This window comes from Leptodactylus fuscus, chromosome 2 (assembly GCF_031893055.1).
Source record: "Leptodactylus fuscus isolate aLepFus1 chromosome 2, aLepFus1.hap2, whole genome shotgun sequence".
Lineage (NCBI taxonomy): Eukaryota > Metazoa > Chordata > Amphibia > Anura > Leptodactylidae > Leptodactylus > Leptodactylus fuscus.
In genome coordinates, this window is record NC_134266.1 from 159,542,758 (window position 1) to 159,659,935 (window position 117,178).

Sequence of the window (117,178 nt, forward strand, 5' to 3'; positions counted from 1 at the left end):
AGGGTAGTATACCATTCTATAATTATATCTGATGCCAACAAGTTTAGATCTAAACTAGCATAGAAAACAGGTATCGATAAAATTCTCCCCTATGTTTTAAAATATTGACATAAGATATGAAAAATTACCTGGAGTTTTGGTTTCATTGGGAATGATACAACGCACAAAATGTGGTGCTGTTGATCTAAGATTGGTCATTAATTTGTTCAGATTTTCCTGAAGTAAAAATAATTTATGTTAATAATAAATACACTGTGACTATGTGGAATCATTTTTATTGGTTTGTAATAAGAAATATAACAGTCAACAGTGGTGTATTTGTCCAGATAGCAAATTAAACTTACCCCCTGGAAAAAAGTTGAAGATGCTGCTTTGTCTAGCGAAAAGGTGTTCATTACATTCCAGAGCTACAGTAAACATTGGGGTTTGACCAGGTCCCCACCATTGCAGAAATCAGGATAATCTAACGGCTGCTGTTTGGGACCGGGACAGGCAACCATGGTGGAAGATACTCCACTCTGAAAACCCCCATACAGCTTCAGAATGGTGGGTAACAGGTTAGGGTGCATTCACACGGCGTAACGTTCCGTATGACCTGGCACGTATACGCCGTGTGAGATTTTGAGCGCCGTATACACTCCCATTGATTTCAATGGGAGTTAGTCTCGTATACGCCGCGTTATTTTGCGGCCGTGATTTTGCGGCCGTAAAATAACGCGGCGTATACGATCCAGGCTCCCATAGAAATCAATGGGAGGGTATACGGCGCTCAAAATCTCACACAGCGTATACGTGCCAGGTCACGCGGCACGTTACTCCGTGTGAATGCACCCTTACTCCAACTTTGGGGATGGGTTATCATGTTCACTAATTTTCAACTTCAGTCACTTGTATTAAAGTTAGAAGATATATTTTCAGATACAAACTATTGTATGATATATTATTCCTACAAACATGTTCAGGCTTATCACATAACCTAATCACATTGTTCTACGCGTCTGCACACTAAGCCAACATTTCTTATCCTAAGTTATCCTTTCTATTCCTTAGAACCCGTCCCCTCCATCTAGGCCTTACCCTGCACTTCACGCACTTAGTATCTATCTATTCACAAATACTGGCTGTGATGGGCTTCAGTTATATGACCTTATTTATTAAAAGAGGGCTCGATTATTGTATCAAACAAGCCCTCTGACCTCTTGTGTCTCCCGTTTTCCTCATAGATTGTAAGCACTTGTGACCAGGGCCCTCAATCCCATTGTTTGATACTTTAATTCTTTGCCACATTTTTCTGTGAAATACTGTCTGTTCATGTAATCTCTGATTTCTAAAGTGCTTTGGAATATGTTAGCAGTATATACATAAAGTGCTGTGGAATATGTTAGTAGTATATACATAAAGTGCTGTGGAATATGTTAGTAGTATATACATAAAGTGCTGTGGAATATGTTAGCAGTATATACATAAAGTGCTGTGGAATATGTTAGCAGTATATACATAAAGTGCTGTGGAATATGTTAGCAGTATATACATAAAGTGCTGTGGAATATGTTAGGGCTCGTTCACATCTGCGCCCAGGTGTCCGTTCTGCAGGTTTCCGTTTCCTGTATAAAACAGAGGCAGGAAACGGAAACCTGCAGGACTCTTTCATACCCATTCATTTGAATGGGTGAGAAAGCTGTCCGGCCGTGAGCGGCAGTGAGCGTTTTGCGCTCTCCGCCGCGAAACCGGGTTTTTTAATCCGGACACAGAGTCGGACATGCAGTACTCTGTGTCCGGATTAAAAAATCCGGTTTCGCGGCGGAGAGCATAAAATGCTCACCACCGCTCACGGCCGGACCCAGTCTGTGCTTTCCGTCTTCTGGCATGCAGAAGACGGAAAGCACAGAACGGAGACCAGAACGCAGGTGTGAACCTAGCGTTAGCAGTATATACATACAGTGCTTTGGAATATGTTAGCAGTATATACATAAAGTGCTGTGGAATATGTTAGCAGTATATACATAAAGTGCTGTGGAATATGTTAGTAGTATATACATAAAGTGCTGTGGAATATGTTATTAGTATATACATAACGTGCTGTGGAATATGTTAGCAGTATATACATAAAGTGCTGTGGAATATGTTAGCAGGATATACATAAAGTGCTGTGGAATATGTTAGCAGTATATACATAAAGTGCTGTGGAATATGTTAGCAGTATATACATAAAGTGCTGTGGAATATGTTAGCAGTATATACATAAAGTGCTGTGGAATATGTTAGCAGTATATACATAAAGTGCTGTGGAATATGTTAGCAGTATATACATAAAGTGCTGTGGAATATGTTAGCAGTATATACATAAAGTGCTGTGGAATATGTTAGCAGTATATACATAAAGTGCTTTGGAATATGTTAGCAGTATATACATAAAGTGCTGTGGAATATGTTAGCAGTATATACATAAAGTGCTGTGGAATATGTTAGCAGTATATACATAAAGTGCTGTGGAATATGTTAGCAGTATATACATAAAGTGCTGTGGAATATGTTAGCAGTATATACATAAAGTGCTGTGGAATATGTTAGCAGTATATACATAAAGTGCTTTGGAATATGTTAGCAGTATATACATAAAGTGCTGTGGAATATGTTAGCAGTATATACATAAAGTGCTGTGGAATATGTTAGCAGTATATACATAAAGTGCTGTGGAATATGTTAGCAGGATATACATAAAGTGCTGTGGAATATGTTAGCAGTATATACATAAAGTGCTTTGGAATATGTTAGCAGTAAATACATAAAGTGCTGTGGAATATGTTAGCAGTATATACATAAAGTGCTGTGGAATATGTTAGCAGTATATACATAAAGTGCTGTGGAATATGTTAGCAGTATATACATAAAGTGCTGTGGAATATGTTAGCAGTATATACATAAAGTGCTGTGGAATATGTTAGCAGTATATACATAAAGTGCTGTGGAATATGTTAGCAGTATATACATAAAGTGCTGTGGAATATGTTAGCAGTATATACATAAAGTGCTGTGGAATATGTTAGCAGTATATACATAAAGTGCTGTGGAATATGTTAGCAGTATATACATAAAGTGCTTTGGAATATGTTAGCAGTATATACATAAAGTGCTTTGGAATATGTTAGCAGGATATACATAAAGTGCTGTGGAATATGTTAGCAGTATATACATAAAGTGCTTTGGAATATGTTAGCAGTATATACATAAAGTGCTGTGGAATATGTTAGCAGTATATACATAAAGTGCTGTGGAATATGTTAGCAGTATATACATAAAGTGCTGTGGAATATGTTAGCAGTATATACATAAAGTGCTGTGGAATATGTTAGCAGTATATACATAAAGTGCTGTGGAATATGTTAGCAGTATATACATAAAGTGCTGTGGAATATGTTAGCAGTATATACATAAAGTGCTGTGGAATATGTTAGCAGTATATACATAAAGTGCTGTGGAATATGTTAGCAGTATATACATAAAGTGCTTTGGAATATGTTAGCAGTATATACATAAAGTGCTGTGGAATATGTTAGCAGTATATACATAAAGTGCTGTGGAATATGTTAGCAGTATATACATAAAGTGCTGTGGAATATGTTAGCAGGATATACATAAAGTGCTGTGGAATATGTTAGCAGTATATACATAAAGTGCTTTGGAATATGTTAGCAGTAAATACATAAAGTGCTGTGGAATATGTTAGCAGTATATACATAAAGTGCTGTGGAATATGTTAGCAGTATATACATAAAGTGCTGTGGAATATGTTAGCAGTATATACATAAAGTGCTGTGGAATATGTTAGCAGTATATACATAAAGTGCTGTGGAATATGTTAGCAGTATATACATAAAGTGCTGTGGAATATGTTAGCAGTATATACATAAAGTGCTGTGGAATATGTTAGCAGTATATACATAAAGTGCTGTGGAATATGTTAGCAGTATATACATAAAGTGCTGTGGAATATGTTAGCAGTATATACATAAAGTGCTTTGGAATATGTTAGCAGTATATACATAAAGTGCTTTGGAATATGTTAGCAGGATATACATAAAGTGCTGTGGAATATGTTAGCAGTATATACATAAAGTGCTTTGGAATATGTTAGCAGTAAATACATAAAGTGCTGTGGAATATGTTAGCAGTATATACATAAAGTGCTGTGGAATATGTTAGCAGTATATACATAAAGTGCTGTGGAATATGTTAGCAGTATATACATAAAGTGCTGTGGAATATGTTAGCAGTATATACATAAAGTGCTGTGGAATATGTTAGCAGTATATACATAAAGTGCTGTGGAATATGTTAGCAGTATATACATAAAGTGCTGTGGAATATGTTAGCAGTATATACATAAAGTGCTGTGGAATATGTTAGCAGTATATACATAAAGTGCTGTGGAATATGTTAGCAGTATATACATAAAGTGCTGTGGAATATGTTAGCAGTATATACATAAAGTGCTGTGGAATATGTTAGCAGTATATACATAAAGTGCTGTGGAATATGTTAGCAGTATATACATAAAGTGCTGTGGAATATGTTAGCAGTATATACATAAAGTGCTGTGGAATATGTTAGCAGTATATACATAAAGTGCTGTGGAATATGTTAGCAATATATACATAAAGTGCTGTGGACTATGTTAGCAGTATATACATAAAGTGCTGTGGAATATGTTAGCAATATATACATAAAGTGCTGTGGAATATGTTAGCAGTATATACATAAAGTGCTGTGGAATATGTTAGCAGTATATACATAAAGTGCTGTGGAATATGTTAGCAGTATATACATAAAGTGCTGTGGAATATGTTAGCAGTATATACAAAGTTATTATTACTACAATTAAAGCGTTACTGATTGCAACATGGATGTCTGTCCCAGGTAGTATAAAAAGTAAAATGTTCTGGATGATACACCATGCATCTGTATCATTATTCAATATAATAATAGCGTTGGACTAGTTGTTCCCTAAACATCAGACAGGCTGAGATATTCCAGTCATTCTTTTCTGTTATGGCTACCTTATGTTACACACTCTATACATTATGTACTTTGTACAACAAAATTATGAAAGTAAAAATAAAAATTACTTTGTGCATAGAGGACACGGTTTGGAATGAAGCTCCCTTTTTGCGCTTCTTTTCTCCACCTTGATCAGCTGTGAATGAAACCAAAATATGAGAGAACGGTGAATGTTTCGAGAACTTACATGACTGCCATCTGACCTGCCCTTCCTATCATTTCAAGTTGTAACATTCTACATATTGCTCACTGGATATACAAATGTACAATATTGCAATATTATAATGGGTAAAAAAAGGAAAAGAAGCAAGAGTTTGTCAGTATACAAGGCAGCTACAGGACTAGGTTAAGAAAGTAGTTTTTTTTTTTTTTTTTACAAAAAACAATCATCACCTTTTCTTTCAACTATTGCTATACTTCTAAATCAATAATATTAGTATTTAGGGGGGAATGTCAGATCTGAGATCATGAATAAATATTTTTATATTATGCATGTTGTGTGTTACAAATACTAATTTTTCCTTGCTACTAAAGAAATCAGCTTTGGAACAAAGAGTGTATCTAAGATGGCGCCGACTCCCTGGTTTGCTGAATTCCTTACATTGTAACCAAGACTACAACCTGCTATGCGTCAAGATCAAGAGCAAATCATGAGAGTGCAGTTCTGGGACGTCAGAAGAATTTCATGTTATATGATGCATTAACCCTTTCCTTTCCTGTATAACTATGTGTGACGTGAAATAAAGAAAGTTCAGTGCTAGCCGAGGCGATATAGCATGAGCTAAAGTTCTGAAACCGATTGAGTCTGATTCATTTCTTAAAGTGACGGTGCACACATGCTAATACTAATTCGGATCTGACTGATTGACCCGGTGTTGTTGATTACGACCCAGACAAAACTATGTTCACAGGGGGCATAACCTAACAGTAACTGGCTGGATGCATGTTTTATGTGGTCTAACATCTTGCCAGGACTTTCTAGTTAGTTGAATTGAGGTCCTCTCTATTGCTAACTGCTTTCAGATCCTGCTGGTACAACCATGTGGTCTAAAAGCCTGCTGACACCTGCACTCCAAATCACCTACCGGAGCGGCTGCCATCTTGATTTGATTGCATCAAAACAGACTTTCTCTCCTGTGACCCTCCTGCCCCTGTCTTGTTCGCCCTTGCAATAGAGCCACTGTCAATGGCTATCTGCTCTCACCCTGATCTTAAAGGGACTCTATCAGCAAAATCATGCTGATAGAGCCCCACATATGCGTGAATAGCCTTTAAAAAGGCTATTCAGGCACTGTAAATGTTATATTAAACTACCCCCCAGTTTTAAAATAAAACCCTAAAAAAGAATGTGATCTACTTACGGATCGTGCACGCTGGACGAGCATTTAGGGTGCGCCATCTTCTTCCTCCGATCCCGTCTTCCTCCGGCGCTCGCGAACTGACATTGATATAAAAAAAATGGCCTGGGCGCATGCGCAGTAGCTGTAGTAGAAGCCGCATGCTACTGCGAATGCGCCCAGGCCATTTTTTTATATCAATGTCAGTTTGTGAGCGCCGGAGGAGGACGGGACCCGAAGACATCAAAGGAAGAGGAGGCGTGGATGAAGAAGACGGCGCACCCTAAATGCCCGCCCAGCGTGCACGATCCGTAAGTAGATCACATTCTTTTTTAGGGTTTTATTTTAAAACTGGGGGGTAGTTTATTATAACATTTATGGTGCCTGAATAGCCTTTTTAAAGGCTATTCACGCATATGTGGGGCTATATCAGCATGATTTTGCTGATAGAGCCCCTTTAAGGGTGTGCGGATTGGAGGTTTCAAATGCAAATCTAGCCTTTTTGCAGATGACGTGCTTTTAACTATCACAAACGCTTTAGTTTCTCGTCAGAACCTGATTAACACTCTCCCATTTTGCGCAACTGTCAGGCCTTAAGCTTAGTAAATCTAAATTGAAAATTCTATAATGTTTTGTACCTTCAGCTACCGCTAAGTTGATTGCCCTGAATTATGTCTACCAGACCAAGGATAAATATTACTTGGCATTAATCTCTGTAATTCTTTAGATGACCATTCAAAACCGAACTATGCCACATTGATCCCAAAGATTTTAAAGTATCTTGTTGCTTGGCATTTCCCCAGTTCATTCAGTTAAGATGGATACCTAACCCCACATTCTCTACTACTTTTATGCTCTCCTGACCCCAGGGACCTCCTCCTCCTTAGTCTTCCTTCAGAAAGAACTCTTTAATTTTATATGGGCTTATATGCATATTCGCATAAGAGATTAGGCGGGCTATCAGTCCCTCCACTAATACTATGTTGCTGCTAGGTTCTCCCAACTTAGTTCTATCCATAACGTAACTGACTGCCATAAGTGGGTCACACTGGAATCGGCACTGGTAGCCCTGACTTCTCTGCAAACTTTACTTTGCAACAATGGTCAGTTACTTTGGTCAGTGGCCCAAACTATTCTGACAGTTGCTAAGGTCATTGATAACATATATCAATTGTGGCAGGCAAATCATTTTAAGTATAGATTGCAAAGCACAATTTGGCCCTTAATACCACTGTTTTTTACCCCCCTCTTCCCTCTTGGCCTATCCCCTGAGGTGTTTGTTTGGTAGAGAGACGCTTAGTTATGCTACTTCAATAATTTCCTCTGTAACCGGCAGGTCTTCACCAAAGAATATTTTACTAATACACATTCCCAGCCTCCCTCAGAGGCATTTAGGACTGCACAGATCTTTTATTTCCTCCGTTTTCTCACCCTGCTCAATCTGGAGATTTCCCCAGCTTTCAGAGATTATGTATGTTTATAGAAGCAGATACGGGCTGTCTCTTTCATTAACAGTTTGCTGAACGTCCAACCCCCTGACATCAAGCTGGACTTTATGGTGGCATGGGAATAAGACCTTGCTTCTACCCTGATCTCATCTCAATGGATTGACTGCTATACATCTATTAGCAATGACAGTGGCAGGTCACCTTTATAGAACCTTCTTATGAAAGTCCTTCATAGGACCTATTTGGTTCCTCATTGACTACATAGCTTTTACCCAACAGTCTCACCCCTTTGTTTTAGGGGTTTCAATGCCTTAGGCGCTACTTTCCTCCTCACCCGTCACTTTTGGATAGCTTTCCCATTGTCGGCTCCCATTTTTCTTCTTAATCTTAAGCCCTAGCAGGCTCAAATATGTCCATCATAAATTATTTTAGTATATTCTGACGGTTGCACAGATCCATATCACCTTCAACTGGAGGAGACCTTTTCTCTGGTTGACTGATGTTCGGTGAATTGACACGAAAAAAATTTATGCCACTATCTCTGACACTCACTCACTCTTTGATAGGCTTTGGGTACTGTAGATCAATAGGTCTAATATCCCAGGTCTGCCATACAGTGTTCAGCTATGATTGGCTAGTAGGATTGAGTGTACTTCTCACACCCCTTCCTTTTGCACTTTAGCGCTACACACTACTCCCACATTCCTACCTATGTCAGTTTTAGGTTTTTGTACCTTTTTGCCTCACTTCCTTATTCTTTGACTATGCTGACATCGACTGTATAGCAGTTTCCACATTTTTTGGCTGCATTGCCTTGCATTTTTGTACAGATATTACGATTGTCTCGATCTTTTCTGTTTTACGTTACAGCAATATTTCAATAAATACTTTTGAAATTAAGAGTATGTTCATATCTGCTTTTAAAGACTCTGTTGAAGATTCCATCAGGGTTTCTGTCACTTTTGAATAGTACAGCATGTATCCTTGATGTCAAAATGATATAACCCTCAATGAAACCCAGACTGACTCTATTATGAGTTAAAGAGGGCAGGTTGCCTCCCATGATGATGAAAGTACTATTAGTAGTGCTACTTAGGTCAAACTCCCTTAGTCCTACTGATACATTTGATTTTTCCTGAGTGATGGAAAAATCTTTTCAGAAGTTTTAGTGGTTTTGTTGGCCAATAGGTATTACATCTGTTATACATACTGTGATCCAAATCTCCAACCATAATTATTTCTAAATTTTCAGTTGACCGTGGATAACCCAGGAAATCTCGTAATATTCTCATTAAACTCTATTATAAGTCATAAGGGACAGTCAGTCACGTTCAATGTATATGTCATCCTTTACAAAATAAATATGTTGTATAAAAAGTATATTATAAGGGGAATAGGCAATAAAACAGAAAAGGCAATGTTGTAAAATTACACCATATATGAAATATTCCATAATTTATAGTGATTTCCTATGAGTAAGGATAAATGATGTTATGAACTCCTATGTTAAAATATTCTGCCATTACATCACATACCTCATTATTAGCAGAACAAAATTATGATGTATAATACTAACCACTATCGGAGCTGATGTAATTTTCAAAAAGACAGGCTAGAAGTCTGTTGGATGACTTTTGGAAGAGTTGCACTACGGTTTCATTAAGTGGATCCTAATTTTTTTCCAGCCAACCAATGATGTTATATGGAACCTGCAGATGAAAATCAATTAAAAATCTATTTATATATGGTGCCATGATTAGAGATGAGCGAATATACTTGTTGGAATACCTCCGCCGCATAACGCCCAGTTGATAAACACTTTCGGGGCATCGAATGTTTACTGCCCCACCCACCTTCTCTGGCGCCGGAAGCTATGTGTCGGAGGTATTCGATCGTGTATATTCACTCATCTATAGCCATGATATTTATCATGTAGATTGTTTGCGCTGTTTTACTTACCACTCCAGCGTAATGGACAAGCTCAAAATGAGCTTCATATTTTCTTTTCTTGTCGGGTCTTGGCTTTTGAAGATTAGGTGACTTTCCAAGATGATTATCATAAAGCTTAGGATTTTTCCACCAGCGCCTGCACAGCAGCTATAGCCCTGACACATGAGGGGGCTCCTCGGGTTACAGTGTCCAGTCGCACAGAGTAGTATCCCAGAGGTCTGGGTCTACCACCGTGCCGCTGTGTGAGGACGCCTGAGGCATGACCAGACAGTTCAGTACAGAAAAGGGAAAAAGGAATAGAATAGTTAGGAGTTCCAAGAGCTGGAGAAGAAAGAATGGAGAGCTTCAAAGAGTGAAAATTCTCCTCAGCTTGGAGTGATAAGGAGAAAGGAGTAGATGAGAGACAGTCATACAGTGGCTGCATTAGAAGAGAGGCAGACCTGATCCAAGGTCTGCAGTATGAAACCAGTCCAAGGAAAGTTCTGAGTTTTGCCACAGAAGTAGGTACAGGCAGGGGCGTAACTACCGTGGTAGCAGCAGTAGCGGCTGCCACAGGGCCCGGGCCATTAGGGGGCCCGGTGACAGCCGCTACCGCTGCGGTTTTTTTCAATAGGCAGTTACGGGCCCTATTCACTTGCCGATCCTGGCTGGGCCGGGATCGGCAAGTGACACCGCGGGCCCCACAGAGGCCATCATTATACTCGGGGGTCTTTGCAGACCCCCGAGTATAATGACCGGCGGATCGGGAGAGGTAATAAACATAAAAAACTGTTACTTACCTCTCCGCGATCCTGCCAGGCCTCCGTCCTACTGCTGTCTGACGTCTCTGACGTCACATGAACCCAGCATGCTTCCCGGGTCATGTGACGTCCGACGTCATTAACGAAGGACGCGAGAGGAGGACAGCACAGCACAGGAGCCGGGGAACAGGTAAGAAGCAACAGTGGGGTTTTTTTTTAATGTTTTTATTCCCGATTTAGTCTCTGATTATTATACTCTGGGGTCTGAAAAGACCCCAGAGTATAATAATTGTTTATGGGTGTACACAGAGGGACACTATTGGGGTTAACACTGTGTGCAGGGGACACTATAGGGGTTAACACTGTGTGTGCATGGGACACTATAGGGGTTAACACTGTGTGTGCAGGGGACACTATAGGGGTTAACACTCTGTGTGCAGGGGACAGTATAGGGGTTAACACTGTGTGTGCAGGGGACACTATAGGGGTTAACACTGTGTGTGCAGGGGACACTATAGGGGTTAACACTGTGTGTGCAGGGGACACTATAGGGGTTAACACTGTGTGCAGGGGACACTATAGGGGTTAACACTGTGTGTGCAGGGGACACTATAGGGGTTAACACTGTGTGTGCAGGGGACACTATAGGGGTTAACACTGTGTGTGCAGGGGACACTATAGGGGTTAACACTGTGTGTGCAGGGGACACTATAGGGGTTAACACTGTGTGTGCAGGGGACACTATAGGGGTTAACACTGTGTGTGCAGGGGACACTATAGGGGTTAACACTGTGTGTGCAGGGGACACTATAGGGGTTAACACTGTGTGTGCAGGGGACACTATAGGGGTTAATACTGTGTGTGCAGGGGACACTATAGGGGTTAACACTGTGTGTGCAGGGGACACTATAGGGGTTAACACTGTGTGTGCAGGGGACACTATAGGGGTTAACACTGTGTGTGCAGGGGACACTATTGGGGTTAACACTGTGTGTGCAGGGGACACTATTGGGGTTAATACTGTGTGTGCAGGGGACACTATTGGGGTTAATACTGTGTGTGCAGGGGACACTATTGGGGTTAATACTGTGTGCAGGGGCAAGTAAGTAAGGGACATAATAGAGTGCGGAGGAGGGGGTCAGTCGAGGTCTTCGGCGTCAGTTGGGATGGGGGGGGCCCCATGTCAAAAGTTCGCCACGGGGCCCCGCCATTCCTAGTTACGCCACTGGGTACAGGTAACATTTGAATAGCGTGTTTGCGTTCCTCAGTGAGATGTTTAGCACCATGAGACAAACAGTGACCCAAAAATACAACCTTAGTTTTACAAAACTGCAGCTTATCCTTTGATACCTTACACCCGCTGTCCGCTAGGAATGTAAGCAGGCTGATCGTAGCTGTTTTGCCAGCGTGTCTGCACAAAGAAGCAAATCATCAACATACTGTAGAAGTACGACACCTAGTGGCTGGTCCCAGAACTGCAGGACAGACTGCAATGCTTGTGTGTACATGTTGGGAGAGTTTTGTGCCCCTTGTGGTAAGACAGTCCACGTGTATTGTTTACCCCTGAATGTGAATGCAAACAAATATTGACATTTAGGATCCAAAGGGACACTGAAATATGCATTTGCGAGATCGATGACAGAGAAGTGGGTAGCATCGGGGGGTACCTGTGCTAGCAATGTGTGTGGATTTGGGACCACAGGTGTGTCTAGCACTGTCACCTTATTGATTTCCCTTAGATCATGAACCATGCGGTATGTATCTGGGGCACCTTTCGGAGTCTTTTTCTTTACAGGAAACAAAGGTGTATTTGCAGGGGACCTTGTTTCCTTTAAAGCTTCCAGTCGTACTAACTCATCCACTTGTTCACCTATAGCATCCTCTTGGGCAATGCTCAGAGGGTATTGTTTAATTCTAGGAGGAGTGCAACCAGGTTTCAAATGTACCATCTGCGGAGGCACTTGCAGCCTGCCGATATCAGTTTTGGACAAAGCCCATAGTTTTTCTGGCACCTGGAAAAGCTGGGTGGATTCCTCCTCAGTTAGTACAAAAACAGGAAATGACTCAGACAATGAGGCAGCCAGCATACAAAATTCATCAGTGGCAGTAGCTGATGTTTCTACTTGTACCTCCCCACTAGGATCAAATTTGATATTGGCACCAAGCACCTTTAACACATCAGTACCAATGAGAGAAGTTGGTACATCATCACTAACAAGCAATTTGGTGACAACATTTTGCCCTCTAAACTTCAGATTGAGTGACACTGTTTCCTTTAAAACAATTCTTTTTCCCCCTAATCCAACACAAGATTGAGATTGACCAGTCCTCAGATCATAAGGTATGTGGCATCCTTTAATAACAGAAATGGCAGCCCCTGTATCCACTAAGAAGGGGATTTCTTCCCCCAATACCTCCCCTTTCATGTATATTGCCACACCTTCTTCTGATGTTTTTGCAGGGAGGACTGGTACAGGGTTGCCAATGTTTCATTGAGGGGTGTTAGCACATTGGTCAGTGCCCTGAGCTGGGGGGTTTCCAGCCTTGAAGGACCTACAGTCCTTTCTGAAGTGACCTGGTTTCCCACAATGATGACACTTATAAATGTGTTTTTGTTTGCCTCCTTGTTTATTGCACTTTCTTTGGCCAGAGTTTTGATTATTGGAGGCAAACAATACCTTTTTCTCCTTCTCGGACCTGTGATCTAACTCAAGGCCCTTGGCAGCTTGTAATAGGGGAGGGGATGCACTATGCCGCCATTCTGGTTTACAAGCTTTTAACTTTGATTGCAAGGGTTGTTTAAGACCTTCAACAAAAGCAGTAGCCATAAGGGATTCTCCCATCCCACCCATGTCATCATAGCCTAGATCACTCCACCTTTGCTGCAATCTAGCAAAATACTGCTCCACAGACTCTCCTTTCTCTTGGGTCACATCAGTGAGAGCTATGGACGTTTCTTTTAATTTATCCAATGCCCATCGCCCAAGTCCTCTACAGAGGTTGTTACCAGAAGCAATAGTTCTTATCATGGCTGCAGAAGGTTCAACTTCAGTGCTTGTAATGGCATCCATTATAATTTTACCCATGGCTTCCCCAGCTTTAAGAGCTATAAGGGGGGCGAGATCACTCCAAGTGGCACTATATGTGGCCTGAATCTGTACCATATGTCGGTAAAAAGGCATTGGTCTAGTGACAGGGTCAGGTAACTGGGAGATCAGGCTAGTTTTCTCAGAAGGAGACCAGGGTTTATAATCAACAACAAGTCTAGCCTGGGCTCCGGTCCTTCTAGGACTTTGAAGCCTGGGGGGACGAGAAGGGGTTGCCTCAGTGGAGTCGGCTTGTTCTGCAGCCACATTTGCCTCCTCCTCCTGTTGTGGCACTACATCCCCTGGGACATACACAGTTCTAGTTATAACAGGGTATAAGCCTTTTTGTGGCTTGGGACGGGGTATTTCACAATTGAAACAATCCTCTTGACAATCAGGATTTTTCTGACCACATCTAATACATGTCCATCTGTCAGGATTACCTGAAGCAAATGGTGCAGGGTTTTCCCCATAGGGAGGTGGACTTTTCTCCGGGGGAGCATAATACATGACTCCCTTATTTTCCTTACTCCTATAACCCTCCCTTTCTATTTCCCTGCTTACCTGCATCCAACTATCCAATATCTCACCCAACTTGTGATCCTGAACCCAGCCTCTGTATTGAGAGGCAAATTCTTCCCAATGACTGCTGTTTAGCAGCCCACTTGTACTACATTTTGCTTTCTTCAACAATTTATTGCATCCTCTTCCAACTGCTCTCTTCCCTGCTCTTTCTACAACTATCTCTTGGGCTGACTTCCACACTGACTGACTTTGCACTCCTCCCATTCTGTTCTGCGTGAATTCTTTTCTCTCCTCCTTCCCACTGTCTTATCCTGCCCCAAATTCCTATAAGACTTCCTCAGTACAACATATACTGTATCTTATTCAATGGAGACTTTAAAGATCAGTTAGAGGATTCCAGGGATCACTATTTCCCTTTATCACGTGACTAGTCAATTTCAACAAAACCCAAATGAGAAATACAACGAATGCACAACCACAACAAGTCAGCAGAACAATTTCAGCCCAAGTTTCCATCTACTTAACACTCATACAACATACTGCTCTTAGGTTCTTGCAAAAAAAGCTTGAGATATTTATATAAGGAACATATGTGTTTACCTCACACTCGGACAGGAAAACAAAGTCCTTAGAAACACAGATCAAATTGGTAAGATAAAAGCTCTTACCTTGCAGCGCTGACTTTGTGAATCTGTGGTTCCAAGAACTACTGTAATCATTGGTTGTCCGGGAGATCAGCAAACCTTCTCCTTATCTCTCAAGCCCACCCAGGGACGCCAGATTTGATAGGGACAGCAATGGATCCCTCCGTATGTTGTAGAGGTCCTAATTAGAGATTAGATCGCAGGCCTACAGAAGTCACACGCACACAGCTGATGGTGTACCAAGTGAATTCTAATTTTATTGTAAGAAAAAGGTAGTTTAAATACATTACAGACAAAGAGCTGGCTTGGCTATTCTAATCAATACAACATGATTGGTCATAGAGATATAAGATAAGCCTGGCACATGACTATTGGCTGAGGCTCATTATAATCTGCATCTCATTATAATTTTCCACACTGGGATGGACTTTCCCATGAAACAAAGAAGGATTCAAAATACTTATGTGTGAGCTAACATCCCAGACTGTCTATATGTATATATCATGGCAAAAGATATAAGATGACATGTTGCAACTTAATTAACAATGAGCTACATAGATTCTGTGTCTGTACACACTCTAAGTGACCTTCATATACCATAAAATATGACAAAGTGCCCAGATACCATAAGATTAATACTTTTGTTGGTTATGTGTCCATACATCATGTAAAGGAGATAAGAGATATACAAAGTCAGCTGCATCTTCTCAAAATGAGGCCCTTGAGAGATAAGGATTAGCAACCTATGCATTAACGTTCATTATCACATTCCTTAAAGTCTAACAAAGGGCCTCCTTGACTTAAGCAGAAAAATACATACTTATACAGTTTATATGTGAAAGAGTACAAGATGGCTGCCAAAATACAAGATTAGAGGATTTGACTCTCACATGTCTGTAGCCTTAGGAAACATGCACTCCTCTTCAAGGATTGACAAAATCCCCATGGGCTATCAGGTAAAAGATATGATAAGATATATGTACATATATATATGTATATAGCCAAATAAATTAAAAATGTATATTTTCTGTGCATAATAACGTCACATAATTTATTATTATTATTTTTTAAAGTGTAACTTTAAAGTATTGTCATTACCTTTTCGATTAGGTCAATGCAGGCCTGTAAGTCAAGGCCAAAGTCAATGAACTCCCAGTCAATTCCTTCTTTCTTATATTCCTCTTGTTCCATCACAAACATATGGTGGTTGAAAAACTGTTGCAGTTTTTCATTTGTGAAATTGATGCAAAGTTGTTCAAAGCTGTTAAACTGAATAAAAATAAATTATTTGACTGTGCTAATTAGTTTACTTAGTTTAAGTTACTTCATCTATATGTGTAGTGGTAAAGATACAATATACTGCTTATGAAAAGAGTGCTTAACAATGAAATAGGTATGCCGCACATGAACACCTAGCATATATTGTGAGACAATCCTAAAAAATAATGTGCAAACCTAGAATCAGAAACCTAAGCACTAGAAACATAATAGGGTATTCATTGAGGATGAATCATCTTTACATTTATAAGTGCTCATGGAAACTTAGATTTTTGATTTACCGTATTTTGATTCTTGGAATACATGACTTACATCAAAAATTTCAAATCCAGCAATGTCAAGCACACCGATGAAGAACTGTCTGGGCAACTTTGTATCCAGTGTTTTGTTTATACGGACTACAAGCCACTTAAACATTCGGTCATAGATACCTTTGGCCAATGCACTGACTGCATAATTAACCTATGTAAGAAAGATTTTAGGAAACAAAGCTTTAATCATTTTCAATGCCATGTTAATGAGCAAAGTACATCAAAGGATGTCTTATTCTAGTAGGAAGTATATGAACAACTGTACACAAAATGCAGAGACATCAACCAGGGGGACTCCATTACAGGGTGATAACAAAGCAGTGGGTTATGGCAAAAGGGTAGTGGCACAGACATCAAATCCTTCATAACACATTAAAATAAAATCAGACCATAGCAAAAAAAAAATCATTCTTCATCCTTTCAAAGACCCATTCTGCTGTATGAAGGCATAAGAGTGGAGAGATGGAGATCTGCTAGAGGGGGTATGTGTACCCTTCCTGGTGATAGCCACAACTGATGAGAGCCAAGGCACTTCAACAAGTAAGTACTTAAAGTAACACTTTAAGTAGCACTTGCGGATTCATTTGCATACTTCTGAAAAAGCTTAATTTTCTCAGCATTGGGTCAGAATTAAAAATGGTGCCACTACTTTTTTTTAGTAAATTAGGCTCATGGAAATATACATGGAAAAAACGTGCATGCAGCTAAAAAAGGGGTAAAAAGACACAAATAATAAATTCCTCCTTACTGGGGGCAGAATTTATAGTACATTGGTGCAAGAGGCTTGATAAATTCCCCCAGCGTGTCTAGTTTATAACTGCTGTTTGTGCTGACACACACAAAGAAATGTACAAAGCATGTGGCATCTATGTCTACAGTTTTAATGTGTACAAATTTAAAGGGGTACTCCCACGTCGCATACTCACCCGTCTTCGTTCCTCTAAAATCTTCTGTCTTCCGGCTTTGTTTCGTCATTGGTGGGCGGGGTCACATATGCAAAAACCAAGCGGCGAGATGCCGCCGGCCCTGCGTGCGCGCTCATATACCAGTCTAGCCTTCACAATGCAAATACAGACCCGACACCCTGCGGGTCGGTATTCGCATTGTGAAGGTTAGTCTGGTGTATGAGCTTGCACGCAGGGCCGGTGGCATCTCGCCGCTTGGTTTTGCATATGTGACCGCAGAGCGGAACAGCATCGCTTCTGCTGCTGCTGTCTTCATGCAGGGCAGAAGCATAGCGATGTGCCTGTGCCGGCATCTAACAGTCCCCAGCATCCGCCTATTACAGCGGATGCCGGGGAGTTAGATGCCGGTAAAGGTGAAGCCAGCAACATCGCTATGCTTCTGCCCTGCATGAAGCCAGCAGCGGCAGAAGCGATGCTGTTATTCCGCTACTCCGCCCCCCCTCCCCCCGGAATAGCAGCATCGCTTCTGCCGCTGCTGGCTTCATGCAGGGCAGAAGCATAGCGATGTTGCTGGCTTCACCTGTGCCGGCGTCTAACCCTGTATTGGCGGCCCCTTCCCCCAAAGGGTAAACTACCCCCCCCCCCTCCCCTCCAGGCTCTCTCCCCTGCAGTTAGCCCCTCCTCCCTCCCCCCTCAGAGCAGGCTGACACATCACTTGACTCAGGAGCAGCTAGGTCAGGGCTGTGGCCACAAAAAAATGAATAAAGTGAGATAGTGGCCAAACAAAGCAGTTTTGCTGAAGCAGTGTATTTAGGAAAAGTCTTACATTCACATTAATAAGCATTATAGATAGGATCCTTGTGACGGGACAACCCCTTTAAGTGGTGATCTTACCTGTTCCACAGTTTGTCCTTTGGTCTCATATTCATTGCCCACTTTCACCTTGGGATGCAACAGCCCCTTCACCAACTCAGAGGAGCTGATGCCCATCAAGTAAGCAGCCTTATCCGCAGGGCCGCCATCGGGAATTTTGGGGCCCCATACAGCCTAAGTGTCTGCCCCCCCCCCCCATTTTAAAACTACTTTATTTTGCGACATACCAATTATGTATTAAATTTAAATTTTTCTCTACATCTTTAGGCAATGAGTCGATTCATGTCCCTCCATCTCTGCCCCCAGATTCATGTCCCCACATCTCTGCCCCCAGATTCATGTCCCTCCATCTCTGCCCCCAGATTTATGTCCCCCCATCTCTGCCCCCAGATTTATGCCCCCTTCATCTTTTTTTTTTTTTAATGTAGATTGTGAGCCCCAAACAGAGCTCACAATGTACATTTTTCCCTATCAGTATGTCTTTGGAATATGGGATGGAAATCAATGCAAACACGGGGAGAACATACAAACTCCTTGCAGATGGTTTTATGCCCTTGGCGGGATTTGAACACCAGGACTCCAGCGCTGCAAGGCTGCAGTGCTAACCACTGAGCCACCGTGTGGCCCCGTCCCCTTCATCTTTGCCCCCAGATTCATGTCCCTCCATCTTTGCCCTAGATTCATTTCCCCACATCTCTGCCCCCAGATTCATGTCATCACATCTCTGCCCCCAGATTCATGTCCCCTCCATCTCTGCCCCCAGATTCATGTCCACTCCATCTCTGCCCCCAGATTCATGTCCCCACATCTCTGCCCCCAGATTCATGTCCCTCCATCTCTGCCCCCAGATTCATGTCCCCACATCTCTGCCCCACATTCATGTCCCTCCATCTCTGCCCCCAGATTCATGTCCCTCCATCTCTGCCCCAGATTTATGTCCCCACATCTCTGCCCCCAGATTCATGTCCCTCCATCTCTGCCCCCAGATTCATGTCCCTCCATCTCTGCCCCCAGATTCATGTCCCCTCCATCTCTGCCCCCAGATTCATGTCCCCTCCTTCTCTGCCCCTAGATTCATGTCTCTCCATCTCTGCCCCCAGATTCATGTCTCTCCATCTCTGCCCCCAGATTCATGTCTCTCCATCTCTGCCCCCAGATTCATGTCCCTCCATCTCTGCCCCCAGATCCATGTCCCCACATCTCTGCCCCCAGATTCATGTCCCTCCATCTCTGCCCCCAGATTTATGTCCCCACATCTCTGCCAGCAGATTCATGTCCCTCCATCTATGCCCCCAGATTCATGTCCCCACATCTCTGCCCCCAGATTCATGTCCCCCCATCTCTGCCCCCAGATTCATGTCCCCTCCATCTTTGCCCCCAGATTCATGTCCCCTCCATCTCTGCCCCTAGATTCATGTCTCTCCATCTCTGCCCCCAGATTCATGTCTCTCCATCTCTGCCCCCAGATTCATGTCCCTCCATCTCTGCCCCCAGATTCATGTCCCCACATCTCTGCCCCCAGATTCATGTCCCTCCATCTCTGCCTCCAGATTCATGTCCCTCCATCTCTGCCCCTAGATTCATGTCCCCCATCTCTGCCTCCAGATTCATGTCCCTCCATCTCTGCCCCCAGATTTATGTTCCTCCATCTCTGTCCCCAGATTCATGTCCTCTCCATCTCTGCCCCCAGATTCATGTCCTCTCCATCTCTGCCCCCAGATTCATGTCCCTCCATCTCTGCCCCAGTGTCATGCCGTCCTCTCCTTCATCTGCCCCCAGTTTCATGTTCCACCTCAATGTGTACACATATTACACTTACCTTCTCCTCGCTCCCCCGCCGCTCTTTCCGCAGTCTCGCTAATACTGTTGTAGGTGCGATGTGACGTCATCACATCTACACAGCCTGTAGCCGGAGGACGAGGCAAAGCAAGGAGCTGAACTGTGACAGCTCCTTGCTTTAGCCGCATATGTATTCAACTCAGATCTGCGTCCTCCAGACTGCCCAGTGAGCAGCGCCGAGCTCCAGCTCCTCGCACAGGTGCAGTACTCCCGCTCGCCGGCTTCAAAACGGGTAGTACTGCACCTGTGTGAGGCGTGAGCCTGCAGTATTACCCGCTCGCCGGCTTCAATACGGGTAGTACTGCGCCTGTGCGAGGAGCTGGAGCTCGGCGCTGCTCACTGGGCACAATGACTGCTGTGGGTCACGGAAACCGGGCCCCCCCGATTTTCAATTTGACCGGGCCCCTGACGCCGGTAGCAGTAATACTGGCCTATCAGCGGCCATGCTTATCCGTATCTAATATAAATTGAAGCATACAACAGATTCTTATCAGCTGATTTTGTCTATATGTTCTATGGCAAGTTTCATACAGTATAAGAATTCAAAATATGGGTTTTCATGTTAAAATATATTTTTAAGCAATAGCCAATACTTTAGTATTAAACTTAGTAAATAATCATATTGAAGGAGAAAAAAGACTATATGTAGACCAGATTTTTTTATGACATGTTCTCAATTATCCTATTGTATAATTACTACCCATCTCCTTTAAATTTTACCTAAATATTCAAAACATTTTCTGACAGTATTTATATCATTGATAATTTTTGTAATATACTTTATTAGCAGATGTTGGCTCCTTTCTGTAAATCCTGCACTGAATTCTACTTTCTGTTCTCTATGCATACACTCCTCACTGCTTCAGACTATGAGTACAGAGGAATATGTATTTAATTCATAGAAGCTGAGGCTGGAGGAGAGGCCAATTCAAACACTTATATGTTAGACCCCGTTCAAATGGGGCAAGAAGGGGCGGATTATGGCGCTGAATCCACATCATAATCCGCCCCCTCACAATGGAGGTCTATGTAGACCGCTAGTTTACTTTTTTCCGTGAGCAGCATGTTGTCGCTCACGGAAAAAAGAAACGAGCTGTCCATTCTTCAGGCGGACTCCGCGGCTTATTCAGCCCCAGCGTCTGCCTCACGGCAGCACCCTCCGGACTGGGTCCATTCATTTGAGCCTACTCCGGAGGGGCAAGCCACGACTGTCGGAAGCCGCGACAGTCGGAGCAGGCGCATTTTGGCCCTATTGTGACGTGGCTTACTGTGTCACTCTCAGGGTCAAAATCCGCTCTTTGTATGAACGGGGACTTAGAGCCACATATTTTATGTGGCTTGTGCTGAATCTGGACCCAAGTTATCTCTACAGAAACTAGTATAAGAAATAAACATTTTACAAACTCAAGTCAAACCAGAACCCACAGCAAACTCACTTCCATTCTGCAAGTACTAAAAATTGTGGCGATTTCGCAATGTGAGACCCCAGCCTAAGAGAGATTTTTTAAATATCTTATTGGTCAGGGGCTAAGGTCTAGTTCCTGTACTATACAGTGCAAGGAGCTGAAGCAGGCGCTGTTAGGGTTAGTTTGCATGTGAATACTGTGTAGCGTAATTTGGTTCGGTGTAATTTGGTTCAGAAAAAAAACACTTCAGGAATTAGGAAGCCGTTTTTGGACACTGAGGTGTTTTTTGGAGCGGTTTTTGGTAAAACCACCTTAAAAAACGCCAGGCGGTTCTCCCAGTGAATGGACCTTAAAAAACTGTGCCAAAAACCGCATTGCGGTTTCTGCCTCCCATTCACTTGTATTGACTTCCTGGAGCAGAATCCGCCTCAAGAAAGGTCATGACACTTCTTTTTTCTTCTAGCGGCAAAAAACCACTAACAGAAAAACTAACGCTAGCTGTCTACATAGACCACCATTGTGAGGGGGCGGATTATGACGTGGATTCCACACCATAATCCTCCCCCTCTGTGCCCGTGTGAACGAGCCCTTACTACATATAGCTCAGTTCCTATTGATGTCTATGAGCTGCAGTAATGGTTCCCCAGCACTATAGAGGGCCTGGAGCATCTGCTTCTGATACCATGCATTGTATCTTGGCCCCCACAATCAATTATTCATGGCCTACACTTAGGTGTTTACACCCCCTCGTATCCTGGATAGCCGTCTACATTTCCAACCCCTTACCCCAAATCTCAGTAAAAGAGATAAAATGGGCTCATAAATCAATAGTGTATAGAATTATATTTCACAAAGCAAATTGTGGAGCAAATCCCACCAAATTTCACCCCATCGTGCATGCTAGATAATATATTGGCCATTTCTCACCGCATTGTACTTAGCGTAACCATTACATGTTGTTTGGTTTCCCATGTAATGTATTTGTATTACAGTTGTCATACATGTCACAGAACACATCTTACATAAATATGGCAGATGTTTGTGCCACATTTACTTTGCTATGAATTAAAATGAAATCCATTACAATGTATTAGAACATATCAGTTCATGTATAATGTATAATATAAGTCAATGGCTGAGCTGTAATGGTCAGTTACTGATCACCTGACCAGTGCCAGCCGTGCGGCCATTCTGATGTATGTGCATGAACGGTGACTGGCAGGTGACAGTGACAGTTGGATTTGACTGGCGACGTTGGAGGATCGACTGACTATTTCGAAAGCGTTTTCATGGATTTGGAGGAAGCGGCGATTGTTTTGAGGAGGAGAAGAGTGAAGAGAAGAAGACCTACCTCTGTTTCATCGGCTGATGTACAGAGCGTCATGGATAAAGCACCCAAAAAACGGCGTGCTGTCCTGTCCTCATCGGCTGATGAGCAGGACATGAAGGATGAAGAAAAGGACTTCATCATCAGGAAGGAGGGAAAGAAGAAGCGATGTACCGTCCTGACCCTACTGGATGAAGATACGAAGACATCTAAGAAGAGGAAAAGAACCGTCCCACCCAGCTCCTCCAAGATGTCTGCTACCATTCAGGATGAGAAGGAAGATGTGACTACCCACCGGAAATGTGCCAAGAAGAGAAGATTTATCAAGACCTCTTCAACTGAAGCACAGAAGGCCGGTGAAGATATCCAGAAGCCCCAAGACCGGCCCGAAGACCAGAGAGCCTCAGGTAGGTGCATGCACACATACATACATGCATACATACATACATATAATTTATTTATAGGGCTATTTTCGTAGTATCAGGTTAGCACCTCTCCATTTCTATTGCACTGATACAACCAGAAGTAAGAATATTCTAGATTTACACTTCACCTTTACAGCTGTACAGTGACTAGTGGGTAAGGAGGAAGAGTGCTAGCGGGGCATGTAACCCGGGGGCTAAGTTAACTGGCGGTAGTAACATGGCATTCTGCCTTGGTCAGGGTATTTAGATACTAGGGGTACTAGGGCATTCACCATGAAATAAAATCTATCATTTCCAAATCACAATAACAGAGCCAAGAAGGGCCTTATAATATGGTCCACAAACCAGTAAAGTGATGCAGAGATGATCATCTTCTTATGGCCATACAAATCATCTGACACGTGCATATTGGTTTGGAGACATTTAGGACTGGACCGACTCCATTTATAGGGGTTTCCTGGACTAAAACATTTTATAATCTGTGATACATTATGAACTGCCTTTTGGGCCTACTTGCTAGTTTGATGCAATTTTGTGGTGGTTTTAGGTGCACGTTCACATGACAAGTTATTTATTGATGCTACTCCATGTATATTTATGCTTAGAATGACTGTTTTAATTGATTGAAGTTTTGCGTTACCTGTGTATAGATTCTAAGCAGCTGTTCACACAAGGCATTGCATGTATATTTTTCTGTTTATAATAAATATTTTATTTGGTTGAAGTTTTCCCTTTCTGTGCATGCAGACTGTAGAGGACACTCGGTATTTGTTCACACAACGCGTCATGTACTCATGTCATTGTACGTATATCCATGCTGGTCACTTTGATGGAAATCCAGCAGTAAGTGCATGCAATATAGTGGAGGATACTAAGTGCCTGTTCACATGATGCATCACTCACTAATATTACTGACTGTATGGTTATACTTATAGTGACTGGTTTATATGACTGAAATTTCAGCTGTCTGTACATGCAACTTAATAGGAATGTTAGATGTCTGTTCACATAATGCTTTATTTCAATGACTCCATATTTTTTGCCTACAATTTAAAGTGGTTATCCAGGTATATGATACTGAGCCCCACTTCCTCTTCTCAGGAATTGACATCATGTCCTTTGTTCACATGGCCAAGCTGCAGCTCAGTCCCATTCAAATGAATGTGGCTCAGCGATTGCAGGGTCACGTATCAAATGGTTATGATGTCACTGCCTGAGAAGAGTAACTGGAGCTCAATATCATATACCTGGACTTAATAAGTTATATAGGTGAGGTAGCATTCATCTTAAAGGGGTTGTCTAGGACTAGGATAGTGATCTTCACTTCCTCTTCTCAGGCAATGACATTACGTCTGTTCGTCATATGACAATGCTGAAGCTGAGCCCTATTCATTTGAATGGGACTGAGCTACAGCATGAGTGTGATGTCATTTCCTGAAAAGATGAAGTGGAGCTCACTATCATAGGCCTGGACATCCCCTTCAAGGTGCATGTTCAGGGTCGGACTGGCCCGCCGGGTAACCGGGGAATTCCCCGATGGGCCCCGAGCCCTGACTGAAAGTTTTCATTTTACCAATGCAGATGCATTGGTCGGGGCCCGATCGGGATGGCCAGGGGCCCCCAACCGGGCACCTGGCCAATGCATCTGCCTCCACACACAGGGGCCCCAATTAACTGATGCTAAAGCTGTATATATCGGAGGACAGCATGTATAGCTTCAGCATCAGCTAATGGCCTCTTCCTTCACTTACCTGCAGCTGCTTTCCTATGAGGTCTCCCCTGCTGCCCGCATGCACTTCCTCCCTCTCTCCCCCCTCCCCCTCCTCCTCACACACATTGCAGCGTGTGGGGAAGACAGGAGCCATCTGCTGCAATGGAATATGTGAGTAAATTCTTTTGGTAAAATCTGTATGTTTAATATGTATATGTGTGTACATTTGTGTAAAGTATGTGTCTTGTATACTGAGTGAGTTCTGTATGTTTGTATACAGGTATGTGTGAGTGTATACAGTATGCTATAATAATGTGTATGTATATATTTGTATATATATAGTATTCACACAAGTATATATATGACTTATATATGGTATATGAATGTATATTAATGTATATGTGCTATAGTATTGTATATATGGTATATGTATAAGGCCTGGTTCACATCTGCGCTCGGTGATCTGTTTGGGGAGTCTGCATGAGAAACACCCCCCCCCCCCCCCCGAACGGATTACCAAACGCATTAGCAAGCGGTGTGCAGTGAAAGTATGCGGACTAGAATAGGGTCCGTGTGCTTTCCGTGCGGTGTCCGCACGAGTCATGTGGACAGGAAAGTAGATTGTGAAGCACTTTTCTATCCGCATGTTCTATGGTAGTTCTATGGTTCTTTGGTAGTCTGTTTGGGAGGGTCCCTATGCGGACTCCCCAAATGCATTACTGGAAGCAGATGTGAACCAGGCCTGAGTATGTAGGTGTATAGTGAGTGCAATCCCATCCACACATTGCAGAAAAACACACACAGCGGACACACTGCAATTTCCAAAACTGTTGAGGTTTTGGAAATCGCAGCATGTCACTTATATCTGCAGAAACACCTGCAGTTTCCCTATAGGTATAAGGCTAAGTTCAAACAGGGTTTTTTGCTCCGGAACCTGAGACGGAGGCCGCCTCAGGTTCCGGACCAAAAAACGGGTAGCCGCGACTGAATTCCGGTGCACTGCATCCAGTCACGCACTCTGCTCCAGATTAGGCCCAATGAATGGGCCTAGATGGGAGGAGGGAGTGTCTTCAGGCTGAATCGCGAGGCGAAACGACCTGAAGAATGAGCACCTCGCTTCTTTTTCCGGGAGCTGGAACCGGCTCCCAGAAAAAAGAACTGACCGGCTCCCATTGATTTCAGCGGCTGGCACGTGGGGGGTTAAGGGGCCGGCTGCGGCGTGCTTCCATTCATTTCTATGGGAGCGTGCTGTTCGGATCGGCTGATCCGAACAGTGTTCGCTCATCTCTAGTCAGGATTGTGAGGCCATATCCGCCTCAAAAGTACTGAGGAAACAAAGTCCTCAGAGGAAACCTCTGCGGAGTTTCTGCAATAAGCGCTGCAGGAAAAATTGATATGTTGCCGCCGGGGTTTTTCCCGCAGCACTTTTTGCTTTATCTTGCTACATGGGGCTTTAGCCTAAGGCTGAGTTCACACGGAGTTATTTGGTCAGGAGTCCACCTCTAAAATCAGCCTCCAAAAAAGCCTCCCAATAGAACCAAATTCCTGACCAGAAAACTCTGTGTGAACTCAGCCTTATAGTATGACTAGCTTTTACCCGCGACTTCGTCTGCGGTGATTTGAGAATTGGGCGGACACAGACGTGTGAAACTGTAAAAGTGCTTTAAAAATTTCGGTGGGATAGCAAATGTGATATTTTATAGTGTGTATGTAGTAATACAGACAATTTGTTGTTATTTTCAGAGGATTTTTATTTTGATATTTTTAGCTGGTCTATGGTAAAGTAGACCTGTACATACTGTACCTTTTTTATGCTCTCCACTGCAAACCTTTTTTTTTTAAACAAGACACAGAGTCGGACATGCAGTACTCTGTGTCTGATTGAAAAAAAAACGGATTTGCGGCGGAGAGCATAAAACGCTCACCGCCGTTCATGTCCGGACCCGGTCTGACAGGTTTCCGTCTTCTGCATGCAGAAGGTGGAAACCTAATACGGAGTGCTGAACGGTAGTGTAGACCCAGCGTCAGCCGCGCTTAGGGGCGAACTGTGTGACAACAGAAGATGGAACCGCAAGAACGGAGAGCAGACGGTGGTGTGAACTGAGTCTACGGGAGCCTTGACACGGAGTGAACGCGTGTGTATTTGTGCAAAATACACGTGTAAAATTAAGCCTCCTATTGACTTCAATTACATTTTACAGGCCTGTAAAAATATCATTGAAGTGAATGGGAGTCTTATTTTGACATGTGTATTTTTACACGTGTATCTTGGCAAAATACACGCGCGTTTACGCCGTGTGAAGGCTCCCTAAGGGTTTTTTATGCAACCTCAATATGGCGGGTCTAGATTAATGGTAGCTATAGCATTCTGGGGAATGTGTATTGGTTAGATGAGCTTTTATTGAAATGATAGTCCAAAGTGTGAACCAAAATGGTGGTTTGTTACGTGTGAGTGTGACGTTGAGGGAGTAGGGCAAATATTTTATTAGTAGACGGGGCATTTTTGGGCGGAATGGTAACTAATATGTATATGCATCACAGTAGTTTGGAGTTTTATATGTGTTGTTGGAGGATTTTTTGATTTTTTTATTGTTTTCTTTTTTTTTAACTTTTTTCTTCGTTCCACTGAGGGGTGTGAACCTGCAATCATTTGATTGCAAGCCTCCATAGATGGCAATCCAAGTGTATTGCCGTCTATGAGAGTTTGTGTGCCTTACTATCGCGGCTGTCCATAGCCCAGCTGGACAGTGCAGATTGTAAACACAGTAGGATTGTAAACACAGGTGTGGGAGCATTCAGTATGCTCCCGGCTGGCAGCGGAACAGGTCGGCTCCTGTGAGGTCAGCAGGCAGGAGCCGGTCTGCAACGTTGAAGGCAAGGGGAAGGGGTGTTTAAGGGGGAGGGGGGTCAAGTGTTAATGCCTGCAATCCCAGTTCATTTTAATTGCAGGCAGGAGCAACTGTCCTCCTTGTGTAGTGGAAAGCTATATGTAAATGTGAGTGAGTAGAGTGAGGGCTACTCCTGAGGTGACAGTAAGGAGTGTGCAGGCAGTTTGTGGCAGGAAATGCAAGTCAGTGTGTGTGAGTCTATAGCTGGGGCTAGGAGTCCTGCTTTTGTGAGTCTCCTGGTTTAGTGGCACCAAAAGTAGCCTATGTTTCAATCCCAAGGGAAAACTATGTGCAAATCCGTCCAGGCGTTTTAGCGTGATTGAGGAACAAACATCCAAACTCACAAACATCCAAACACACAAACTTTCACATTTATAATATTAGTAGGATGCTCAGTATATTGAGATAATAAGGATGAGGCCCAACAGCGAGACACAGCTAAAAAAAATAGCTGTGGAAAAAAAAAAGCGGCGAATCTCAATGTATTTTTTCCACAGCATTTTTTTATTGAGCTTTTGATGCATTTTCCCTGCACGTTCACCCATTTGCGCAGCTGAAAGTAACCGGCCATGTTTTTAGAAGCGCGCACATTTTAGAGTTTGTGGCTGTTCCACATCTTTTTTTCCTGCAGTGTGCAGATGAGGTAAATTTGATTAAATTTCATTCACTTTGCTGGTTCCGTAAAACACTTTTTTTTTTTTTTTCTGTAGTAGCCAAAGACCTTGTGTTTCTGCAATGTGAGGTTTCAGGTATTTATGGCCTATCCTGAGTATAGGCCATAAAAAAGTTTAACCCTGCACAACCCCTTTAATATGCCCCACACAGTTTAACATCCCCCTTCTGCACAGGATGTTACCCCATCACTGCTCCCACACAATATAATGGCCCCATCTCTGTACCCCATACATTATGGGGGACCAGTGAAGTGGCCATAAAATATTTGGCCCAGACAACCCCTTAAAACAGGTTGTCTATAAACTGGAGTGATCACTGTCGTAGCTGCCGGGGAGGTGTAAAAATAAAAAAAAAAGCCTTCTCACCTGTCCCCAGCACCCCGTTGTCCGCCGGTAGTGTCTGTTTGGTCTCATGGCTTCTTTTCTAGAAATCCTGTACCTAATTGGTCTCAGCGATCACATGAGGTGCAGGACTCCCAGAAAGTAGTGCCAGTACGAGACTGAATGGACACTACTGGCGGACAACGGAGCACCGGGGACAGGTGAGTATTCTTTTTTTATTTATTTGTTTTTTATTTTACACCTCACGCCCACCACATGAGTTGCTCCAATTCCTGGACAACCACTTTAAAGGATTTATCCATCTTTCTAATATTGATTGTCTGTCCTTAGGATAGGCCATCAATATTACATCTGTGATGATACAACAGCCAGGACCTCTGCAGATCAGCTCTTCCAGGACACTTTAGCTACTAGTAATGGTAACATTTCTAGGAGCCATGCTGTTCACTTGCCATACAGGCTGTAGCAGTAGGTATATGTAGTGCGCATGGTATAGTGCGTGAGTAGCATGGCTCCCAACATGTTATTACCTTTAACCGCCCTGTCTCGGTACCGCTGATCTGCAGGGTTCTGGCGGTGGGCCCCTAGAAACAATTCCACTGGTGGGCCCTAGACATCCCAGTCCGACCCTGTGCATGTTACCCCAGCCATATAACTTATTAAGACAAATAAGTGTCTAAAAGGGGTTGTCCAGGACTAGGATACTGATCTCCACTTCCTCTTCTCAGGCAGTGGTATCATATCTGTTGGTCACATAACCATGCTACTGCTGATCCCTACTTATTTGAATGGGACTGAGCTGCAGCATAGATATGATGTCACTTTCTGAGAAGAGGAGGTGAGCTCAATATCATAGGCCTAGAAACCCCTTTATGTTGCCAACAAAGTTCTGGGAGACTTTAGCCCCTCCCCCTGGCCCAACCACAAACCAACTGACAACACCTTTACACACCCAGGAATGCCCACCAACTATGCCCCCTTGTGTCTGACCATGCCCATTTCCTGGGTGGATTGGCAACTTTAGTTTAAACAACCCTCTTGTTAACTTCATGTTCACTTACAAGTCCCCTATGATCATTCATAGTCTCAGTCATGACCCACCAGACACATCATGTGACCTCTGGTATCCAGTTAGTGCTGTCCAGGTATGTGACTGGTGAATAGTAATTTGAGGGGCAGAACATCCACAATATATCACTACAACACCTCACCATGTCTGTGGCCTAACAGCTCCACAATCTCCTCCATGTCTCCTCTATGGATGCTTTGCTTTTTTTTATTTCTAATAGTAAACTTTATTGACAAAATGACAATATCATCTAGTAACAGTTGTCAGGTTTTTTTTTTTAATAACTTTATTTAAAATATCACTTACACAAAGTAATGTTATGTATGTGAATAAAACCCACAATTGTTTGATAATAGGTAACAATACTGCTTACTGAATGAGAAGAGTCACATGAAGATTTGCCTGTGTGTATATGTGTCTGTGTATATATGTATATGTATGTGTGTATATGTGTGTGTGTGTGTGTATGTATATGTATGTGTGCATTTGTATATGTGTCTCTATGTATAAGTGTGTATATGTATATATCTGTGTGTATAGGTGTATCTGCTTTCCATAGGAGAGAGCACAAACTGTTGATCACTGCAGTCAGAACCCCCCTGCCCTTTCAATGCTGAGAATGGGAGATGTTTCACTCCCATCGAGCATATAGCATTACATGCAGACTCACCCACACTCCATTCATTTCAATAGGAATTCCGGAAATATAGCACTTAGCTATCACCAGCACTCCTTTTGAAATGACTGTAGTAGGGAATGTGTCTGCCTTCACTGTTATTCTCAATGGATTTAACCCGCTTGTTCTAAAAACAGTTTGACACATGGCACAGGCCACCTTCTCCAGCTTCCCAACAGAATGAAATTGTTTTCCAGTAGCCACCAGGAGAGGGAGCTCATGGCACAGAAATTTTACACTTTCTATAGAGCTCTATGACAGCTGTATTAAATCCTATGGACTGAGCTCCCCCTAGTGGTGGCTTCAGGTATACAGTGCTTTTTTCAGTGATGAAGTGAATTTTCCAAGCTAAAAATGGTGTTGTGGTACAAGGAGGGAGGACAGCGTTGTGGTACATGGAAAGAGGACAGTGGTGTAGTATATGGAAGGAGTACCATGGTGTGGTACAGAGAGGGAAGACAGTGGTGTAATACATGGAAAGAGGACTGTGGTGTCGTAAATGTTGGGAGGACAGCGGTGTGGTACATGGAAGGAAGACAGTGATATAGTAGAAAGAGAAAAGTGAGTAGTGTGGTACAAGGAGGGAAGACAGTGGTGTGGTACATGGAGGGAGGACAGCGATTTGGTTCATGGAGGGAGGACTATGGTGTGGTACAGAGAGGGAAGACAGTGGTGTAATACATGGAAAGAGGACTGTGGTGTCGTAAATGTTGGAAGGACAGCGGTGTGGTACATGGAAGGAAGACAGTGATATAGTAGAAAGAGAAAAGTGAGTAGTGTGGTACAAGGAGGGAAGACAGTGGTGTGGTACATGGAGGGAGGACAGCGATTTGGTTCATGGAGGGAGGACTATGGTGTGGTACATGGAAAGAAGAAAGTGGTGTGGTACACAGAGGGAGGATAGCGATGTGGTACATGGAGGGGGGGCAGCGGTGTGGTACATGGAGGGAGGACAATGGTGTAGTACATGGAGGTAGGATAATGCGCATGGAGAGTAAAATAGTGCCATACCTTTGAGCAAGCTAATACTCCCTTATAGTACAATAATGTCCTTACATCCAGGTTTTGAGGACACAGATACAGTTAAAAATGACATTTGTCTGGTTATGGGGAGTTGTAGGTTAAAAGACTGGAGGTTCAAATCCCCATGGGCCCATCTGCATTAATAGATTAGTATTGTCTATTTAGCAGAGCGCTTCTCTGTATAATCCCCAGGTTTTGACATCAGAATAAGATGGTTCCACTAATATTATTAACAGAGATATAAATAGAGAATTTCTATTGCCATGTTTTAATTGTCTTCTTATTTTTCCTATTATTTTCCCCTCTAACAGAGGACAGCGGCGTCCGGCCAACCTGCTCTAGAAGTGCAATCTCCGGTAACATCAGAGACAGATTGATATTCCATCGTATACTCGGGCAAGGAAGTTTTGGAAAAGTCGTTCTGGCTGAGGATGCTTCGAACCAACACATGTATGCTGTGAAGATCATCAGCAAAAGATCCCTCCTGTCTTCTAGCAACGAGGAGGATTTGTGGGTTGAACATAGAGTCCTACGGCTGGCAGCTGGGAGCCCCTTCCTCATCCATCCGGCCTTTGCATTTCAGACGAAGATGCTTATTCTACTAGGCCTGGAGTATATGCGCTGCGGAGACTTCGATCAACTCCTGCAGCTGAAGGGGCGGCTTGACATCCCCAGCGCAAGATTCTATGCTGCCGAGCTCGTCTGTGGAATCCAATTTCTACATCACAAAGGCGTCATCCACAGAGACCTCAAGCCCGAGAACATCTTGGTGGCTGAGTCGGGCCACATAAAGATCACGGATTTCGGTCTCGCATTGGAGAACATGTTTGAAGACTGCACAGCCACCGAACTTGCTGGAACTGAAGGCTTCATCGCTCCCGAGATGCTCGCAGAGGAGAAATATGGCGCCGGAGTGGACTGGTATGCATTTGGCATCATCCTAAATATGATGCTTACCAGTGAGTGTACGTACAATCCCACACAGTACACCTCAATGCCCTCCGGCGCTGAAGACATCATTACACAGGTCAGTATGCCACCATTGTATTATGCACAAATATCATCACACTGGTCATCATACCATCATTGTATTAATAAATGAGATTGTATTTTTTTGTGTGCAAGATATTTGTAGATATTCATAATATTATTTCTCATTTTCAGCTCCTCCTGAAAGATCCTGCAAGGCGCTTAGGAGTGAATGGCAACATCCGTAGCCATCATTTCTTTGAGGATATTCATTGGGCCTCTGTGGAAGCGCTCCGGATGCCCCCACCATACATCCCAGAGCCAACAGTACCTCGTGGCGACGCCAAAAGCTTCAACTTGGCCAAAATGGAGAAAGCAGAGGCTAAGAAAAGACGAATACCAGCAAAAGATCAGGCCAAATTCAGAGGATTCTCATTCATCACCTGATGAATCCTCTGCAAGACACCGGCTCTAGTGTCACCAGAGCAAATTTCCCCTGAGCTCCTGGCAGAAGACGGACAGAAAGACCGAAGACAGGAATCTTCTTCAAAAATACCGAAGACTGGCACTGGACTGAAGAGAATCATCTTCAAGGAAGAGGACACAGCTAAGGAAGACACCACTGGACATCGCTAATGGACCCAGCTAGTAGAAGACCTCCACAGCTGAGAGTGGTAAGTAGGAGCACCAAAACATCGGTGCTCCTGTTTAATCATGGCATGTGTATTTCACCGGTAAGTGGATTTCCTCATATTTAGGATAACGCCTTATGATGCTATCTTGAGTTGGAGGAAGTCAGATGATCACATGTCTATGATATCTTTAATACTGTATAGAGAGTTATACTCTCTATATAGTCATTAAAGAAAAAATCTTGCCGGTATTAGGATTTCCTCTTGTCCATTACAGAGCTGTCATGGGTGAGAGGAAAAGGTGTGAGTTGGCTGGCTATTAAGGGGTGGAGGAGGCCAGTTTTTTTTTTTTTTTTTTTAAACTGACATTTATATTTGAAGGATGAAGATATCCTTAATAAAAAGCACTTATTCTAAGGTTAGGTTCACTCCAGCGTCTGGACTCCATCTGGGGATTTCATCCCTGAATCTGCTTAAAAAAATCCAGGAAGAAACCCATTGGGACCCCATTATAGTCTATGGGATCCTTGATTTTTTTAAGCAGATTGGGTTTCCGCTTTTCGGGTCCCCAAATGGACCCTAAGAATGGAAACCCAAACGCAGGTGTGAAGCTACTACAACAATGTTCATTTTTTTAAAATTACTTTTATCTTTCTTTATTCTGTTACTTTTTGTTTTACAATTTTGTTTGCACTATTGCCATTTAGAGACGTTTTTATTGATTTTTTTTATACAGTGGTTTTCCCACCAACAACATTTATCCCCTATTTACAGGATAGGGGATAAGTGTTGGTTTTCTGGAGATTCAAACTGTGACATCCCATTACATAAGTGAATGAGATTGCAATAGCCCTCCCGAGAGGGCAGGGTATGTATGGAGTGTTGTATACTGTATGATAAGGAGAAAGGACTGAAATCAGTTCTCCATGGCACTGATATTGGTCAAAGAGACATAGTATTTGGGAAAGATAGGGAGAACTGGTAGTTAGTAAATATTTTCTCCCTAATTTATATTATGCAGCTATACTTATGTAATAGTGGCCAATCCCATCAATGTGAACCTGCCTGCTGACATGAAATTATTAGAGATGAGCGAACAGTGTTCTATCGAACACATGTTCGATCGGATATCAGGGTGTTCGCCATGTTCGAATCGAATCGAACACCACGTGGTAAAGTGCGCCAAAATTCGATTCCCCTCCCACCTTCCCTGGCGCCTTTTTTGCACCAATAACAGCGCAGGGGAGGTGGGACAGGAACTACGACACCGGGGGCATTGAAAAAAATTGGAAAAAGTCATTGGCTGCCGAAATCAGGTGACCTCCATTTTAGACGAATAGTGGATTTCAAATCCGGGTCATATGAGAATGTGAACTTTGTGACTATGAGACAGGGATAGCTGTACAGGCAGGGATAGCTAGGGATAACCTTTATTTAGGGGGGAATGTTATTAAAAATAACTTTTTGGGGCTCTATCGGGTGTGTAATTGTGATTTTTGTGAGATAAACTTTTTCCCATAGGGATGCATTGGCCAGCGCTGATTGGCCGAATTCCGTACTCTGGCCAATCAGTGCTGGCCAATGCATTCTATTAGCTTGATGAAGCAGAGTGTGCACAAGGGTTCAAGCGCACCCTCGGCTCTGATGTAGCAGAGCCGAGGCTGCACAAGGGTTCAAGCGCACCCTCGGCTCTGATGTAGGAGAGCCGAGGGTGCACTTGAACCCTTGTGCACCCTCAGCTCTGCTACATCAGAGCCGAGGGTGCGCTTGAACCCTTGTGCACACTCTGCTTCATCAAGCTAATAGAATGCATTGGCCAGCGCTGATTGGCCAATGTATTCTATTAGCCTGATGAAGTAGAGCTGAATGTGTGTGCTAAGCACACACATTCAGCTCTACTTCATCGGGCTAATAGAATGCATTGGCCAGCGCTGATTGGCCAGAGTACGGAACTCGACCAATCAGCGCTGGCTCTGCTGGAGGAGGCGGAGTCTAAGATCGCTCCACACCAGTCTCCATTCAGGTCCGACCTTAGACTCCGCCTCCTCCGGCAGAGCCAGCGCTGATTGGCCGAAGGCTGGCCAATGCATTCCTATGCGAATGCAGACTTAGCAGTGCTGAGTCAGTTTTGCTCAACTACACATCTGATGCACACTCGGCACTGCTACATCAGATGTAGCAATCTGATGTAGCAGAGCCGAGGGTGCACTAGAACCCCTGTGCAAACTCAGTTCACGCTAATAGAATGCATTGGCCAGCGCTGATTGGCCAATGCATTCTATTAGCCCGATGAAGTAGAGCTGAATGTGTGTGCTAAGCACACACATTCAGCACTGCTTCATCACGCCAATACAATGCATTAGCCAGTGCTGATTGGCCAGAGTACGGAATTCGGCCAATCAGCGCTGGCTCTGCTGGAGGAGGCGGAGTCTAATGTCGGACCTGAATGGAGACTGGTGTGGAGCGATCTTAGACTCCGCCTCCTCCAGCAGAGCCAGCGCTGATTGGTCGAGTTCCGTACTCTGGCCAATCAGCGCTGGCCAATGCATTCTATTAGCCCGATGAAGTAGAGCTGAATGTGTGTGCTTAGCACACACATTCAGCTCTACTTCATCAGGCTAATAGAATACATTGGCCAATCAGCGCTGGCCAATGCATTCTATTAGCTTGATGAAGCAGAGTGTGCACAAGGGTTCAAGCGCACCCTCGGCTCTGATGTAGCAGAGCTGAGGGTGCACAAGGGTTCAAGTGCACCCTCGGCTCTCCTACATCAGAGCCGAGGGTGCGCTTGAACCCTTGTGCAGCCTCAGCTCTGCTACATCAGAGCCGAGGGTGCGCTTGAACCCTTGTGCACACTCTGCTTCATCAAGCTAATAGAATGCATTGGCCAGCGCTGATTGGCCAGAGTACGGAATTCGGCCAATCAGCGCTGGCTCTGCTGGAGGAGGCGGAGTCTAAGATCGCTCCACACCAGTCTCCATTCAGGTCCGACCTTAGACTCCGCCTCCTCCAGCAGAGCCAGCGCTGATTGGCCGAATTCCGTACTCTGGCCAATCAGCACTGGCTAATGCATTGTATTGGCGTGATGAAGCAGTGCTGAATGTGTGTGCTTAGCACACACATTCAGCTCTACTTCATCGGGCTAATAGAATGCATTGGCCAATCAGCGCTGGCCAATGCATTCTATTAGCGTGAACTGAGTTTGCACAGGGGTTCTAGTGCACCCTCGGCTCTGCTACATCAGATTGCTACATCTGATGTAGCAGTGCCGAGTGTGCATCAGATGTGTAGTTGAGCAAAACTGACTCAGCACTGCTAAGTCTGCATTCGCATAGGAATGCATTGGCCAGCCTTCGGCCAATCAGCGCTGGCTCTGCCGGAGGAGGCGGAGTCGAAGGTCGGACCTGAATGGAGACTGGTGTGGAGCGATCTTAGACTCCGCCTCCTCCAGCAGAGCCAGCGCTGATTGGCCGAATTCCGTACTCTGGCCAATCAGCACTGGCTAATGCATTGTATTGGCGTGATGAAGCAGTGCTGAATGTGTGTGCTTAGCACACACATTCAGCTCTACTTCATCGGGCTAATAGAATGCATTGGCCAGCGCTGATTGGCCAGAGTACGGAATTCGGCCAATCAGCGCTGGCTCTGCTGGAGGAGGCGGAGTCTAAGATCGCTCCACACCAGTCTCCATTCAGGTCCGACCTTAGACTCCGCCTCCTCCAGCAGAGCCAGCGCTGATTGGCCGAATTCCGTACTCTGGCCAATCAGCACTGGCTAATGCATTGTATTGGCGTGATGAAGCAGTGCTGAATGAGTGTGCTTAGCACACACATTCAGCTCTACTTCATCGGGCTAATAGAATGCATTGGCCAATCAGCGCTGGCCAATGCATTCTATTAGCGTGAACTGAGTTTGCACAGGGGTTCTAGTGCACCCTCGGCTCTGCTACATCAGATTGCTACATCTGATGTAGCAGTGCCGAGTGTGCATCAGATGTGTAGTTGAGCAAAACTGACTCAGCACTGCTAAGTCTGCATTCGCATAGGAATGCATTGGCCAGCCTTCGGCCAATCAGCGCTGGCTCTGCCGGAGGAGGCGGAGTCTAAGGTCGGACCTGAATGGAGACTGGTGTGGAGCTATCTTAGACTCCGCCTCCTCCAGCAGAGCCAGCGCTGATTGGTCGAGTTCCGTACTCTGGCCAATCAGCACTGGCCAATGCATTTCTATGGGGAAAAGTTAGCTTGCGAAAAACGCAAACTGACAGGGATTTCCATGAAATAAAGTGACTTTTATGCCCCCAGACATGCTTCCCCTGCTGTCCCAGTGTCATTCCAGGGTGTTGGTATCATTTCCTGGGGTGTCATAGTGGACTTGGTGACCCTCCAGACACGAATTTGGGTTTCCCCCTTAACGAGTTTATGTTCCCCATAGACTATAATGGGGTTCGAAACCCATTCGAACACTCGAACAGTGAGCGGCTGTTCGAATCGAATTTCGAACCTCGAACATTTTAGTGTTCGCTCATCTCTAGAAATTATTTATTTATTTTGCTTTGGTTTTGTAAAATGTACCGTATTTTTCGGACTATAAGACGCACCGGACCATAAGACGCACTAAGGTTTTAGAGGAGGAAAATAGGGAAAAAAAAAATTAAGGAAAAAAAATTGGTAAAATATTTAATAACCTAATAATATAATATTTCACCAATGTAAATAGAACCGGGGGCTTTCGGACACAGGGATACCAAATGTGTATGTGTTTCACAGTAATGTTTTTGTTTTATATGTATTGTAGGGATATGGGGTGATTTGAACATATCTATCTATCTATCTATCTATCTATCTATCTATCTATCTATCTATCTAATCTATCCTATCTATCTATCTATCTATCTATCTATCTATCTATCTATCTCCTATCTATCTGTCTATCTGTCTGTCTATCTATTCTATCTAATCTCATCCATGGATGGAAAGAGACACCGTGCAGTGAAGCTATGTAAGAAGAGAAAAAGGGGCGGGCCAGACGGGTGAAGGAGGTGTGGTTTTCTAAGCAAACTTGAAAACACACCTCTTTCACCTGTCTGGCTCGTCCCTCCTTCACTGCCTCTCAGATCTTGCTCTTGCAATGAAGCCACACAGGCAGGGGAGTAGGGGCGGGCCAGACGGGTGAAGGAGGCGTGGTTTCAAGCTTCCCGAGAAAACCACGCCTCCTCCTCCCGTTTGGCCCGCCCCTCCTTCCCTGTCTGTGTGGTTTCATTGCCGGAGCCAGATCTGAGAGGCAGTGAAGGAGGGGCGAGCCAGACGGGAGAAGGAGGCGTGGTTTTCTCGGCAAGCTTGAAACCACGCTTCCTTCACCTGTCTGGCCCGCCCCTACTTCCCTGCCTCTCAGATCTCGCTCCTGCAAACACGCGACACAGACAGGGAAGGAGGGGCAGAGCAGGCAGGCACCGTGCTGCTCTCCGTGCTGCTCCTCATAGACAGGACACAGACGCTGCACACGCTGCATTCGGACTATAAGACGCACACACATTTTCCTCCCATATTGGGAGGAAAAAAAGTGCGTCTTATAGTCCGAAAAATACGGTACTTAGAATTTTTTGCACTATACCAGGGGGCATTATCCTGGTGAAACAGGCCACTGACATTAGGGAATACCCAATGTCAGACTGAGGTTCCTTGGGCCAACCAGATAAAATGGTTCTGAGGCCCACCCACTAGGACAGGGGTAGGCAACCTTTTTTGAACAGCGTGCCAATTTAAAGAGGATATTTCAAGTTCCTCCTGCACATCCGGTTTTATATACTGCTAGAAAGCCGACAGTGTGCTGAATTCAGTGCACTGTCAGTTTGTGACAAATTAGAAATTTTGGGCAATTTTTGCTTGCAATCTCTGTGGTTGTGTATATGAAATATTAAGTTGCATTTTTATATATGGTATGATGTGCAATCTCAAAAAAGTTACATTTTGGTGTCACAGTTTGCTAGGTGCAGTATATCTTTTTAACATATTAATGAATAACAGCAAAATCCTGCTTTTCTTCTGTATTAGTGTTTTTGGGAGTCTGAGCTCTTGTTGTATTTGATTTTTGCAGTACATATAGTATATATACACATTGTCTGCACCTTAAGCTATTATTTTAAATGTATTTTGTATATGAATGTGAGATTGAGCATGAGTTTTAGGTGCAAATATGTGTGTTAGTGCATTTAAAAAAAAAATTATTTGTGTTTGTCACAAAGTTGCATGAAGGTGGATGTGGATATTGATGACCCATTGAGACATATGTAATCTTCAGGTTGTCTACTTTCAAAAAATATATAGGGTTTAGGGGTTCACTTGCTTTTCACGGTGTGTAATCCCTACATTTAATAGGATGATAATTTTTTTTAACATTTCCAGCTTCAAAGCAGATTTTTGTTCCTTCCAGTTCTGGTGATTTTATGAAGACATGCATGCAGGTGTAGGCCTTAGTGATATGAATTGAACTCTTATTTTTAGGAGGTTTTCTGCATATAATTTATTGTTTGGTTTCCGCTTTTAACAACTAATATACATTTATTTGCATTTTTTCATAAAACATTGACTTTAAATCAAAATTGCATGAAGGTGCCTTTTCATATACAGAACCAAGTGACATTCTGACAATGCTGCAGGTGTGTACTTTAAGAAAATATATAGGTATGGGGGGTTGGATGCTTTTTTTAATGTTGCACTTTAGGTTTGATTTGTCCATCTCAAAACTGTAAAAATTGCTCTGGCTACTGGAGGTGCAAAATTTCCAGAGACCCTTGGCAGTGAAAGGGTTAAAGAGGACCTTTCATGAGTTCGGGCACATGCGGTTTTATATACCGCTGGAAAGCTGACAGTGCACTGAATTCAGTGCACTGTTGGCTTTCACGATCTGTGCCCCAGGCAAAGAGCTATCGGTGCCGATACCGTAGCTCTTCAAAGTCAGAAGGGCGTTTCTGACAGTCTGTCAGGAAGTGTCCTTCTTCACAGCAGCACCTATAGCGCTGTACTGTGAGAGTGGGGAGGAATGCCTCCCTCCCCTCCTGATAATACTCATCTATGGACCACAATGTAAAAAACATGATGGAAGTTTTTACTTTTCTGACAGAAGAAAAACTCCTGCGCGGAGAACTTTTTCTTCCATTACAAACATGAACAAAAATGATGGAAGAAAATGTTTACATCAGAGCTGGGGGAATTTGTCTTCTCAGTCCCATTTCTGTTCAACTCTACAAAGTGTTCTCAGTTGCTGATCCCTGATAAGGGCTAGAACAGTATTTGTTCCGTACCTCTGGTATCTGTATGTTAATCCAGAAATAACTGTGAAGATTAGTCTCTGGAACAAGCTGGTCTGAACTGCCCATCACACAGGCTAACCATGCCTACCAACTTGTCACTGAAGTGTTGGGGAGGGGAGACAGGAGAGCAGAAGAAACCCTGAGATTCAAAAACCCCTTAAGGAAAAAAAAATAATATGACAACGAAGAGCCAGATTATATGAGATAAGATTTATTTGACTTATTTGCCTTCTAAAGTTGCTTTACAACTTCAGCATAAGTTGCTTTAAAGTTTCAGAGTGCCTTTCAGATTTCTCCAGTCTTCTGTTTATTCCTCTTCACGCACCTACAGATGAGATATAAAATATGAATTTGAAACTATATGTACATATTTCCACTGGTTACTGTAGCAAAATGCAATGAGTATGTATCTAGTCTTGTTACTGGTACTGACCAAACTGAAGGCTAAATTACCAATACATTAAAAAGAAAAATGGATACATAAAAAAGTAGCGTAGTAAGGGTACTAATGATACCCTTCAATTTGATTCGCTTATCCAGAATTTCAAACATAATAGGATAATATCAAATGGAAAATACACTCTTCATCTATGTAGATCAGGTGTAACCAGTAATTTACAGTAACAACACCAAAAGGCCACAGTGATCATGAGATGTCATCTTACCTTCCCTCCATCTCTTGTTTTGCTTCTCAGTTTGTTTACTTGTGATTCAGCTATATCAGCCCTTTCCTGGGCATCATCCAGCTCATGCTGCAGTTTCTTGTATTTGGTCAAATACTGATTGGCTTGTTGCTCCTGAAAGATACCAAATATATGCAAAATGGTCATAGGCATAGTGCGAAACATTGAGCTTTAATTTGTTCAGGAGATATATACACAGTGTAAGACTGAAGAGCCTAGGGCCCACCAGAGGAACTGGGGGCCCACCCAACAGGTTCCTACTAATAGCCTACACCACAGCTTCTTCACTGAAATCTTGCTGACTAGCTGGTTTTGCAGAGTATTTTCCCAGTATTGTCATCCCCTATAGTGCAATGCATGCCCCAATAGCTCCATGGCTGGTTCATGCAATATACTGTATGGGGGATGACATGGCCATGAAACACCCCATGTATGTGCAAGATTTTAGTCATGGAGCTGTGATGCAGGCAATAGCATACAGCGCTGACATCAGGAATTTTGAGCCCCCCACAGTATAATGCTCGCCATGGCATATAATGCTCCACAGTATAATACTCCACAGCAGTCTCACCCAGTATAAAATGCTCCTCTGACCACTCTGCAGTGTACCCACACAGTATAATTTGCTCCCCAGAGCCCGCCCCCACCACTGTATAATACTCTACAGTGACCCTACACAATATTATATGCTCCCCAGCAGCCTCACACAATATAATATGCTCCCCAGAGTCCTTCCAGTTTAATGCTCTACAGTGGCCAAACATATCATGATATGCTCTCCAGAGCCCCACACACAGTATAATGCTCCACACTGGCCTACATGGTATATAATGCTCCATAGTGGCCCCACACAATATAATATGTTCCCCACAGTGCCCTGAAGTATAATACTCCAGAGTGTCCACACACAGTATAGCATACACCCCAGAAGCCCCACACAGGATAATAGGCTCTCCACAGTGCCCCCAGGTATAATTCTCCACAGTGCTCCCACACAGTATAATATGTTCCCGAGAGCCTTGAGCCGCTTCAGATGAACTCCCTCGAAATCTGTTTAGACAAATATTCATGAGTTTCGGCCCTCTATTTCATTTCAGTGTTATTATTATACTCTGCTGAATAGACCTCAGAGTATAATAGGTAGAGGCCCATGGGAGGCAAGGGAGAACAACAAAAAGTTATACTAATCAATCATGGGCATCCTCGTCTCATTTGGCTGTCTCCAGCTTCCTCTTTAGGTCTGCTGCTGATGTCCTGTGCCGTGTTTCTCAATCACAAGTCTCAGCGATCATGTGGGGCATACTGACTAGCACACCCCACATAACTGCTGAGGCCCAATTACATGCTTCAGTGGAGACTCCTGGGTCATGTGATTTCAGCATCAAATCACAAATGTCCGGAAGATGATGTCGGGGACCACTGGATGCCCAGTAGAGTTGAGTATAAATGTATTGTTACTTCTACTCACCTCCTCTTGACTGGATTCTATTGGATAGGGACCCGGCGGTGACACATGACGCCGGGCTCTTTCATTTAGTGATGTGGCTGGGCCCCTGGTATGGGGCAGTTTCTACTATAAATGTAGCATGTTTTAACATATTCTTACATATACCCCTACTTCACTAGGACAGGACCTACAAGGAGAATTTTTGGTCCACTTTCCTGTATTATCAAGCTACAATGTCAGTTAAATGGAATACTTTGAGATGCAGTATATGCGATCCTGTAGACTGCAGCAGTGGCCTAACTTTACAAATGCTATTTCATGTGCTTTCCAATGTATTTTATCAAGTGGCTTTATGTACTTCTATTCTAGCTAAAGGCAATCACACCCACTGCAAATGGGTAAATAGTGCTGTTACTTTGCACTCTATCCACCATTTGTTACCTTTACACATCAGCAATATAATGAGAAATTTCACAAAACCAGAATCAGAAGAATAAGGATAAATAACCACTTAGAAAATTCCTAACCTCTTATTTTAAATGTTATTCTTCCTGAAGGATCTGGACCCTTACTAGTTGTATATATATTTTTATCACCATCCAACAATCAATCACATATTAAATCCCATTTATAATTATTTTTACTGCACATGATATAATTTTACTGTACTTGGTACTACATGTTCCAACACTTACAGCTTCTTCAGATTGATGCTTGTAGCTTTTAACCTTCAGTTGTAACTTATCAATCAGGTCCTGCATACGAATTAGGTTTTTCTTGTCTTCCTCTGCCTTTAGGAGCAGGAAAGTTAGAACAATAAGAAGATATTACATATTTTGTTAAGCATGAATATATTAATTTAGACAAGGGAAACGAGTGACGATTCCACCTACACCTTGTCTCACTTTATTTTTAACCTGAGAATCAACCTCTGTCTGATACCTCCTGTACTCCTCTTACTTCCTGGAGATTAGATTAATCATAGCAGACTTGTTGTATGGCCACTAAATATACAGTAGGGACACTATAGGTTTTGCAGACACTTGCACAAGACCAAAAACCTCTGCCTGTTTATTTCCTGTCTACAAATTAAGCTGTAAATACGACTATGTTTTTTTCCTCCCATATTAAATAGCATACCTGATATGTTAGCTCCTTGATGCGACGCTCAAACTTGCGGACTCCTTTTAATGATTCTGAATTGTGGCGCTGCTCTGTTTCCAATTCATTTTCTAATTCACGTATCTAGGACAGAATTTGTTTCAAGTTACAGAAATTTGTATTCATGTTGTTATTGTATGAATACAAGGGTATGCCTATGTATCAACAGAGATCTCATATTATCCATAGTAAATGCTTATTTGTAATTTAACATATTTACTGAATAGGTATGAAGTTGTGAAAGTGCCATACCCGTGACTCTAGCTTCTGAATCTGCTTCTTGCCTCCTTTAAGTGCAATCTGTTCTGCTTCATCCAGTCTCTTTTGTAAATCCTTAATAGTTTGTTCCATGTTTTTCTTCATCCTTTCCAAGTGAGAACTGGTATCTTGTTCTTTCTTCAGCTCTTCTGCCATCATAGCAGCCTGAAGATGCATAAAATCTATTAGGGCTCGTTCACATGAGGCAAGAAGGGGCGGGTTTTGACGTTGAATCCACATCAAAATCCGCCCCCTCACAATAGAGGTTTATGTAGATCTCTAGCGTCCTTTTTTCCTTGAGCGGTTTGTTCCCGGTTCAGCTGCGGCGTCTGCCTCGCAGCAGCACCCTCTGGATTAGACCCATTCATTTGGGCATACTCCGGAGCGGGAAGCCACGACTGTTAGAAGCCGCGCCAGGCGCATTTTGGTCCTATTCTGATGCGGCTTCCAACATCAAAATCAGGACCAAAATACGCCATCCCTAGCCCCGTGTGAACTAGTCCTTATAGACCAGAGTCTCAAACTAATCAGTGATATAATGATGCATTAAAGATTATTATTATTATCTAATACTGATACAAAAGATAGTAATGACACTGGTAAATTATTTGGTTTCAGTTTTGCATATAAATTTGCTAAAAATCTCAAAAGCACTTACATAAATTGATGATGAATACGTAATACAGTATATACATTTGTACATATAGACTCACATCTGTAATAGCTTTCTTCGCTTTATCTTCAGCATTTCTACATTCCTGGATGGCCTCCTCTACTTCATTCTGCATATGGGTCAGATCACTCTCCAGCTTTTTCTTCTGGTTGATGAGGCTTGTGTTCTGTAAAAAAATAGATATTAGAAAATAGAGTACAAACTGATGCAGTGGGGTCTATGGCCATATATAAATAATGTTTAGTCAATGTATAATGTGCACTTTTTAATTAACACTAGGTTCACACTAGTGCTGCCTCTCCATTATACTGGTCCGCTGGAGGACCAGAACAACGGAGAAGCCAACTGTTACAATATTGTTTACACATGGAGTCCAATCGATCCCTTTGACTATAATGGGGTCAATCAAGTGGCCATTGTTTTCAAACAGAAACAGGCAGAGCAAAAAAGTCTTCCGTGCAGGTGGACACCACAATGGAGAATGCAGAGCAGATTGTAACCTTACTAATACTTTTTTTTTTAAAAAAATTTTGTACTGTTTTGAAAATGTGCATTTTAATAAACTTTGCATTACTATTATTATTAGTTATCAATAGCACAGTGAGTTTACATGAGGAATAACACTTCACCTGGCCATGATATAGCTTGAATTCTACATTATTAGTAGAGATGAGTGAACACTGTTCGGATCAGCCGATCCGAACAGCACGCTCCCATAGAAATGAATGGAAGCACCTGTGATGCTGACTTTGCCAGCGGCCGGCCGGCGTCACAGGTGCTTCCATTCATTTCTATGGGAGCGTGCTGTTCGGATCGGCTGATCCGAACAGTGTTCGCTCATCTCTAATTATTAGCAATTATTCCTGTTGCAGGCTACATCTTTAATTTTCACTTCTCCCTGAGCTGGTGTCTGCTTTGATGTCACCCTTATACTGCACACAGAAAGTAAAGAAGAATCTTAAATATTACAAACTTTTGCTTGCACTATTGATTTATACAAAATTTGCAGAGAAGTTAATGACCATTGAATAGCTCAATGTTACACTAAAGAAAACAAATGTCATTCTAGATTTGTTTTATATATATATATATATATATATATATATATATATATATATATATATATAATCTACAAATAGATCATTCAGGCCCAGTTCGGAGAAATTAAGAGGTTTAGAACAGATAAACTCAAAGGCAAATCACATGCTAATAGGGATAAAATCACTTTTTTTAATCTCACAAATGAGTTACTAAACCTTTTAGGTGACATGACAGGTATGCAACAGAATATGATTTAATTAAAGTAAAAAAAAAAAATTACTGTTACCAACTGTTATCACTTAATGGGTTATTCCCATTAGATACCATATATTTCTGTCACATTCACGGGATTTGCCATAAAAGTAGGTACCACCACCTCTGGCACACAAACATATCTCGTGGATGAAGGTCCACTGTCTTCTTAGCCACTGAGAATGGAGTGTGCTTTCATTTCAAGTCTACAGGAGTCCTAAAAATAGCCAAGGCTACCTTCTTAGCTGTTTTTGGAATTCCCATATACATGGATTGAGAGAGACAAATGTGTGTGGTATAGTCTCCATTCCCAGCATCTATAAATGGGGGTCAGGAGCCTTGAGGTGGGACCTGCATCTGTCCCTTCATTTATGGCATATACTTTGGTTATGCCAAAAATGAGAAATTGTTTGAAATTTAGTACAATAAAGATCCTCATGAAAATATTACAATATATATTTTTTACAGAATATGAATTGTTAACCTGTGAATGAAGCAAGTTGACCCTTTCGGTAGCTTCTAGTAGTTCTTGCTCTGCCAGCTTCCTTGCTCTTTCTGTTTGATCCAGAGCAGCCCTCAATTCATCAAGCTCAGCTTGAAGAAGAACGTTTCTTCGCTCATTGACTGCAGACTGTTCCTTAAGGTCTTCAGTATAATGTATTGAATCATCTACCTGGACTTGAAGATCCTAAAGATATAATACGTATAATTAATAACTAAGTTATATATATAAGTAGGAACTGTAGTATATAATGTTTAACGTGCTCCATACTATTGAGCATATAGTACATAACAGTTTACTTAACCCTTTCAGTTCCAAGGGTAATTGATGCCTCAAGGTTCAGGTCAAAGTTAGCACTTTTAGTATGCATTGCTTTACACAGCAATATCCTTTTAACCCCTTCCTGCTCTGCACCGTACTTTTACGTCACTTTGAGCTGATAGTTAACGGCGCTGTAATGCAAAACAGGATCTTTGTTTACGCAGCAGTTCTCAACCTGTGGGTCGTGACCCCGGCGGGGGTCGAACGACCAAAACACAGGGGTCGCCTAAAGCATACTTCCCAACCGTCCCGGATGGTGGGAGGTATGTCCCGGTTTCAACTTATCGGTGCCCGGAGGACGCCGATGAGTTGAACACACAGGCGATTAAGCAGGAGCTGTCACAGCCAGCTCCCGCTTTAATGCTGCGCTGCATGTGTAGCCGCGATGTGATGACGTCACATTGCGCCTACAACTAAGCAAGACTGCGGAGAGAGCGGCGGGGGAACGTTGGATGGTGAGTATAAGAGTTTTTTTTTTTTTTTTTTTAAACATTAAGGTGGAACATAATGAAGGGGCAGATGAAGGGGGGGCGGCGGCATGACACTGGGGACAGAGATGGAGGGACATGAAACTGTGGGCAGATGAAGGGGGGGACGGCATGACACTGGGGGCAGAGATGGAGGGACATGAAGCTCTGGGCAGAGATGGGGGAACATGAAACTGGGGAACAGATGGGGACATGATACTGAGGGCAGAGATGGGGGGACATGAAACTGTGGGCAGATGAAGGGGGTACGGCATGACACGGGGGGCAGAGATGGGTGGACATGAAACTGGGGAAGAGATGGGGGACATGAAACTGAGGGCAGAGATGGGGGGACATGAAACTGGTGGCAGAGATGGAGGGGGGGACATGAAACTGGGGGCAGATGAAGGGGTTATATGAAACTGGGGGAGAGATGGCAAGGGGACATATAATGTACAGGTGACTGTAGGAGGATTATACTGTGTGGGAGCACATGAAAAATGAATGAGTATGGGCGGAGTCAACATAAAAGTGGGCGGAGCTCAATTCTGCTGCGTGCGCCGCATATTTTGTCTCTCTTTCTAATCTTCAAAAGTTGGAAAGTATGCCTAAAACCATCAGAAAATACACATTTCCGATGGCTTTAGCCACTCAGAAGCAGCACTACTGTCTGCAGCAGTGCTATTCAGCTGGAACGAACGCCGTTATGGACGCACATTCCAAACTGAATTGGGTCACCACAACATGAGGAACTGTATTGTGGGGTCACGGCATTAGAAAGGTTGAGAACCACTGGTCTACAGCAATACTTCCAGCACTCAGCTGTGTTACACTGCTGAGGGTCAAGATCACCTGCCAGAATCAGAAGATCGATTGCGATCACAGAATCCAGGGGATCCGGTGCAAGACCGACACCCCTCGGACCCCCCACAATAAGATTGCAGGTTCCAAGGGATCGCCATGGCAACCAAGAGGCCAGGCCACCATATTTCTGCTTTATGATGGTATCAAACTTTTAACGGCCTTTCATTTTTTTCAGACCTTATAAGGATTACAATTTAACTATCATTTTTCCAGATTCTCAAGAACATTGCCAAAACCCATTTTTTTAAGGGACCAGTGCAGTTCTGAAGAGGCTTTCAAAAGCTTCTGTAATAGTGACCTCCATAAATCACTCCATTATCAAAACTGCACTCCTGAAATAATTCAGTAGCGTTTAGGAAGTTTCTTAATCTGTTAAGAGTTTCATGGGATTTAAAACAAAAAGGAGATGAATTTTACACATTTCAATTCCTTGCCTATTCTATATTTTCATTTGCATCTGTATTTTATCTAATTGCAATCTTCACTTTTTTCTAGACAAGTACGTTTTGGAAATGCAGTGCAGTTTGCAAGCAGCATGTTATAGAGCAGCAGATGGAGCTGAACTAATCAATATATAGTATATAGTATTCTGGGAAAGTGTGCTGCCTGCAGATAGATCTGCATTTTCCTGTGACAGGTTTTCTTTAAACAAGGACATCAGAGCAGCACACTTGTACATGTGCTTTGTTATTGCAGTTCAGCTTCTTTCACTTGCATTAGAATAAGCTATAATACCATCTCATGGTCCAGAGTGTCACTGTTTCTGGACAACAAAAAGCAGTCTTTATTTATTTTATTTTTTTTAAGTACTGTGTTGCACACCTAATGAACTAACACTGGTGTGGTTGGGGGGGTTTATATTCTTTATTCACCTTATCTGTAATCATAAGGGACATGCATCAATATGGAGAGCAGGACCTCCCTTCTTCTTGCTATCTGAGGTGCACTACAATAAGTGTCCTTACATACTATCTAGTAGTTATACATTAGCATCAAGTTCTCAGTCATTCCTAACATCAGTGACTGTATCAACATATACTGAACAATACAATATGAGAATATAACAACAACATGGCTGCAGCAATTAATCACTGTACCTGTAATCATAAGGGACATGCATCAATATGGAGAGCAGGACCTCCCTTCTTCTTGCTATCTGAGGTGCACTACAATAAGTGTCCCACCAGAAACACACCTCTGAGATACATGGTCCCACTCTAGTGTCAGATTACAGGACCTGTAAACTGCTAGTCTGACACTAGGTAATATCCAAATTTTTGTGTGGTGGATCTTTCTGTATATATCTCACATTCTTCCCCACTAAATTAATGTCGTCCTCGACATTCCGCATTTCCGCAATTATGTGGATTGTCTTAAGGTACTTTAGTAATTGAGAACAATCAATTGGTGGTGATATCTCCAATAGAGGTCAATGCCTCATTGTGACATATGTTCCTATAAAATGTCACAAGTTACTTCTAGGTCCGTTGCTAGCTAAGAGACCTAGAAGAGCCAATGTTAGCACTGGTTCTAAGTAGTATTGGACCACCATGCATAACAATGCTACTACAATATCTGAACCTCATTTTATGAGGTGGAGATTGGTCAGGTCTAATTTTTGCATTAAATACGACCACATGACCATGTAACCTCACAGTTTCTATCGCTAAACAACTAGAAACATTTCCAAATAAACAAACTAATTGTAAACGTAACAGTGCAATTGCTTTGAAGGTAAATAGTCTTTATATCTGCTCACAGTTCTCCAGAAAATATGCTGGTGGTAGGTACCATTCAGGTTGTTTCTCTTGGCCAATGGTTTTCACTACCTGTTTAGCATGAAAACTTCTTGGTACCCTACTTGGTTCTCCCATGGTATCATAAGTAAGTGTAACCGGCCTTCGCCTTTCTCTCGCAACAGAAGATCTTTTCAAAGTCTGTTGTCCTGAAGTTTCTGTTTCTTCATCTGTTTCTGGGTCTGTTGATTCAGATTTCTCCATCCATACTTCTTCCTCTGGAGTTGTTGCAGATTCCTCTGATGACTTTTCTGACTCTGACAGTAGACCTTCAGGTGATGCCAAGATCTCTGATGAATTTTGTGGTTCAAATTCTGCTGCGTCAGGATTAAGTTTACTGCCTTGTGCTGTATAGTTATCTGTTGTAGGTGAACTTAATGAACACATTTCATCTTCTTCATCAACACTATCAGTTTCATATCCTACATGTGATGTTGGTTTTGGTCGCTTTGCTTTGGAGGATCTCTCTTGGCCTAACAATTCAGCAGTCTGCTGTACATCTGGAAGATAGTCACAAGATAATAACAGATTACGGTGCAAAATCCTTGATCTGTTGCCACCTGACTCTGGTTTTACCTCATACACTGGACTGTTTTCGTGTTTTCTTCTCACGACAACATAAATCTTATCTTCCCAATAGGAGCGAAGTTTTCCTGGTCCTCCTTTCTCATGTAAGTTCTTCACTAGAACTCGACTTCCTGGAGTAAGTTCAGCACCATGACTTTTTTGATCATAGTATTCCTTGCTTTTACATGCTGACTTCTTTGCTGTTTCTGAAGCTATTTTATAAGCTTCTGCCATTCTCTTTTTCCAGACTGTAACATAATCCGCGTAAGTTTTGTATTTCTCTGATACTGGAGTGTCAAACATTATGTCAATTGGAAGTCTTGGTGATCGACCATACAATAGGTAGAAAGGTGAATACCCTGTTGCTTCACTTCTAGTACAATTGTAAGCGTGGACAACTTTTGACAAAGAATTCTTCCAGTCTTGCTTTTCTTCCTCTGTAAGAGTTCTCAACATTGACAACAACGTACGATTAAAACGTTCAACCTGTCCATTACCCTCTGGGTGATATGGAGTTGTATGAGAATTCTGAATTCTGCAGTATTTCCCAAGTCTTGCAAATAACTGATTTTCAAATTCTCTTCCCAGATCATGGTGTAATTTTGTTGGAAAGCCAAACTTTAGAGCAAAATCATTAAATATCTTGTCTGCTGCAGTCTTACCAGACTTGTTTGTGGTAGCATATGCCTGTGCAAACCTTGTAAAATGATCCATTACAACAAGGATGTACTCATATCCTCCTTTGCATTTTTCCAGATGCAGAAAATCAATCGATACCATTTCAAAAGGATAGGTGGAGACAATGTTGTTCAATGGTGCTCTGGTTGGTTTATTGGGACGTTTGTCTTTTAGACACTTGCATTCTCTGGTGACATAATGCTCAATATCCTTCTGCATATATGGCCAGAAAAAGCGTTCTCTAACAAGATTGACAGTTCTTTCTACTCCTAAGTGTCCCATTTGCTCATGGAGTTCTTTGAATACTGTCCTATGGTAGACTTTTGGCAGGACTAATTGTAAGTTATGGCTAGTCTTCCTATAAAGAATACCATCTGAATTGAGGTATAACTTAGACCATTCTCTGAATAAGGCAGTTACAGCTGGTGGTTCTGTTTGTCTCTCCTTCTTAGCCGGAAATCTGTTTTGATGTTTGTAGTGTAGCAGTCTCCCAATGATCTTGTCTTCTTCTTGTGCTTTTCTGATAGTTTCTTTTGGGAGCTGGTTAACGCTTGCTCTGAGGCTTTGTTCAGCTTCTCCAGCTGTACTTTCTACAGTTACAGGGCACCACCATGGCATATGTTCCTCCTCTTGTATCTGAACTGCTTGGACAGTGCTACCAATAGCTTCCATGCTGATTTCTTGGGAACATTCCTTCATATACTGGTCAGGATCTAGTGGCATTCTTGACAATCCATCAGCGTCTGCATTTGCTTTCCCTGGGCGGTATTTAATGCTAAAATTGAAGTCTGCAAGTTCTGACACCCATCTATGGCCAGTTGCATTTAATTTCGCTGTAGTGAGAACATAGGTAAGTGGATTGTTGTCTGTATATACAACAAATGATGGACTATAGTACAAGTAGTCTCTAAAACGGTCACATATTGCCCATTTCATTGCCAAAAACTCAAGTTTCCCCGAGTGCAAATGGTAGTTTTTCTCTGCTGCAGTAAGAGTTCTTGAGCCATAACCAATAACTCTCAACTTGCCATTTTGCCTTTGATATAGGACAGCACCAAGTCCTTCCTGAGACGCATCACAGTGCAGTATGAATGGGATGTTGAAGTCTGGATATCCCATCACTGGTGGCTTAACTAACAAATCAATCAGTCTCTCCAGGATTTCTTGATGATGGGCAGTCCAATTGATGGGCTGATGTGCAGGAAGTTGACTTTTTTCCTTCTGTTTGGATCTATCTCTCTTTGCTTTCTTTTGTGTGGGTGATGGTGAACAAGGCCCTACCGACAGTAGATCATACAGTGGAGCGGCAATCCGGGAGAAATTTTGAATATATGTCCGGTAGTAGGACAGAAAACCTAGTATTTTTCTAAGCTCTCCCACTGTAGATGGAGGTTTGTTTTTCAAAGCCATTACTGGAGCAATTTCTGCTGGATCCATAGTATAGCCATCACCAGAGACACTCTTACCTAGGAACCGGACTTGTCTTTTGAACAGCTCACATTTCTTCGGTGTTAGCTTGATTCCATGCTGTTGGTAGCGCTGAAGCACAGTCCGTACATGTTCCACATGTTCAGTGAAAGACTTACTGTGAACCAGGTTGTCATCAAGATATGGTTGACAGATACTGTCTCTCAGTCCTTCCAAGCATTCTTCCATGCTTCTCTGAAATTCCGCTGGAGCTGAGCTGAGCCCAAAAGGAATACGGATCCATTCATATAATCCCCAAGGTGTTATAAAGGCTGTCAAAGGCCTACTGGATTCTTCCATAAATCCTTGGTGATAGGCTTTCCCTTGATCAAGCACAGAAAACCATGAACTTCCTGACAAACTATTCAGCATATCTTGGATTCTCGGTATAGGATGACGGTCAGGAACTGACTTCTGGTTTAGTTCTCTATAATCACAGCAGAGTCTCAGGCTACCATCTCGTTTTCTTACACATACTATAGGAGAAGAGTAGGATGATTTTGACTTTCTAATCCATCCTCTATTTATCAGGTCTTGTAGGTACTCCTTCACTTCGTTATGAAGCGGTTTTGGCACCGAAGTATATGTCTTTTTAACGGGGGTGGTGTCTTTTAGATTAATCTTTAATTGGAGTGATGGAATACATCCAACATCAGACTCATCTCTGGAGAAGGCATGACATTCTTCTCTTAACATCTGCCTTACTATGCACTGTTCGTCTGCATCAAGATGATCCGTAGGAACCGGAGGATCCCATTCCTCTTTAACTGAAGACACTTCACCCTCTGCTTTGTCAACATTTTCCACTGTTTGTATGTTTGCAGTCAGAGAAGAAACTTGAACAGGTTTTATGCAAGCTGGGTATACCGCTTTGACTGTTTCCAAGTGACCCAACACGGTTTTTGGATCCAGTACAATATCATGTTTAGTGGGGTTCATTACTGGAATGGTTACCCGAGCATAGTTGTCATAAGGTACAATCACAACTGTCTCATCTGTATATATTCCCTCTGGTAACTGTGCAGTGTTACTTGGCACAAAGAGCTTTTCCTGGTTCTTCTTATGAGGTCCCACATGGACACCACACTTGACACCCATTATAGTACCTGCAGGAATAATGGTACGACGTACTCCAGTTCTTACCTCCTTCACAAATGTTTCTGCTTGGCTCACTTGGACGGCTTTTACCACCATCTCTGCTCTTCTTGTCGGCAGTGAAAATGATGCAGCCAGTGTACTCACCAAAGATGATGAAGGGATTTTTCTCAGGATGACTTCCTCAATCACATTATATCCAATGATTGGCTCTTCAGCTACATTATTGTCACTGGATACTAGAAAAGGCACCAGAAGTTCTATGTTGTCATTACCAGAGGACAGCTGGAAGGTTACTTCTATCCAACCAATGAAAGGAATTTCGGTCTTGTTTACCGCTCTCCCGCATAATGGTTCAGAGCCTAGTAATTCTTCCACTGCCCTTACTTCTGTTTGAGGAAGGTACTGCTGCCGCCAACTTTCATTGATGATACTTGCTTGAGCTCCAGTGTCCCATAATGCCTGAAGAGGAACCCCATTTAGTTTACATAGGACCATACACCTTTTTCCTATTAAATTGATGAGTTTTCTTTGGCCTCTCGACACACTTTCACTCATCTGTAAGTTAGTTGTCGTGCACTTCCTAGAAGTGACTTGCTGTATATTGTTCTGTTGAAGCTCCAGTTGTTGGATACGATCACATACATTTTGGAAATAAGTATGTAGCAGATTTTCTTTGGCTTCCATACCTGAAGATGGTACTTTCTTTGGTTGGGACTGGGGCTTGGCACAGGTTACTGATTGTCCCTCATCAGCAACCTCCTGTCTTTTAACTGTGCAGATCTGGGTGCACAACATCCCCTAGCATAATGTCCTTCTTTACCACATTTGTAGCAGTGGCGACATGTATGACCTTGATTTGATGTCTTGCAGGCCTCACAAATTGGATTCTGCTTATTTCTGGAAGTTACTTGGGATGAAACCAATCTTGGTTCTTGAGAAGTCTTAAGTAACTTTTTCAATTCTGACATCTCATTCCTCAGTTCTTTCACAGCCTCCTCCCAGTTTGTCACTTCTGTATCTCCTGAAGGTGGAACTTTCTTTGATTTTAGCGTAGGTGGGGCGGTTTGAGTTGTAGATGACTCTACTTTTGTAAGTAATCCTTGTTGTGTGGTACCAGCCTGCATTTCGCCAAGTTTGCTGATTTTGCTGGAAGAGTACTTCTTTAATTTCTGTTCCCTCTCTTGTTCCCAACTGGCAGCTTCATTCATTTTCTTTATTAATACGTCATCAGTGACAGTGGGATCATCCAAATAAGGTTTCAATTGGAATTTAATGTGTTCACTGAGCAGTCCTGTTCCTACTGATCTCAGGAATTTCCTTTGAATCAAATCCGTTTCAAATTTTTCCTCTGCTCCCACTTCTCTAGAGGCAAAGAGAAGTCTGTCCTTTAGTTCTATAGCCCTGAAGAGGAAATTTTGAGGAGATTCTTTGCTGTCTTGCGAGATATTTACCAGCCGGTGGTATAAGTCTGAGTTGCTCTCCTCCTTGTAGTGTCCTTTTAGGATAGTCTTCAGCTGTGGCAGTGTTAGATCACTTTTCATCTCTAACATATTTCTTATACTCAGGCCGGGGCTTATTGCTTTAACTACTGCCTCAATCACTTCTAATTCACTGTAGCCCTTTTGCAGTCCCATGTCTATCTGGTGCATGAGATTTGTGTAAGACAGTTTGTCTTTTTGACCTCTTTCACCAATTTGACCAATAATTTTAAAGTCTTTCCGTATTGTCATTTCTGGCCACATGTTCTGTGGAGAAGTCCTGCAGTACGTCTCTCTCTCTGACACCTCTTGCTTTGTTTGACTTGATGTCTCAGAAACAAGGGCTTTTTCTAACAGTTTGCTAGATTCCTGGAATGCTTTCTGCAAAGTAAGGTACTGTGCCTTTAAATCTTCCAATTGAGTCTGGGTCTTAGTCTCTTTTGCCTGTGCCCCGACCTCTGCCTCTGAATGCAGATCTGTAATGAACTGTTTGCACTTTTGGAGGAACAGACAGGTAACATCTTCATCCTCTGTTTCTCCCACTTCATCAAGCAGTTTATTGATGGCATTCAGCAGGTGCCTGCAGGTTCTGGCTTTGGAGATTTGCTCCCCTGGCACTTTAAGATATTTGCTAACAGCACCCAGTTCATCAAATGTTAGATGCAGCAAGGACTCACTAATGTCATTAATACAGCTCTCCACATCCATTGTCAGTCTGCTGGGCAGGATCTCACTGAGGGGACACTCACAGGATATCACTGAGATGGCTGCACTGTACAATTGGTTCTTTTCTATCTCTTATTGAGTGAATTCTGCTCTGTATCTTCTATGAATTGTCACTACATCCCATCCTCGTCGCCATTTTTGTTGCACACCTAATGAACTAACACTGGTGTGGTTGGGGGGGTTTATATTCTTTATTCACCTTATCTGTAATCATAAGGGACATGCATCAATATGGAGAGCAGGACCTCCCTTCTTCTTGCTATCTGAGGTGCACTACAATAAGTGTCCTTACATACTATCTAGTAGTTATACATTAGCATCAAGTTCTCAGTCATTCCTAACATCAGTGACTGTATCAACATATACTGAACAATACAATATGAGAATATAACAACAACATGGCTGCAGCAATTAATCACTGTACCTGTAATCATAAGGGACATGCATCAATATGGAGAGCAGGACCTCCCTTCTTCTTGCTATCTGAGGTGCACTACAATAAGTGTCCCACCAGAAACACACCTCTGAGATACATGGTCCCACTCTAGTGTCAGATTACAGGACCTGTAAACTGCTAGTCTGACACTAGGTAATATCCAAATTTTTGTGTGGTGGATCTTTCTGTATATATCTCACAACTGGAAAACACAGTAGTAGTACCCATGTAGTGAAACACAGCAAAAAATGCATTGCAGGTTTTTTTCCATAGCGTTTTTCATAGAAAGTCTGCAGAGTTTTTCTCTGCGGACTTTCTGCCCTTATATCCATACCCATACGTTTTCACAGGTATAATTGACATACAGCGCTTTTCTAGTGCTGATTTTTTTCTGCAATGTGTGGATGGCATTAGCCAGAATCCAATCCCCTTTGTAGGTACTGTAAAACGCTGAGTTTTTTGGTACAGGGTTTCCGCTGTGGGCAAAATGCTGTGTTCTTGCAATGTGGGGCCCCGGTCTAAGGGTTTCAAGGGTTACTGCCCATCTGTAATCTCTGTCTCTACTTTTTTAAAAATTTAAAGGGATCCTATCATTAAAAGGCATTTTTTGTCCCTAACACGTAGGACTAGCCTTAAGAAAGAACTTAACTCTCCAGCGCCACCTCCATCTTCTTCAGGAACGGCTCTTCTTCGCGTCTTCTTCTGGTGGTTGGCGTCAAACTTCTAGGCCTAGGGCAAAGCCGACTATGCATGCCTGCCGGCCACAAGAAAATGACCGCTTACAATACTGTGCAAACGGCCATTTTCTTGTGGCCGGCGGGCATGTGAACTCGGCTTTGCCCTAGGCCCGAGGCCTAGAAGCTTGAAGCCTCCGTCGGAAGAAGACGCGAAGAAGACCCGTTCCTGAAGAAGATGGAGGCGGCGCTAGAGAGATCTCTCGCAGCATTGGGGACGCCCCCAGTGCTGTTTTAGCGCTGGGTCCCACCCCAAGTGCTGCGAGAGAATTCATTTGCATACTGACCAAAACCGGATTATATACCAAATGGCAGCCCGGAGAAGACGTCTAAAGGTAGGAGACGAATAGCTTTTCTTAAGGCTATTCCTACGTGTTAGGGACAAAAAAATGACTTTTAATGATAGGATCCCTTTAATACTATACATACATATAATAGCTTTTTCAATTGCCACAATACCTTGATCTGGGCTTGTAGGTTCCGCATGCTTTTTGTTGCTTCAGTGGCTTGCCGGGTAGCATGACTTAATTGAATTTCCATTTCATTCAGGTCTCCTTCCATTTTTTTCTTAATCCGGACTGCCTCATTTCTACTTTTGGCTTCTGAGTCCAAGTTAGATTGCAGTGATTCAATAATACGCTGTTGATTTCTCCTGTTTTTTGTGGATTTAGGTGCAATAAAGATTTCAGTTCTAATTACTTATACATTGCCGTTATAGTATAGATACATACTGTACATGGTTATGAATAGGCTTTTTTTGTATATTAATGATGCAATAGATATGTATATTATTAGTAGTAAATAATTTAGTTTTGAATTTTGTCAGAACGTTCATGAAGATCAGTGACCAGTCTCAGTTTGGTCCTATTCTTTTTCTGCATGAGTCTTGAAGAACTTTCTATGGCCTGGCAATTGTCAGAATCGCAGCCGTGATCTCCTTATTGTAGCTAAGTTATCATTCCAAAATAAGGTAATCACGACTGGGTTTTAGACCAAAGAAAGTACCTGTATTCATGGTCATAAAGATTGAAACTATATCAAAATAACAGACCACACTTAAGATGATTACAGAAAATCAGCAGTTTTATTTATATATATATATATATATATATATATATATATATATATATATATATATATATATATATATATATATATATATATATATATATATATATATAATGAATATACCTTATGTTCTCTGTCTCTTCATCCTTTTCAGACAATTTTCTTTCAAATTCTGCTTTTATTTGAGATAATTCTAGCTGAAATCTCAGAGTTTTGCTTTCTTCATGTTCAAGGGCACCCTTTAAAATAAAAGGAAAAAGTATGAAGTTTTCTGTGTCATAATTACATTGATTTACATTGTTTGACTAAATGTTAATTTTCATGATGCACCTATACCACTTTTTTCAGAAATGTGTGCCATTTCTAAATTGCATGTGAGGCTAAGGCCCCACGGGACATCTCGCAGCAAGAAAGGGCTGCAGGAAAAAATGTGGTGGGAATGCATCGCAGTTCTTCTCGCAGCGCTTTAAACAGAAAGTTCAACAAGTTTTCCTCTGCAGAATTTCTTTTTTTTTTTTTAATGTAGATTGTAAGCCCCACATAGAGCTCACAATGTACATTTTTCCCTATCAGTATGTCTTTGGAATATGGGATGGAAATCCATTCAAACACGGGGAGAACATACAAACTCCTTGCAGATGTTTTTTTGTTTTTTTTGCCCTTGGCGGGATTTGGACCCCAGGACTCCAGCGCTGCAAGGCTGCAGTGCTAACCACTGAGCCACCGTGTGGCCCTCCTCTGCAGAATTTCTGTTACAATTATATCTATGGGGAAACTGCCGGTGTTTCCATAGATATAATTGACATGCTGCGATTTCCAAAACTGCACCAGTTTTGGAAATCGCAGTGTGTCCGCACCCCGGTTTTTACCACAAGGTGGCATAGAATTCAGTAGAATCCTATCCACTTTGCACTTACTATAAAACGCTGCGATTTTTCCCAAACATTATACTGACAATGAGTATAATCTCATGTGTACGTTTGATCTAATACTTTGCATGTACTTTTATAGTATAAGTTGTCCTTACCTCAGCTTCCTCCAGGGCCACCTGAACCTCTGACTTCTCTTGTTCAACTTGTTTCTTCACCTTCTCTATTTCATGTAAACTCTTATTGCCCTCACTGACTTGGTCAGTCAAATCTGAAATTTCCTCTGAAAAGCAAATATCAATAGGTTACAGTCTGGATTAAACTGTGGAATTTAAAGCATATGTCAAGTTATAAAACATCTTTTCATAAATTACATTAAACTTCATAATGTACTTTAAAAAAGAAAAATGTTTCCTTTTCTATTTATCAGGTTGAATTACGTTGGGTTCACACCAGTGCCCGATCTCCGTTCTGCAGACAGAAGACGGAAACCTGTCAGACCACGCTGGTGAGCGTTTTATGCTCTCTGTGGCGAAACAGGTTTTTTTTTTAAAACCGGACACAAAGTCCTGCATGTCCGACTTTGTGTCTGGTTAAAAAAAACGGATTTCACCGCAGAGAGCACAAAGCGCTCCCCGGTGCTCATGGCCGGACACTTTTCAAACCCAGTTTCCATAACCTGCATATGACGAGGCTACTGGAAAAGATATTTAACTGCAGCTGCTACAATGTGAGTGGGACAGCTCTTTTGCCACTGCTATCAAGGCCGTAGGCTACATGGACACAAACATGTGCATTGTAGGATCCACAGGAAAATGGCGCATGGATGATATCCACGTGCTGTTCGTGCACTCCATGGTTCCAATCATTTCCTGCAGTGAACCCAGACCACAAAACCCCCAATAATAAACATTTTTTGGACATATTCCATCTTGTAAATAAATAAAAAGTCAGGAGTGGATTTAACAGAAGAGAAGCATCTTAGAGCTTCCTTTTTGTATTCCATTCCATATCAAGCCACTCTTGAATTTGGCTTAAAAAGACGCTGCAAAATCTGCTACAAAAAATGCTGCGTTTCTGCAACGTTAGGCCTTAGCCTCACGAAGCTTATTAGCATCATTAAAGGGGCTCTATCATTGGGAAAAGTCATTTTTAACTAAGCACATACTTGCATAGCCTTTAGAAAGGCTATTCCACACCTACCTTTTGTATGTAAATTGTCTCAGTGGTTTATGAATGAGCCCGTTTTTATTCATATGCTAATTAGTCTCCAGCAAGCACAGGAATTCTCAGTGAGCACTCCTCTCTCTGCTGTGTGCTATGTATGACAGAAGGGAGACGAGTCATCAGCAGTAGTAGCCTGTGCTTGTACACACAGGAGACAGTGCTCGATTAAACTTCCGATAGAGCCCCTTTAATGTAGCCATTTGACCATAACAGATAGAGCACACGTAATAAGGTTCTGTCACCATTTCCACCAACTCTAGCTCTTTGTTTACTTTAATAGGCGCTGCGCCACTAACTACAACACAGTTGAAATATTTTCTCTAGCCCTCACTGTTCCCATGTATCAGCGCAGTTAGATTTGGTGCCTGATATGATAATTAGACTCTTTACTGTTAGGTGGGCAGTGTCATGCACAAACAGGTAAGAATCAAACAGTTCGGAATCACACCTCTTTGCCTACTCCTACTCCGACCACCCTTTTGATAGTCCAGAGCCTAAATGACATATCAGGCACCAAAATTAACTGCACCGATTGCTCTGGTATGGTGGGGGCTAGAGAAAATATTTAAACTATGTTGGAGTCAGTAGAGTGGTGAGTGTTGAAGGATACAAAGAACTGTAGTTAGTGTAAGTGGTGAAAGGTCCTCTTTAGGTGTTATATACGTTTTATAGATACATTTAATTTAATGGACATTTACTTCCAATGAAAAATGTTCCTACCTTGCAGATTCTTATTTTCACGCTTTACAGTTTCTAGGTTATCCAGTACTTCCTCATAGGCATTTTTCAACTTGAACAATTCAGTGCTTAAGCTGCGGGCCTCCTTTTGTGAGGCTTCCAGCTCAGCCTGCGCCTCTTCATACTTCTGTTTCCAGTCAGCTATAATTTTGTCAAAGTTGCGCTGCTTCTTGTCCATGGCAGCAGCAGCAGCATTGGACCTCTCCAGATCAATCATCATGTCTTCCAGCTCACTCTGCAGGCGATGCTTGGTCTTCTCCAGAGAAGAACACTTAGCATTAGCAGCTTCAACAGCCTCTTCAGCCTCCTGCAGCCGTGCAGCTAACTTTTTTCTAGGAAACAATGTAAAGGCAATGAAATAAGGTTCATATAAATGTAAATGAGAAATATTGCTTTCTTTTTCTATGGCCATTTCCTATCAAGGTCTGTTCTAAACTCATGGTTTTATTTATAAATGGAACCACAACACAGTGCCTTATCCATCATAAAATGGACAAGACCACTGACTCATAATGTGCCACTATTTTGTACTTGTGCAACACAGAAGTGAACAGAGTTTAATGCACAATTTCAAGCTACAGTTAAATGTGATGATACTATTTGGTCGATATGGTGGCCTAATTGTTAGTTCTGTGTTTGTGGGTTCAAATCTTAATGGGGTTTATATGTTTTCTCTCTGTATATGTGGACGACATACTTTGCTTCTTCCAACTCCTCTGTCCTCTGAATTGCATCTGTCTCATATTTGTTCCTCCATAAAGCCACCTCAGCATTGCATTTGGACAAACTTCTCTGAAGTTCAGCTTTAGCTTCCTGTTCTTCATCAAATTGTTCACGAAGAAGATCACAGTCATGTCTAGCAGATTGAAGAGCATGAGCCAGTGCGTTTTTGGCCTGAGCAGTAAAATTAAAGTTTTAGTTCACTTGAATTCCTTCTTTCATACAATCTAATACATACAGCTATTATTTATATGTGCTGTATATTACCTTCATATTGACCTCTTTCCTGCTAAGGATATATGGGCTAGATATAAACATGAAATGGACAGAGAAATTTCCTTCACCGCCTTCTAAATGTAATAATTTTACATTTTTCTGTTGACATTGCTATATGAGGAATAATTCTTTGTGTGACAAGCTGTGCTTTTATTTGGTACCATTTTAAGGTACCAAATATAATCTTTTAATTCGCTTTTATTAATGTTTTTGAGGTCCTTATGAAAAATCATAAAAATTACTTTTTGCATTTTGTTCCTACATCATTCACTCTACATTAGAAATGACATGGCAGCTTTGTCCAGTGGGTCAGTACGATTACAGCGATACCATATTTATATTGGTTTTATTATGTTTTACCAACCATATTCTGACATCTATAACTTTTATACTGTTTTGCTGTTGGAGCTATCTTGGTGCTCTTTATTAGCAGAGCAAGCTGTAGTTTTTATTGGTACCAATGCTTGATATTTATGACTTTTTGATCACTTTTTATTGCTCTTTGAGTTTACAAAAATACATTCATTTGTCCATATTTTTTAACCTTTTTTTTCCTGTTAAATGAGGGGACTTGAATTTGGGATCCGCTGATCCCCAGTGTAATGTACTACAAACCAAGTTGACAACAAGTTGGAGTGTAGTAGAAGATACATGATACAGAAGATACACATAGTATATATAATCATCCTCTGAGCCTGATAAGACCTCAGTGACTTAAATATTTAATGGTATATGGACCACAGAGGGTTCTGGTCTTCTCGGTTCTGGCAGATCTGGTGAATAGATGATGATATGTTCTTACAAACATATCCATGCAATTCCACTAATGTATATGTGTACAAAGGAAAATTATGAGATCTAAACTATGTGGGAACCATCTTTTAAATGTAATCTTGCAATAGAAATATGTAGTTTTTGCTAAGTAAATTAAAGTACTACATTACCTTTGTTTCTTCTTCAAGTTGTTTTCTAAGTTCTTCTATCTGTTGTGTAAATGAAGATTTTCCTCGTGATAGCTGACTTATTAAAGATTCTTTTTCTTCAAGAAGTCTTGAAAATTCTCCTGTTTTTAACATATATGAGACCAATAGTTTAAAAGGATTGTCCGGCATAAATGTAAAATCAATCCCTAAACTAATGCCCTCCCCCCGCCTAACTTCTAATCGACTTAATTAAAAAATATATATATTTATCTATATACCTGGGGTGGTCACGTGACTGCCCGAGCCACATTTTCTGATGATCTGGTGTTGTTCCATTTCTGTCCCCCATCCCTCTCATGCTTACCCATCCTCATTCTTCTGGCATGAAGCGGCACTTCCTCTGCTTCTGCCAGCACCTGCACATTAGAGCTTTATTGTACAGTCACTGGCAGAAGCAAAGAGCGCATGCGCAAGAAGTCCACAGACGAAGATGCCTCCTGGACCAAAAAAAAATGATCTCCAGGATTCAGAAGACAGGTAAGTATGATTTGGCGGGGTGATTAGAGCTGAGTTAGGTAGGTAGGTAGGTAGATAGATAGAGCTAATGGTCCATGGGATAGTTAGGGAAACAGGAAGCGGGTGTGAGAGGGAGGATCATGTACTTCTTTGTAGAAGCATGGTATGTGTAGACTTTTCTTTCTGCATAAAAACTTTTTCAGTCTTGAAGAGAACCTGTCATCACCATTACATTCCAAAAAAAAGCATGGTCATAGTAGTGATGGGTCTTCTTTAGGAATGGGATTTGTATAGGAGAATACCTTCTGAACACTTATGAAAACGGTTGTCATTGCTTATAACACTTTGTGTTTCCTATGTGCTAAATGATACAGTAACTATAGAACCACATTGATCAGTTTTATGCTAATTGTATAGCTATAGCTGTATGCTTTCTATAACCTTATGCTACTTCTATAGATATTAATAGTACAAAAAAAGTAATGGATACCATTTTCAGTTTGAAGCCTTCCTCTTTGAGTGGTGAGCTCATTCACTTGCCGGGTCATCTCATCCATTTTAGCCTTTGCTTCGTTAAGCTGATCTTCATATGTTCGACAAAGTTTTTCTGATATGGCCTGTAACAAAGTCAGAGGGATCTTGAATGTCTGAGAAGACACTGCTTCTACTGAGTATTTTCCAACTAAGTTGACTGCATAATTCAGTCACTACAATTAATAAGTTGCATTTTGTTTTATCCCTCAAACTTAGTAAAGAAACTAATCTTCTATGTCATATAAATGTTTTAGTTATATTTTAAATTCACCACTAAAGAAACAAAAAAATAACATTTGACAATTTGTTAAACTCACCTTAGATTTGACCAATTGTTCCATATTTGAAGATAGATCATCTGACTCCATCCTGAGCTCACTCTTTTCCTTTTCAAGTTTTTGCTTCACTCTTTGGAGGTTGTCAATTTGCTCTCCTAGTTCTGAGACGGCGTCTGCATGTTTTTTCCTTAGAGCTGCCGAGGTTGCTTCATGATGCAGAGTGGCTTCTTCCAGATCTCTGCGTAGTTTCAGGTACTCTGCCTCCCGCTTCTTGTTCATTTCCAACTGAGCAGATGTTGCTCCACCTGCCTCTTCTAGCCTTTCACTTAATTCTTCCAACTCTCTTGTGAGATCTGACCTCTGCTTTTCTACCTTTGCACGCGCTGCTCGTTCAGCTTCCAGTTCTTCTTCTAACTCTTCTATTCGGGCCTGAAAAGTAACCAATGTCAAACGTCATGGACATGAGAATTATAACTTTTCTCTTTTAGTATTACAGCATTTTGTTTATCTGCTTTACATTTACCAATGTGCATTTTCCCCAATCCTATTACTTCTTCCCCACCATTGATGCATATGTCCATAGACCTATAATTAACTGAATTTTTCATTAAATTATTGGTCACCTGGGAAACCATAGGAAATAAAATAAGCACACACAGAGACCTACATGTGTATTACTCGTATTACCCATCAGTAGTTACTTACTTGAAGTTCCTTTATTTTCTTCTGAAGCTGGATGACAATGGCTTGCTCATCTTCAATCTTAGAAGACAACTGATTGATTTCAAATTCCTTCCTATTGAAGCCAGCAAACAGAAATTAGAAGGACACAGCTTCCTTGTAAGATAAAGTAAACGTATTCCCTACATTTCTGTAGAGTACATTTATATTGATGCATTATATATTTTAGCGAATGGTACAAGGAGGTTTCTAAGTATATCACACTCTATTAGGTCTTTTGGATGCCATAAAAGGGATCCCCGCTCAAGGTCCCACGCATTAGCAAGAGCAGACATCCTCAGCAGAGAGAACCTCCTGCTGTATTGGGCTCAGCCTGATAATGTATTACATAGTTGTCCATCCCCTTTGAACAAAGAAGCTGTGTAACACAGTTCTACTGTACAAAAAGGACAGAGGACCATTGCAGAGGACAATCATTTTTATGACTGAACTAATTTTGGAGACTTTCTAAGGATTCATTCATTTAGTTTGCGTTCACATGGCAGAATCTGACACTGAATTTGAGGTGGATTCTGCCCCAAATTCAGCTTCAGATTCCACCTTGATTTTGCCTCACATTATATTCAATAGGAGGCAGATACTGGGGCAGGATGCCCAAAAAAATAAGTATCCTGGTGTCCTGCTCAATCTTGCTATATAAAGTCACTAAATCTGTGGCTTGAGACATCGCTTTACTTAGGCCAATTTAAATGTCTGTCTCAATGTCCTCTTCATTTCCCACCATGTGAATATAGCCTTAGATGGTGGAAGAAATCTTTTACTTATTCCTTTGTATTTGTAAACCTACTTTTTTAGCTTTTCTTCCAGCTGCTGCTTATCATTTTCAGAATCCATAAGACTCTCTTGTGTTAGCTTCAGATCGCCTTCCAGCTTGCGTTTAGCTCTTTCAAGATCCATTCTCACTTTCTTCTCTTGTTCTAAGGAACCCTCAAGCTAAAGTGAATAAAGAGGAATACTCAGAAATATGTTTTATGTACATGATTTTTCTCTTAATGTGAAGATAGCCTTGCTGGGGCTTATTGAGGCTTTGTTATCCAGGCATATTTCTATGGTTCATTCCAATTTATATACTGTATATTTAGATGTAGCTTCTTTCAATTATCCTATGTTTTATTATATACAGAATTAAAGTGTGCAATTTACAGCTTCGTAGAATATAATTCTTAACAGGTCCATATTTATTAAACCACAAAAATAGTAGAATTTTCTAATTTGTCTCTTTTTTTACATAGTTCCCATTAATCATTGTTAATTTAGCCGGGCTCAAGATGTTGCTTCATTTTGTTGCTTACGTTTTCTGTAGTTATAATTTATATTAATATAGCCATAGAAAAAGAGAAAATCCCAAATCTGTTCTTACATCATCTACTTGCTGTTCTAGCTTTGTTTTCAATTTGGTCAGTGTGTTGACTTTGTCTTCCTCTGCTTGTAGGTCATCTAGGGTTTGCTGGTGGGCCTCTTGTAAAGCCTTTTTCTCCTTAGTTAACTTATTAATAGTATCATCCAGAGCTGCCATTTCCTCAGTTAAATTTTTGACCTGGAAATTGATTGGAGAAAAAAAACCAATAAGTGCCGCAGAAACCTGTTATTGTATATAAAATTTGTCTTTGACTTTCAATTTCCACAGGTACTATGTGCTATTGTGGAAAGGGGCATAACTACCACGGAGGCAGCAGAGGCAGCTGCCACCGGGCCTGGGACACAGCTACCGCTGTGGTTTTTCTTTTCTTTAATAGGCCGTTACCGGGCTGGAGTTGCTCCAGCCGGTAACGGGCCCTATTTACTTACCGATCCTGGCAGACCCCAGAGTATAATAATTGTTTATGGGTGTCCACAGTGGGGCATAATACTGTGTGCAGGGGCCACAATGGGGGATAATACTGTGTTCAGGGGCGACTAAGGGACATAATACTGTGTGCAGGGGCGACTAAGGGACATAATACTGTGTGCAGGGGCCACTAAGGGACATAATACTGTGTGCAGGGGCCACTGAGGGACATAATACTGTGCACAGGGGCCACTAAGGGACATAATACTGTGTGCAGGGGCTACTATGGGACATAATACTGTGTGCAGGGGCCACTGAGGGACATAATAGAGCGCGAAGGAATACGGAGGAGGGGTCCGGTCGAGGTCGTCGGTGTTGGTCACTCGGTCGGTTGGTCGGGGAAGGGGTGGGGGGGCATGTCAAAAGTTCGCCACGGGGCCCCGTCATTCCTAGTTACGCCACTGATTGTGGATAAAATGTCCATTATTTAATCTATCACAACTTTTTGCTGCTACAAAACAGAACATTTACCTTGTTTTCTGTTGCATGCTTTTCCTTCTCTGCTTTAGCTAATGTTATTTCAAGATCATCAATGTCTTTCTTAAGTTCAGAACATTCATCCTCCAGTTTCCTTTTCTTAGACGTGAGCTCTGAGTTCATTTCTTCCTCATCTTCTATTCGCTCAGTGAGATCCTTAATTTTGGATTCCATTTGAATCTTAGTTTTAATTAACAAGTCACATCGTTCCTCAGAATCAGCCAGAGTGTCTTATTCCTATGAGAAGGTTTAGATAACGTGTTTCATAGTCTCTTCCTATATGCTTTTCATAGATAGATGATAGATAGATAGATAGATAGATGATAGATAGATAGATAGATAGATAGATAGATAGATAGATAGATAGATAGATCACCCGGCCGCCATAGCCGCCGGGTGTCTACTGCTTTAAGCAGTAGACAGCCGGCTCTAATGCCTCCAATCGGTCCCCGGACAATACTTTTTCCAAATCAAATATATCTGCAAATTTTGAAGCTTAACAATATCATAATTTGATCTGGTCACTTATGATAATAACATTTTTAGAGATGATTTATCACAAAATTTACACAAATTGCATACATTATTAAAGCCACATACATTACTAAATAGATTTCTCAGACCGGATAAGGCTGGAGTAATTTGGAAATCAATTTCAGAATGGCTGTATAATTCTCTATGAAAGTTTCCCTGCTTGATATTAAACTGAGAATTTAATAGTCTTGCTCTCTCTGTCTCTAAAACACATATTTTAACATCAGGTGGAAAAAAATTCTAAAAGAATTATGGAGCTATTTTGACATAGATTCTCAAAGTAGGCAGAGATCTGTGATCCCTAACTTATATATATTGTGACAGGACCAGGGGCAAATTTACGTGTTTACAGCTCTCAAATAATATGGATGCGTAATAAGTATTTTCAGTACATAACAGATTTACTTTATAATTAACATATATTTATGTTCTTACCGCTTGTAACTGAAGTGTTAGATCATTCTTTTCCTGCACTAATGAGACCTGTTTTTCCTCAAGCTCTTTCCGTCTGGCTTCCGATTTTTCAAGTGCCTCTTTTAGCTTTTGGAATTCTTCTTTCATGTTTGCCATTTCCTTCTCGGTTTCTGCAGACTTCAACAAAGGCTTAATCTTGAAGTAGAGCTTCATCCAAGGCCAATTTTTAACAGTCATAAAAGCACGAATGTTCCATTGGATAACAAGCAATGCATCCCTAAGAAAACATATTGATTTTTACTAGTAATCAACACTTAGGGACAGAAATGTGGAGAACTTGTGGGGCACGGTCAATAATCATGTTTGGGCTTACTCTATAACATAATTATATATATAAACATGTTTATGAAAGTATAATATGTGAATTCAGTTTCAGTAGTTGTATGTGTCATAATATCCACAAGGATAGGTCATCAGTACACACTCTGTGGAGTTTGACACCCAGACCCCACACAGATCAGCTGTTCTGGCAGCATCCAGGTACCAGAACCTACTGCTTTGGATGGGGAGCAGCAGAACAGTAGCAAAGCTGCAGCTCCCTGATGCCACCATACAATGGCTGGGGATGCAGCTTTATTCCTATTACAAGGAACAGGCTATTTCCACTCCCTCTCCACTGCAGTAGCTTTTGGCACCCAGAGGCAGAGTCCAGATGTCGGACCCCGTAGGTAAGTCACCAGTGGGGAACTGTATCAGAGACTGTATTAGGTACAAAAAAATCTTGTTCTCTCCAAATATAACTACAAAAGCTACAATTTTCAAATAAAAATGTTTGTAATAGTGGCCAACAGTTATGTCAAGTTCACAGCCACATTAAAAGGACCTTTCACTACTTCCACCAACGCTTTTAATTCTTCAATAGGCACTTTTCTACTGATTCCAGGACATCTGAAATTTTTCTTTAGCTCCATCTGTTCTAAAGCAATAATTTCTGTTAGTTTTAGCACCTGGTATGCTATACAGACAGGAACCGCCTACCGGACAATAGAGAGCCTAATTAGCGTATTTGGAACTGAAATAAATGGCAGCAACTGCTCCGGAGTGCTGGGGCAGAAAAAAAAATGCCAACTGAGCTGGAATCGGTGGAGTGATGTCTATTGATGGGTGTAAAGAGTTAAATGGTGGTGAAAGGTTCTCGTTTAGTCATGTGATAGTATTTCTATAGTTCTCTGTGCTGAAAAAGGAAAATTATGGCTTAAGTGCCACCTATTGGACAGTAGTAACCCTAGTCAATTTTTAGACCTTAAAGAGAACCTTTTATGGGTTTGGGCACAGGCAGTTTTATATACCGCTGGAAAGCCGACAGTGCGCTGAATTCAGTGCACTGTCTGCTTTCCCGATCTGTGCCCCGGGTGAAGAGCTATCGGTGCCGGTACCGTAGCTTTTCACAGTCAGAAGGGCGTTTCTAACAGTCTGTCAGGAACATCCTTCTTCATAGCAGAGTCTATAGCGCTGTACAGTGAGACCGGGGAGGAACGCCCCTCCCTCTGCACAAAGTACGCGTCCATAGACGAGTATTATCAGGAGGGGAGGGGGCGTTCCTCCCCGCTCACACTGTACAGTGCTATAGACTCTGCTGTGAGGAAGGGCATTCCTGACAGACTGTCAGGAACGCCCTTCTGACTGTGAAAAGCTACGGTACTGGCACTGATAGCTCTTCACCCAGGGCACAGATCGGGAAAGAAGACAGTGTGCTGAATTCAGCGCACTGTCAGCTTTCCAGCGGTATATATAACTACCTGTGCCCAAACCCATGAAAGGTCCTCTTTAAAATGTTCTTGCAGCATGACTTGGTATTCAGGCCAAACCATGAAAATCTCTTCCAAAAGGAAAAGACATCCTGGTCACATGACTCTGGTCTATTATAGGTTAGCCAAAGAATATGAAGATTGCATAAAACATTCTGATAAGACTGACCTAAGTTTTGCTTTTAGTTCAGGATACATGAGCAAAATCAAATGTTATGTTCCTGAATTCACATTCTTGTCATATTACTAATTCTTATACTTTTACCTTCTTTCAATAATCTTTTGGAATTCAATTCTCATTAGTCTTCCTCGGGCTCTTGCCTGTATCATTGTGAGAACTTTAGCTAATCTTTCATCCCGTATCTCTTCAAGATGTCCTAGCAGACCAGCCTTGAAAAAAACCTATTATACAAAAAAAAGCCTGTTTTATATTTACAATGCGTGCTCCATTGTGTGAGTAGTTTTTGGGCAGACCTGGATATAGATAAGTTTTACGTCTTGTGATATTGCCAACATCGTTACACTATATTAGAAACATGTGCATAAAGAAATGTTATACTATAATTCAGAAGAACGGTTCTGAGCGTAAACATTTTATCAATGAAGGATTACAGAGATTGATTATCCATAATATAAATTGTTAGCACTAATATTTACACACTGAAATATTAATAACCTTTGTATGCCCAAAGCGATACTGAGTGTGATCAATGTCCAGACTTCCTAAAAGTTTTTCTGACGCCTTCCTGTTGTCCACAAATTTGTCTTCTAGAATGGCGCTAGGATTCAGAATGCGATACCTTCCAAAATAAATCAGTAAATTAGACTCTTATGGTTATACAATGGTTACCCCTAGCTTTTATGAAGCCTAGGGCAAAAGTGAAGTATAACCTACACTCACCGGCCACTTTATTAGGTACACCTGTCCAACTGCTCGTTAACACTTAATTTCTAATCAGCCAATCACATGGCGGCAACTCAGTGCATTTAGGCATGTAGACATGGTCAAGACAATCTCCTGCAGTTCAAACCGTGCATCAGTATGGGGAAGAAAGGTGATTTGAGTGCCTTTGAACGTGGCATGGTTGTTGGTGCCAGAAGGGCTGGTCTGAGTATTTCAGAAACTGCTGATCTACTGGGATTTTCACGCACAACCATCTCTAGGGTTTACAGAGAATGGTCCGAAAAAGAAAAAACATCCAGTGAGCGGCAGTTCTGTGGGCGGAAATGCGTTGTTGATGCCAGAGGTTAGAGGAGAGTGGCCAGACTGGTTCGAGCTGATAGAAAGGCAACAGTGACTCAAATAGCCACCCGTTACAACCAAGGTAGCCAGAAGAGCATCTCTGAACGCACAGTACGTCGAACTTTGAGGCAGATGGGCTACAGCAGCAGAAGACCACACCGGGTGCCACTCCTTTCAGCTAAGAACAGGAAACTGAGGCTACAATTTGCACAAGCTCATCGAAATTGGACAATTGAAGATTGGAAAAACATTGCCTGGTCTGATGAGGCTCGATTTCTGCTGCGACATTCGGATGGTAGGGTCAGAATTTGGCGTCAACAACATGAAAGCATGGATCCATCCTGCCTTGTATCAACGGTTCAGGCTGGTGGTGGTGGTGTCATGGTGTGGGGAATATTTTCTTGGCACTCTTTGGGCCCCTTGGTACCAATTGAGCATCGTTGCAACGCCAAAGCCTACCTGAGTATTGTTGCTGACCATGTCCATCCCTTTATGACCACAATGTACCCAACATCTGATGGCTACTTTCAGCAGGATAATGCGCCATGTCATAAAGCTGGAATCATCTCAGACTGGTTTCTTGAACATGACAATGAGTTCACTGTACTCCAATGGCCTCCACAGTCACCAGATCTCAATCCAATAGAGCATCTTTGGGATGTGGTGGAACGGGAGATTCGCATCATGGATGTGCAGCCGACAAATCTGCGGCAACTGTGTGATGCCATCATGTCAATATGGACCAAAATCTCTGAGGAATGCTTCCAGCACCTTGTTGAATCTATGCCACGAAGAATTGAGGCAGTTCTGAAGGCAAAAGGGGGTCCAACCCGTTACTAGCATGGTGTACCTAATAAAGTGGCCAGTGAGTGTATGTCCTCCCCCAATTACGGATGAGAACTGCAGGGATGGACTGTGTATCAGTCAGAAACTAACCCTTTGCAGTCCGGCAAGTGATGCTACCGTGCACAAAGCTCTCAAATGTAAGCATTCTCCTGGGTGGTGAACTATTAGATTGACTTTAATGTAAGAATACTAATTTTGTCTGTAAGTTGAGTAAATTATAAGTAAGTTATTTATAATGACTTGATGTTATGGTAGCCTAGTTAACATTTGTTCTATTTTTGTAACCGATTTTTGTCTTCTCTTTGTACTGTAACTAAACTTTTGGAAAACCTTTGATTTTCTGGCAGCATTTATTTATGTAATTAAAAAATGTTAGAATATACACATTTTTTTTTTCTGTATAGAGACAACATTTGTTAATAAAGTATATTATAAAATTTGTTAATGACAGAAATAATGCCAGAAAATCAAGAGTTGTCGGAAAGTTTGTTACGCTTTAAACTGAAACAAATGATGTACGCTGCATCTATGCCTAACAGGCTATGTTTTATAGATCATTTAGAAATATATTACTCTGAAGTATCTATATTAACGTCGTCTACTGGTAGATAATGAACATAAGGAACTCTGTATGATTAGTGACATACCTCTGTTTGAAGTCAGCATACAAAACTCTGTTTGGAAAGCCTTTGCAGCAAATACGTATTCCCTCCAAGACACCATTACAACGGAGCTGATGTAGTACTAGGAATGGGTCCATAGCACCTACAAGTAACATAAAATACAGAGTACATTCATATCTCCAGATCATTATAGCAGGAATTTATTAACCTTTTTTACTCAAAATGTGGCAAATTTTGGCACACGCCAGGCAACATTTTGGGGGTTAGGCACCACTTGGCCTCTTTTTTAACACTTGGATGAGACTTAACACGTCTGACAAGTTTATTATAATTTAAGACAGAAATTAAGTAGAAGTTACATATGAGATCTATGGCAACTTTCTGATGCATCACAATGTTTAAGGGTAGTATACCATTCTATAATTATATCTGATGCCAACAAGTTTAGATGTAAACGAGCATAGAAAACAGGTATCGATAAAATTCTCCCCTATGTTTTAAAATATCGACATAAGATATGAAAAATTACCTGGAGTTTTGGTTTCATTGGGAATGATACAACGCACAAAATGTGGTGCTGTTGATCTAAGATTGGTCATTAATTTGTTCAGATTTTCCTGAAGTAAAAATAATTTATGTTAATAATAAATACACTGTGACTATGTGGAATCATTTTTATTGGTTTGTAATAAGAAATATAATAGTCAACAGTGGTGTATTTGTCCAGATAGCAAATTAAACTTACCCCCTGGAAAAAAGTTGAAGATGCTGCTTTGTCTAGCGAAAAGGTGTTCATTACATTCCAGAGCTACAGTAAACATTGGGGTTTGACCAGGTCCCCACCATTGCAGAAATCAGGATAATCTAACGGCCGCTGTTTGGGACCGGGACAGGCAACCATGGTGGAAGATACTCCACTCTGAAAACCCCCATACAGCTTCAGAATGGTGGGTAACAGGTTAGGGTGCATTCACACGGCGTAACGTGCCGTATGACCTGGCACGTATACGCCGTGTGAGATTTTGAGCGCCGTATACACTCCCATTGATTTCAATGGGAGTTAGTCTCGTATACGCCGCGTTATTTTGCGGCCGTGATTTTGCGGCCGTAAAATAACGCGGCGTATACGATCCAGGCTCCCATAGAAATCAATGGGAGGGTATACGGCGCTCAAAATCTCACACGGCGTATACGTGCCAGATCACCCTTACTCCAACTTTGGGGATGGGTTATCATGTTCACTAATTTTCAACTTCAGTCACTTGTATTAAAGTTAGAAGATATATTTTCAGATACAAACTATTGTATGATATATTATTCCAACAAACATGTTCAGGCTTATCACATAACCTAATCACATTGTTCTACGTGTCTGCACACTAAGCCAACATTTCTTATCCTAAGTTATCCTTTCTATTCCTTAGAACCCGTCCCCTCCATCTAGGCCTTACCCTGCACTTCATGCACTTAGTATCTATCTATTCACAAATACTGGCTGTGATGGGCTTCAGTTATATGACCTTATTTATTAAAAGAGGGCTCGATTATTGTATCAAACAAGCCCTCTGACCTCTTGTGTCTCCCGTTTTCCTCATAGATTGTAAGCACTTGTGACCAGGGCCCTCACTCCCATTGTTTGATACTTTAATTCTTTGCCACATTTTTCTGTGAAATACTGTCTGTTCATGTACTCTCTGATTTCTAAAGTGCTTTGGAATATGTTAGCAGTATATACATAAAGTGCTGTGGAATATGTTAGTAGTATATACATAAAGTGCTGTGGAATATGTTAGTAGTATATACATAAAGTGCTGTGGAATATGTTAGTAGTATATACATAAAGTGCTGTGGAATATGTTAGTAGTATATACATAAAGTGCTGTGGAATATGTTAGTAGTATATACATAAAGTGCTGTGGAATATGTTAGCAGTATATACATAAAGTGCTGTGGAATATGTTAGCAGTATATACATAAAGTGCTGTGGAATATGTTAGCAATATATACATAAAGTGCTGTGGAATATGTTAGCAGTATATACATAAAGTGCTGTGGAATATGTTAGCAGTATATACATAAAGTGCTTTGGAATATGTTAGCAGTATATACATAAAGTGCTTTGGAATATGTTAGCAGTATATACATAAAGTGCTGTGGAATATGTTAGCAGTATATACATAAAGTGCTGTGGAATATGTTAGCAGTATATACATAAAGTGCTGTGGAATATGTTAGCAATATATACATAAAGTGCTGTGGAATATGTTAGCAGTATATACATAAAGTGCTGTGGAATATGTTAGCAGTATATACATAAAGTGCTGTGGAGTATGTTAGCAGTATATACATAAAGTGCTGTGGAATATGTTAGCAGTATATACATAAAGTGCTGTGGAATATGTTAGCAATATATACATAAAGTGCTGTGGAATATGTTAGCAATATATACATAAAGTGCTGTGGAATATGTTAGCAGTATATACATAAAGTGCTGTGGAATATGTTAGCAGTATATACATAAAGTGCTTTGGAATATGTTAGCAGTATATACATAAAGTGCTGTGGAATATGTTAGCAGTATATACATAAAGTGCTGTGGAATATGTTAGCAGTATATACATAAAGTGCTGTGGAATATGTTAGCAGTATATACATAAAGTGCTGTGGAATATGTTAGCAGTATATACATAAAGTGCTTTGGAATATGTTAGCAGTATATACATAAAGTGCTGTGGAATATGTTAGCAGTATATACATAAAGTGCTGTGGAATATGTTAGCAGTATATACATAAAGTGCTGTGGAATATGTTAGCAGTATATACAAAGTTATTATTACTACAATTAAAGCGTTACTGATTGCAACATGGATGTCTGTCCCAGGTAGTATAAAAAGTAAAATGTTCTGGATGATACACCATGCATCTGTATCATTATTCAATATAATAATAGCGTTGGACTAATTGTTCCCTAAACATCAGACAGGCTGAGATATTCCAGTCATTCTTTTCTGTTATGGCTACCTTATGTTACACACTCTATACATTATGTACTTTGTACAACAAAATTATGAAAGTAAAAATAAAAATTACTTTGTGCATAGAGGACACGGTTTGGAATGAAGCTCCCTTTTTGCGCTTCTTTTCTCCACCTTGATCAGCTGTGAATGAAACCAAAATATGAGAGAACGGTGAATGTTTCGAGAACTTACATGACTGCCATCTGACCTGCCCTTCCTATCATTTCAAGTTGTAACATTCTACATATTGCTCACTGGATATACAAATGTACAATATTGCAATATTATAATGGGTAAAAAAAGGAAAAGAAGCAAGAGTTTGTCAGTATACAAGGCAGCTACAGGACTAGGTTAAGAAAGTAGTTTTTTTGTTTTTTTTTACAAAAAACAATCATCACCTTTTCTTTCAACTATTGCTATACTTCTAAATCAATAATATTAGTATTTAGGGGGGAATGTCAGATCTGAGATCATGAATAAATATTTTTATACTTTTATATTATGCATGTTGTGTGTTACAAATACTAATTTTTCCTTGCTACTAAAGAAATCAGCTTTGGAACAAAGAGTGTATCTAAGATGGCGCCGACTCCCTGGTTTGCTGAATTCCTTACATTGTAACCAAGACTACAACCTGCTATGCGTCAAGATCAAGAGCAAATCATGAGAGTGCAGTTCTGGGACGTCAGAAGAATTTCATGTTATATGATGCATTAACCCTTTCCTTTCCTGTATAACTATGTGTGACGTGAAATAAAGGAAGTTCAGTGCTAGCCGAGGCGATATAGCATGAGCTAAAGTTCTGAAACCGATTGAGTCTGATTCATTTCTTAAAGTGACGGTGCACACATGCTAATACTAATTCGGATCTGACTGATTGACCCGGTGTTGTCGATTACGACCCAGACAAAACTATGTTCACAGGGGGCATAACCTAACAGTAACTGGCTGGATGCATGTTTTATGTGGTCCAACATCTTGGCAGGACTTTCTAGTTAGTTGAATTGAGGTCCTCTCTATTGCTAACTGCTTTCAGATCCTGCTGGTACAACCATGTGGTCTAAAAGCCTGCTGACACCTGCACTCCAAATCACCTACCGGAGCGGCTGCCATCTTGATTTGATTGCATCAAAACAGACTTTCTCTCCTGTGACCCTCCTGCCCCTGTCTTGTTCGCCCTTGCAATAGAGCCACTGTCAATGGCTATCTGCTCTCACCCTGATCTTAAAGGGACTCTATCAGCAAAATCATGCTGATAGAGCCCCACATATGCGTGAATAGCCTTTAAAAAGGCTATTCAGGCACTGTAAATGTTATATTAAACTACCCCCCAGTTTTAAAATAAAACCCTAAAAAAGAATGTGATCTACTTACGGATCGTGCACGCTGGACGAGCATTTAGGGTGCGCCATCTTCTTCCTCCGATCCCGTCTTCCTCCGGCGCTCGCGAACTGACATTGATATAAAAAAAAATGGCCTGGGCGCATGCGCAGTAGCCGTAGTAGAAGCCGCATGCTACTGTGAATGCGCCCAGGCCATTTTTTTATATCAATGTCAGTTTGTGAGCGCCGGAGGAGGACGGGACCCGAAGACATCAAAGGAAGAGGAGGCGTGGATGAAGAAGACGGCGCACCCTAAATGCCCGCCCAGCGTGCACGATCCGTAAGTAGATCACATTCTTTTTTAGGGTTTTATTTTAAAACTGGGGGGTAGTTTATTATAACATTTATGGTGCCTGAATAGCCTTTTTAAAGGCTATTCACGCATATGTGGGGCTATATCAGCATGATTTTGCTGATAGAGCCCCTTTAAGGGTGTGCGGATTGGAGGTTTCAAATGCAAATCTAGCCTTTTTGCAGATGACGTGCTTTTAACTATCACAAACGCTTTAGTTTCTCGTCAGAACCTGATTAACACTCTCCCATTTTGCGCAACTGTCAGGCCTTAAGCTTAGTAAATCTAAATTGAAAATTCTATAATGTTTTGTACCTTCAGCTACCGCTAAGTTGATTGCCCTGAATTATGTCTACCAGACCAAGGATAAATATTACTTGGCATTAATCTCTGTAATTCTTTAGATGACCATTCAAAACCGAACTATGCCACATTGATCCCAAAGATTTTAAAGTATCTTGTTGCTTGGCATTTCCCCAGTTCATTCAGTTAAGATGGATACCTAACCCCACATTCTCTACTACTTTTATGCTCTCCTGACCCCAGGGACCTCCTCCTCCTTAGTCTTCCTTCAGAAAGAACTCTTTAATTTTATATGGGCTTATATGCATATTCGCATAAGAGATTAGGCGGGCTATCAGTCCCTCCACTAATACTATGTTGCTGCTAGGTTCTCCCAACTTAGTTCTATCCATAACGTAACTGACTGCCATAAGTGGGTCACACTGGAATCGGCACTGGTAGCCCTGACTTCTCTGCAAACTTTACTTTGCAACAATGGTCAGTTACTTTGGTCAGTGGCCCAAACTATTCTGACAGTTGCTAAGGTCATTGATAACATATATCAATTGTGGCAGGCAAATCATTTTAAGTATAGATTGCAAAGCACAATTTGGCCCTTAATACCACTGTTTTTTACCCCCCTCTTCCCTCTTGGCCTATCCCCTGAGGTGTTTGTTTGGTAGAGAGACGCTTAGTTATGCTACTTCAATAATTTCCTCTGTAACCGGCAGGTCTTCACCAAAGAATATTTTACTAATACACATTCCCAGCCTCCCTCAGAGGCATTTAGGACTGCACAGATCTTTTATTTCCTCCGTTTTCTCACCCTGCTCAATCTGGAGATTTCCCCAGCTTTCAGAGATTATGTATGTTTATAGAAGCAGATACGGGCTGTCTCTTTCATTAACAGTTTGCTGAACGTCCAACCCCCTGACATCAAGCTGGACTTTATGGTGGCATGGGAACAAGACCTTGCTTCTACCCTGATCTCATCTCAATGGATTGACTGCTATACATCTATTAGCAATGACAGTGGCAGGTCACCTTTATAGAACCTTCTTATGAAAGTCCTTCATAGGACCTATTTGGTTCCTCATTGACTACATAGCTTTTACCCAACAGTCTCACCCCTTTGTTTTAGGGGTTTCAATGCCTTAGGCGCTACTTTCCTCCTCACCCGTCACTTTTGGATAGCTTTCCCATTGTCGGCTCCCATTTTTCTTCTTAATCTTAAGCCCTAGCAGGCTCAAATATGTCCATCATAAATTATTTTAGTATATTCTGACGGTTGCACAGATCCATATCACCTTCAACTGGAGGAGACCTTTTCTCTGGTTGACTGATGTTCGGTGAATTGACACGAAAAAAATTTATGCCACTATCTCTGACACTCACTCACTCACTCTTTGATAGGCTTTGGGTACTGTAGATCAATAGGTCTAATATCCCAGGTCTGCCATACAGTGTTCAGCTATGATTGGCTAGTAGGATTGAGTGTACTTCTCACACCCCTTCCTTTTGCACTTTAGCGCTACACACTACTCCCACATTCCTGCCTATGTCAGTTTTAGGTTTTTGTACCTTTTTGCCTCACTTCCTTATTCTTTGACTATGCTGACATCGACTGTATAGCAGTTTCCACATTTTTTGGCTGCATTGCCTTGCATTTTTGTACAGATATTACGATTGTCTCGATCTTTTCTGTTTTACGTTACAGCAATATTTCAATAAATACTTTTGAAATTAAGAGTATGTTCATATCTGCTTTTAAAGACTCTGTTGAAGATTCCATCAGGGTTTCTGTCACTTTTGAATAGTACAGCATGTATCCTTGATGTCAAAATGATATAACCCTCAATGAAACCCAGACTGACTCTATTATGAGTTAAAGAGGGCAGGTTGCCTCCCATGATGATGAAAGTACTATTAGTAGTGCTACTTAGGTCAAACTCCCTTAGTCCTACTGATACATTTGATTTTTCCTGAGTGATGGAAAAATCTTTTCAGAAGTTTTAGTGGTTTTGTTGGCCAATAGGTATTACATCTGTTATACATACACTTTAGGGTGATTTCTGTGATCCAAATCTCCAACCATAATTATTTCTAAATTTTCAGTTGACCATGGATAACCCAGGAAATCTAGTAATATTCTCATTAAACTCTATTATAAGTCATAAGGGACAGTCAGTCACGTTCAATGTATATGTCATCCTTTACAAAATAAATATGTTGTATAAAAAGTATTGTCACGGGATGGTTAGAGTCTATACTATAGGCAATGTGTAATATATATTTCATGTGGAATGTATTCTCTAACCTGTTGTATACATCAATGTGTAGTTGGCTGATTAGGGTCTAGTGTGTTAGCACATTGTATGCAAATACCTCTAACTAGTGAGGACCAGTGAGGACAATGGGTGGAGATAATCTGATCAGTGTCTCCAAGAAGATGTTGGATGGTGCATTGTCCATAGTAGACAGGGAGTCTGCTCTGTTTGGCATAGGTGAGGGGGGAAGGATCTGTGACTCAGCCCTTCCCACCCACAGATATAGGTGTAACAGTCTTAGTATATAGTTGTAGCTGGAGTTAGTATGAGTTAGCCGGCCTGTGCACAGCTCTGCAGAGAGCCAGGATATAGTTACAGGACCAAGGAACCAAAGTTATCATTGGATTGTGACTTCTGTGGACTTATTGTTATTACGGTTGATGTGACCGCCGCCGGCTACTAACTTTGTGGATTACAATAAATTGCTGTTGTCTTCCGACCTCTTGCGTCCGTGTTGATTCAAAAGACCATCCGGAGGAAGACGTATACCTTTGCTCCGTGACAACTGGTGGCAGCGGTGGGATCAACAGCGGACAGCGAGATGGACTACAGCAGCTCAGCGATTAATGGAGCCACAACCTCAGAATACAGGAACTGGACTATGGCAAGTCTACAAGTAAGGGCCCGGGAACTAAACCTGAGTTACCAGGGAAGAACGAAAGATCAACTGATCGAGGCACTGGAGGAGATGACCCTGCAAAGCGACCATGAGGAGGGCTGCCCCCAGGAGACTGGAGAGATACGGGAGTGGCAGGTACAGACCCAAAAGAGCAGATGGGTTGTTTTGTATGAGGAGGAATTGGCAGTGCTGGGGCTAGGAGCAACTGCAGAGCAAAGGAGTAGAGCATTACAGAGGGCTCAGGAAACGGAGAAGGAGGAACAGAGAATGGCGCATGAAAAGGAAAGAATGGCGCATGAAAGGCGAATGGCTGAGATAACTACGAGGAATTATAATCAAACGTCGACCCCCAGCCCAACAGTGAGAGAACCACCATATGTCTCCCATAAACACTTCAAGACCTTTGATGAAGCGGCTGGGGATGTTGATGGATATTTTCAGGACTTCGAACACCAGTGCCACCTGATGGAAGTCCCAGAGAAGGATTGGGTCCGGTATCTGGTGGGGCACCTACGAGATGGGGCTGCGGAAGCTCTCAGAGCCATGGACCCTAGTGATCAGCGGGACTATGAGGCCATTAAAAGAGCGGTGCAGAAGTATTATGCAGTCACTCCAGAGACCTACCGAGTTCAGTTCCGCTCTTTGTCTTACAATGGGGGAAGCTCCTTCCACATGTTCGCCCACAAGTTGAAGCAAGCATGCAAGCGCTGGCTAGAAGGAGAGGAGGCTGTCACAGTCGATAAGATCCTCCAAGTCATACTTAAGGAACAGTTCTTTTCCCAGTGCCCCACTGAGATCCGTGAGTGGGTGCTGGAACGGAACCCAGCCACAGTTGAGCAAGCTGCTTCTCTTGCAGATGAGGGCCTGACCATCAAGCCGCAGTGGAAGAGGTTGTTTGCAGAGGAGCGGAAAACTACCACAGTCCGCCAGACACCCTTCAGCCAGCCACCTACCTTTCGTGTCCGGCCTCAGGATTACAATTCCCCCTCTACCCCTGCCCCAGCCCATCGGCCTCCAGCTATGAACAACCCTGTCCCTAGACAACGACCCACTGGAAGAATGCTAGAGCGCAGATGTTTTGGGTGCGGGAGGCCTGGACATTTGCAAGCTAGTTGCCCTGCTAACATGGGGGCACGGGCCACCGTGGCATCCCGGCCTATTCACTACCTGGGAACCACCCCTAGGACAGAAAGTTTGGCCCCATTTCCAGATGACTCCATGAATGACCCATCTGTTCCACCTCCAGGGGTCTATGGGATTCAGCCTTCCGCCACACATCCCGCAAACCTTCAGAGGAAGCACTTGCAGGAGGTCCTACTGGATGGCCGAACAGTTGTTGGATTCCGGGACTCGGGAGCTTTACTAACAGTAGCGGACCCCCGAGTTGTGCGACCCGAGGCCCTAGAGGAGGGCCCTGGCATTTCTATCAAGTTGGCAGGGGGTACTCAAAGATGTATTCCTAAAGCTACCGTGGAACTCGACTATGGTTATGGACCAAAACGATGCACAATTGGCGTGATGAGCGGGCTGCCGGCCGATGTTCTGTTAGGCAACGATGTTGGAAATCTACAGTGCCACTTTGTGGGAGCAGTGACCCGAAGCCAAGCTCAGAGAGACGCCAACATGGATCGACCGGATTTTCTGCCAGATGCCAGCCCTTCAAACCTACAACTTTACCATTCAGTACCGCCGAGGGAACCAACACCAGAACGCAGATGGGTTATCCCGGCAGGAGGACATATGAGCTATAGAGACTGATGTGCATTCCCCAATTTACCTGTGTAGGCCAATTGTGTCATGCACATGTTTTGAGAGGGGGAGGGGTTGTCACGGGATGGTTAGAGTCTATACTATAGGCAATGTGTAATATATATTTCATGTGGAATGTATTCTCTAACCTGTTGTATACATCAATGTGTAGTTGGCTGATTAGGGTCTAGTGTGTTAGCACATTGTATGCAAATACCTCTAACTAGTGAGGACCAGTGAGGACAATGGGTGGAGATAATCTGATCAGTGTCTCCAAGAAGATGTTGGATGGTGCATTGTCCATAGTAGACAGGGAGTCTGCTCTCCTTGGTATAGGTGAGGGGGGAAGGATCTGTGACTCAGCCCTTCCCACCCACAGATATAGGTGTAACAGTCTTAGTATATAGTTGTAGCTGGAGTTAGTATGAGTTAGCCGGCCTGTGCACAGCTCTGCAGAGAGCCAGGATATAGTTACTAGAGATGAGCGAACAGTGTTCTATCGAACACATGTTCGATCGGATATCAGGGTGTTCGCCATGTTCGAATCGAATCGAACACCACGTGGTAAAGTGCGCCAAAATTCGATTCCCCTCCCACCTTCCCTGGCGCCTTTTTTGCACCAATAACAGCGCAGGGGAGGTGGGACAGGAACTACGACACTGGGGGCATTGAAAAAAATTGGAAAAAGTCATTGGCTGCCGAAATCAGGTGACCTCCATTTTAGACGAATAGTGGATTTCAAATCCGGGTCATATGAGAATGTGAACTTTGTGACTATGAGACAGGGATAGCTGTACAGGCAGGGATAGCTAGGGATAACCTTTATTTAGGGGGGAATGTTATTAAAAATAACTTTTTGGGGCTCTATCGGGTGTGTAATTGTGATTTTTGTGAGATAAACTTTTTCCCATAGGGATGCATTGGCCAGCGCTGATTGGCCGAATTCCGTACTCTGGCCAATCAGTGCTGGCCAATGCATTCTATTAGCTTGATGAAGCAGAGTGTGCACAAGGGTTCAAGCGCACCCTCGGCTCTGATGTAGCAGAGCCGAGGCTGCACAAGGGTTCAAGCGCACCCTCGGCTCTGATGTAGGAGAGCCGAGGGTGCACTTGAACCCTTGTGCACCCTCAGCTCTGCTACATCAGAGCCGAGGGTGCGCTTGAACCCTTGTGCACACTCTGCTTCATCAAGCTAATAGAATGCATTGGCCAGCGCTGATTGGCCAATGTATTCTATTAGCCTGATGAAGTAGAGCTGAATGTGTGTGCTAAGCACACACATTCAGCTCTACTTCATCGGGCTAATAGAATGCATTGGCCAGCGCTGATTGGCCAGAGTACGGAACTCGACCAATCAGCGCTGGCTCTGCTGGAGGAGGCGGAGTCTAAGATCGCTCCACACCAGTCTCCATTCAGGTCCGACCTTAGACTCCGCCTCCTCCGGCAGAGCCAGCGCTGATTGGCCGAAGGCTGGCCAATGCATTCCTATGCGAATGCAGAGACTTAGCAGTGCTGAGTCAGTTTTGCTCAACTACACATCTGATGCACACTCGGCACTGCTACATCAGATGTAGCAATCTGATGTAGCAGAGCCGAGGGTGCACTAGAACCCCTGTGCAAACTCAGTTCACGCTAATAGAATGCATTGGCCAGCGCTGATTGGCCAATGCATTCTATTAGCCCGATGAAGTAGAGCTGAATGTGTGTGCTAAGCACACACATTCAGCACTGCTTCATCAAGCCAATACAATGCATTAGCCAGTGCTGATTGGCCAGAGTACGGAATTCGGCCAATCAGCGCTGGCTCTGCTGGAGGAGGCGGAGTCTAAGGTCGCTCCACACCAGTCTCCATTCAGGTCCGACCTTAGACTCCGCCTCCTCCGGCAGAGCCAGCGCTGATTGGCCGAAGGCTGGCCAATGCATTCCTATGCGAATGCATACTTAGCAGTGCTGAGTCAGTTTTGCTCAACTACACATCTGATGCACACTCGGCACTGCTACATCAGATGTAGCAATCTGATGTAGCAGAGCCGAGGGTGCACTAGAACCCCTGTGCAAACTCAGTTCACGCTAATAGAATGCATTGGCCAGCGCTGATTGGCCAATGCATTCTATTAGCCCGATGAAGTAGAGCTGAATGTGTGTGCTAAGCACACACATTCAGCACTGCTTCATCAAGCCAATACAATGCATTAGCCAGTGCTGATTGGCCAGAGTACGGAATTCGGCCAATCAGCGCTGGCTCTGCTGGAGGAGGCGGAGTCTAAGGTCGGACCTGAATGGAGACTGGTGTGGAGCGATCTTAGACTCCGCCTCCTCCAGCAGAGCCAGCGCTGATTGGTCGAGTTCCGTACTCTGGCCAATCAGCGCTGGCCAATGCATTCTATTAGCCCGATGAAGTAGAGCTGAATGTGTGTGCTTAGCACACACATTCAGCTCTACTTCATCAGGCTAATAGAATACATTGGCCAATCAGCGCTGGCCAATGCATTCTATTAGCTTGATGAAGCAGAGTGTGCACAAGGGTTCAAGCGCACCCTCGGCTCTGATGTAGCAGAGCTGAGGGTGCACAAGGGTTCAAGTGCACCCTCGGCTCTCCTACATCAGAGCCGAGGGTGCGCTTGAACCCTTGTGCACACTCTGCTTCATCAAGCTAATAGAATGCATTGGCCAGCACTGATTGGCCAGAGTACGGAATTCGGCCAATCAGCGCTGGCCAATGCATTCTATTAGCCCGATGAAGTAGAGCTGAATGTGTGTGCTAAGCACACACATTCAGCACTGCTTCATCACGCCAATACAATGCATTAGCCAGTGCTGATTGGCCAGAGTACGGAATTCGGCCAATCAGCGCTGGCTCTGCTGGAGGAGGCGGAGTCTAAGATCGCTCCACACCAGTCTCCATTCAGGTCCGACCTTAGACTCCGCCTCCTCCAGCAGAGCCAGCGCTGATTGGTCGAGTTCCGTACTCTGGCCAATCAGCGCTGGCCAATGCATTCTATTAGCCCGATGAAGTAGAGCTGAATGTGTGTGCTTAGCACACACATTCAGCTCTACTTCATCGGGCTAATAGAATGCATTGGCCAGCGCTGATTGGCCGAATTCCGTACTCTGGCCAATCAGCACTGGCTAATGCATTGTATTGGCTTGATGAAGCAGTGCTGAATGTGTGTGCTTAGCACACACATTCAGCTCTACTTCATCGGGCTAATAGAATGCATTGGCCAATCAGCGCTGGCCAATGCATTCTATTAGCGTGAACTGAGTTTGCACAGGGGTTCTAGTGCACCCTCGGCTCTGCTACATCAGATTGCTACATCTGATGTAGCAGTGCCGAGTGTGCATCAGATGTGTAGTTGAGCAAAACTGACTCAGCACTGCTAAGTCTGCATTCGCATAGGAATGCATTGGCCAGCCTTCGGCCAATCAGCGCTGGCTCTGCCGGAGGAGGCGGAGTCTAAGGTCGGACCTGAATGGAGACTGGTGTGGAGCGACCTTAGACTCCGCCTCCTCCAGCAGAGCCAGCGCTGATTGGCCGAATTCCGTACTCTGGCCAATCAGCACTGGCTAATGCATTGTATTGGCTTGATGAAGCAGTGCTGAATGTGTGTGCTTAGCACACACATTCAGCTCTACTTCATCGGGCTAATAGAATGCATTGGCCAGCGCTGATTGGCCGAATTCCGTACTCTGGCCAATCAGCACTGGCTAATGCATTGTATTGGCTTGATGAAGCAGTGCTGAATGTGTGTGCTTAGCACACACATTCAGCTCTACTTCATCGGGCTAATAGAATGCATTGGCCAATCAGCGCTGGCCAATGCATTCTATTAGCGTGAACTGAGTTTGCACAGGGGTTCTAGTGCACCCTCGGCTCTGCTACATCAGATTGCTACATCTGATGTAGCAGTGCCGAGTGTGCATCAGATGTGTAGTTGAGCAAAACTGACTCAGCACTGCTAAGTCTGCATTCGCATAGGAATGCATTGGCCAGCCTTCGGCCAATCAGCGCTGGCTCTGCCGGAGGAGGCGGAGTCTAAGGTCGGACCTGAATGGAGACTGGTGTGGAGCGACCTTAGACTCCGCCTCCTCCAGCAGAGCCAGCGCTGATTGGCCGAATTCCGTACTCTGGCCAATCAGCACTGGCTAATGCATTGTATTGGCTTGATGAAGCAGTGCTGAATGTGTGTGCTTAGCACACACATTCAGCTCTACTTCATCGGGCTAATAGAATGCATTGGCCAGCGCTGATTGGCCGAATTCCGTACTCTGGCCAATCAGCACTGGCTAATGCATTGTATTGGCTTGATGAAGCAGTGCTGAATGTGTGTGCTTAGCACACACATTCAGCTCTACTTCATCGGGCTAATAGAATGCATTGGCCAATCAGCGCTGGCCAATGCATTCTATTAGCGTGAACTGAGTTTGCACAGGGGTTCTAGTGCACCCTCGGCTCTGCTACATCAGATTGCTACATCTGATGTAGCAGTGCCGAGTGTGCATCAGATGTGTAGTTGAGCAAAACTGACTCAGCACTGCTAAGTCTGCATTCGCATAGGAATGCATTGGCCAGCCTTCGGCCAATCAGCGCTGGCTCTGCCGGAGGAGGCGGAGTCTAAGGTCGGACCTGAATGGAGACTGGTGTGGAGCTATCTTAGACTCCGCCTCCTCCAGCAGAGCCAGCGCTGATTGGTCGAGTTCCGTACTCTGGCCAATCAGCACTGGCCAATGCATTTCTATGGGGAAAAGTTAGCTTGCGAAAATCGCAAACTGACAGGGATTTCCATGAAATAAAGTGACTTTTATGCCCCCAGACATGCTTCCCCTGCTGTCCCAGTGTCATTCCAGGGTGTTGGTATCATTTCCTGGGGTGTCATAGTGGACTTGGTGACCCTCCAGACACGAATTTGGGTTTCCCCCTTAACGAGTTTATGTTCCCCATAGACTATAATGGGGTTCGAAACCCATTCGAACACTCGAACAGTGAGCGGCTGTTCGAATCGAATTTCGAACCTCGAACATTTTAGTGTTCGCTCATCTCTAATAGTTACAGGACCAAGGAACCAAAGTTATCATTGGATTGTGACTTCTGTGGACTTATTGTTATTACGGTTGATGTGACCGCCGCCGGCTACTAACTTTGTGGATTACAATAAATTGCTGTTGTCTCCCGACCTCTTGCGTCCGTGTTGATTCAAAAGACCATCCGGAGGAAGACGTATACCTTTGCTCCGTGACAAGTATATTATAAGGGGAATAGGCAATAAAACAGAAAAGGCAATGTTGTAAAATTACACCATATATGAAATATTCCATAATTTATAGTGATTTCCTATGAGTAAGGATAAATGATGTTATGAACTCCTATGTTAAAATATTCTGCCATTACATCACATACCTCATTATTAGCAGAACAAAATTATGATGTATAATACTAACCACTATCGGAGCTGATGTAATTTTCAAAAAGACAGGCTAGAAGTCTGTTGGATGACTTTTGGAAGAGTTGCACTACGGTTTCATTAAGTGGATCCTAATTTTTTTCCAGCCAACCAATGATGTTATATGGAACCTGCAGATGAAAATCAATTAAAAATCTATTTATATATGGTGCCATGATTAGAGATGAGCGAATATACTCGTTGGAATACCTCCGCCGCATAACGCCCAGTTGATAAACACTTTCGGGGCATCGAATGTTTACTGCCCCACCCACCTTCTCTGGCGCCGGAAGCTATGTGTCGGAGGTATTCGATCGTGTATATTCACTCATCTATAGCCATGATATTTATCATGTAGATTGTTTGCGCTGTTTTACTTACCACTCCAGCGTAATGGACAAGCTCAAAATGAGCTTCATATTTTCTTTTCTTGTCGGGTCTTGGCTTTTGAAGATTAGGTGACTTTCCAAGATGATTATCATAAAGCTTAGGATTTTTCCACCAGCGCCTGCACAGCAGCTATAGCCCTGACACATGAGGGGGCTCCTCGGGTTACAGTGTCCAGTCGCACAGAGTAGTATCCCAGAGGTCTGGGTCTACCACCGTGCCGCTGTGTGAGGACGCCTGAGGCATGACCAGACAGTTCAGTACAGAAAAGGGAAAAAGGAATAGAATAGTTAGGAGTTCCAAGAGCTGGAGAAGAAAGAATGGAGAGCTTCAAAGAGTGAAAATTCTCCTCAGCTTGGAGTGATAAGGAGAAAGGAGTAGATGAGAGACAGTCATACAGTGGCTGCATTAGAAGAGAGGCAGACCTGATCCACGTCTGCAGTATGAAACCAGTCCAAGGAAAGTTCTGAGTTTTGCCACAGAAGTAGGTACAGGCAGGGGCGTAACTACCGTGGTAGCAGCAGTAGCGGCTGCCACAGGGCCCGGGCCATTAGGGGGCCCGGTGACAGCCGCTACCGCTGCGGTTTTTTTCAATAGGCAGTTACGGGCCCTATTCACTTGCCGATCCTGGCTGGGCCGGGATCGGCAAGTGACACCGCGGGCCCCACAGAGGCTATCATTATACTCGGGGGTCTTTGCAGACCCCCGAGTATAATGACCGGCGGATCGGGAGAGGTAATAAACATAAAAAACTGTTACTTACCTCTCCGCGATCCTGCCAGGCCTCCGTCCTACTGCTGTCTGACGTCTCTGACGTCACATGAACCCGGCATGCTTCCCGGGTCATGTGACGTCCGACGTCATTAACGAAGGACGCGAGAGGAGGACAGCACAGCACAGGAGCCGGGGAACAGGTAAGAAGCAACAGTGGGGTTTTTTTTTAATGTTTTTATTCCCGATTTAGTCTCTGATTATTATACTCTGGGGTCTGAAAAGACCCCAGAGTATAATAATTGTTTATGGGTGTACACAGAGGGACACTATTGGGGTTAACACTGTGTGCAGGGGACACTATAGGGGTTAACACTGTGTGTGCATGGGACATTATAGGGGTTAACACTGTGTGTGCAGGGGACACTATAGGGGTTAACACTGTGTGTGCAGGGGACACTATAGGGGTTAACACTGTGTGTGCAGGGGACACTATAGGGGTTAACACTGTGTGTGCAGGGGACACTATAGGGGTTAACACTGTGTGTGCAGGGGACACTATAGGGGTTAACACTGTGTGTGCAGGGGACACTATAGGGGTTAATACTGTGTGTGCAGGGGACACTATAGGGGTTAACACTGTGTGTGCAGGGGACACTATAGGGGTTAACACTGTGTGTGCAGGGGACACTATAGGGGTTAACACTGTGTGTGCAGGAGACACTATTGGGGTTAACACTGTGTGTGCAGGGGACACTATTGGGGTTAATACTGTGTGTGCAGGGGACACTATTGGGGTTAACACTGTGTGTGCAGGGGACACTATTGGGGTTAATACTGTGTGTGCAGGGGACACTATTGGGGTTAATACTGTGTGTGCAGGGGACACTATTGGGGTAAATACTGTGTGCAGGGGCAAGTAAGTAAGGGACATAATAGAGTGCGGAGGAGGGGGTCAGTCGAGGTCTTCGGCGTCAGTTGGGATGGGGGGGGGCCCCATGTCAAAAGTTCGCCACGGGGCCCCGCCATTCCTAGTTACGCCACTGGGTACAGGTAACATTTGAATAGCGTGTTTGCGTTCCTCAGTGAGATGTTTAGCACCATGAGACAAACAGTGACCCAAAAATACAACCTTAGTTTTACAAAACTGCAGCTTATCCTTTGATACCTTACACCCGCTGTCCGCTAGGAATGTAAGCAGGCTGATCGTAGCTGTTTTGCCAGCGTGTCTGCACAAAGAAGCAAATCATCAACATACTGTAGAAGTACGACACCTAGTGGCTGGTCCCAGAACTGCAGGACAGACTGCAATGCTTGTGTGTACATGTTGGGAGAGTTTTGTGCCCCTTGTGGTAAGACAGTCCACGTGTATTGTTTACCCCTGAATGTGAATGCAAACAAATATTGACATTTAGGATCCAAAGGGACACTGAAATATGCATTTGCGAGATCGATGACAGAGAAGTGGGTAGCATCGGGGGGTACCTGTGCTAGCAATGTGTGTGGATTTGGGACCACAGGTGTGTCTAGCACTGTCACCTTATTGATTTCCCTTAGATCATGAACCATGCGGTACGTATCTGGGGCACCTTTCGGAGTCTTTTTCTTTACAGGAAACAAAGGTGTATTTGCAGGGGACCTTGTTTCCTTTAAAGCTTCCAGTCGTACTAACTCATCCACTTGTTCACCTATAGCATCCTCTTGGGCAATGCTCAGAGGGTATTGTTTAATTCTAGGAGGAGTGCAACCAGGTTTCAAATGTACCATCTGCGGAGGCACTTGCAGCCTGCCGATATCAGTTTTGGACAAAGCCCATAGTTTTTCTGGCACCTGGAAAAGCTGGGTGGATTCCTCCTCAGTTAGTACAAAAACAGGAAATGACTCAGACAATGAGGCAGCCAGCATACAAAATTCATCAGTGGCAGTAGCTGATGTTTCTACTTGTACCTCCCCACTAGGATCAAATTTGATATTGGCACCAAGCACCTTTAACACATCAGTACCAATGAGAGAAGTTGGTACATCATCACTAACAAGCAATTTGGTGACAACATTTTGCCCTCTAAACTTCAGATTGAGTGACACTGTTTCCTTTAAAACAATTTTTTTTCCCCCTAATCCAACACAAGATTGAGATTGACCAGTCCTCAGATCATAAGGTATGTGGCATCCTTTAATAACAGAAATGGCAGCCCCTGTATCCACTAAGAAGGGGATTTCTTCCCCCAATACCTCCCCTTTCATGTATATTGCCACACCTTCTTCTGATGTTTTTGCAGGGAGGACTGGTACAGGGTTGCCAATGTTTCATTGAGGGGTGTTAGCACATTGGTCAGTGCCCTGAGCTGGGGGGTTTCCAGCCTTGAAGGACCTACAGTCCTTTCTGAAGTGACCTGGTTTCCCACAATGATGACACTTATAAATGTGTTTTTGTTTGCCTCCTTGTTTATTGCACTTTCTTTGGCCAGAGTTTTGATTATTGGAGGCAAACAATACCTTTTTCTCCTTCTCGGACCTGTGATCTAACTCAAGGCTCTTGGCAGCTTGTAATAGGGGAGGGGATGCACTATGCCGCCATTCTGGTTTACAAGCTTTTAACTTTGATTGCAAGGGTTGTTTAAGACCTTCAACAAAAGCAGTAGCCATAAGGGATTCTCCCATCCCACCCATGTCATCATAGCCTAGATCACTCCACCTTTGCTGCAATCTAGCAAAATACTGCTCCACAGACTCTCCTTTCTCTTGGGTCACATCAGTGAGAGCTATGGACGTTTCTTTTAATTTATCCAATGCCCATCGCCCAAGTCCTCTACAGAGGTTGTTACCAGAAGCAATAGTTCTTATCATGGCTTCAGAAGGTTCAACTTCAGTGCTTGTAATGGCATCCATTATAATTTTACCCATGGCTTCCCCAGCTTTAAGAGCTATAAGGGGGGCGAGATCACTCCAAGTGGCACTATATGTGGCCTGAATCTGTACCATATGTCGGTAAAAAGGCATTGGTCTAGTGACAGGGTCAGGTAACTGGGAGATCAGGCTAGTTTGCTCAGAAGGAGACCAGGGTTTATAATCAACAACAAGTCTAGCCTGGGCTCCGGTCCTTCTAGGACTTTGAAGCCTGGGGGGACGAGAAGGGGTTGCCTCAGTGGAGTCGGCTTGTTCTGCAGCCACATTTGCCTCCTCCTCCTGTTGTGGCACTACATCCCCTGGGACATACACAGTTCTAGTTATAACAGGGTATAAGCCTTTTTGTGGCTTGGGACGGGGTATTTCACAACTGAAACAATCCTCTTGACAATCAGGATTTTTCTGACCACATCTAATACATGTCCATCTGTCAGGATTACCTGAAGCAAATGGTGCAGGGTTTTCCCCATAGGGAGGCGGACTTTTCTCCGGGGGAGCATAATACATGACTCCCTTATTTTCCTTACTCCTATAACCCTCCCTTTCTATTTCCCTGCTTACCTGCATCCAACTATCCAATATCTCACCCAACTTGTGATCCTGAACCCAGCCTCTGTATTGAGAGGCAAATTCTTCCCAATGACTGCTGTTTAGCAGCCCAGTTGTACTACATTTTGCTTTCTTCAACAATTTATTGCATCCTCTTCCAACTGCTCTCTTCCCTGCTCTTTCTACAACTATCTCTTGGGCTGACTTCCACACTGACTGACTTTGCACTCCTCCCATTCTGTTCTGCGTGAATTCTTTTCTCTCCTCCTTCCCACTGTCTTATCCTGCCCCAAATTCCTATAAGACTTCCTCAGTACAACATATACTGTATCTTATTCAATGGAGACTTTAAAGATCAGTTAGAGGATTCCAGGGATCACTATTTCCCTTTATCACGTGACTAGTCAATTTCCACAAAACCCAAATGAGAAATACAACGAATGCACAACCACAACAAGTCAGCAGAACAATTTCAGCCCAAGTTTCCATCTACTTAACACTCATACAACATACTGCTCTTAGGTTCTTGCAAAAAAAGCTTGAGATATTTATATAAGGAACATATGTGTTTACCTCACACTCGGACAGGAAAACAAAGTCCTTAGAAACACAGATCAAATTGGTAAGATAAAAGCTCTTACCTTGCAGCGCTGACTTTGTGAATCTGTGGTTCCAAGAACTACTGTAATCATTGGTTGTCCGGGAGATCAGCAAACCTTCTCCTTATCTCTCAAGCCCACCCAGGGACGCCAGATTTGATAGGGACAGCAATGGATCCCTCCGTATGTTGTAGAGGTCCTAATTAGAGATTAGATCGCAGGCCTGCAGAAGTCACACGCACACAGCTGATGGTGTACCAAGTGAATTCTAATTTTATTGTAAGAAAAAGGTAGTTTAAATACATTACAGACAAAGAGCTGGCTTGGCTATTCTAATCAATACAACATGATTGGTCATAGAGATATAAGATAAGCCTGGCACATGACTATTGGCTGAGGCTCATTATAATCTGCATCTCATTATAATTTTCCACACTGGGATGGACTTTCCCATGAAACAAAGAAGGATTCAAAATACTTATGTGTGAGCCAACATCCCAGACTGTCTATATGTATATATCATGGCAAAAGATATAAGATGACATGTTGCAACTTAATTAACAATGAGCTACATAGATTCTGTGTCTGTACACACTCTAAGTGACCTTCATATACCATAAAATATGACAAAGTGCCCAGATACCATAAGATTAATACTTTTGTTGGTTATGTGTCCATACATCATGTAAAGGAGATAAGAGATATACAAAGTCAGCTGCATCTTCTCAAAATGAGGCCCTTGAGAGATAAGGATTAGCAACCTATGCATTAACGTTCATTATCACATTCCTTAAAGTCTAACAAAGGGCCTCCTTGACTTAAGCAGAAAAATACATACTTATACAGTTTATATGTGAAAGAGTACAAGATGGCTGCCAAAATACAAGATTAGAGGATTTGACTCTCACATGTCTGTAGCCTTAGGAAACATGCACTCCTCTTCAAGGATTGACAAAATCCCCATGGGCTATCAGGTAAAAGATATGATAAGATATATGTACATATATATATGTATATAGCCAAATAAATTAAAAATGTATATTTTCTGTGCATAATAACGTCACATAATTTATTATTATTATTTTTTAAAGTGTAACTTTAAAGTATTGTCATTACCTTTTCGATTAGGTCAATGCAGGCCTGTAAGTCAAGGCCAAAGTCAATGAACTCCCAGTCAATTCCTTCTTTCTTATATTCCTCTTGTTCCATCACAAACATATGGTGGTTGAAAAACTGTTGCAGTTTTTCATTTGTGAAATTGATGTAAAGTTGTTCAAAGCTGTTAAACTGAATAAAAATTAATTATTTGACTGTGCTAATTAGTTTACTTAGTTTAAGTTACTTCATCTATATGTGTAGTGGTAAAGATATAATATACTGCTTATGAAAAGAGTGCTTAACAATGAAATAGGTATGCCGCACATGAACACCTAGCATATATTGTGAGACAATCCTAAACAATAATGTGCAAACCTAGAATCAGAAACCTAAGCACTAGAAACATAATAGGGTATTCATTGAGGATGAATCATCTTTACATTTATAAGTGCTCATGGAAACTTAGATTTTTGATTTACCGTATTTTGATTCTTGGAATACATGACTTACATCAAAAATTTCAAATCCAGCAATGTCAAGCACACCGATGAAGAACTGTCTGGGCAACTTTGTATCCAGTGTTTTGTTTATACGGACTACAAGCCACTTAAACATTCGGTCATAGATACCTTTGGCCAATGCACTGACTGCATAATTAACCTATGTAAGAAAGATTTTAGGAAACAAAGCTTTAATCATTTTCAATGCCATGTTTAATGAGCAAAGTACATCAAAGGATGTCTTATTCTAGTAGGAAGTATATGAACAAGTGTACACAAAATGCAGAGACATCAACCAGGGGGACTCCATTACAGGGTGATAACAAAGCAGTGGGTTATGGCAAAAGGGTAGTGGCACAGACATCAAACCCTTCATAACACATTAAAATAAAATCAGACCATAGCAAAAAAAAAAATCATTCTTCATCCTTTCAAAGACCCATTCTGCTGTATGAAGGCATAAGAGTGGAGAGATGGAGATCTGCTAGAGGGGGTATGTGTACCCTTCCTGGTGATAGCCACAACTGATGAGAGCCAAGGCACTTCAACAAGTAAGTACTTAAAGTAACACTTTAAGTAGCACTTGCGGATTCATTTGCATACTTCTGAAAAAGCTTAATTTTCTCAGCATTGGGTCAGAATTAAAAATGGTGCCACTACTTTTTTTTAGTAAATTAGGCTCATGGAAATATACATGGAAAAAACGTGCATGCAGCTAAAAAAGGGGTAACAAGACACAAATAATAAATTCCTCCTTACTGGGGGCAGAATTTATAGTACATTGGTGCAAGAGGCTTGATAAATTCCCCCAGCGTGTCTAGTTTATAACTGCTGTTTGTGCTGACACACACAAAGAAATGTACAAAGCATGTGGCATCTATGTCTACAGTTTTAATGTGTACAAATTTAAAGGGGTACTCCCACGTCGCATACTCACCCGTCTTCGTTCCTCTAAAATCTTCTGTCTTCCGGCTTTGTTTCGTCATTGGTGGGCGGGGTCACATATGCAAAAACCAAGCGGCGAGATGCCGCCGGCCCTGCGTGCGCGCTCATATACCAGTCTAGCCTTCACAATGCAAATACAGACCCGACACCCTGCGGGTCGGTATTCGCATTGTGAAGGTTAGTCTGGTGTATGAGCTTGCACGCAGGGCCGGTGGCATCTCGCCGCTTGGTTTTGCATATGTGACCGCAGAGCGGAACAGCATCGCTTCTGCTGCTGCTGTCTTCATGCAGGGCAGAAGCATAGCGATGTGCCTGTGCCGGCATCTAACAGTCCCCAGCATCCGCCTATTACAGCGGATGCCGGGGAGTTAGATGCCGGTAAAGGTGAAGCCAGCAACATCGCTATGCTTCTGCCCTGCATGAAGCCAGCAGCGGCAGAAGCGATGCTGTTATTCCGCTACTCCGCCCCCCCTCCCCCCGGAATAGCAGCATCGCTTCTGCCGCTGCTGGCTTCATGCAGGGCAGAAGCATAGCGATGTTGCTGGCTTCACCTGTGCCGGCGTCTAACCCTGTATTGGCGGCCCCTTCCCCCAAAGGGTAAACTACCCCCCCCCCTCCCCTCCAGGCTCTCTCCCCTGCAGTTAGCCCCTCCTCCCTCCCCCCTCAGAGCAGGCTGACACATCACTTGACTCAGGAGCAGCTAGGTCAGGGCTGTGGCCACAAAAAAATGAATAAAGTGAGATAGTGGCCAAACAAAGCAGTTTTGCTGAAGCAGTGTATTTAGGAAAAGTCTTACATTCACATTAATAAGCATTATAGATAGGATCCTTGTGACGGGACAACCCCTTTAAGTGGTGATCTTACCTGTTCCACAGTTTGTCCTTTGGTCTCATATTCATTGCCCACTTTCACCTTGGGATGCAACAGCCCCTTCACCAACTCAGAGGAGCTGATGCCCATCAAGTAAGCAGCCTTATCCGCAGGGCCGCCATCGGGAATTTTGGGGCCCCATACAGCCTAAGTGTCTGCCCCCCCCCCCCCATTTTAAAACTACTTTATTTTGCGACATACCAATTATGTATTAAATTTAAATTTTTCTCTACATCTTTAGGCAATGAGTCGATTCATGTCCCTCCATCTCTGCCCCCAGATTCATGTCCCCACATCTCTGCCCCCAGATTCATGTCCCTCCATCTCTGCCCCCAGATTTATGTCCCCCCATCTCTGCCCCCAGATTTATGCCCCCTTCATCTTTTTTTTTTTTTAATGTAGATTGTGAGCCCCAAACAGAGCTCACAATGTACATTTTTCCCTATCAGTATGTCTTTGGAATATGGGATGGAAATCAATGCAAACACGGGGAGAACATACAAACTCCTTGCAGATGGTTTTATGCCCTTGGCGGGATTTGAACACCAGGACTCCAGCGCTGCAAGGCTGCAGTGCTAACCACTGAGCCACCGTGTGGCCCCGTCCCCTTCATCTTTGCCCCCAGATTCATGTCCCTCCATCTTTGCCCTAGATTCATTTCCCCACATCTCTGCCCCCAGATTCATGTCATCACATCTCTGCCCCCAGATTCATGTCCCCTCCATCTCTGCCCCCAGATTCATGTCCACTCCATCTCTGCCCCCAGATTCATGTCCCCACATCTCTGCCCCCAGATTCATGTCCCTCCATCTCTGCCCCCAGATTCATGTCCCCACATCTCTGCCCCACATTCATGTCCCTCCATCTCTGCCCCCAGATTCATGTCCCTCCATCTCTGCCCCAGATTTATGTCCCCACATCTCTGCCCCCAGATTCATGTCCCTCCATCTCTGCCCCCAGATTCATGTCCCTCCATCTCTGCCCCCAGATTCATGTCCCCTCCATCTCTGCCCCCAGATTCATGTCCCCTCCTTCTCTGCCCCTAGATTCATGTCTCTCCATCTCTGCCCCAAGATTCATGTCTCTCCATCTCTGCCCCCAGATTCATGTCTCTCCATCTCTGCCCCCAGATTCATGTCCCTCCATCTCTGCCCCCAGATCCATGTCCCCACATCTCTGCCCCCAGATTCATGTCCCTCCATCTCTGCCCCCAGATTTATGTCCCCACATCTCTGCCAGCAGATTCATGTCCCTCCATCTATGCCCCCAGATTCATGTCCCCACATCTCTGCCCCCAGATTCATGTCCCCCCATCTCTGCCCCCAGATTCATGTCCCCTCCATCTTTGCCCCCAGATTCATGTCCCCTCCATCTCTGCCCCTAGATTCATGTCTCTCCATCTCTGCCCCCAGATTCATGTCTCTCCATCTCTGCCCCCAGATTCATGTCCCTCCATCTCTGCCCCCAGATTCATGTCCCCACATCTCTGCCCCCAGATTCATGTCCCTCCATCTCTGCCTCCAGATTCATGTCCCTCCATCTCTGCCCCTAGATTCATGTCCCCCATCTCTGCCTCCAGATTCATGTCCCTCCATCTCTGCCCCCAGATTTATGTTCCTCCATCTCTGTCCCCAGATTCATGTCCTCTCCATCTCTGCCCCTAGATTCATGTCCCTCCATCTCTGCCCCCAGATTTATGTCCCCACATCTCTGCCAGCAGATTCATGTCCCTCCATCTATGCCCCCAGATTCATGTCCCCACATCTCTGCCCCCAGATTCATGTCCCCCCATCTCTGCCCCCAGATTCATGTCCCCTCCATCTTTGCCCCCAGATTCATGTCCCCTCCATCTCTGCCCCTAGATTCATGTCTCTCCATCTCTGCCCCCAGATTCATGTCTCTCCATCTCTGCCCCCAGATTCATGTCCCTCCATCTCTGCCCCCAGATTCATGTCCCCACATCTCTGCCCCCAGATTCATGTCCCTCCATCTCTGCCTCCAGATTCATGTCCCTCCATCTCTGCCCCTAGATTCATGTCCCCCATCTCTGCCTCCAGATTCATGTCCTTCCATCTCTGCCCCCAGATTTATGTTCCTCCATCTCTGTCCCCAGATTCATGTCCTCTCCATCTCTGCCCCCAGATTCATGTCCCTCCATCTCTGCCCCAGTGTCATGCCGTCCTCTCCTTCATCTGCCCCCAGTTTCATGTTCCACCTCAATGTGTACACATATTACACTTACCTTCTCCTCGCTCCCCCGCCGCTCTTTCCGCAGTCTCGCTAATACTGTTGTAGGTGCGATGTGACGTCATCACATCGCGTCTACACAGCCTGTAGCCGGAGGACGAGGCAAAGCAAGGAGCTGAACTGTGACAGCTCCTTGCTTTAGCCGCATATGTATTCAACTCAGATCTGCGTCCTCCAGACGCAGATCTGAGTTGAAATCGGGACGTACCTCCCACCAACCGGGACCGCGGGACACGTCACTGGAATTGTGAATGTCCAGCGGAAATCGGGACGGTTGGGAGGTATGCCCAGTGAGCAGCGCCGAGCTCCAGCTCCTCGCACAGGTGCAGTACTCCCGCTCGCCGGCTTCAAAACAGGTAGTACTGCACCTGTGTGAGGCGTGAGCCTGCAGTATTACCCGCTCGCCGGCTTCAATACGGGTAGTACTGCGCCTGTGCGAGGAGCTGGAGCTCGGCGCTGCTCACTGGGCACAATGACTGCTGTGGGTCACGGAAACCGGGCCCCCCGTTTTTCAATTTGACCGGGCCCCTGACGCCGGTAGCAGTAATACTGGCCTATCAGCGGCCATGCTTATCCGTATCTAATATAAATTGAAGCATACAACAGATTCTTATCAGTATAAGTATATTCTTATAACAGTATAAGAATTCAAAATATGGGTTTTCATGTTAAAATATATTTTTAAGCAATAACCAATACTTTAGTATTAAACTTAGTAAATAATCATATTGAAGGAGAAAAAAGACTATATGTAGACCAGATTTTTTTATGACATGTTCTCAATTATCCTATTGTATAATTACTACCCATCTCCTTTAAATTTTACCTAAATATTCAAAACATTTTCTGACAGTATTTATATCATTGATAATTTTTGTAATATACTTTATTAGCAGATGTTGGCTCCTTTCTGTAAATCCTGCACTGAATTCTACTTTCTGTTCTCTATGCATACACTCCTCACTGCTTCAGACTATGAGTACAGAGGAATATGTATTTAATTCATAGAAGCTGAGGCTGGAGGAGAGGCCAATTCAAACACTTATATGTTAGACTCCGTTCAAATGGGGCAAGAAGGGGCGGATTATGGCGCTGAATCCACATCATAATCCGCCCCCTCACAATGGAGGTCTATGTAGACCGCTAGTTTACTTTTTTCCGTGAGCAGCATGTTGTCGCTCACGGAAAAAAGAAACGAGCTGTCCATTCTTCAGGCGGACTCCGCGGCTTATTCAGCCCCAGCGTCTGCCTCACGGAAGCACCCTCCGGACTGGGTCCATTCATTTGAGCCTACTCCGGAGGGGCAAGCCACGACTGTCGGAAGCCGCGACAGTCGGAGCAGGCGCATTTTGGCCCTATTGTGACGTGGCTTACTGTGTCACTCTCAGGGCCAAAATCCGCTCTTTGTATGAACGGGGACTTAGAGCCACATATTTTATGTGGCTTGTGCTGAATCTGGACCCAAGTTATCTCTACAGAAACTAGTATAAGAAATAAACATTTTACAAACTCAAGTCAAACCAGAACCCACAGCAAACTCAGAAGGGACATCTAAACCAGAGGAATGACTCAGAAGAGTGAACATATCCATGCCAAAAGGTCAATCCAAGAGGTATCGTCAGAGTCAAAATCAGAAGATAAGCAAATTTAAAGCAACAGGCCAATGGTCAATGATACAGCAATCCAACACAAATGATTTGAGTTCAGAACCACACTAAAGTACAAATTAATAGAAGGAACCTGGGTGCCTTAGGGCCCCTTCACACAGAGGATACGCTGGATGATTCTGAACGTGTAAACGTTCCGAATCAGCGGCATTTAAAACAGATCCCATTGGTTTCTATGGGAGCCAGCATACGTGTGCCCCCCATAGAAATTAATGGGCTGCTTTTTTCCATTCATTTCTATGGGGAGCGCACATATGCCGGCTCCCATAGAAAGCAATGGATCCGTTTTAAACGCAGAATCAGCCAGCGTATTCTCCGTGTGAAGGGGCCCTTAGTCTTAATCTATATCCAAAAGCTAAAAATCGCATTTCTTCTTCCCTTCTGAGCCCTGCTGTGTGCCCAAAGTGGGCACAATACGTTGGACACTGACATGGCAGATTTCTTTAAAAATTTCAATATTGACTTTGTACATTAATTTTTGGGAAGCACTCTTGGGCTCAAAATGAAAATACTCCTTGAAAAATTCCTTGAGGAGTGTAGTTTCTAAAATGGAATTACACTTGGGGAATTTCCATTGTACTGATACTTTAGGGGCTCAGCAAATATGACATGGCCCCTGAAAACTATTCCAGCAAAATCTGCCCTCTGAAACCCAAATAGCGCTCTTTCCAATCTGAGACCCACCATATACCCATACAGCAGTTTACGACCACATATGGGGTATTCCTGTGTTCAGGAGAAATTGTGTAACAAACTTTGAAGAGCTTTTTCTCCTTTATGCTCTTGCAAAAATGAAGACTTTGGGGGATAAAGTGACGTTTTAGTAATTTTTCATTAACATATCTCAGTGTTAATAAAATCTGTAAAACAGCTGTGGGGCCAAAATACCCATTCATACATTTTGTGAGGGGTGTAATTTCACCTTTTTGGGTTTCCATTCTATTGGTACGCTAGGGCCTCTGCAAATGAGACATGGCACTTAAAAACTATTCCCAAAAAATCTGCTTTTCAAACACCCAGTAGCGCTCTTTCCCTTCCTCATGCTGCCTTGTGCCCAAACATTTTCTCCTTTAACCTCTTGTGATTGTGTTAATTTTAGGGCTAATTAAATGTTTAATTGAGAAAAAAAAAAAGGTCCAAATTTCACCTCCATATTATTTTAATTCTGCTGAAATGGTTAATCGGTTAACAAACTTTTTTTTTTTTTTTTTTCCGTGAAATATTTCAATTTCAGTACAACAGTGCAATAAAAGCCATGAAGCACAGAAAGACAGGACAGAAAGGTAGTCGGAGCAGGAACCCAAGCGGCTCGAACCCGTCTCATGAGTACGTCTCAAATGGGCAGTCTGCCAGAGTCACAAAATATTGTAATACTGAAATTTCCCCACTGTAGGACTATTAAAGGATTATCTTATCTTAAGGATTATCTTATCTTAAGAAATGATAGATGCAGTTCAGCCTCTGGACTTCCCTCCCAACTGCACAACAGGGGTCAGTAGGAAAAACTATATGCTTGTAATAAGCAATAATGATTGGAGAGCAAAAAAGGAAGAAGAAAATAAAAGTGGGAGGGTAAAAATGTAGAAGTAGAAGAGAAGGGGGGCTAGGTTGTCCCAGAGCCTGATACAAACCCCAAACCATTAAAGGGGGTTCTTGGTAAGACCCAGCAAGTCCCTGTACCTTGATGAGGAGACAAAGGTGATTCAGTAGTGCTATATCCTCTCAAAGTGAGCTGCACGCTCAGGGGAGATGTGGAGAAGATTCTCCACATGATAGATCTGATTCACTCTATCAAACCATTGTGGAATCGTCAGAGGCCCATATAAAGTGACACATGCTCAGAAAGGCTCAGAGGATCTCCATCTCACAGGAATACAGGCCTTCGTTGTATTTAGGAGGTGTCTAAGGAGAGAGTGTTTGTACCTGTCAAGGAAAATGTTGTGGCGATGAAGGAGTATCCAAGAGGGATTGTCAGTCAGGAACTAATCCATGATGTCTTGGATAATCGTCTGCACCTCAGTCCAGAGCCGTCTGAGCCCGGAGTGGCCCCAGAAAACATGTAGCAGAGTCTAAGGAGAGAGTGTTCATAGTGTCTGTTAATGCTACACTAAATACAGATATGGCTGTGCTATTATTATTCAGGAACCTAAGGGAACACCACAGCACATTGTGCCAAATGCTCAGCTCTGCTACATTGATGTGCTCATACCTGATGATAGCACTGCAGGAAGGTCTAGTGTGCGCTGTTTCTTCTGTGATCTTTGATGGCTTGAAATACCCCAGAAAATGGGGCATAATAATTTATAGTGGGGCCCCATGGCAAAATCTGGGGAGGGGTTCCTTAGCTATTTGTATTCCCATCAGGGAATAGGGGTGTAATAGATATTATACATAAACTGCTGGTTTTGTCTGGAACCTTCTATTCTTTCTGTTCATTGTAGTTTTTGCCATTTCCTTTTCAATCTTTCCCTCCCCTTTGACATGTTCCATTATCAGTTCACTGGTTCTGGTCTTCTAGATAAATAGCCCCTATCCCCACTCCTCAAGAAGTTCTGTAATTGCATGGATAGACAGTATGTCATGGAAATACTGCCCATAGAGTCATGGAAGAGAACTGCCTGAGAATTCTCACCTTGATTCATCGTCTATGCATCTTATCTCCGGGATAGGAGATAAGTGTCTGACTGCTGGAGTTCCACCATTACAATCATAAAAATGAGTGTCCCGTGTCCTCTCTAGTCAGAATCCCTTCCATTCTGCAAGTACTAAAAATTGTGGCGATTTCGCAATGTGAGACCCCAGCCTAAGAGAGATTTTTTAAATATCTTATTGGTCAGGGGCTAAGGTCTAGTTCCTGTACTATACAGTGCAAGGAGCTGAAGCAGGCGCTGTTAGGGTTAGTTTGCATGTGAATACTGTGTAGCGTAATTTGGTTCGGTGTAATTTGGTTCAGAAAAAAAACACTTCAGGAATTAGGAAGCCGTTTTTGGACACTGAGGTGTTTTTTGGAGCGGTTTTTGGTAAAACCACCTCAAAAAACGCCAGGCGGTTCTCCCCTCCGGGACAGTGAATGGACCTTAAAAAACTGTGCCAAAAACCGCATTGCGGTTTCTGCCTCCCATTCACTTGTATTGACTTCCTGGAGCAGAATCCGCCTCAAGAAAGGTCATGACACTTCTTTTTTCTTCTAGCGGCAAAAAACCACTAACAGAAAAACTAACGCTAGCTGTCTACATAGACCACCATTGTGAGGGGGCGGATTATGACGTGGATTCCACACCATAATCCTCCCCCTCTGTGCCCGTGTGAACGAGCCCTTACTACATATAGCTCAGTTCCTATTGATGTCTATGAGCTGCAGTAATGGTTCCCCAGCACTATAGAGGGCCTGGAGACTCTGTTTCTGATACCATGCATTGTATCTTGGCCCCCCACAATCAATTATTCATGGCCTACACTTAGGTGTTTACACCCCCTGGTATCCTGGATAGCCGTCTACATTTCCAACCCCTTACCCCAAATCTCAGTAAAAGAGATAAAATGGGCTCATAAATCAATAGTGTATAGAATTATATTTCACAAAGCAAATTGTGGAGCAAATCCCACCAAATTTCACCCCATGGTGCATGCTAGATAATATATTGGCCATTTCTCACCGCATTGTACTTAGTGTAACCATTACATGTTGTTTGGTTTCCCATGTAATGTATTTGTATTACAGTTGTCATACAGGTCACAGAACACATCTTACATAAATATGGCAGATGTTTGTGCCACATTCACTTTGCTATGAATTAAAATGAAATCCATTACAATGTATTAGAACATATCAGTTCATGTATAATGTATAATATAAGTCAATGGCTGAGCTGTAATGGTCAGTTACTGATCACCTGACCAGTGCCAGCCGTGCGGCCAGTCTGATGTATGTGCATGAACGGTGACTGGCAGGTGACAGTGACAGTTGGATTTGACTGGCGACGTTGGAGGATCGACTGACTATTTCGAAAGCGTTTTCATGGATTTGGAGGAAGCGGCGATTGTTTTGAGGAGGAGAAGAGTGAAGAGAAGAAGACCTACCTCTGTTTCATCGGCTGATGTACAGAGCGTCATGGATAAAGCACCCAAAAAACGGCGTGCTGTCCTGTCCTCATCGGCTGATGAGCAGGACATGAAGGATGAAGAAAAGGACTTCATCATCAGGAAGGAGGGAAAGAAGAAGCGATGTACCGTCCTGACCCTACTGGATGAAGATACGAAGACATCTAAGAAGAGGAAAAGAACCGTCCCACCCAGCTCCTCCAAGATGTCTGCTACCATTCAGGATGAGAAGGAAGATGTGACTACCCACCGGAAATGTGCCAAGAAGAGAAGATTTATCAAGACCTCTTCAACTGAAGCACAGAAGGCCGGTGAAGATATCCAGAAGCCCCAAGACCGGCCCGAAGACCAGAGAGCCTCAGGTAGGTGCATGCATACACACATACATACATACATACATACATGCATACATACATGCATACATACATACATATAATTTATTTATAGGGCTATTTTCGTAGTATCAGGTTAGCACCTCTCCATTTCTATTGCACTGATACAACCAGAAGTAAGAATATTCTAGATTTACACTTCACCTTTACAGCTGTACAGTGACTAGTGGGTAAGGAGGAAGAGTGCTAGCGGGGCATGTACCCTGGGGGCTAAGTTAACTGGCGGTAGTAACATGGCATTCTGCCTTGGTTAGGTTATTTAGATACTAGGGGTACTAGGGCATTCACCATGAAATAAAATCTATCATTTCCAAAACACAATAACAGAGCCAAGAAGGGCCCTATAATATGGTCCACAAACCAGTAAAGTGATGCAGAGATGATCATCTTCTTATGGCCATACAAATCATCTGACACGTGCATATTGGTTTGGAGACATTTAGGACTGGACAGACTCCATTTATAGGGGTTTCCTGGACTAAAACATTTTATAATCTGTGATACATTATGAACTGCCTTTTGGGCCTACTTGCTAGTTTGATGCAATTTTGTGGTGGTTTTAGGTGCACGTTCACATGACAAGTTATTTATTGATGCTACTCCATGTATATTTATGCTTAGAATGACTGTTTTAATTGATTGAAGTTTTGCGTTACCTGTGTATAGATTCTAAGCAGCTGTTCACACAAGGCATTGCATGTATATTTTTCTGTTTATAATAAATATTTTATTTGGTTGAAGTTTTCCCTTTCTGTGCATGCAGACTGTAGAGGACACTCGGTATTTGTTCACACAACGCGTCATGTACTCATGTCATTGTACGTATATCCATGCTGGTCACTTTGATGGAAATCCAGCAGTAAGTGCATGCAATATAGTGGAGGATACTAAGTGCCTGTTCACATGATGCATCACTCACTAATATTACTGACTGTATGGTTATACTTATAGTGACTGGTTTATATGACTGAAATTTCAGCTGTCTGTACATGCAACTTAATAGGAATGTTAGATGTCTGTTCACATAATGCTTTATTTCAATGACTCCATATTTTTTGCCTACAATTTAAAGTGGTTATCCAGGTATATGATACTGAGCCCCACTTCCTCTTCTCAGGAATTGACATCATGTCCTTTGTTCACATGGCCAAGCTGCAGCTCAGTCCCATTCAAATGAATGTGGCTCAGCGATTGCAGGGTCACGTATCAAATGGTTATGATGTCACTGCCTGAGAAGAGTAACTGGAGCTCAATATCATATACCTGGACTTAATAAGTTATATAGGTGAGGTAGCATTCATCTTAAAGGGGTTGTCTAGGACTAGGATAGTGATCTTCACTTCCTCTTCTCAGGCAATGACATTACGTCTGTTCGTCATATGACAATGCTGAAGCTGAGCCCTATTCATTTGAATGGGACTGAGCTACAGCATGAGTGTGATGTCATTTCCTGAAAAGATGAAGTGGAGCTCACTATCATAGGCCTGGACATCCCCTTCAAGGTGCATGTTCAGGGTCGGACTGGCCCGCCGGGTAACCGGGGAATTCCCCGATGGGCCCCGAGCCCTGACTGAAAGTTTTCATTTTACCAATGCAGATGCATTGGTCGGGGCCCGATCGGGATGGCCAGGGGCCCCCAACCGGGCACCTGGCCAATGCATCTGCCTCCACACACAGGGGCCCCAATTAACTGATGCTAAAGCTGTATATATCGGAGGACAGCATGTATAGCTTCAGCATCAGCTAATGGCCTCTTCCTTCACTTACCTGCAGCTGCTTTCCTATGAGGTCTCCCCTGCTGCCCGCATGCACTTCCTCCCTCTCTCCCCCCTCCTCCTCACACACATTGCAGCGTGTGGGGAAGACAGGAGCCATCTGCTGCAATGGAATATGTGAGTAAATTCTTTTGGTAAAATCTGTATGTTTAATATGTATATGTGTGTACATTTGTGTAAAGTATGTGTCTTGTATACTGAGTGAGTTCTGTATGTTTGTATACAGGTATGTGTGAGTGTATACAGTATGCTATAATAATGTGTATGTATATATTTGTATATATATAGTATTCACACAAGTATATATATGACTTATATATGGTATATGAATGTATATTAATGTATATGTGCTATAGTATTGTATATATGGTATATGTATAAGACCTGGTTCACATCTGCGCTCGGTGATCTGTTTGGGGAGTCTGCATGAGAAACCCCCCCCCCCCGAACGGATTACCAAACGCATTAGCAAGCGGTGTGCAGTGAAAGTATGCGGACTATAATAGGGTCCGTGTGCTTTCTGTGCGGTGTCCGCACGAGTCATGTGGACAGGAAAGTAGATTGTGAAGCACTTTTCTGTCCGCATGTTCTATGGTAGTTCTATGGTTCTTTGGTAGTCTGTTTGGGAGGGTCCCTATGCGGACTCCCCAAATGCATTACTGGAAGCAGATGTGAACCAGGCCTGAGTATGTAGGTGTATAGTGAGTGCAATCCCATCCACACATTGCAGAAAAACACACACAGCGGACACACTGCAATTTCCAAAACTGTTGAGGTTTTGGAAATCGCAGCATGTCACTTATATCTGCAGAAACACCTGCAGTTTCCCTATAGGTATAAGGCTAAGTTCAAACAGGGTTTTTTGCTCCGGAACCTGAGACGGAGGCCGCCTCAGGTTCCGGACCAAAAAACGGGTAGCCGCGACTGAATTCCGGTGCACTGCATCCAGTCACGCACTCTGCTCCAGATTAGGCCCAATGAATGGGCCTAGATGGGAGGAGGGAGTGTCTTCAGGCTGAATCGCGAGGCGAAACGACCTGAAGAATGAGCACCTCGCTTCTTTTTCCGGGAGCTGGAACCGGCTCCCAGAAAAAAGAACTGACCGGCTCCCATTGATTTCAGCGGCTGGCACGTGGGGGGTTAAGGGGCCGGCTGCGGCGTGCTTCCATTCATTTCTATGGGAGCGTGCTGTTCGGATCGGCTGATCCGAACAGTGTTCGCTCATCTCTAGTCAGGATTGTGAGGCCATATCCGCCTCAAAAGTACTGAGGAAACAAAGTCCTCAGAGGAAACCTCTGCGGAGTTTCTGCAATAAGCGCTGCAGGAAAAACTGATATGTTGCCGCCGGGGTTTTTCCCGCAGCACTTTTTGCTTTATCTTGCTACATGGGGCTTTAGCCTAAGGCTGAGTTCACACGGAGTTATTTGGTCAGGAGTCCACCTCTAAAATCAGCCTCCAAAAAAGCCTCCCAATAGAACCAAATTCCTGACCAGAAAACTCTGTGTGAACTCAGCCTTATAGTATGACTAGCTTTTACCCGCGACTTCGTCTGCGGTGATTTGAGAATTGGGCGGACACAGACGTGTGAAACTGTAAAAGTGCTTTAAAAATTTCGGTGGGATAGCAAATGTGATATTTTATAGTGTGTATGTAGTAATACAGACAATTTGTTGTTATTTTCAGAGGATTTTTATTTTGATATTTTTAGCTGGTCTATGGTAAAGTAGACCTGTACATACTGTACCTTTTTTATGCTCTCCACTGCAAACCTTTTTTTTTTAAACAAGACACAGAGTCGGACATGCAGTACTCTGTGTCTGATTGAAAAAAAAACGGATTTGCGGCGGAGAGCATAAAACGCTCACCGCCGTTCATGTCCGGACCTGGTCTGACAGGTTTCCGACTTCTGCATGCAGAAGGTGGAAACCTAATACGGAGTGCTGAACGGTAGTGTAGACCCAGCGTCAGCCGCGCTTAGGGGCGAACTGTGTGACAACAGAAGATGGAACCGCAAGAACGGAGAGCAGACGGTGGTGTGAACTGAGTCTACGGGAGCCTTGACACGGAGTGAACGCGTGTGTATTTGTGCAAAATACACGTGTAAAATTAAGCCTCCTATTGACTTCAATTACATTTTACAGGCCTGTAAAAATATCATTGAAGTGAATGGGAGTCTTATTTTGACATGTGTATTTTTACACATGTATCTTGGCAAAATACACGCGCGTTTACGCCGTGTGAAGGCTCCCTAAGGGTTTTTTATGCAACCTCAATATGGCGGGTCTAGATTAATGGTAGCTATAGCATTCTGGGGAATGTGTATTGGTTAGATGAGCTTTTATTGAAATGATAGTCCAAAGTGTGAACCAAAATGGTGGTTTGTTACGTGTGAGTGTGACGTTGAGGGAGTAGGGCAAATATTTTATTAGTAGACGGGGCATTTTTGGGCGGAATGGTAACTAATATGTATATGCATCACAGTAGTTTGGAGTTTTATATGTGTTGTTGGAGGATTTTTTGATTTTTTTATTGTTTTCTTTTTTTTTAAACTTTTTTCTTCGTTCCACTGAGGGGTGTGAACCTGCAATCATTTGATTGCAAGCCTCCATAGATGGCAATCCAAGTGTATTGCCGTCTATGAGAGTTTGTGTGCCTTACTATCGCGGCTGTCCATAGCCCAGCTGGACAGTGCAGATTGTAAACACAGTAGGATTGTAAACACAGGTGTGGGAGCATTCAGTATGCTCCCGGCTGGCAGCGGAACAGGTCGGCTCCTGTGAGGTCAGCAGGCAGGAGCCGGTCTGCAACGTTGAAGGCAAGGGGAAGGGGTGTTTGAGGGAGAGGGGGGTCAAGTGTTAATGCCTGCAATCCCAGTTCATTTTAATTGCAGGCAGGAGCAACTGGCCTCCTTGTGTAGTGGAAAGCTATATGTAAATGTGAGTGAGTAGAGTGAGGGCTACTCCTGAGGTGACAGTAAGGAGTGTGCAGGCAGTTTGTGGCAGGAAATGCAAGTCAGTGTGTGTGAGTCTATAGCTGGGGCTAGGAGTCCTGCTTTTGTGAGTCTCCTGGTTTAGTGGCACCAAAAGTAGCCTATGTTTCAATCCCAAGGGAAAACTATGTGCAAATCCGTCCAGGCGTTTTAGCGTGATTGAGGAACAAACATCCAAACTCACAAACATCCAAACACACAAACTTTCACATTTATAATATTAGTAGGATGCTCAGTATATTGAGATAATAAGGATGAGGCCCAACAGCGAGACACAGCTAAAAAAAATAGCTGTGGAAAAAAAAAAAGCGGCGAATCTCAATGTATTTTTTCCACAGCATTTTTTTATTGAGCTTTTGATGCATTTTCCCTGCACGTTCACCCATTTGCGCAGCTGAAAGTAACCGGCCATGTTTTTAGAAGCGCGCACATTTTAGAGTTTGTGGCTGTTCCACATCTTTTTTTCCTGCAGTGTGCAGATGAGGTAAATTTGATTAAATTTCATTCACTTTGCTAGTTCCGTAAAATACTTTTTTTTTTTTTTCTGTAGTAGCCAAAGACCTTGTGTTTCTGCAATGTGAGGTTTCAGGTATTTATGGCCTATCCTGAGTATAGGCCATAAAAAAGTTTAACCCTGCACAACCCCTTTAATATGCCCCACACAGTTTAACATCCCCCTTCTGCACAGGATGTTACCCCATCACTGCTCCCACACAATATAATGGCCCCATCTCTGTACCCCATACATTATGGGGGACCAGTGAAGTGGCCATAAAATATTTGGCCCAGACAACCCCTTAAAACAGGTTGTCTATAAACTGGAGTGATCACTGTGGTAGCTGCCGGGGAGGTGTAAAAAAAAAAAAAAAAAAAAAAGCCTTCTCACCTGTCCCCAGCACCCCGTTGTCCGCCGGTAGTGTCTGTTTGGTCTCATGGCTTCATTTCTGGAAATCCTGTACCTAATTGGTCTCAGCGATCACATGAGGTGCAGGACTCCCAGAAAGTAGTGCCAGTACGAGACTGAATGGACACTACCGGCAGACAACGGAGCATCGGGGACAGGTGAGTATTCTTTTTTTATTTATTTGTTTTTTATTTTACACCTCACGCCCACCACATGAGTTGCTCCAATTCCTGGACAACCACTTTAAAGGATTTATCCATCTTTCTAATATTGATTGTCTGTCCTTAGGATAGGCCATCAATATTACATCTGTGATGATACAACAGCCAGGACCTCTGCAGATCAGCTCTTCCAGGACACTTTAGCTACTAGTAATGGTAACATTTCTAGGAGCCATGCTGTTCACTTGCCATACAGGCTGTAGCAGTAGGTATATGTAGTGCGCATGGTATAGTGCGTGAGTAGCATGGCTCCCAACATGTTATTACCTTTAACCGCCCTGTCTCGGTACCGCTGATCTGCAGGGTCCTGGCGGTGGGCCCCTAGAAACAATTCCACTGGTGGGCCCTAGACATCCCAGTCCGACCCTGTGCATGTTACCTCAGCCATATAACTTATTAAGACAAATAAGTGTCTAAAAGGGGTTGTCCAGGACTAGGATACTGATCTCCACTTCCTCTTCTTAGGCAGTGGTATCATATCTGTTGGTCACATAGCCATGCTACTGCTGAGCCCTACTCATTTGAATGGGACTGAGCTGCAGCATAGATATGATGTCACTTTCTGAGAAGAGGAGGTGAGCTCAATATCATAGGCCTAGAAACCCCTTTATGTTGCCAACAAAATTCTGGGAGACTTTAGCCCCTCCCCCTGGCCCAACCACAAACCAACTGACAACACCTTTACACACCCAGGAATGCCCACCAACTATGCCCCCTTGTGTCTGACCATGCCCATTTCCTGGGTGGATTGGCAACTATAGTTTAAACAGCCCTCTTGTTAACTTCATGTTCACTTACAAGTCCCCTATGATCAGTCATAGTCTCAGTCATGACCCACCAGACACATCATGTGACCTCTGGTATCCAGTTAGTGCTGTCCAGGTATGTGACAGGTGAATAGTAATTTGAGGGGCAGAACATCCACAATATATCACTACAACACCTCACCATGTCTGTGGCCTAACAGCTCCACAATCTCCTCCATGTCTCCTCTATGGATGCTTTGCTTTTTTTATTTCTAATAGTAAACTTTATTGACAAAATTACAATATCATCTAGTAACAGTTGTCAGGGGGTTTTTTTAATAACTTTATTTAAAATATCACTTACACAAAGTAATGTTATGTATGTGAATAAAACCCACAATTGTTTGATAATAGGTAACAATACTGCTTACTGAATGAGAAGAGTCACATGAAGATTTGTCTGTGTGTATATGTGTCTGTGTATATATGTATGTGTGTATATGTGTGTATATGTGTGTGTGTGTATGTATATGTATGTGTGCATTTGTATATGTGTCTCTATGTATAAGTGTGTATATGTATATAGCTGTGTGTATAGGTATATCTGCTTTCCATAGGAGAGAGCACAAACTGTTGATCACTGCAGTCAGAACCCCCCTGCCCTTTCAATGCTGAGAATGGGGGATGTTTCACTCCCATCGAGCATATAGCATTACATGCAGACTCACCCACACTCCATTCATTTCAATAGGAATTCCGGAAATATAGCACTTAGCTATCACCAGCACTCCTTTTGAAATGACTGTAGTAGGGAATGTGTCTGCCTTCACTGTTATTCTCAATGGGTTTAACCCGCTTGTTCTAAAAACAGTTTGACACATGGCACAGGCCACCTTCTCCAGCTTCCCAACAGAATGAAATTGTTTTCCAGTAGCCACCAGGAGAGGGAGCTCATGGCACAGAAATTTTACACTTTCTATAGAGCTCTATGACAGCTGTATTAAATCCTATGGACTGAGCTCCCCCTAGTGGTGGCTTCAGGTATACAGTGCTTTTTTCAGTGATGAAGTGAATTTTCCAAGCTAAAAATGGTGTTGTGGTACAAGGAGGGAGGACAGCGTTGTGGTACATGGAAAGAGGACAGTGGTGTAGTATATGGAGGGAGCACTATGGTGTGGTACAGAGAGGGAAGACAGTGGTGTAATACATGGAAAGAGGACTGTGGTGTCGTAAATGTTGGGAGGACAGCGGTGTGGTACATGGAAGGAAGACAGTGATATAGTAGAAAGAGAAAAGTGAGTAGTGTGGTACAAGGAGGGAAGACAGTGGTGTGGTACATGGAGGGAGGACAGCGATTTGGTTCATGGAGGGAGGACTATGGTGTGGTACATGGAAAGAAGAAAGTGATGTGGTACACAGAGGGAGGATAGCGATGTGGTACATGGAGGGGGGGCAGCGGTGTGGTACATGGAGGGAGGACAATGGTGTAGTACATGGAGGTAGGATAATGCGCATGGAGAGTAAAATAGTGCCATACCTTTGAGCAAGCTAATACTCCCTTATAGTACAATAATGTCCTTACATCCAGGTTTTGAGGACACAGATACAGTTAAAAATGACATTTGTCTGGTTATGGGGAGTTGTAGGTTAAAAGACTGGCGGTTCCAATCCCCATGGGCCCATCTGCATTAATAGATTAGTATTGTCTATTTAGCAGAGCGCTTCTCTGTATAATCCCCAGGTTTTGACATCAGAATAAGATGGTTCCACTAATATTATTAACAGAGATATAAATAGAGAATTTCTATTGCCATGTTTTAATTGTCTTCTTATTTTTCCTATTATTTTCCCCTCTAACAGAGGACAGCGGCGTCCGGCCAACCTGCTCTAGAAGTGCAATCTCCGGTAACATCAGAGACAGATTGATATTCCATCGTATACTCGGGCAAGGAAGTTTTGGAAAAGTCGTTCTGGCTGAGGATGCTTCGAACCAACACATGTATGCTGTGAAGATCATCAGCAAAAGATCCCTCCTGTCTTCTAGCAACGAGGAGGATTTGTGGGTTGAACATCGAGTCCTACGGCTGGCAGCTGGGAGCCCCTTCCTCATCCATCCGGCCTTTGCATTTCAGACGAAGATGCTTATTCTACTAGGCCTGGAGTATATGAGCTGCGGAGACTTCGATCAACTCCTGCAGCTGAAGGGGCGGCTTGACATCCCCAGTGCAAGATTCTACGCTGCCGAGCTCGTCTGTGGAATCCAATTTCTACATCACAAAGGCGTCATCCACAGAGACCTCAAGCCCGAGAACATCTTGGTGGCTGAGTCGGGCCACATAAAGATCACGGATTTCGGTCTCGCATTGGAGAACATGTTTGAAGACTGCACAGCCACCGAACTTGCTGGAACTGAAGGCTTCATCGCTCCCGAGATGCTCGCAGAGGAGAAATATGGCGCCGGAGTGGACTGGTATGCATTTGGCATCATCCTAAATATGATGCTTACCAGTGAGTGTACGTACAATCCCACACAGTACACCTCAATGCCCTCCGGCGCTGAAGACATCATTACACAGGTCAGTATGCCACCACTGTATTATGCACAAATATCATCACACTGGTCATCATACCATCATTGTATTAATAAATGAGATTGTATTTTTTTGTGTGCAAGATATTTGTAGATATTCATAATATTATTTCTCATTTTCAGCTCCTCCTGAAAGATCCTGCAAGGCGCTTAGGAGTGAATGGCAACATCCGTAGCCATCATTTCTTTGAGGATATTCATTGGGCCTCTGTGGAAGCGCTCCGGATGCCCCCACCATACATCCCAGAGCCAACAGTACCTCGTGGCGACGCCAAAAGCTTCAACTTGGCCAAAATGGAGAAAGCAGAGGCTAAGAAAAGACGAATACCAGCAAAAGATCAGGCCAAATTCAGAGGATTCTCATTCATCACCTGATGAATCCTCTGCAAGACACCGGCTCTAGTGTCACCAGAGCAAATTTCCCCTGAGCTCCTGGCAGAAGACGGACAGAAAGACCGAAGACAGGAATCTTCTTCAAAAATACCGAAGACTGGCACTGGACTGAAGAGAATCATCTTCAAGGAAGAGGACACAGCTAAGGAAGACACCACTGGACATCGCTAATGGACCCAGCTAGTAGAAGACCTCCACAGCTGAGAGTGGTAAGTAGGAGCACCAAAACATCGGTGCTCCTGTTTAATCATGGCATGTGTATTTCACCGGTAAGTGGATTTCCTCATATTTAGGATAACGCCTTATGATGCTATCTTGAGTTGGAGGAAGTCAGATGATCACATGTCTATGATATCTTTAATACTGTATAGAGAGTTATACTCTCTATATAGTCATTAAAGAAAAAATCTTGCCGGTATTAGGATTTCCTTTTGTCCATTACAGAGCTGTCATGGGTGAGAGGAAAAGGTGTGAGTTGGCTGGCTATTAAGGGGTGGAGGAGGCCAGTTTTTTTTTTTTTTTTTTAAACTGACATTTATATTTGAAGGATGAAGATATCCTTAATAAAAAGCACTTATTCTAAGGTTAGGTTCACTCCAGCGTCTGGACTCCATCTGGGGATTTCATCCCTGAATCTGCTTAAAATTTTTTCTCTGTATCTTCCAGGCAGAAACCCATTGGGACCCCATTATAGTCTATGGGATCCTTGTTTTTTTTAAGCAGATTGGGTTTCCGCTTTTCGGGTCCCCAAATGGACCCTAAGAATGGAAACCCAAACGCAGGTGTGAAGCTACTACAACAATGTTCATTTTTTTAAAATTACTTTTATCTTTCTTTATTCTGTTACTTTTTGTTTTACAATTTTGTTTGCACTATTGCCATTTAGAGACGTTTTTATTGATTTTTTTTATACAGTGGTTTTCCCACCAACAACATTTGTCCCCTATTTACAGGATAGGGGATAAGTGTTGGTTTTCTGGAGATTCAAACTGTGACATCCCATTACATAAGTGAATGAGATTGCAATAGCCCTCCCGAGAGGGCAGGGTATGTATGGAGTGTTGTATACTGTATGATAAGGAGAAAGGACTGAAATCAGTTCTCCATGGCACTGATATTGGTCAAAGAGACATAGTATTTGGGAAAGATAGGGAGAACTGGTAGTTAGTAAATATTTTCTCCCTAATTTATATTATGCAGCTATACTTATGTAATAGTGGCCAATCCCATCAATGTGAACCTGCCTGCTGACATGAAATTATTTATTTATTTTGCTTTGGTTTTGTAAAATGTACTTAGAATTTTTTGCACTATACCAGGGGGCATTATCCTGGTGAAACAGGCCACTGACATTAGGGAATACCCAATGTCAGACTGAGGTTCCTTGGGCCAACCAGATAAAATGGTTCTGAGGCCCACCCACTAGGACAGGGGTAGGCAACCTTTTTTGAACAGCGTGCCAATTTAAAGAGGATATTTCAAGTTCCTCCTGCACATCCGGTTTTATATACTGCTAGAAAGCCGACAGTGTGCTGAATTCAGTGCACTGTCAGTTTGTGACAAATTAGAAATTTTGGGCAATTTTTGCTTGCAATCTCTGTGGTTGTGTATATGAAATATTAAGTTGCATTTTTATATATGGTATGATGTGCAATCTCAAAAAAGTTACATTTTGGTGTCACAGTTTGCTAGGTGCAGTATATCTTTTTAACATATTAATGAATAACAGCAAAATCCTGCTTGTCTTCTGTATTAGTGTTTTTGGGAGTCTGAGCTCTTGTTGTAGTTGATTTTTGCAGTACATATAGTATATATACACATTGTCTGCACCTTAAGCTATTATTTTAAATGTATTTTGTATATGAATGTGAGATTGAGCATGAGTTTTAGGTGCAAATATGTGTGTTAGTGCATTTAAAAAAAAAATTATTTGTGTTTGTCACAAAGTTGCATGAAGGTGGATGTGGATATTGATGACCCATTGAGACATATGTAATCTTCAGGTTGTCTACTTTCAAAAAATATATAGGGTTTAGGGGTTCACTTGCTTTTCACGGTGTGTAATCCCTACATTTAATAGGATGATATTTTTTTTTTAACATTTCCAGCTTCAAAGCAGATTTTTGTTCCTTCCAGTTCTGGTGATTTTATGAAGACATGCATGCAGGTGTAGGCCTTAGTGATATGAATTGAACTCTTATTTTTAGGAGGTTTTCTGCATATAATTTATTGTTTGGTTTCCACTTTTAACAACTAATATACATTTATTTGCATTTTTTCATAAAACATTGACTTTAAATCAAAATTGCATGAAGGTGCCTTTTCATATACAGAACCAAGTGACATTCTGACAATGCTGCAGGTGTGTACTTTAAGAAAATATATAGGTATGGGGGGTTGGATGCTTTTTTTAATGTTGCACTTTAGGTTTGATTTGTCCATCTCAAAACTGTAAAAATTGCTCTGGCTACTGGAGGTGCAAAATTTCCAGAGACCCTTGGCAGTGAAAGGGTTAAAGAGGACCTTTCATGAGTTCGGGCACATGCGGTTTTATATACCGCTGGAAAGCTGACAGTGCACTGAATTCAGTGCACTGTTGGCTTTCACGATCTGTGCCCCAGGCAAAGAGCTATCGGTGCCGATACCGTAGCTCTTCAAAGTCAGAAGGGCGTTTCTGACAGTCTGTCAGGAAGTGTCCTTCTTCACAGCAGCACCTATAGCG

At 42.9% G+C, this 117,178-nt stretch overlaps 1 pseudogene; it reads right to left on the reverse strand.

Annotated features, from left to right (window-relative positions):
• Positions 1-40,752: 40,752 nt before the first annotated feature.
• Positions 40,753-102,987, reverse strand: LOC142194096 (myosin-6-like; annotated as a pseudogene).
• Positions 102,988-117,178: the final 14,191 nt, after the last annotated feature.